This window comes from Schistocerca cancellata, unplaced genomic scaffold (genome assembly GCF_023864275.1).
Source record: "Schistocerca cancellata isolate TAMUIC-IGC-003103 unplaced genomic scaffold, iqSchCanc2.1 HiC_scaffold_822, whole genome shotgun sequence".
In the NCBI taxonomy this organism is placed as follows: Eukaryota; Metazoa; Arthropoda; class Insecta; order Orthoptera; family Acrididae; genus Schistocerca; species Schistocerca cancellata.
In genome coordinates this window covers 204,450-348,628 of record NW_026046833.1, presented here as the reverse complement: position 1 = coordinate 348,628, position 144,179 = coordinate 204,450, and the positions used below count along the sequence as shown (strand labels likewise).

The window sequence follows — 144,179 nt, the reverse complement described above, 5'->3', positions numbered from 1 at the left end:
CCCACCGTGACACTGAATGCCTCTTAGTGATGGTGCGGGCACTTGACGAAACAAGGATACAATGTAAGCGGAAGAGAGACAAATAGGCAGTCATTATAGGGAAGATGCTAGCCGCAAATGCGGAAATCCACTGAGGCAAGCGGTTTCAACAAATACACATTATTGTAGCGTTGCAGCTGGATACGAGAATATCTTAAACAGTGAAGCAGGTCGCCTACTGGCGTTCTACTATCGTGAACACCTATTAAAAGTCGTTGAAGAATGGTAAAATAACGAGTAGGCTGTGTGGTATTGGACGGCCAAGTCTCACCACAAAACGCTGAAGTCATAGGATCCTCAGGATAGGCAGCGATCTGTGGCGGATATGACGTCAGAGTACAATACTGGTGCGGACACAAGTGTTTCGGAGCACACCGTTCAAAGGCCACTGTTGATCATGGAGCTCCACATCACACGACCCCAACGTGTTCCTGTGTGACCCAACGACATCGCCTGTTATGATTGCAGTGGGCACAGCATCAATGAGTTTCCACCGCGGATCAATTGTTCAAATGGCTCTGAGCACTATGGGACTCAACATCTTAGGTCATAAGTCCCCTAGAACTTAGAACTACTTAAACCTAACTAACCTAAGGACAGCACACAACACCCAGCCATCACGAGGCAGAGAAAATCCCTGACCCCGCCGGGAATCGAACCCGGGAACCCGGGTGTGGGAAGCGAGAACGCTACCGCACGACCACGAGATGCGGGCCAGAGGACCAATAGGAACTAAGAATATCATACCAGCAAGTTATAACTTGCCTTCTGTTTTTCTCCAAGCACGCTTAGTGCAAGAACAGAACATGGCTGTAAAGCAGAAAAAAATTGAGACAAATATCCTTTGTTTGCTGGCAAGTGGCTTGAAAATTGGATGCAGCCGCTAGCTTTAGAAAAACACTCTTTATTCTGCCTCCACCACGTACTCTACATCAGCACCACCCGCCAAACCCAATATTTTTCCACCTAACCCCTCTAATTCACTTTTGGGCACCCATTGAAACCCAAAAACTAGCAGTTGCTGTATCATGGCGGGCCCGTTTATGTTACTGACATCCAAGTATAGAATATAACTTAAATCGAGGGCCCCATTGAACCCCGCACCCATACGTGGATTATTTGCCACGGCGTGTCTATGGACACACTGTAAAAGTCCTCCACGGATCCCGCGCTCAAAGAAAAGAAGCATATCAGCATTAGTCAAAAGTTCAATGCTGCGCCTCGTTTTCTTGAGCATTGCGTCCCAGGACAACCCAGGTGCCGTGTAATAAAAGGCGGGTCCAGAGAGTGCGTGGCCATGCATACACTCCGGTACTTTTCAGAAACATCCGCAAGCAAGCGCATGTTGGTTTCCATGCATAGTCTTGCGTATTCATCCGAATTTGGAATGCTGAATTCCCGGCAGACATTCACGGCATGCTCATAATCTGCACTAGTTATGGCATCGCCTGTGAGAGAACTGGTCGGGTAGCCTGGTTTCGTCGAGTTTCGCCTTACTATCCAGATATTCATAAGGGAAAACTACTTACCTAGTCACAAGCTGAAACTTCTCCTCATCGGGGTGTGCAGATTGGGTGTTATGCATATCCTTCCGAATAGAGTTTTAACGAGTTTGTGGAGTGGCGCCTGCATAAAATGTAGTGTATCAAGGAAGCGGAGCGTAATTTTTGTTGTCATGCATTTGGATAATTAAATATACTTCTCAACACTCTCAGGCAGGACACTGACCTGAGTGTTCTTCTAGCCGAAATTAAGCAATTACTCAACATGAAAGTGAGCATCATACCCTATGGAAGAAAACTGGTACGTGTTGTGGCAACTGATACTTCAAATTGTATGGGTTGTGAGCTGCACCATGGAACTTCCTCGTAAAATGACAATGACCTCTACATTGAGTTTCAGCTTTTCTATCTAACGGCAGCCCACAAATACGACAGTTAACTGCATCATTGTATACTTTTTTATCCTCCTCCGTTTCGGTCATGGGGATGTTGGTGCTGTAATGCCTATCAACATCTCAAGAGAGTTTTTCAAGCTCAGGAAGCAACCAAACCGCAGGATTATCCCTGACATAAGATTCATAGCGGTTAAGACTTGAATCATATGAACATGCAAGGTGGTAGGCTGCCGCATACGGTACGTGTTTTTGTGTGAAAGTGGTATGTGAGGCTAAGGAGTTCCCTTCACAGCGAGTGATAGGACAAGGAGAGATTCGAAGTCTGCGTATACAAAAACGGACAACGTTTCTTGTGGTGAGCATTCTTGAATTTAATGAACTTGTTTTCTTCTGTAGGCATCACAACATGCACTGTTTCCTTGGATACACAGTCCCTCAGATACCTTTTTAAATACTTTTCTTCTGAAAAAGTATTTAGACACCGGAAGCAAATGTTTTTCTTATCTTTATGTTTAGACAATCGGCTGTAAAGGAGGCAGCACATGTCTTTGATCCATACGTAATGCTGATTATCACCTTCAAAGAAGAGCAGCATGTTTATATGAATATCACTCTCACCTGCTTATTTAGAAAAATGGAGTGGTCCAACTACAGTATGCTTGTCCTTCTCATCTGGCTTGCTTTCCTGGTTCTTCTTCAGGCCACAAACCTGAACCGATATTCCGGAATTTTGTGCCTCAAATTTTGGTACGTCCTGAATCTTTGCAGAGAACTCGATAGCATCAAAATTATAACTTCCGGGGATTTTTTCTTTGGTACATTGTATACTGCTGTGTGCTCGGGATAGTATCGAGAATGGTAAATTCTTTTTAAGCCAGGAATGACCATGCAAAACAAGTGTTATCATTTTCATTTTGAACATTAATATAAGCCTGCTTGTTCTTAATATCCTCAAGGAGTTTGATATAACTGGACCCTCCATTTAACGGATCATAGACATGAATATGAATGTCGAGGTGTGGTATTTGTCTGAGTGCTTTAGCTGACCTTCTCGCTTCCATCTTGGAAAAAAGGCCCGTATAGCACCCAAGGTGGATTCACGATTAACCCGCAGCAGAGTACTGCGTTGCGTTCAATGATGTGATGATGATGATGTTTGGTTTGTGGGGCGCTCAACTGCGTGGTTATCAGCGCCCGTACAATTACCCAATCTTTGCTCAGTCCAATTTCGCCACTTTCCTGGATGATGATGAAATGATGAGGACAACACAAACACCCAGTCATCTCGAGGCAGGTGAAAATCCCTGACCCCGCCGGGAACCGAACCCGGGACCCCGTGCTCGGGAAGCGAGAGCGTTCAATAACATTATATCCTGTATCATCTGGGGCTTTGAGGAGCTCTGCCTCCAGCACTGGGAGGCATTCTTCTAGAAACCAGACTGGGTCGCGATACCCCCTCCCCCCCCCCCCCATCCGGATTCACAATCCTAGTAAACAAGATACGCCCCTCAAAGACCGTGGCAACCGCCGAGTATTCTACAGGGGTCATGACGCCGCTAATCTGATGTTCTTTGCTATCAGGACAGGATAGAGCACTACCGCTAGCCGCAGGTTCATTATCATTAATACTACAACTAGGAGACGAAAACGTCCAACAGGTGGATGAGGGAACTGGGGAGGGGGAAGTGGTATTCGCTGAGGCACACCTACCTGCTGCTGGCGAGGGCGAACAGCCGGAGCCGTAGTTGGAGGAGGTGATGGTGGTGAGCTTCTGTGGGAGCACCCAGGCTGTGGCGAGGGCGCTCTTTGATGCTGCTGCTGCATGTTGGAGCTGCCACAATCGCCAGTGTGGGGTTGGGAGACCGTTGCTCTGACTGATTCACCCACAGACACCAGAGGTTATGCGATGGTGGGGGGGCCGGCACTGCAGCAGCCGTGGCTGCCTCTCGTGCAGCAAGGAGCGGTGCTTTGCACAGATTTGCACATTGCTCTGGTGAGTGTTTGATACCTGCCCCTACAACCACCGCTCTAGGTGTACATGCCACAGAAAGCTGTTGTCGTGGCGGTGCTGGTGGCACCCCTGTAACATACGAATAACGGAAAAAAATTAAGTGCAATGTTCAAGAGCATCCTGTTAGTTTGCATGAAATGACAAGCGACTTTCTGTTATGTCCAGAGCAACAAGTTCCGCGAAGAAGCACTCTCCCTAAACTGATGTTCACTGTTGGACACAAGCAAAGGTATTTAATTCATCTACATCTACATTTATACTCCGCAAGCCACCCAACGGTGTGTGGCGGAGGGCACTTTACGTGCCACTGTCATTACCTCCCTTTCCTGTTCCAGTCGCGTATGGTTCGCGGGAAGAACGACTGTCTGAAAGCCTCCGTGCGCGCTCTAATCTCTCTAATTTTACATTCGTGATCTCCTCGGGAGGTATAAGTAGGGGTAAGCAATATATTCGATACCTCATCCAGAAACGCACCCTCTCGAAACCTGGTGAGCAAGCTACACCGCGATGCAGAGCGCCTCCCTTGCAGAGTCTGCCACTTGAGTTTGTTAAACATCTCCGTAACTCTATTTGATTACCAAATAACCCTGTGATGAAACGCGCCGCTCTTCTTTGGATCTTCTCTATCTCCTCCGTCAACCCGATCTGGTACGGATCCCACACTGATGAGCAATACTCAAGTATAGGTCGAACAAGTGTTTTGTAAGCCACCTCCTTTGTTGATGGACTGCATTTTCTAAGGACTCTCCCAATGTATCTCAACCTGGTACCCGCCTTACCAACAATTAATTTTATATGATCATTCCACTTCAAATCGTTCCGCACGCATACTCCCAGATATTTTAAAGAAGTAACTGCTACCAGTGTTTGTTCCGCTATCATATAATCATACAATAAAGGATCCTTCTTTCTATGTATTCGCAATACATTACATTTGTCAATGTTAAGGATCAGTTGCCACTCCCTGCACCAAGTGCCTATCCGCTGCAGATCTACCTGCATTTCGCTACAATTTTCTAATGCTGCAACTTCTCTGTATACTACAGCATCATCCGCGAAAAGCCGCATGGAACTTCCGACACTATCTACTAGGTCATTTATATATATTGTGAAAAGCAATGGTCCCATAACACCCCCCTGTGGCACGCCAGAGGTTACTTTAACGTCTGTAGACGTCTCTCCATTGATAACAACATGCTGTGTTCTGTTTGCTAAAAACTCTTCAATCCAGCCACACAGCTGGTCTGATATTCCGTAGGCTCTTACATTGTTTATCAGGCGACAGTGCGGAATTGTATCGAACGCCTTCCGGAAGTCAAGAAAAATAGCATCTACCTGGGAGCCTGTATCTTATATTTTCTGGGTCTCATGAACAAATAAAGCGAGTTGGGTCTCACACGATCGCTGTTTCCGGAATCCATGTTGATTCCTACATAGTAGATTCTGGGTTTCCAAAAACGACATGATACTCGAGCAAAAAACATCTTCTAAAATTCTACAACAGATCGACGTCACAGATATAGGTCTATAGTTTTGCGCATCTGCTCGACGACCCTTCTTGAAGACTGGGACTACCTGTGCTCTTTTCCAATCATTTGGAACCTTCCGTTCCTCTAGAGACTTGCGGTACACGGCTGTTAGAAGGGGGGCAAGTTCTTTCGCGTACTCTGTGTATAATCGAATTGGTATCCCGTCAGGTCCAGTGGACTTTCCTCTGTTGAGTGATTCCAGTTGCTTTTCTATTCCTTGGACACTTATTTCGATGTCAGCCATTTTTTCGTTTGTGCGAGGATTTAGAGAAGGAACTGCAGTGCGGTCTTCCTCTGTGAAACAGCTTTGGAAAAAGGTGTTTAGTATTTCAGCTTTACGCGTGTCATCCTCTGTTTCAATGCCTTCATCATCCCGAAGTGTCTTGATATGCTGTTTCGAGCCACTTACTGATTTAACGTAAGACCAGAACTTCCTAGGATTTTCTGTCAAGTCGGTACATAGAATTTTACTTTCGAATTCACTGAACGCTTCACGCATAGCCCTCCTTACGCTAACTTTGACATCGTTTAGCTTCTGTTTGTCTGAGAGGTTTTGGCTCCGTTTAAACTTGGAGTGAAGCTCTCTTTGCTTTCGCAGTAATTTCCTAACTTTGTTGTTGTACCACGGTGGGTTTTTCCCGTCCCTCACAGTTTTACTCGGCACGTACCTGTCTAAAACGCATTTTACGATTGCCTTGAACTTTTTCCATGAACACTCAACATTGTCAGTGTCGGAACAGAAATGTTCGTTTTGATCTGTTAGGTAGTCTGAAATCTGCCTTCTATTACTCTTGCTAAACAGATAAAACTTCCTCCCTTTTTTTATATTCCTATGAACTTCCATATTCAGGGATGCTGCAACGGCCTTATGATCACTGATTCCCTGTTCTGCACATACAGAGTCGAAAAGTTCAGGTCTGTTTGTTATCAGTAGGTCCAAGATGTTATCTCCACGAGTCGGATCTCTGTTTAATTGCTCGAGGTAATTTTCGGATAGTGCACTCAGTATAATGTCACTCGATGCTCTGTCCCTACCACCCGTCCTAAACATCTTATAATCTTCAGCAGTGTATCATCTTAGGGATGGAGCTAGGTAGAATCACCCAGGCTATATCCTTCAATCAGTCCCCCTCGTTGAATGAAAATACAGAAAATATCGAAAAGAGGGCGGGCACGACTAGTGATTTCGAAAAAGATTTTTATAAATTCATGAATAATCCCATTTTCGGTAAAACCATGTAGAATTTAAGAAATGAACGTGATATTTTGATTAGGGCCAAATAGGACGGGCATTGGGGTGGAGGAAAGTGCATCACCAGTCCAAATTTTAAGCAGGTCAGTAATTACAGTAAGAACTTCGTTGCTGTGGAGATGTCGAAGGTTTCAGTAGAGTTTACAAAACTAGTCTATTTGGGTATGTGTATATTGGGCACCTCCAGACTCCACATGTACCGCTCCCACTATGAGTTTGCTTAAACTCATTTCCTGGAACGGAAAATTACTTCATATGGATACAGATAGCTTGCTTTATTGGGCGAAGAACTGCGATCCAAATGAAATAATCAGGTGTCACGGTAATGAGTTCGACACATTGGGATATGCAGCCGATAATCCTTACGGTATTGTTCCTCAGAACAAGAAGGTTGTTGTTGTTGTTGTGGTCTTCAGTCCTGAGACTGGTTTGATGCAGCTCTCCATGCTACTCTATCCTGTGCAAACTTCTTCATCTCCCAGTATTTACTGCAACATACATCGTTCTGAATCTGCTTAGTATATTCATCTCTTGGTCTCCCTCTACGATTTTTACCCTCCACACTGCCCTCCAATGCTAAATTTGTGATCCCCTGATGCCTCAGAACATGTCCTACCAACCTGCCCCTTCTTCTTGCCAAGTTGTGCCACAAACTCCTCTTCTCCCCAATATTATTCAATACCTCCCCATTAGTTATGTGATCTACCCATCTAATCTTCAGCATTCTTCTGTAGCACCACATTTCGAAAGCTTCCAATCTCTTCTTATCCAAACTGTTTATCGTCCATGTTTCACTTCCATACATGGCTACACTCCATACAAATAATTTCAGAAACGACTTCCTGACACTTAAATCTATACTCGATGTTAACAAATTTCTCTTCTTCAGAAACGCTTTCTTTGCCATTGCCAGTCTACATTTTATATCCTCTCTACTTCGACCATCATCAGTTATTTTGCTCCCCAAATAGCAAAACTCCTTTACTACTTTAAGTGTCTCATTTCCTAATCTAATTCCCTCAGCATCACCCGACTTAATTCAACTACATTCCATTATCCTCGTTTTGCTTTTGTTGATGTTCATCTTATATCCTCCTTTCAAGACACTATCCATTCCGTTCAACTGCTCTTCCAAGTCCTTTGCTGTCTCTGACAGAGTTACGATGTCATCGGCGAACCTCAAAGTTTTTATTTCTTCTCCATGGATTTTAATAACTACTTCGAATTTTTTTCTTTGTGTCCTTTACCGCTTGCTCAATATCCAGATTGAATAACATCGGGGAGAGGCTACAACCCTGTCTCACTCCCTTTCCAACCACTGCTTCCCTTTCATGCCCCTCGACTCTTATAACTGCCATCTGGTTTCTGTACAAATTGTAAATAGCCTTTCGCACCCTGTTATAACAAGAAGGTTATCAGCTTAATAAAGATGAGGCGCATGGATTGCGGATTGTGGAGTCTGTGGGTCTATGATCCAAAATGTATGCATATCGTACAATAAATGGAGCCACCCAGAGGCGGGGTAAGAGTGTGTGACGTACGGCATCATGTATCCTCACGGTCGAAGACTTCTTGCAGTGCCTGTACGATGGCATTCGCGGTGCTCCGCCGCAACCTTCGCATTTGGTACAGCAAACTAGTATTCGATCGCGAGGCCATGATCTGTACACTGTGTTGCAGTCTAAAGTCGGAGTGCCACATAATGACGATAAAAGAGGCATTTGTGATGACGGGATCGAAACCCTCCCGTACTCACAGTATCTACTTCAAGGGCGAGAGGGAATGAGGGACTCCGACGGTGTGCATGAGAGAGAGAGTGAGTACTGGCAGAGTGAGAGCTTGTGCCGAATAGTATGGCTCTTTTATCATAGTGTAAATATTGTATGTATGATGTATGGTATGCCTGCATGTGTGAGTTTTGTCTGTGTGTATGCTTGTGTGTGCGTTTGAGTGTAGATTTCCGTATACTTGTGTATAAATATATTCTGTTTATCTTTTCTGAATAAGTAGCATAATGTGTATGCATGAATATATAAGCAGCATTTGCTAGAAAAAATTATAAAATAGTTAAAAATGTGCAATATATATATGTTACCGGCTAAACCCGATTTTAGGATGAACTAGTTTCGCCTAGGTCAAACTCGTTAATCCTGTTATCGAGAGGATGAAACCGTTTAGCCTAGGTCGAATCGGTTTATCCTAGTTAAAATTTACATGCTTTAGGATAAACTGGTACGTCCTAGTCTGAACTAATTTCATCTAGTTTGTATCTACTATAAGTTTTATAAAGTAAACTGAATAAAGGCATAGAAATAAAATAGTCAATATGATTCATTAAAGTTATTTATTAACTCACCAGTAATTTCACATCTATCACTAGGTCAACTTACATACATCCATCCACAGAAATCACCTTATCTGCAATTTGCTTATTTACTTATTTTTGCAAGGTTTACATTGGTGGCACTCGGAATTACAGAGTACTTTTTTTTTACAATTGTATTTGCTTATTGTACAGTTTTTCATAGAACTGCATTTTACGAAGCCTTGCCCTGATCCAACAGAATGTTTTGTAGCTGCAGTCCTTAAAGATATTTCAATATCCTGGTTAATATCTCCCACATCTAAAAACCTCTGAATGCAGACGTCGAAATCAGTTCTGAAAAAATAAATAAGAAGTTAAAACAAATATTTTTTAATATTTTATTACAAAAAATTATGGAAAATTTTAATAAAATTATACCTGCAATAATGTTTTTGAAATATACCAAGTTTGATGCCAACTTTGTAGAGGCCCTCATCAGTCTTTTGAAGTATTACTGCAATTATGTTTCGAAGGTCACCTCTGCCTTTATCTACATCTGGAATAGGTATGGTTACGTTGTCTCCAGTGTCAGCTGGTGGATGACATTTGTCAGAGGAAGCTTTCATTCTTTTAGCTTGTTTTTTTAAATTTTCTGTCGCAATTTTTCTAGCATTTTCAATGACGTTTGTGTTAATTTTAACAATGTTATCATCATCACTGTCTTCTTACTGTTCAGTATTGCTGTCACCTTCGATTGCCTTCTTTAGGTCGTCTTCATCGTAAATATCATTTATGATTTCTTGAGGCAAGTGGAAAGTCCGACTCTAGGTTCGATTCCCAATAACGCTTTGTAAGGTGATTGTTTTATGCCAGAGTGGTAAGCTCGATTTTTCATGAATTGGACATACATTAATCCTTGCGACCTCTTCGTCGAATTGTTGTCCTTTAACCAAGAACTTACCATATTTTCAATGTCTTGGTTGGCACATTCAACAGAACCCTGACTTTGGCTGTGACTTGGTTTTCCATGAACAATTTTCAGTTCTGACCAAAGCTTTGCGAGTTGACTTATAACATTATTGACAAATTCTCTGCCATTATCAGATTGAAGAATACAGTTAGGAATATGTCATTCAAATGATAAGCCACTTCTTCAGCCCTCTTTGATGTTAACGCACGATGGAGAACAACTTTTGTGAGATGGTCTTGGTAAACTACACTCCTGGAAATTGAAATAAGAACACCGTGAATTCATTGTCCCAGGAAGGGGAAACTTTATTGACACATTCCTGGGGTCAGATACATCACATGATCACACTGACAGAACCACAGGCACATAGACACAGGCAACAGAGCATGCACAATGTCGGCACTAGTACAGTGTATATCCACCTTTCGCAGCAATGCAGGCTGCTATTCTCCCATGGAGACGGTCGTAGAGATGCTGGATGTAGTCCTGTGGAACGGCTTGCCATGCCATTTCCACCTGGCGCCTCAGTTGGACCAGCGTTCGTGCTGGACGTGCAGACCGCGTGAGACGACGCTTCATCCAGTCCCAAACATGCTCAATGGGGGACAGATCCGGAGATCTTGCTGGCCAGGGTAGTTGACTTACACCTTCTAGGGCACGTTGGGTGGCACGGGATACATGCGGACGTGCATTGTCCTGTTGGAACAGCAAGTTCCCTTGCCGGTCTAGGAATGGTAGAACGATGGGTTCGATGACGGTTTGGATGTACCGTGCACTATTCAGTGTCCCCTCGACGATCACCAGTGGTGTACGGCCAGTGTAGGAGATCGCTCCCTACACCATGATGCCGGGTGTTGGCCCTGCGTGCCTCGGTCGTATGCAGTCCTGATTGTGGCGCTCACCTGCACGGCGCCAAACACGCATACGACCATCATTGGCACCAAGGCAGAAGCGACTCTCATCGCTGAAGACGACACGTCTCCATTCGTCCCTCCATTCACGCCTGTCGCGACACCACTGGAGGCGGGCTGCACGATGTTGGGGCATGAGCGGAAGACGGCCTAACGGTGTGCGGGACCGTACCCCGCTTCGTGGAGACGGTTGCGAATGGTCCTCGCCGATACCCCAGGAGCAACAGTGTCCCTAATTTGCTGGGAAGTGGCAGTGCGGTCCCCTACGGCACTGCGTAGGATCCTACGGTCTTGGCGTGCATCCGTGCGTCGCTGCGGTCCGGTCCCAGGTCGACGGGCACGTGCACCTTCCGCCGACCACTGGCGACAACATCGATGTACTGTGGAGACCTCACGCCCCACGTTTTGAGCAATTCGGCGGTACGTCCACCCGGCCTCCCGCATGCCCACTATACGCCCTCGCTCAAAGTCCGTCAACTGCACATACGGTTCACGTCCACGCTGTCGCGGCATGCTACCAGTGTTAAAGACTGTGATGGAGCTCCGTATGCCACGGCAAACTGGCTGACACTGACGGCGGCGGTGCACAAATGCTGCGCAGCTAGCGCCATTCGACGGCCAACACCGCGGTTCCTGGTGTGTCCGCTGTGCCGTGCGTGTGATCATTGCTTGTACAGCCCTCTCGCAGTGTCCGGAGCAAGTATGGTGGGTCTGACACACCGGTGTCAATGTGTTCTTTTTTCCATTTCCAGGAGTGTAGAATGAATTTTAAATTCTCGTCTGGTTGTGTTTGGAAATCAATCAAGTGGACTTGGCATCTGCTATTCATTTCCGAATAGAGAATTGGCTTTGAAACTAGCCCTCCTTTCTTTTTTGTCTTCTTTTGTTGACAAACGTCACACACTGATAAACAGAGGCATATTCTTTCCTTTGTGATGTTGGCATTTTTTTTCTGTCTCGGCTAACATCCTATCGCCACCACCATGACCCACAGCTACATGAGCTGCGTCAATCACATCATAAAGTTCATCAGCTGGAACAAAGTATTTTTTATTCCCTTCACATCGTGCAATGACGTTTTTCACATCACCAATTTTCAAAACAGCAAATCGTTTCAGTCTTCTTTTTTGTAATGATGTTCTTTTTTCCAACATTACCGCGTCTTCTACTTGTTTAACCAACTCCGCATATTCGTCTACTGATAACACATTATAATGAGAGGACTTTTGTTTTCACTCTGCAAAAGTTCCTCCAGAAACTTTTCTCTCCACAGCTTTTGATTGGCTTGTCTGCTACACGAAGGCTCATCCATGATGAAACGCCTCATAATAATTATACTATATAATCTTTTAAACGCAACCAGCAACTTAACACGCGCACTCGTCGATGCAAAATAGCGTTCAGAACAAAGAACAGAGCGAGCGAAGAGCCGTTGAGAGGCAAGAGGGGCGAGCCAGAGATGATTCGGGGATTCCCCGTTCGTACAGGCAGCGACATGCGTTCCGACTAGGCAAAATTAGTTCAGACTATGACGTACCAGTTTATCCTACAGCATGTAAATTCTAACTAGGATAAACCTATTCGACATAGGCTAAACTTTTTCATCCTCTCGGTAACAGGATGAACGAGTTTGACCTAGACGAAACTAGTTCATCCTGAAGTCGGGTTTGGCCGGTAACATACATATAAAAGATTAAAAACTGAACTGAAGTCATTATCAAATTTAAAAAATTGTGAATGAAGGAAAAAAATTCTACCGTATTTTTCTCTTTTGCACTTCATATGCGTGTGTGATTCTGTGAGTGCATGTGTAAACAGATTAGTTTTGAAGTTTCACCTACCGCTGGCTGTCCAAGTCATACTAGTTTTAATTGTGAGTTCCACCCAGTTCATTTTAGTGCAGATGTTTGGGATGAACAGTTTAAGGCCATCCGCTTCATTGTATTATTAAATTGTTTCAGCTGTTTGAGGTGCAAAAAGTTTAGGGCCAGCCAGTTCAGCATATAAATTAGGTCTTCTGTTTAGGTGGAATTTCACTAGTAATAGTATTAGTGTAAGAGAAGCTATACGTCTGCAATAGCTGTAATCAGTATTGCAACTGAAAGTAAAAAAATTTTCAATCAGTCCTATTATTTGTAAAACTAAGAACTGTGAATAAACAAATTTCAAACAGTAACAAGAATTGTGAATTTAAAAACAGAATTACTTCGTGTATCGTAAAAACAACAAGATTTGTGTATGTAAAGCTGTATTAATGCTGTGAATATTTATGTCTGAATAAAAAGTTGTTATTCGTAACCATACGTCATTGTTGTTATTTCAGAATCCCATACCCTTACAAATGTATATAAAGGCTGTGCATGATGCACAAGATATTAGTTTGAAGAATGAGGGAGGTGCCGTTTAAGATGGAGGAAATAAAATACATTTAATGACTACATGGGATTTCGCCTATCGTGCTGCACGTAAAGGTGTTAGGGAACAGGCGGCACGTGATCATGCCCGCTTCCAAAGACATACAGCAAACATAGCTGAAATTATATCTCCTGTGCTTGAACAAAGCCACAGACGTAGGATCTGGGCAAAGCTAAGTACTATCCAAGTAGGAGCAAGGTAGAAAGAAAGAAAAACACAGAATGTGAGGTAAAAAAATTCATTTATTTTCATTAATCCAGCTTAAAAGCAATTACACATTTTCTTAGGTAGGCAACACTATTTTGACACATCTTCTTCTTGTTGAGCTGATGGATAGCAGGTCACCCGTAGAATACAAGGTCTTGAATAGTTGCAAACTTGAAGATTCGCTGCATCCATATGATCTCCTCGCCTTTGACGTAGATGATGGTCTCAGGATGATCGAATATTCGAAGTGACGTCATCTTTTCTTTGTAAGGTATAACAGGATCGTCCCAGTGGAGTCCATGAAAGAAACGTGTTAGCCACTTTGCACTCCTCCGTGTTTTAGCACAGTTCACATCCTTGAAAGGCCTCGGTGATGCAATTCTTGCTGAGAGTGTCTCTATTATACTATCATCTCTTGCGTATGCTATGGGTACAAGATCTTTGAATATGAATTGTCTACACTCATCATCACAGAAACCTTGAATGTCGGGAATAACGCTCACACTGCAAGTTGTCACTGTGAAATGCTGTGGGTATGCCATAGCACTTGGTCATTTATACAGCACGCTGCAAAATACCATTAAGTGGCCAGCAGTTAATCACAAGGCCATGTAGAAACAGACCATACAGTGCAGTGTGTTCTGGGAAATTTGATGAGGATTCAAAATCGATTCGTACGTCTATTGGTCCTGATTTAACTATCTTATTCTGCTTAGAACAGTCTATTATGGTGGTTGGTGCCAGCTTCTTGAATTTCCGTGGACTGAGTGGGCATCCTTCCTCTTCATCACCTTTATGGTTAGAAGCACGGAACCTTTCATACATGTCAAATGCTAGACTGTATATATTCTGATCCCACTGTAGCAGTAAATTGTCATACGGACAGAATTCTGAATTCAAGCAGACTCTGGCATATATTAAATTACAGTTGTCAAATACGGTGGAATGATTTGCTAAATTCCCCCTTCTGTTGGTCTGAAATGCAAGTATGGTGAATCTCAGTGTTTCCAGCTGCACGGAGGTTTTAATAGCCCATGTTTGTCATATCGCTGTCGGTAACACCGGGTACTCAAACACCTCCCATGAGGAGAAAGTTAATGGCATATACGTACTGGTATTCAGAACTTTTAAAAGCTTCAAACGCTGCTCGTCTGCCACAGTGATTTGTGGCATTTTCCGTATTATTTTATTGATGATGATCTGATTCTCCTCTTGAGCTCCTTGAATGTATGAGTTGCTATGCGTTGCACTTCGTACCAGAATAAGCTCCTGTTTAGCATTCATAATAATTGGCTGTATGTCCTCGGCGTATCCCATAAGCATTTTAGAGGTGTGCATACAGTAGATCAGCGGTACTCTTCTGCCGTTCTGCCCACAGGCTCGTCAACGAACCATGCTGCATTTCGTAAACCATTCATATCTAAGGGCGATGATGACACATATGTTTTAAGGGTTGATGCTATGCCAACATTACGTGTACGATCAATCTCTACCCCATTAAGTTCATATCGTATTTCCTGGAACAGGAATGCCAAAGTATTACGTGTAAGCTTTGATCCCACTGTCTGACTACCATCCTTTTTCTTAAATGATCTATCCCAACTTTTAAACTCTTGCATGGAAGAGTTAAAGCGTCTTCGTGCTGGATGACAATCCTAATTTCATCGTTCTTGTTAAATGTCGTTAAGCATAAGGTTCACGCGAGAAGTATTCCTGGATTTTGATTCGCTCACCGTATTCCATTGGGTGAGACGTATTGAGCGACGACGTCATTGCGATGTTTGAAGCCTACTGATTTAAGAAACTCTTAGTTCGCATGTGTTATCACCTTGCGGTCCTACTGCGAAGTGCTGTGCTGTGCGCTGTGTGCGCTTGTACCTTACGCCCATCTTGTCGTAGATGTCATCTTACAATGATTTCCTCACCACGAAAATCAACAAATTGGTTATTCTGATCCACAATACGCAGCTCCAGGTAGTCCAATGTCTGAACTGTCACTAGAAGGTATATAGCGGTCGTAGGAGTCTCAAAAATCTTATGCACTGTCCCAACTGATGGGAAGAATTCGTAAATTGTATGAACCAATCAATCGTTGAGACATGAATTCCTTGCAATGTTACACAGAACACGGATTGTACTGACAGGGAGAAATACATTGTCTCAGAAGGGTATGACAATACGTCTCTAGTTCCTTGCATACGCCTACAATTTTACGTTCGAGAGTTTGAATGTTCGCGTCGGTGTACACGCGAATGTTTTATCTGTGAACATCCATCCTATCAAACTGAGCTCCCCGTATGTGTGCGAATTTATCCATGGTGATGCGTATACTGATGTACTCACCTCTTTGCATGGCTATATACACTAAGTGATTAAAAGTATCCGTACACCCCCAAAAACATACATTTTTCGTATTAGGTGCATTGTGCTGTCACCTACTGCCAGGTACTCCATGTCAGCTACCTCAGTAGTCATTAGACATCGTGACAGAGAAGAATGGGGCGCTCCTCGGAATTCACGGACTTCGAACGTGGTCAGGTGATTGGGTGTCACCTGTATCATATGTCTTTAAGCGAGATTTCCACACTCCTAAACATCCCTAGGCCCACTTTTTCCGATGTGATAGTGAAGTGAAAACGTGAAGGGACACATACAGCACAAAAGCGTACAGGCCGACGTCGTCTGTTGACTTACAGAGACCGCCGACAACTGAAGAGGGTCGTAATGTGTAATAGGCAGACATCTATCAGACAATCACACAGGAATTCCAAACTGCATCAGGATCCACTGCAAGTACTATGACAGTTAGGGGGAGGTGAGAAAACTTGGATTTCATGGTCGAGCGGCTGCTCATAAGCCACAAATCACGCCGGTAAACATCAAACGACGCCTCTCTTGATATAAGGAGCGTAAATATTGCACGATTGAACAGTGTAAAAACGTTGTGTGGAGTGACGATTCACGGTACACAATCTGGTGATCCGATGCAGAGTATGGGAATGGCGAATGCCCGGTGAACGTCATCAACGTCATCTGCCAGCGTGTGTAGTGCAGTCAGTAACAAATGGTTCAAATGGCTCTGAGCACTATGGGAGTTAACATCTATGGTCATCAGTCCCCTAGAACTTAGAACTACTTAAATCTAACTAACCTAAGGACATCAAACAACACCCAGCCATCACGAGGCAGAGAAAATCCCTGACCCCGCCGGGAATCGAACCCGGGAACCCGGGCGTGAGAAGCGAGAACGCTACCGCACGACCACGAGATGCGGGCAGTCAGTAACATTCGGAGGCGCTGGTGTTATAGCGTGGTCGTGTTTTTCATGGAGGGGGCTTGCACCCCTTGTTGTTTTGCGTGGCACTATCACAGCACAGGTCTACATTGATGTTTTAAGCACGTTCTAGCTTTCCACTGTTGAAGAGCAATTCGGGGATGACGATTGCATCTTTCAACACGATCGAGCACCTGTTCATGATGCACAGCATGTAGCGGAGTGCTTACATGACAATAACATCCCTGTAATGGACTGACCTGCACAGAATCCTGACCTGAATCCTATAGAACACCTTTGGGATGTTTTGGAACGCCGACTTCGTACCAGGCCTCAACGACCGACATCGATACCTCTCCTCAGTGCAGCGTTCCGTGAAGAATGGACTGCCATTACCCAAGAAACCTTACAGCACCTGACTGAACGTATGCCTGCGAGAGTGGAAGCTGTCATCAAGGCTAAGGGTGGGCCAACACCATACTGAATTCCAGCATTACCGATGTAGGGCGCCACGACCTTTTAAGTCATTTTCAGCCAGTTGTCCGGATACTTTTGATCACATAGTGTATATAGTAACTCCTGGAAGTTCCGTGTATACCTGCCATCATTCAGTTTACATGTTTTATCAATAAAGAGGAACTCACACTGTGAGTGATTCCTGCTATCTGCACATATCTTTACAAAATCATTGAACGATATATCGGTTCCTAGACGAGCCTGGTAAATGTGTTTTAAATTCAGATTGTCCTGTTTGAATTCTATAATTAGGTCTGCATTATCCCTCACGAGTTGTTTTCGGATTCTGAAATATGTCAGATAAACTACGTCAACGGCAATATGGCCACCGAAAAAGAAATATCGCCGAATTTTGTCTTCGTTCCACAGCAACGCCGTCAAATATAAACACTGTGTTTGGCTTAACTTTTTCCGGTGGAGGGATACTACTGCTTTCATTAAATGTGTATGTCACACCATCCACACCTTGCAATATCTCCGGTAATAGTTGATAATTGGGCTGAAACAGTGTTTTTGAAAATACACATATATGCTGAAAGCGGACTCCATCCGGTTGTGAAAGGAGCGACATGAGAACATTTGTCTTGCCACAGCTGGATGGACCTACAATTATTGCACGTATTATGTCGGAAAGGCGTACGCCATTCTTCTTCCGGTCCTCTTGCAGCTCCAATCGGTTACAAAAAAATCTTTATGCTTCACCCACCCTGCCATGATGCCTACTACGAGGCGTATTCGGAAAGTAAGGTCTGATTGCTCGCGAAATGGGAACCACTGTGAAAACAAAAAATGTTTTATTTGCAACAGTTACTACAACTTTCAGCGTCTTATCCTCATAGTTGCCGATCCGACTCAGACGTTTGTCGTAGCTTTGTACCAACTTTCCAATATCCTCGTTATAGAAGGCAGTCGCCAGCGCTTTCCGCCAATTCTCTGCCCTGGCCTACAGCTCGTTGTCTGTGCCAAAATGTTGACTTCATAGCCAGCGGTTCATGAGAGTAGAGATGAAACTCAGAGGGAGCCAATTACGGGCTGTATTGTGGGTAATCAAACACAATTGAAAACGCTGCAGGAGCATTTTCATTGCCCCTGCAAAAGGCGGCTGAGAATCGTGTTGAAGAAGAAGAAGAAAACGCATGACAGTTATGTGATGTGGGCTGCTTAGCTTCAGGCGAAATTTCTCACCAGGCTCTCGTACTTGTCGAGAGAGACTATTTTCTAGGCATCTTCATGTGGTCGCTGTGTGCACCAAACTGAAAAGAGCGACGTCATGCGATCGACAGGCATACTAGAGACACTGTCCAACACATATGTGCAAAGCTTTATTGGATTTTCACAGTGGTTTCCATTTCGCGACCGATCGGACCTTACTTTCCGAATACGCTTTGTACATCAGATACTTGCGTGCAATGGGTTTTTATAGAAAATAATGACCACTATGCCCTCCATGATACCGACTATGTCAGGTACTGGCGTGCAATGATCTTTTACGGAGAATTAGTTAAATGACATGATTTTCTGCTGTTGCATCTTTGCAGTGAAAATACTGGTGACAATAGTTTTAGTACTTGCAATATAATAAGAGGTAAGAAATAAAAAAACAAATAGAATGTTATACACATTTTTAATCAATAATCATACACAGGATGCACTACATCAACAGGTTCTTTCTTTATCTGAACACCAGTACATTTTTTTATAGAGACCTGTCATCAGGCCGGCCGAAGTGGCCGTGCGGTTAAAGGCGCTGCAGTATGGAACCGCAAGACCGCTCCGGTCGCAGGTTCGAATCCTGCCTCGGGCAGGGTTGTTTGTGATGTCCTTAGGTTAGTTAGGTTTAACTAGTTCTAAGTTCTAGGGGACTAATGACCTCAGCAGTTGAGTCCCATAGTGCTCAGAGCCATTAGAACCATTTGGAACCTGTCATCACACCGCCTTCCAAGATTTAAATCCTTAATCCTAGATTATGGATAAAATTTACGATTGCAGTTGATATCAATTCGCGGTTCCTGTCAATCTGGTACTGTCAGTATAGTATTGTCAGAATAGTAAAACAGGACATTTTGTACTTATCTTGTATGTGACATACCACTGGAGACCTTGTAATTAATTAATGCATAAACTATAAATTATGACCTCCTTTGACTGAAATATGGAGTAGTAAAATTTACGATGGTTTACTAACGATGTAACATTTCACCCGTTTAGTGTTCTAGGGTTAAGGAAAAATTGTGTCGATATTTTAGAAAATATTAATTCGTGTAACTGAGTACCTCAGAAACGAAAATTATACTGCTCGATGATGTTATTAGCTCCTTTAACGTAGAGTCTAACTGTGTTACTATCGGAACCACAATTGATGCCTTCTCGTATTGGAAAGAAAGAAAGGAAGATTAGGGTTTAACATCCAGTCGACAACGAGATCATCAACACACGCGCGTATTGCGGAAGTATAGCGAAGAAAATCAGCCGTGCCGTTTCGAAGGAAGCATCCCTGCATTCGCCTCAAGCGATTTAGAAGAACATGCGGGATTTGAACCGCTGTCCTCTCGAACGCGAGTCCAGTTCTTACCACTGAGCCACTTCGCTTGGTCTTTCCACTTTCAAGACTTTCATACCAGGTAGATATATATTTCCGCTCGCCGCTGTAGAGATGATGGGAGAAGCTGCTTCTGACGTTCCTTAGCGGCCTCCATTTTCTGCCGAATGGGGTGACGCAGTGGTTAAGAATGCACAGGACTCGCATTCTCGAGGACCGGAGTTCAAATCCCCGTCTGGTTATCCTCGATTAAGGTTTTTCGTGGCCTCGTTAAATCACTTAAGGCAAATGCTGAAATGGTTCCTTGACACGGCCACGACTGACTTCCTTCCCCATGCATTTCGTAATCAGAGCTTGTGCGCCGTCTCTACTGACCATGACGTCAACGGGATTTTCCATCCTACTTACTCTAGCCCTACTCCTCGCCCATGTTCCCTTCCATCCGTGTAGGAAACGAGGCAAAAATCATTGTATTCTTCATTATGTGCTCCTAATGTCTCCTACTTTGTATTGATGCTTCTTACCCGAGATATTAGCAGTCCTAGAAGTGGTTTTAATGTCCTTAAACTGGGAAAATGAAGATGGGATGCATGTTAGTGGACATATCTGAACCAGCTTTGTTTTGATGATGACATTGTACTGTTCACCTCTAGAGCAGATAATTCTCAACAGTGAAATAAATAAATTACTACAGCAAGTTTAAAAGTACGATTGAAAGACAGTTACGATAAGAGTGAAATAATATACAACCAGTATATTGAAAAGAAATAGTTCACATTAGCAGCGGAGTCATAGAAAAAATGGATGAGTTTTTATGTTTAGGGCACTTGAAGACGAGGAATGGATGGATAGTAAAAGAAATAAACTGAAGAATAAATATGGCCTGTAATGTTTTGGTAAACTAAATACGGTTCTCAATTCTTAGCTTCCGATTAATTAAAAAAAAATGGGTTAGAAACATTGCGTATTACCAGTAGGAATGTTACTAAATATCGATTCTGGGAATTTAAACATCGATGTTCCATTATCGATACTGAAGTCTTTGAAACGTCATAACAAACCAAAAATCGACCTTCGACGTTGACAAAAAAACAAGGCTACTTGTTGCGACTGTCAATATTTTTTTCCTTATTTAAACGAATCTTTTTTATCATATATCATAACGACACCAGTGCAACTCATTTGCATCTTGTCAAGCATGGTAATGGAGCGCGGCGATTAATATTTTTGAACAAATTAAGACAGGAACATTGGCTTTTGTTGCAGCTAAGCGTGGACTAATAACATTCATTGTTCATACGTTTTATGCTTTCGTGGTATCAAGCAGTGTTTATCCGTGTTGTTTGGAAGGTTTACTTAATTGGTAAAAATGATACTTTGAATTATGTAAGTACACATCAAACAAAACGTAGTTGTGGACTGCATATATTGTAAATCTGACAGATATTTGTGACATTCTTCGGCCTATAGAAATGGTTATTTGTGAAATTTGCGTAGAAAAGTACGTTGCAAGTCGTTAAGCACGGGTGCGGAACTTGCGGCCCGCGATTGGTTTCAGTCCGGCACGCGGAAGCCATTCGTGGGAAAGAGAGCGAGCGCTGCAAAAGTTTGCTACGGAAGTTTTTAAGACAGTTATTGTAAAATGTCGTAAGTAAAGAAACAAAGTTCATGACGCTTAAATGTATGTAAAGATCTGAACGTTAGGTGAACGTAAAATTAATATGCTGTAAAAAGCGCGTGTTGTGAGGCACGGTTTGCTGGCGTGGCGTGTAGCGAAAGAGTTGTCATTCGCTTTGGGGCCATATACCTTAATGTCAGGGACGCTATAGATTTTACTTCATGCACTATGAGTGCTGCTGTCGCTCCACATGATTTGATCGCCTGCGAGCTTAGTTAAGTATGTCAATCAGGCCCGCCGGTCACCAAACGTTGTCCAGAATTGCCGCAAAGTAATCACAATAACGAGTATGTTGAAAATCAACATATCTATCTTGTAACCAATTCAGACTATTAGAGATAAACTGAAGACCCACATTATAATAGAAATGAAAAAGCGCTTACAGCTGAACATGTTAACATATTAGCCATGTGTGCTTTACTCGATCCTAGATACAAGAACATGCACTTTCAAGATGAGTTAAAATGTTCGAAGGCAATCAAAGCTATGAAGGAGACGCTTGCGTCTGTTCAAACTATTTTCCGTGAGGATGGACAATACGTTGATAAATAAAATGAAAGCAGAGAAACTAAATTTTATTTATGGAGGGGACATCAAATAGCACGACAAAAGGGTAATTAGCAAACTAGAACAGAATCCGGCACGAGTGCGTCCGGCAGATTAGTGTCGAAGTCCGGTGTGCCGGCCAGCCTGTGGATGGTTTTGAGACGGTTTTCCATCTGCCTCGGCGAATGCGGGCTGGTTCTCCTTATTCCGCCTCAGTTACACTATATCGGCGATTGCTGCGCAAATATTGTCTCCACGTACATGTACACCATCATTACTCTACCACGCAAACATTTGGGGTTACACTCGTCTGGTATGAGACGTTCCCGGGGGGAGAATGGCGGTCCACTGGGGGTCGAACCGCACAATAACCCTGGGTTCGGTGTGGGGCGGCGGTAGAGCGGGTGGATTGCTATGGCCTGTTGTGGGATTGTGAACCACTGAGGGCTACGGCGGGACGAAGCCTCCCCGTCGTTTCTAGGTCCCCGGTTCCATACACAATACACAATACACACAATGGAATCACGTCATTGGCATTACCAAACCAAAGCAACAGAAATTTTGCACTTAAATGTTTGTGTTTTACAGCCACATCGTCAGTTCCTGAAAGACCGTTCTCAGAAGCTGTCAATAACGCAAGAGACTGAAGGGGAAACTTCGCTAAAAATGCTGTTTTCAAAGTACGTAAAAACTTGTAGAATATTACATATTAATTGCTGCTGTATTTTTATTTACGATTTTGATGTTAGATGTACACTGCCTGCAAAAAAAATGTCGCACCCAGAATACATGGTCGATGTCAAAGTACATTCGTACGTGTACACACCAGGGAGGGTATGTAAATGATTCGAGTTACAAATCTCTGTGACAGGTATAACGACCACCAGAGTGCACGAGTGTTGTTCGTGTATAGTGTTGTTACCAGACCAGATAGGGTATATAAGAATAGTGAACGGCGTCATATGTTCGGCGATCACTGTGAAGGACACGGAGAGTACTCCTCTGAAACAGCATTATCAGTACCTGATAGGGTTTGAAACAGGGCCCATTGTGGGTCTCCATTTTCCCCACTAGTCCAATCGTGCAATAGCCAGATTCGTGGGGCATTCTTATGTGACACTAGCCCCATGTGGGACTGCACGGGAACATGAGGACAGGCCGCGAAGAATCCGGTCGACGGCATCTCTGTACCGCCAATGAGGATTGCCGAATGGTGCACCAAGCACTTAGCAACCCCTTCACATCTGCGACTGCCATCAGAGAATAATTAACTGCTCCTTGCAACATTCTGTGCCAAAACCATCGGTCGGAGACTAGCAGCAGTTGCACTATGGAATTACCATCCCGTGCGTAGGCTGCCGTTAACACCACAACACAAACGGCTGGCCGGCCGGTGTGGCCGAGCGATTCTAGGAACTTCAGTCCGGAACCGCGCGACCACTACGGTCGCAGGTTCGAATCCTGCCTCGGGCATGGAAGTGTGTGATGTTCTTAGGTTAGTCAGGTTTAAGTAGTGCTAAGTTCTAGGGGAATGATGACCTCAGATGTTAAGTCCCATAGTGCTCGGAGCCATTTTTGAACAAACGGCTGTGTTTGGAGCGGTGCCATGACTGGGAAGAATGAACTGCTAATGAATGGTGTTGCATTGTGTTCAGCAATGAATTGCGCTTGTGCACTACTCTGAATGACCATCGTCAGAGAGTATGGCGGCGAACTTCCAATGTTTTGCAATGACACAACGGTATTACTCCTGGCGTCATCCTGAGAGGAGCCATCGGGTATGACTTCAGGTCACGGCTACTAGTGACTCGTGTGTTACCTCTCATGTTACTGCGCCGTGTTGGCACTTTTCAACAGGGCAATGCTCGTCCACGCACGTGTTTCTATGAATTTCATGGGTGATGTTGAAGCACTGCAGTGGCCAGCAAGAACCCCACTCCTGTCCCCGACAGAACATGGAGGGACCAGCTCGGACGTCAATTCCGTCCCAGTGTTCAGTCCAGGATATCACGGACCACTTTCAATAGCTGTTGTACAGCTTGCATCAGGAGAGAGTATAAAGGCTTTGTGACGCACCTCCGAACTGAATCAACGCATGAATCCAGCAGGGCGGAGGCCGTGCAACGTCGTACTGGCAGCTGGGATCATACTGCCAAGTTCCTTGTAAATTTGACTCGACATTATAATCACTGAAATAACACCACATACCCTCTCAGCAGTGAATTTTCGTACCGGTTCCTTCTCCCCTTCTGGATGCTTCACTGTTTTTGTCAGGCAGTGTATTTGTTTGTTGCTCTAACCCCATCTATAAATTCATCAATTAACGTGCATGTTATTATCGGCCATCGATGTTTAGACGTAGATGATAAAATCGAAATCAGCATCGATAATTTTCCAACATAGTACATCCGTAATTACCAGTTTTGACTTCAGTCCGTGAGATACGGCGTTTTAATATGGAAACTTTTCAAAAACTGCTATCTGTTCGGTGGCAACGGCAAGATACATGTTAGGAATTAATTGGAGACATAGGAAAACAAACATGAATTAGGGAACAAACTACTGTCGAAGACGTAATTATGACCGTGATGAAAAGGAAACGGAGGTGAGAGGTACATGCAGGAAGGCAAATGGGTGGTAGGTGAAGCGACATACGTGCATATAGTTGAACACAGTAATACACTACTGGCCATTAGAATTGCTATACCACGAAGATGACGTGCTACAGACGCGCAATTTAACCGGCAGGAAGAAGATGCTGTGATATGCAAATGATTAGCTTTTCAGGGCTGACATGAGGAAAGTTTCCAAACGATTTCTCATACACAAACAGCAGTTCACCGGCTTTGCCTGGTGAAACGTTGTTGTGATGCCTTGTGTAAGGAGGAGAAATGCGTACCGTCACGTTTCCGACTTTGATAAAGGTCGGATTGTAGCCTATCGCGATTGCGGTTTATCGTATCGCGACATTGCTGCTCGCGTTGGTCGAGATCCAATGACTGTTAGCAGAATATGGAATCGGTGAGTTCAGGAGGCTAATACGGAACGCCGTGCTGGAACCCAACGGCCTCGTATCTCTAGTAGTCGAGATGACAGGCATCTTATCCGCATAGCTGTAACGGATTGTGCAGCCACGTCTGAGTCAACAGATGGGGACGTTTGCAAGGCAACAACCATCTGCACGAACAGTTCGACGACGTTTGCAGCAGCATGGACTATCACCTCGGAGCAAATGGCTGCGGTTACCCTTGACGCTGCATCACAGACAGGAGCGCGTGCGATGATGTACTCAACGACGAACCTGGATGCACGAATGGCAGAACGTCATTTTTTCGGATGAATCCAGGTTCTGTTTACAGCATCATGATGGTCGCATCCGTGTTTGGCGACATCGCGGTGAACGCATATTGGAAGCATGTATTCGCCATCGCCATACTGGCGTATCACCGCGTCCCGGCGTGATGGTGTGGAGTGCCATTGGTTACACATCTCGGTCGCCTCTTGTTCGCATTGACGGCACTCTGAACAGTGAACGTTACATTTCAGATGTGTTACGACCCATGTCTCTACCCTTCATTCGATCCCCGCGAAACCATACATTTCAGTAGGATAATGCACGACCGCATGTTGCAGGTCTTGTACGGGTCTTTCTGGATACAGAAAATGTTCGATTGCCGCCCTGGCCAGCACATTCTCCAGATCTCTCACCAAAGAAAAACGTCTGGTCAATGGTGGCCGAGCAACTGGCTCGTCGCAATACGCCAGTCACTACTCTTGATGAACTGTGGTATCATGCTGAAGCTGCAAGGGTAGCTGTACCTGTACACGCCATCCAAGCTCTGTTTGACTCAATGCCCAGGCGTATCAAGGCCGTTATTACGGCCACAGGTGGTTGTTCTGGGTACTGATTTCTCAGGATCTATGAACCCAAATTGCGTGAAAATGTAATCACATGTCAGTTCTAGTATAATATATTTATCCAATGAATACTCGTTTATCATCTGCATTTCTTCTTGGTGTATCAATTTTAATGGCCATTAGTGTACATACACTGTCCAGTCACATTGGTGTGAGCACATGTCAAAAGCCTGAATGATCACTTTCTGCGGTGCGGACCGCTGCGAGCCGTGCAGGAAGAGAGTCAATGAGATTTTGGAAGGTACCGACACGGATGTGGAGCCATGTTGGTTCCAGTGCCGTGGTCAGCTGCTCTAGGTTCCTGGTTGAGGATCGGTAGTGTGAACAGCCCGTCTGGGGTGGTCCCACAGACTTTCGATTGGGTTTAAATCGTGAGTTTGGTGGCCATGAGAGTACAGTAAACTCACATTAGTGCTCCTCGAACCACGCACATGCATTGCGAGCTATGTGACACGTTGCAGTGTCCTGCTGGTAGATGACATCGTGCCGAGGAACAACAAACTGCGTGTAGGGGTGGACAAAGTCCTCAAGGATAGATGCATAATTGCGTTGATCCATTGTGCCTTCCACAATGACGGGATCACCTAGGGAATGCCCAGACCATAACGCTCCCTCCTCGGCCCCGGATCCTTCCGACGATTGTCTCAGGGTCTTTACTTTCGGACGTTTCACGCTGTACACAACAACGGCCATCTGTCTGATGATCAGCGATCAGCATGGGTACGTGAAGCAGCCGCCTTCTGCGAAGGCCCATACGCAGCAACGTTCGCTGAACCGTCGTTGAGGAGACAATGACTGGTCAGTTGCTTAACAGTTGCACGTCTGTTCGCCCTTACACATCTTCGCTGCCGTCGCTCATCCCTGACATCTATGGCCCATGGTGTACCACAGTTGCCTCTGCGGCTGTTTTGCATAGCGCCATTTTGCCATGCACTGCATACTTTAACCGCAGTGCAACTCGAAGAGTTTACAGACTTAGACGTTTCGGAAATGCTTCCTCCCTTAGCCCGAGAGCCAATGATCGTGTCGTTTTGGACGTTAGATAAATCGCACGCATTACAACAACTGCACTGTTTTCCGTGTTCCCCAACACACTTTATATACCATCAATAGCTGGTGCTGCCACCTGCCGCCTGTGAGTGGTTATTGCACGTTGAAGTCTGTAACAGGCGGTAGTCACATTAATGTGACTAGATTGTGTAGAATGGTCTTTATCTGGCAACGGAATCAAATGAGTGATGACTGCTGTATTTACCAAATACCTTTGGTATCCAGCACAAAGATGGCAGAAAGCGAACCCCCTACAATACAAAATAATTGTGGCATTGTGGTGGCGTACTTATACTCTGCAACTAGTCTCGTCACAGGGTAAAAATAGAAAACAACAAAATTAATATTGGCAACACAGTAAGTAACAAATAACGTTCATTTATTAAAATCATATATTCTTTCTTTCTTTTGCTTGTGCCGTTCTTGCCGCGGATACGCAGGGTCGGCATGGTTAATCGGATGTGGCAATGTTAGAGGAAGGGATGGCCGGATGCCCTTCCTGCCGCCACACTGTACTCCCCTGGGAAGGAATTAGTGTACCCCAACTGTCTGCGACTAGTGTAATCCATGGAATAGTGCGAAAGTGTTCAGATGTCTGCGAGCCGTGTAACTGAGGCGGGACGTGGGGACCAGCCCAGCATTCACCTAGGGGGTTGTGGAAAACCGCCTAAAAACCACATCCAGGCTGGCCGGCACACCCCCCTCGTCGCTAATCCGCCGGGCGGATTCGATCCGGGGCCGGCGCGCCTACCCGAGTTCAGGAAGCAGTGCATCAGTGCGCTCGGCTAACCTGGCGGGTCTTATTAAAATCACATATATCCTATACAAACAATGAGCTCTAGTGTAACGATGAGAAGAAGACGTGACACTGAATTTAAAGTTCTGAGCGCTGGTGTAAACCTCACTCCAGTGAACAAAGACTAAGTAATCTAATAGTAGCTCCTGTCTGACTCCACTGTCGGTGACAGTATGTAAGTTCTGGATCTGTTAATAATACACATGGAGACACTCGGTGGTTACTGTGATACTGTACAGTGACTGCAACAACTGTTTGTGTAGTAACTGTCCGGCAATGTCCCAACGGTAACTGCTGGCAACTCGTGACAACTGATGGAGACTTGCAACTGTACAGCGATAACTGGCCAAGTGAACTTGTACAGTGGAAAGCACAAAAATCAGCTCCCTCAGGGACTCAGCATTCGTTTGCTGGATACGAGCTTGGCGACCCTGGGATTCCTGAACTGGCGATTGGTAAGTGCTGCCAGTTCACTGTCACCGTAAGCTCTGCTCATGCTTCAGTGACCACCGTGTGGTGCGGCGGTGGAATGTTGTGTGTCACAGGCACTGGGGATCTTGGCTTGACCACCCGGATTGTAAGGATGGTAAAAGCTTCTATAAAACAAAAAAAAAACCTCAGTCTCAAAGTGTGCTGCGTGCTGATGAAGTGCATGGCAGTTGAGGTGGAACAGTCGTTAGCGGACAACGTCTGGGGAACCTGCCGCGCCTCAGTTGTGTAAGGCTTACTCAGGCACACATGGCTCTGTCTGAGTGGACTCTTATTTCCCTATGTGCTCGTGGGATCGAGATGGAGCTCTTGAAATCTTCTTCTTCTCATGCCAGCGTGATGGGTGCACCGCCTCACACCCAGTCATCCAAACGAATGAGGGACGCTAACCCTCCTGATAATCGGAATCAGTTGCACTATAGTAACAGAGCTCAAGGAGTCGTAAATCAAACTGCTTTTCTGGTGATTAGGAGGCTTGGAAGAACTTGCTGGAAGCCTGTAATATATAAAGCGGATGCGAAATGGTTCCCTACTGGTCGAGACTAACAGGGCACAGCAGGTGGGACTACTCAAAAAGTAAGAAAACTTGGGTGATTATGACATAATTGTTGAGTTGCATAACTCCCTTGGCTCCAGGAAGGGTGTGGTCACGTGCCGTGACATTATTGACAAAGACATTGCTGAAATTAAACAGAAATGGGTACACAGGAGATAGTGGACGTAGAGCAAAAGATACGTAGGAACAATGGAGAAATTGAGGAGACCGCCGCCTTCATTGTGACCTTCAATTTCTAACGCTGTCTGAACACATCATGACAGGTTTCTTCTAACTTATGGTTAGGCCTTATCTACCTGACCCTACGCGGTACTACAAATGCAAGCGATTTGGCTACATAAAGCTGAGTTGCGGGGCTGAAGCGAACTGTGGAAAATGTGGAAAGGCAGCTCATGAAGCTGGACTAACTCTTCATCTCCAGCAGTCTGTACTAACTGCTCTGGGACACTGCTAGTCTGGAGCCGAGACTGCCCTGTTTTTGCAGAGAAACCAAAAATTCCGGAACTAAATGTGACCAAACGGTAACCCCACGCAGAGACCAAAAAGGAATACAACGCGACGAAACCACCTGTCTTTACCACTTCTTGTGCTTCTATGGCACAGAAACTTGCTCCTATGGTCGACGCTTCGACGCAGACGATGTTCAGCACACAACTATCCACCACCAGCACCTGTACTTGCATGTGTACATCCCAAGATAAAGTAAGTAAGGATAAGGCAATCCAAGCAGCTGCCACAGAAATGACCAGCAACATTTCTGCAGTGAGCATCAAGAAGGCACACGAAAAGCAGAGTGCCTCCCAACGCCCCCTTTCCCTCTCATCCTCGAAGGGACAGGGTGCAGGGTAAGGATCACGACATTCAGGTCAAAAGCTGTTCCAGCCGCCGTCAGACGTCATTCTGGCACGTTTGACTGATGAGGAGGAGTTCATGGAGTTAGATGCCTAGGATCCAGACAGCCCCTTCAACCCCCCCCCCCCCCCCACCCCACCCGCACTAGAAGTGCTTCACCTCCCTGTTGCAAAGAGAGGTTCAAAAAATGACTCTTGAGCACTATGGAACTTAACATCTGCGGTCATCAGTCCCATAGAACTTAGAACTACTTAAACCTAACCAACCTAAGGACATCACACACATCCATGCCCGAGGCAGGATTCGAACCTGCGACAGTAGCTGTCGCGCGGTTCCGGACTGAAGCGCCCCTAGAACCGCTCGGCCACCGCTGCCGGCTGCAAAGAAAGGGGTAAATTAAAACCACACCACTGAAATGGCTCCCATACTACAGTGGAACTTGAATGGTTTCAGGACTCATGTGGAGGAACTGAAACTCGTAGCACAGGCACGCCTCTTATGCTAGTGTTTATAGGAAATACATTTTAAAGATACTGACGTCCCATACCATGTGCTACACTGCAAGGATGATCTATCAGGGGAAAGAGCATCTACATCTACATCTCCATCCATACTCCGCAAGCCGCCTGACGGTGTGCGGCGGAGGGTACCCTGAGTACCTCTATCGGTTCTCCCTTCTATTCCAGTCTCGTATTGTTCGTGGAAAGAAGGATTGTCGGTATGCTTCTGTGTGGGCTCTAATCTCTCTGATTTTATCCTCATGGTCTCTTCGCGAGATATATGTAGGAGGGAGCAATATACTGCTTGACTCCTCGGTGAAGGTATGTTCTCGAAACTTTAACAAAAGCCCGTACCGAGGTACTGAGCGTCTCTCCTGCAGAGTCTTCCACTGGAGTTTATCTATCAGCTCCGTAACGCTTTCGCGATTACTAAATGATCCTGTAACGAAGCGCGCTGCTCTCCGTTGGATCTTCTCTATCTTTTCTATCAACCCTATCTGGTGCAGATCCCACACTGATGAGCAGTATTCAAGCAGTGGGCGAACAAGTGTGCAGTAACCTACTTCCTTTGTTTTCGGATTCCATTTCCTTACGATTCTTCCAATGAATCTCAGTCTGGCATCTGCTTTACCGACGACCAACTTTATATGATCATTCCATTTTAAACCACTCCTAATGCGTACTCCCAGATAATTTATGGAATTAACTGCTTCCAGTTGCTGACCTGCTATTTTGTAGCTAAATGATAAGGGATCTATCTTTCTAAGGAGGGGTCACTGTGTTTGCCACTAATGCACACCACTCCTCTGCTCTCCCCCCAGCTTCTGAGCCTCAAGGAGTTGCTGTTGAAATTCATGTGTGTCGGATGACCACTGTTTTCTCGTTTTATTTACCTCCGCAAGGTGCAATTGACCCTGAATCTCTTATAAATCTTATAGAACAACTTCCACAACCATTTATCCTCCTGGGAGACTCCAATGGTCATCATGTCTTATGGGTATCGACCTCTACTTGCCCTCAGGGTCGGGTTTTGGAGAATCTCATGACATCTCACGAGCTGCGCATCCTCAACACAGGTACTCACACTCATTTCTGTATTGGTAATGGGTCACTATCACCCATCGAGCTCTCTTTCTGTTCTGCAGCCCTCACCGACTCTGTCCAATGAGAGGTCATTGACAATCTTCATTCCAGTGACCACTTCACATTCCACATTCACCTACTGGATGAAGCACTACCTAAAGAGAAGCCACCAAAATGGATGGTCAACAGGGCTAACTGGACGCTGTTTCGCCAGCTGGCTGTGTTCGAACGCTGTGACAGCATCCAGAAATGGGTGGACCACATCACATGAGTGATCCATTATGCCGCTGACTTATCCATCCCCTAGTCTTCTGGTCATCTTAGGAGGTGATCTGTACCTTGGTGGACTGCTGAGTGCCGTTCAGCGATCTAGGACAGGTGTGCAGCTCTTCGCCAGTTTAAATGCCGCCCAACAGCAGACAACCTCACAGCCTTTCGAGTTGCAAAAACCAGGTCTCGACCCGCGATTAAGGAGAGCAAGCAAAGGTCATGGCAAGAGTTCCTGGACTCCATCAACCGCTGCACTTGTTCCACAAAAGTATGGTAAGCCATCCAGAGGATTTCTGGTAAACACAGTCGTTTACCAATAGCAGCAGTGCTGAAGCAGGGGTGTCTCTTAGGACACGCCCAGAGACATAGCTCAGACGCTGGCAGAGAATTTTGCAAAAACTACTGCCCATTCCAGCCAGGATCTAACGTTTCACCGCTACCGTGCGACTGTAGAGAGGGACAAATTAGACTGCTGGAATCAGCCCTGCCTGAGGCGCATGACACTACACACCGTCACGACCAAAGCAGGTACTGCATACTTCGACATTCGCCACAAGCGTCGAAGGAAATCCTCCTCGAATCTTTTAATCTTATATGGCACACAGGCAAATTCACCATCTCGTGAAGGGAGGCAATTCTACCACCTCTCCTCAAACCAGGAAAGGACCACACGTATCCTAGTAGTTACAGAAGTATCGTCTTAATGAGCTGCGTAGGAAAGACCCTGGAGTGAATGGTTAACCGTCGTCTGGTCTGGATGTAGAGACCAGGCAACTCCTTAGCCGCTCTCAGAATGGATTCCGGAGATTTCGGTCCCCTGTCGACAACCTGTCCCTGCTAGAGTCGACTATTCAGCAGGCTTCCCTACGTAAGCATCACTGTATTGGCATATTCTTCGATATCAGTAAGACATACGATACTAGTTGAAGAGTTTGAATTCTCGCACAACTCCATCAATGGGGCTTTCGTGGCCACCTCCCCATATCCATAAGGTCTTTCCAGCCTCAGCGGTTTTTTAGGACCCGAGTTGGTGACATGCTGTCAGATCGCTTTGAGCAGGAGAATGGCGTCCCTCAGCGCAGTGTTTTAAGTGTTACCCTCTTTGCCACAGCTACAAACAGCATCACGTCTACGGTAAGGATTCCTGCACAGTGCTCCTTATTTGTGGACGATTTAGTTGTTTTCTGTTCCTCCTCCAGTGTTGCAACAGCGAGCCGTCAGATGATACTGTTGGGGAATCTGGGGGTGCGAGTATTGTCGCTTACAGGGAGGTGAATGAGGAAGGAGCTGCGAATGAAGCTCTTACAGACCGCCAACCTACAACAAGTACTGAAGCTACTAATACTAAACGACAACGCCGAAACAAAAAAGACGATACCATTCTCAATTACTTAAAAAAAAGGGATGACAGTCGGCAGACATTGTTGAATGAAATAACGCAAAAACATGATATTGAAATAAATTCATTTTGCAATCACGTCGGAGATGTTTTGGGCTCGCTACCACAAATTTACAAACTTAAAGCGAAGCAAGAAACTTTTAACATCCTTATTAATTATCAAATGATGGCAGCTGAGAATTCTGATTCTTCTATTCAGCAGTTCAGTACCGAAGTGTCATTAACCTGTCTTTCATGTCACTCAAATTCCCCAAGTCCAACTGCGAGCTCTCCTGATTACATAATTTCAAAGCCTTCTATTTCCACCAATTCCGTTGCCATGTATGCGTACTCGCCTCAACAGCCTACTGATTTGACACTACCACCTGTTCAAGAACAGCATAGTTTCAGTGTATAAGAAATTGAAAATATGATAAAAGACGATCTAAATACAATACCTTAAGGGGGGTAGGACGTCAAACGGGCCGACTTGGAGCAGGAGAGGCACCACAGGACATTTTAATTTCCACTGTCGATACGTTTACAATTAAATTCATAAACCTTCGTCAGCATGACCAGGAAGGACTCAGGATTCACACTCGTAGCAGCGGAATATCAAAAACATAACAAAATAATTTTTTTTACATGTGAAATTTCATCATTTTTTCACTTACTATTGGCTGCATTTGTTGCTATAGGTACACTTTTCTTCATAAGTAAGAGAGACTGTTCGATGAATTTTGCCCAGCATGCAAACCATACTTACAGGTGTCTGAAATTCTAGAATCTATTTAATTTATGAAAAAATGAATGAGCTGTTACGTTTTAAATTTTATGTTTAGAAAAAAATCAAACTTTGTAGTTAATTATCTCAATTTTTAGCATAGTTTTTAATAGATTTGGAAAATTCTAGAGTTTCATTCACCTGTAAGTATGGTTTGTATGCTGTGCAAAATTCATCAAAGAATCTCTCTTACTTGTGAAGAAAAATGTACCTATAGCAACAAATGCAGCCAATAGTAAGCGAAAAAATGATGAAATTTCACATGTAAAAAAATTTATTTTGTTATGTTTTTGAACTTCCACTGCTATAAGTGTGAATCCCGAATCCTTCCTGGTCAGGCTGACAAAGTTTTACGAATTTATTTGTAAAAGTACAGACAGTAGAAAATAAAATGTCCTGTGGTGCCTCTCCTGCTCCAAGTCAGCCCGTTTGACGTCCTACCCCAATTAACGATAAGAATAATTTTTCTTCGACTGTAATCACATCTCTTGTAGTTCTTGGTTGTAATTCTTCACGAATTAAATTCAAAATAAAATTAAATTGTCTTTAATTTAATCTGCAATACGATCTGAATTTTTCTTCATCACTTCGTAAATGTTTTTCTAACATGTAGAAACCTTCCTTGTGTCGTTCTTTGAACATCGAGTTAATAGGGCGTCTCCTCGTTAAGTATTGGCACAAAAACAAATCATCATCTTCATCCTCTTCAAAAAGTAAACGCACAATTTAATTAGTCGACATGTTTTCGCAGACAACCGTCGTCTTCGGATTCGAACGAGACACTGTAGAGTCTGTCGCTGGGTACGACAACAACATGTCGCTGTCATGGGCGACACCTGTCTCTGTCCACTGTTGCCCGTCGCTGTCGCTGCGTTCGGAATGTTACCTTAAGCATAAAGCTGTTTCTTACCGTAGTTTGATTTTCTGTGCGAAATAACATCGATAAAAAACAGGTCAACACCAGTACATTGAAGCGCAAAGATATTATTATAGGCATGCGTATTCAATTACAGAGAGATGTAAACAAGCAGAACACGGCGCTGCAGTCGGCAACGCCTATATAAGACAAGTGTCTGGCGCAGTTGTTGGATCGGTTACTGCTGCTACAATAGCAGGTTATCAAGATTTAAGTGAGTTTGAACGTGAAGTTATAGTCGACGCACGAGCAATGGGACAAAGCTTCTCCGAGGTAGCGATGAAGTAGGAACTTTCTCTTACGACCATTTCACGAATGTACCGTGAATATCAGGAATCTCCGACATCGCTGCGGCCGGAAAAATATCCTGCAAGAACGAGAACAACGACGACTGAAGAGAATCGTTCACCGTGACAGAAGTGCAACCCTTCCGCAAATTGCTGCAGATTTCAATGCTGGGCCATTATCAGGTGTCAGCGTGCGAACCATTCATCGAAACATCGTCGATATATGCCTTCGGAGGCGAAGGCTCACTTTTATACCCTTGGTGACTACACAACTCACAGCTTTAAGCCTCGCCTGGGCCCGTCAACACCGACATTGGACTGTTGATGACTGGAAACATGTTGTCTGGTCGGACGAGTCTCGTTTCAAAGTGTATCAAGCGGATGTACGTGTACGGGTATGGAGACAACCTCATGACTCCATGAACCCTGTAAGTTAGCAAGCTGGTGGAGCCTCTGTAATGGTGTGGGGCGTGTGCAGTTGGAGTGATATGGGGGACCCCTGATACGTCTACGACTCTGACAGGTGATACGTACGTAAGCAACCTGTCTGATCACTTGCATCCATTCATCTCCATTGTGCATTCCGACGGACTTCGGCAATTCCAGCAGGACAATGTGACACCACAAATGTCCAGAATTGCTGCAGATTGGCTCCAAGAACACTCTTCTGAGTTTAAACACTTCCGTTGGCCACTGAACTCCCCAGACATTATTGAGTATACCTGGGATGCCTTGAAATGTGCTGTTCAGAAGAGATCTTCACCTCCTCGTACTCTTACGGATTTATGGACAGCCCTGCAGGATTCATGGTGTCAATTCCCTTCAGCACTACTTCAGACATTAGTCGAGTCCATGCCACGATGTCGCCAAACACGGATGCGACCATAATGATGCTGTAAACTGAACCTGGATTCATCCGAAAAAATGACGTTTTGCCATTCGTGCACCCAGGTTCGTCGTTGAGTACACCATCGCATGCGCTCCTGTCTGTGATGCAGTGTCAAGGGTAGCCGCAGCCATGGACTCCGAGCTGATAGCCTATGCTGCTACAAACGTCGTCGAACTGTTTGTGCAGATGATTGTTGTCTTGCAAACGTCCCTATCTGTTGACTCAGGGATCGAGACGTGGCTGCACGATCCGTTACAGCCATGCGAATAAGATGCCTGTCATCTCGACTGCTAGTGATACGAGGCCGTGGTATCCAGCACGGTGTTTCGTATTACCGTCCTGAACCCACCGATTCCATATTCTGCTAACAGTCATTGGATCTCGACCAACACGAGCAGCAATGTCGCGATACGATAAACCGCAATCGCGATAGGCTACAATCCGACCTTTATCAAAGTCGGAAACGTGATGGCACGCATTTCTCCTCCCTTACAGGATCCATCACAAAAACTTTTCACCAGACAACGCCGGTCAACTGCTGTTTGTGTATGAGAAATCGTTTGGAAACTTTCCTCGTGTCAGCACGTTGTAGGTGTCGCCACCGGCGCCAAACTTGTGTGAATGCTCTGAAAAGCTAATCATTTGCATATCACAGCATCTTCTTCCTGTCGGTTAAATTTCGCGTCTGTAGCACGTCATCTTCGTGGTGTAGCAATTTTAATGGCCAGTAGTGTATCTGTAGCGTGATAATCAGATTTAATGAACGTAGTCCACAATTCATGAACTGCTAAACGAGACATAAATGGCAACACAGTTCACTGTTGTAATTTTGCAGATAATTGCATAGCAAATATTATCGTCTGCTATGCAGCACAAATGGCCGTCAGTACACAGGTTCTATTTGCTACATTTAGTTAAGTAATATACTCGCTGCAATCCTGTTTCCACTGTCCTGAAATATAATGACCGTTAGTTATTTGAATTGATAGGCACTGCACTGTAATTCACAAATATGCTGTAATCTGGCTAACAATGACCACTGTTAAAGTAGTTCTAGTTAGGCGTCATGAATCAACAGCTTAAGGATACTCTTTTCTAATTGTAGGACCGTCTGCCCATCTATGCTGTTGCACTACACCTTGATAATTCTCATATGAATATTGTGGAAGATTAGATGCATCTTTCGTATGAAACCATCAGGGATTAAATTTATAAATAAATTAAAAGCACTCCGTCTTCACGCCACGAGTGGACTACCGGGACCATCCGACCGCCGTGTGGAGGATGCGGATAGGAGGGGCGTGGGGTCAGCACACCGCTCTCCCGGTCGTTATGATGGTATTCTTGACCGAAGCCGCTACTATTCGGTCGAGTAGCTCCTCAATTGGCATCACGAGGCTGAGTGCACCCCGAAACATGGCAGCAGCGCATGGCGGCCTGGATGATCACCCATCCAAGTGCCGACCACGCCCGGCAGCGCTTAACTTCGGTGGTCTCACGGGAACCGGTGTAGCCACTGCGGCAAGGCCGTTGCCTAATAAATAAATTAACAATTAATTATTAATAAATAATAAATAATAATAATAATAATAATAATAATAAATAATAATTAATTAATAATATCTGGGATGACTGTGAGATGGTGCACAGAAAATCAGCCTCACGCTGAGCTTGGTGAATTCATTAGTATTTCGGATCCTCTCTGGAGGAAACTGTAAGTGGAGTAGCACTCCCACATAAGACCTTTTCACATCCGTCTGTAATGGACACATCCCTGGGGAGGAGTTTGTAGTGCGCAACGCTATTTTTGTGCCACCAGTTGCAAAGTATTATCTGTTGAGACTATCTTAGAAAACATTATCTGTTGACACTGCCTTTTGCTCGAGGAGATGTCTTTTATAAGGTGTCAGCCATTAACTTCTTCTTGAGTAGTTAGTGTAAAGGCATCATAATGCGTCAATAGTGATAATATTGCAAAGGATGCTCAGTGAGAGAACCGATGACATTCAAACAAAATGCAGTAATAGACATACGTTTGATTTTTATTGCTTTGAATTAGAGTATGTAGTAATCTTACACTCGACTTCTGAACATTGCCTGTTGAATGAAACTGTCACACGAAGGTCAAATGGTCGCAGTTTATCACATATGTCAATTATCGAGAGTTTCTTAATGTAAAAAATCGCTCATGCAGGAACGATAACAAGAAAATTCTTTATTGATTTGATTTTTCCGATAACATTCGTCCAACACACGATAAAATGTTTCAACCCGTGTCCGCTGCCTTCACCTCTCTATTAAACCCAAAATGAACAATTTGCCGCAAATATTAGACCTTTCCCACGTGTGACTCCATTTTATAACGCTTAAACAACGTTCATAAGACTGAAGTACGAAAAATACAATTCGTAACTGCAAGACAAGTACTAGGAATTCATATAAGAAAATGGTAACTGATAAATACACTCATAATAACCTATGCATTCTTTGTAACTACACGGTGTTCACTTGATTTATCGAAATTATTTCGCGCGGAAAATCATACTACAATAAGCAACAAGTGATTCTTGAGCTCACAGGAGCTCAGTCCGTCAGTTGACCTGATGATGGCGACATGTATGATCGCCGAAATATTGTGCCCGTTGGACACTGTAGACCGGCAGTACACCCGTGGATATTTTTATTAATAAGCAACAAGTTTATGCTTACCAATGCGAGAGCAGAGACATGCTTCAGATGCGCCATGTTCAGCTGGTGGGATGGCGGCCGGCGTCAAGCTGCCGGTGGCAGGTAGTCTGTTGCCGGTTGCCGCTGTGGTGTGCGGACATTTGCCACGATTTTACCTGCTCCAAAGGGTTGCGTTCCTTGTCTCCTCCTCCTCATCCTCCTCCTCCCCATCGCTTACTGAGCCTTTCCGCTGGTTTACTTAACATAGAACCAGAATCTCTTCGGATTTTCCGCCACATGTCTAGAGAGAGTTTCGTTGTGGAAACTATTAAGTGCATCTCGCATTGAAATCCGCACCAAATTTCGAGCCTAAGTAAAACTTCGCCAATCTTGGTGATTTTGCGTTCGTCTAAATTATACTTGCCTTTTTCGGTGCTCCTGCAGCGCCTTTCTGTCGTGTTTTGTGCACCATGGGTGATCAGTTCCGTCTCTCATTAATTTATTTAGTATGAATCTCTCGAGTGCTGTTAATACTATTTCTTTGAAGTTAAGCCACATATGGTTTTCACTTACATAGTTTGGAAGGATTGGAGACTGTCTCTTAGAAAGACGTCAAACGAATTTTTAGTTGTTTTTATAAATCGATATCTTTCGCGTTTAGTTTTGGTGAATTTCTTTGTTACGGAATTGAGCCTCGCTACAACTGTGTGTTCACTAATCCCTGTATCCGTCGTGATGCTCAACATTATTGGTAGCTAGGAGGTCAAGTGTGTTTTCGTAACCGTTTACAATATCAATGGCCTCGTGAACTAATTCTTCAAAATAATTTAAAAAACATTTAGAAAAATTACGGAAGTTGTTTTCTATCTACAATAGGACCTGAAAATGTATTTTTGTCAACATATGGAAGGTAGATTGAAATCACTGCCAACTATAATTGTATGAGTAGGGTACCTATTTGTGATGAGACCTCTGCCCATACTAAGTCACAGGAACTATCTGCTTCAGTGTCGCTTGTGAGCTAGAACACACATTACATTATTTTTCCTTAAGTTGTGCTTCTTGTTTCTGTTGTAGTGCAGATCTTTACAATTACGGCTTTTCCCTCCAAAACCTAGGATGCTTTCTCTGTGACCCTGTAAATACCAGAGCTAAACAATATAGAACAACAACGTACGTTACAAGCATAGCATTCTGTATAACTTCATTTCCTTATTTCTAACATTTTAAAATTATACGTCGACTTTAGATGACATGTCAATCATAGATGTTCTTATCTCTATTTAGTGAACGTATTTTCAGTCATGTTTCGAACATTGTCCGGCTACACTTTATTAACTAATGTTTCGCCGCAAGGGAAATCGCATTTTAGAGAGTAAATTAATATGGAGATGTCCTTCTTCTTTTCAAACATTCACATACCCATTTCTTCTTTCCTTGTTGTCTTTTGGGCATGTAGTTGTAGTAATTAAAGTAGGCACAAATGCAGTGATTAAAAGAGAAATGATTAGCGTACATTCGCGTTCTCTTTACATCGCTCCTTTCTTGTTGCTCGCATGAGGATGGACTGTTTCTATCGCAATCAGTAAGCGTGAATGGAAGCTACCGTACAGACAGAGGAATCTATATTTATACTTGGTAGAACTAATTACATACTGACACAATCGTCGGTATTATTTTCGTTTCCCAAAAGTTATAAATATTTCGATTTCGGAAAAGAAGCTCTGTATTTGGCCAAGATGTCGAAGAAGAAGGTCCATTACGTACTGGTTGTATCGAGTAAGATGTGGAGACGGCGGTTTGAAAGCAGACACAAGTAGTACAAGGAAGGGCGTCCCTTACCTGAGGGATCGCTACCTGGCGAAGGGGCAAGTGTGGCAAATGTCCGGCGTTGCAAATGTCCGGCATTCGCCGCTGTAGGACGAGGAACTTCTCGAGCACAGCGATGTTCTGACCTTGATGTTGGACGTTTTTACTGTTACTGGTGGGTCAAAAAGTGAAGCAAATTATCTTTCGAGTTACATCAGTCAGATACCTTTAGCAGACAGCCGAAATGAGGTTTAAAAAATTAAAGAAGGAGTAAACTCGAACTCACAACTTTGCGTCCATATTGCGCGACGTTTACCATTAGACCACGCACGGATACACCATTATAACAGCTCGGGCAAAAGACCACAATTCTTCCAGACACTTCCGAGCCTTACAGTGTTGGCAGATCAGACGGTCAATTTTTGTGCTGCCAAGTGTATATCCTCTTAAATCCACGACCGGCGGATGAATGTTCATTTGGAAGCTACACTTCTGGCCATTACATTGCTACACCACGAAGATGACGTGCTACAGATGCGAAATTTAACCGACAGGAAAAAGATGCTGTGATATGCATTCACACAATGGTGGCGCCGGTGGCGACACCTACAATGTGCTGACATGAGGAAAGTTTCCAACCGATTTCTGATACACAAACAGCAGTTCACCGGCGTTGCCTGGTGAAACGTTGTTGTGATGCCTCGTGTAAGGAGGAGAAATGCGTACCATCACGTTTCCGACTTTGATAATGGTCTGATTGTAGCCTGTCGAGATTGCGGTTTATCGTATCGCGACATTGCTGCTCGCGTTGGTCGAGATCCAATGACTGTTAGCAGAATATGGAATCAGTGCGTTCAGGAGGATAATACGGAACGCCGTGCTGGATCCCAACGGCCTCGTATCACTAGCAGTCGATATGACAGGCATCTTATCCGCATGGCTGTAACGGATCTTGCAACCACGTCTCGATCCCTGAGTCAAGAGATGGGGACGTTTGCAAGACAACAACCACCTGCACGAACAGTTCGACGACGTTTGCAGCAGCATGGACTATCAGCTCGGAGACCGTGGCTGCGGTTACTCATGACGCTGCATCACAGACAGGAGCGCCTGCGATGGTGTACTCAACGACGAACCTGGGTGCACGAATGGCAAAACTTCATTTTTTCGGATGAATCCAGGTTCTGTTTACAGCATTATGATGGTCGCATCCGTGCTTGGCGACATCTCGGTCAACGCACATTGAAAGCGTGTATTCGTCATCGCCATACTGGCGTATCACCCGGCGTAATGGTATGGGGTGCCATTGGTTACACGTCTCGGTCATCTCTTGTTCGCATTGACGGCACTTTGAACAGTGGACGTTACATTTCAGATGTGTTACGACCCGTTGCTCTACCCTTCATTCGATCTCTGTGAAACCCTACATTTCAGCAGGATAATGCACGACCGCATGTTGCAGGTCCTGTACGGGCCTTTCTGTATACAGAAAATGTTCGACTGCTGCCCTGGCCAGCACATTCTCCAGATCTCTCACCAATTGAAAACTTCTGGTCAATGGTGGCCGAGCAACTGGCTCGTCACAATACGCCAGTCACTACTTTTGATGAACTGTGGTATCGTGTTGAAGCTGCATGGGCAGCTGTACCTGTACACGCCATCCAAGCTCTGTTTGACTCATTGCCCAGGCGTATCAAGGCCGTTATTACGGCCAGAGGTGGTTGTTCTGGGTATTGATTTCTCAGGATCTATGCACCCAAATTGCGTGAAAATGTAGTCACATGTCAGTTCTAGTATAATATATTTGTCCAATAAATACCCGTTTCTCATCTGCATTTCTTCTTGGTGTAGCAATTTTAATAGCCAGTACTGTATGTATCAATGTTTTGAGCATTCCATTCTTCTGCACCGAGTGGTGGCAGCTGTCCAAGTTTAGCTATAGTCGGCATGTCTTGCATATCTTGGCGCCAAAATGCTTTGTTTTCGACGGTGGCTGCAACCAGCAGATGGAAGAGGTAGCCACTGGGAGTCCACTTTTACCAGCTGTCGCCAATATGTAAAGTACCTAGGGGAAGGTGCCATACCATTTGCTTCTATATGAAATTATGACAAGAATTTTGAGATTTTCAAAACGAAATTGATGACACGTGTTTGCAAGGTTTCTTCAAGGTGTATGTGATAAAATCATAACTTTCACGTCCCGTAGTAATTTTTTTATAGGTTGAACTATAGAAGATCGTGGTAAGATGGCAAAATTTGACATCACCAATTTAATTAGATACAGGTATTTTATTGCCTAATAATACAAATCAAAAACTGGTAATGCAATTACCGACCATTCTACAGTTGATATTTACTGTATTATAGCACAGTCGTTTCACATATCTGCTTCATCTGTGCGTGTTTTATGAAGCCACTTCTTACAGTAAATGCCCTGAATCCAGTCCACTTAAGGGCTTTTTTTCGTAGTAGTATCTTCTACTCACAACACAGTCATTGTCTTCAGAAATTGGATTTACTTCTCTCCCTCGTTTGGTGGTTGGTGAACTTTTTTTTGCCAGTCCTTTTCTGTTGCGATGCTTTCAAAGTTTGTAGCATTTCCTGGTCTGTCAACAGCCATAAAGTTTTCTTCCTCCTTTTCTCTGGTGTTTCCGAAATTGGCATCGGTGCAATCTTTTAAAATAAAGTAGAGATCCCGTCTTGAGCTGCAGCACTTGCGTTAGATGCAACTTCTGCAATTATGGATTCATTAGGAGTGTTGCGTTCTGAGATGTCATATCCACCAAGAATGTTGGTTCTTTTAGAATGCTTCTCCGTAATCTCAAGGCATTGCCTGAAAATAAGTAAATGTGCCAAAAAGGTATTACGCGTGTCCTTCTTATCCGAAGGAAAATACGGCGCCTTTCCCAGGTATCGTGATGAGTTGGAAGTTGAAACACGGGTTCCATTATGGCAGCAAACGGGACGTAACTGGACGCACACATAGTTCAAGACACAGAGTACGTGATAAACTTAATGTTAGAATTGCTACAAATGTATAGAAATCACTATTATTGTTTTTAAAAATATCTGCTTTCATTTTACGGAGTAGATTTTAACACATATCACAGTTTTTTGGTTCCCAGAGACTAAAAATGTCCGCTATAACAGCAGCTACCGCTAGCCACTCGAAACTTGGACTCGAGGAAGCAGCGGACCGCTGAGTGTTGCGCTCTCTTGACACAGTGAAGTAACACTAGCAAATACACGTCATACACCGATTACCATCTTCCTCCGATTCACTCTATGTGGAAGATTTCGAGGAGGAAGCCAAACCCATGTGTTTTTTGCAGTATGTAGACGACATATGGAAGAAACAAGCTGAATGACTTTCTCATACATCTCAGTTGCATATACCAGAACATTAGCTTTACAGTCGAAGTCGAATCTGATGGAGTGCTCCCCTTTCTGGATACCCTGGTAAAAAGGAGAACGGAGGGCACATTGAGCTACAGTGTGTATCATAAGAATATGCGCACCAACTTACAAACACGCGAGGACAGTCGCCACCACCCGAGGAATGGAGTGCTCAAACACTGGTACATTGGGGCCGGCCGGAGTGGCCGAGCGGTTCTAGGCGCTACAGTCTGGAGCCGCGCGACCGCTGCGGTCGCAGGTTCGAATCCTGCCTCGGGCATGGATGTGTGTGATGTCCTTAGGTTAGTTAGGTTTAAGTAGTTCTAAGTTCTAGGGGACTGATGACCACAGCAGTTAAGTCCCATAGTGCTCAGAACCATTTGAACCATTTGAACTGGTGCATTGGGCTGCCACCTCCCTGACAATGAAAGTCTTAACAAAGAACGGGGTTTCGGAAGAACAACTACAAGGATGAAAAATTCGGAGAGCCCTACGTCCTACATCCACTGTACATCCGGCTGAAACAGAAGTGAAACCTGAGGAAAATGCGGTCATTGAGTTTATTTCTTTTTGTAGCGCATTATTCGGAAAATAGCACGAATTCTTGAGAAACACCAACTGAGGACAGTCTATCGCCCACCAGCTAAAACAGAAGCACGGCTTGATAGTGCCATAGACGACGTCGGACTACGGAAATCTGGGGTCAGATACCTCGCCAATGTGCAAGACATGTATTGGTCAAGCGGTGCGCACTGTCGGAGATCGTTGCCGAGAACATCAATGACATACCAGACTGCAGCACCATAACACGTCGGCACTAGCAGAACTTTGTCTATTAGGATTACGAGGAATGGATTACGATAATAAGGTTCGGAAATAAACGTCTAACTTTTGGTATTATTAAATAATCTTCCGAGATTAGAGTAAGAAAACCGCTTATCAGTCGCGGTAGTGGCTACACCCCTGGTAAGGCCTGGAAACCCACAATTAGCCTGTTTATGAAGAGGAAGGAGATATCCCACAACGGACTGACTTCAGATGCAGTTGGAGGAACAGCGGAGGCGCCGCCAGCACGCATATCTGGGTGCGAACCGTAGACGGAGCAACGATGTCGACGGAAGGAATGGGTTGGGATGGTTGGGGGGGGGGGGGGAAGGGGGAGGTGCTGGTTCAAAAAATGGTTCAAATGGCTCTGAGCACTATGGGACTTAACTGCTGTGGTCATCAGTCCCCTAGAACTTAGAACTACTTAAACCTAACTAACCTAAGGACACCACACACATCCATGCCCGAGGCAGGATTCGAACCTGCGACCGTAGCGGTCACGCGGTTCCAGACTGAGCGCCTAGAACTGCTAGACCACCGCGGCCGGCAAATAATAAAAATCTACTAGAAAATATCGGAAGTTCCGTACGGCTGTTCGCAGATGATATGGTTGTCTATAAGAAAGTAGCAACCCCCTAGAACCGCACGGCCACATCGGCCGGCCGGGAGGTGCTGGGCGCAGACGGCAGGCACAGAGGCAGGTCGGAGGGTGGGGAGTTCAAAAATGTGTGTGAAATCTTATGGGACTTAACTGCTAAGGTCATCAGTCCCTAAGCTTACACACTACTTAACCTAAATTGTCCTAAGGACAAACACACACACCCATACCCGAGGGAGGACTCGAACCTCCACCGGGACCAGCTGCACAGTCCATGACTGCAGCGCCCGAGACCGTTCGGCTAATCCCGCGCGGCGAGGGTGGGGAGTGGAGGTGGGCGGTGGTCAGATAAAAGTGCTCCATTCAGTGTGGCAGAAATTTGGTCGAGTTCCGCGCCAGTGCGAGATCATTAACCCACCTTACACGTCATATGAAGTTCTGAGCTGTGGTCTTATTGTCTCACGTATTGACTCCTTGCTGTTTAAAGCGTCGTCGAACCCGAGGGTGACGTCGCAGGGCGCCACGTTTTCGCACCATTAGAAAGGAAGGTCGTACATACCTTTGAGACAAATTTCAAACTTATATGTCGCAGTGGGAGACAATTACGTGGATTCGAAAAAGTAATCCTTTAATTCTGTTGCGCAGTGTAGAAAAAAGCGTATGCCGCTCGGACTGAACTAAGATGAGAAAGAAAAAATTTCAAAGAATTGCAGCTCGTTTTTTTTTTTTTTTTTTTTTTAACAATCACCAAATAGGGGAGCGAATGACACGGATGCGATAAGTGAGATGCGGCTCCAATCATTAAGACAAATGTGAGTTTCGTTATGACAAAACCTTTCCACGAAATTTCAATCATCAGCTTTCGCTTCCTAATGCCGAAATATTTTGTTGATTCCCACCAACTTAGGGAGAAATTGTCATCGTAATAAGACAAATCAGTGTTCGTGTGGGGAGATTCAGGTGTTCATTTTTCCAAGCGCTATTCGAGAGTGGGACGGTAGAGAAATAGTCTGAAAGCGGTTTTATGAACCCTCTGCCAAACACTTAGTGTGAATTACAGAGCAATCATGTAGATGCAGGTATGGATGAAATTGATGCCATCCTGGCATCAGCTGTTATAGTTTTTGGGAATCCACATAAAACGTTAAACTCGATTATCAGATGGGGATTTGAAGCCGTTTTCTTCGACATACATATAACAATGTTTTAGCCATTGTGCCACCTGAGCCCCCTCCCCAGAAAGTTTCCGTAAAAACTGCGAAACATACGACTTAAAATTTAAAAAAAGGTTCATACCTAATAACGGGCTCCATTTGTAACGGGATCTTACTAACAGGAATAACCCAACAGGTCTCATCGAAGAGGAAATGCGAAAAGAGTAAGTAGTGTCGGGCGTGTGATAGGTCCGTTTCTGTTCCCACTATACAGAGTGATTCCATGATGATGTTACAAACTTTCAGGGATGATGGAGAAGGGTAAATGTATCAATTTTAGGTAAGGGACCCTGGTCCGGAAACGGCCGGGTCAAAAGCCATGAGCGAAAATCGTTTCACTACCTCCGATAGTGTGTATCAAAGACCCAGGCATTTGGAATATATCCGACTTGCTATTCGTGAACGGATGTGGATCCAGCGTGATGGAGCCGCATCTCACTTTCGACTGAGGGTTTGTGAGCACTTGGATCAGACATTCTCTGAAAATAGGTAGGCAGAGGAGATCTTGAAACTTCCTGGCAGATTAAAATTGTGTGCTGGACTGAGACTCGAACTCGGGACCTTCGCCTTTCGCGGGCAAGTGCTCTTCCAACTGAGCTACCCAAGCACGACTCACGCCCCGTCCTCACAGCTTTACTTCTGCCAGTACCTCGTCTCCTACCATCCAAACTTTACAGAAGCTCTTCTGCGAACCTTGCAGAACTAGCACTCCTGAAAGAAACGAGTGGTAGAGCACTTGCCCGCGAAAGGCAAAGGTCCCGAGTTCTAGTTTCGGTCCGGCACACAGTTTTAATCTGCCAGGAAGTTTCATATCAGCGCACACTCCGCTGCAGAGTGAAAATCTCATCCTAGAGGAGATCTTGTTTGATGGCCAGCACGTTCATCTGCTTTCAAACCACTTGATTTTTTCATATGGTTCCATGTGAAAAGTCTTGTGCACGAGCCGCCTGTCGAGACCGAAGAGGATCTCCTGGGAAGAATTCTCGCAGTCTGCAACACTGTTCAGATGGCATCAGGGCTATTAGAAAGGGTGCGACAGAACTATGTGCTACGATGCCATGCCTGCATTAACGCTTGGGGACTCCAATTTTGGACAACTATTGATATTGAAGTGGCTTGTGAAACTTATGTAGATAAATGGAATTCGTTATTACTGTATCGTAACAGTACGAGTACCTGACTACCAATCCATGCTTTGGCCTCTCTGAATCTAGTTACGTGCACCATAACTAATTTATCAACAGGGGAAATTATCTGAGGGTTTTGAAGAGTATTCAACGAGAATTCTGTACGCCACGATCAGCTTTTGGAAGCTGGGGTCTTTCGCCTGAGCACTGCGGGAGATTAAGGTGGAACGTGAGTAGAGTTTCGCTTATATATTTCAACTCGATAGCTTCTTGCCTAGGGTCCTTTACCTCAGATTCATACATTTACCCTTCTCCATCATCCCTCAAAGTTTGTAACGGAATCAGCCTGTATACAGGGTGAATTACCAGGTGAATTAACTAAAATTTGTACCACAAATATTGCGGAAATGAAAAGTGCTATTGATGTGCGGTTTTCACAGCATAGATTGGAAGGCAGGAGCTGGTATTGTTAGCCAATCAACAGATTGTAACAATACTCAGAAAGTGTATTTTTTGTGCGCACACACACTTTTTAAATGGAACCATGCCTATTGACATTAAGAAACTAAAATTAGGGTAAATTAGAATATCAGTGGTGTTTGTTGCAGTATTCTTGGGCGAGTCGTTTACTAGATATTGTATTTTGAAAAGTTCCCACACCAACACTTGCACAATACGTGTGGTAATACGCACTAAATAACAACACAAGTTACGTGGATTCTGACCAGTAACGAAACAATTGCCCATAACAGGCTGTGTTCAAAACAACCACTGACAGCGGCAATACATGCTTCCTGTCTTGTATGGAACGACTGCTGCACACGTGCTAGCATTTGAGCGGAGATGTAAGAGCAGGCTGCAGTACTACGTCATTGTATATCATTGGGTGTAGTCGGCATGATCTTGCAGACAGCGTCTTTCAGCTTTCCCCACAGGGAAAGGTCTACAGGCGTCAAATCCGGGGAACAGGCCGGCCAAGGTACAGATTCTCTGCGTCCAATCCGACGATTTGAAAAAAATTAGTCAAAACATACTATAGTACTTCGTGCAGTGTGGGCTGGACAGCCATCATGTTGGTACCATAGGTTCCTCTTAGTCTGCAGAGGAACGCCTTCTAGCATCCGTGGAATATGGTCTGTTAGAAGACTGCGATACATATGCGCGTTCAGAGTTCCGTCTAAGAAAATCCGGCCTATGAGCTGATGGTTTACCATCCCACACCACACGTTTACATTCCATGGACGCTGACATTCTACCTGACGAATCTATCGGGGATTGTCAACTGATCAACAGTGCATGTTTCGGCGGTTTATCTGGCTATGATTGGTAAATGTGACTTCATCACTATCAAGATACTTGATACATCTGGAGTATCCTGTCTTAATGCCTACGTACAGAAGTTAACATGATTCTCATAATCATTTCCATGCAGCTCTTGATGGAGAGAGATGTGACAGGGACGGAACCCTTGTCAATGGACAATGTGTAGGACACTTTCCTGACTCATACCACTGCCTCATGCGACTGCGCAGGAGTTAACGTGCAGATCAACTGCAACAGCAACAAGAAGATTAATTTCTCTCTCTTCTGTCGTCACTTGTTTCCTTCTGTGAAGCTGTCTAGGTGTTATATTACCACTTTCATACAGCTGGTTGAAGAGTTTGATGAACAATTGCCGAGAAGGTTGACATCTATTGAGTTATCTTGCCGCACACACGGCACAAGAACGAACTGCTTTCTTCTTACACCCTCCTTCTCCATACACTATGAACATGTTGGCTTCTTCTGCATTGGTAAATCCCATAGTCAACTCACGATCTACTGCTTCAACTGTCACACGCTGACTAGCAACACGCAGTGCACTCAAGGAACACACAAGTAAACTATAAGCAAACAACAACATCGTTCCTAGCAACTACGCAGGCTGAATGACACAAACAAGAGTCAGTGTCGCAACTTTTCTAAATACGATATCCCGTAACGACTCTTACAAGAATCCTGCAACAAACGCCACTGACATTCTAATTTACCCCATTTTTAATGTGGCATTGTTCCATTTAAGGAAGCGTATATTCGCACAGAAATGCACTTCCTAAATGTTATTACAGTCTGTTGATTGGCTAACAATACGAGTCCCTGACTACCAATCCATGCTGTGAAACCCGCACGTCGATAACACTTTCCATTTCCACAATATATGCAGTGCAAGTTTTAGGCAATTCACCCTGTACACACTGGTGGCTGTTAACATTGCCACACGAGGAAGGTGGCGTGTAATAAACGTAAAATTGGCATTAAGTGTACTACATGCTAGAATAAGCAACACACAACCACACAAAGGATTTCCTTCTTGGGGCCTTGGTCCTGCGTCACGCGGTTCGGCCGTGTTACTATTGATTTGGCAGTGTTAGTTGCAGAGAGTGGCCGGATGCCCTTCCTGCCGCCACCCCGAACCCCCTGGGACAGAATGAGTGTACTGCAGCTGTCAGTGTCTAGTGTAAGCCATGGAATTGTGCGAATGTGCTCAAATGTCTGCGAGTCGTGTAACTGAGGCGAAACGTGGGGACCAGTCCGGTATTCACCTAGCGGGATGTGGAAAACCGCCTAAAAACGACATCCAGGCTGGCCGGCATAGCGGCCCTCGTCGGTAATCCGCCAGGCGAATTCGACCCGGAGCTGGCGCGCCTACCCGAGTCCAGGAAGCAGCGCATTAGCGCTCTCGGCTACCCCAGCGAGTAACCACAGAACGGATGTAGGAGTAATATTTTGTATATAAGAAAAGACTACTCAGTGGGATTTTCAATCACAAATCGCATTTGAGTGTTGTTTGTTTGTGAGAAGATACTGTTATGCCTCATGTTAAAACGAGAAAAGTTTACCAGCACATGTCAAAATTCGACAGCAGCAGAATCGCTGCTTATCGAAACTGCAGTTTCTGTACTATTGCTGCTCCCATTCGTTGGATCCAGAGATCACTGGTAGGATCCCACGACTGCGATGTGCATGTGGAACCGATGGGTTCAGGAGGCCCATACTCAACGCCATAAAGGATATCAGCTGCCCGAGCGACTACCGCCTGAGAGAACAGCGTAGGATCTTGCAGGCACGTCACGCACCTTGAATCAGGAAATGGGCTTTCTTACAGGAAGACAAGTATCCACACAGACAGTGCAATGATGTCTGGAGCACCATAGACTGTCAGCACAGCAACCATTGTTGCAGCTTCCCTTGATGTGGCAGCAAAGAGAGAAGCACACCAATAGTGGTGCGCCCAACGACAACAGTGTCACAGGGTACATAAAACGATCACCTCTGGTTCACTCAGCCAGTAATTCAGACAGCAGGACTTACCTTTATAACTGTTGAGGCCGATGGCTGCGCTGTGTCTTCGAGATCTCTGTGACGTTATCTTCCAACCAGATAACGGAAGTATATATGTTGCCCATTCTGTCTGTGCTGGTCTGTTGCCCTGGTCAGCATGAATATTGTAATCCCCAAATCCTCGAAAAATAAGCGAAAAATATACCAGTTCGAAAAAACAGATAAAAATTCACTTGACGCCTTCCTGAGAGACAATCTCCACTCAGTCCAGATTAATTATATAAGTGTAGACAAGATGTGCCTTAAATTCAAAGAAATAGTATCGGCAGCAACTGAGAGATTTATACCAAATAAATTAACAAACGACGGACTGATCCTCCTTGGTACACAAAATGGGTTAGAACACTGTTGCAAAAACAACGAAATAAACATGCCAAATTTAAACAGACGCAAAATCCCCAACATTGGCGATCTTTTACAGAAGCTCGAAATTTAGGACGGACTTCAATGCGAGATGCCTATAACAGTTTCCACAACGAAACTTTGTCTCGAAACCTGGCAGAAAATGCAAAGAGATTCTGGTCGTATCTGAAGAATGTTACCGGCAAGAAACAATCAATGCCTTCTCTGCACGATAGCAATGGAGATACTATCGAAGACAGCGCTGCCAAAGCAAAGTTAATGAACACAGCCTTCTTAATTGCCTTCACAAAAGAGGATGAAGTATATATTCCAGAATTTGAATCGAGAACAGCTGCCAACATGAGTAACGTAGAAGTAAATGTCCTCGGAGCAAGTCTTCTGGTCCAGACTGTTTACCAATTAAGTTCCTTTCGGAGTATGGCTCCGAGCACTATGGGACTTAACAGCTATGGTCATCAGTCCCCTAGAACTTAGAGCTACTTAAACCTAACTAACCTAACGACATCACACAACACCCAGTCATCACGAGGCAGAGAAAATCCCTGACCCCGCCGGGAATCGAACCCGGGAACCCGGGCGTGGGAAGCGAGAACGCTACCGCACGACCACGAGCTGCGGACCCTTTCGGAGTATGCTGATGCATGCTTCATACTAAACAATCATATACAACCGTTCGACCGACGAAAGATTCGAACCCAAAATGGTTCAAATGGCTCTGAGAACTATGGGACTCAACATCTTAGGTCATAAGTCCCCTAGAACTTAGAACTACTTAAACCTAACTAACCTAAGGACATCACACACACCCATGCCCGAGGCAGGATTCGAACCTGCGACCGTAGCAGTCCCGCGGTTCCGGACTGCAGCACCAGAACCGCTAGACCACCGCGGCCGGCCCGAACCCAATGACTGGAAAGTTGCACAGGTCACGCCAATATTCAAGAAAGGTAGTAGGAGTAATCCACTAAATTACAGGCCCATATCGTTAACGTCGATGTGCAGCAGGATTTTAGAACATACACTACTGGCCAATAAAATTGCTACACTACGAAGATTAAGTGCTACAGACGCGAAATTTAACCGACAGGAAGAAGATGCTGTGATATGCAAATGATTAGCTTTTCAGAGCATTCACACAACGTTGGCGCCGGTGGCGACACCTACAACGTGCTGACATGAGGAAAGTTTCCAAACGATTTCTGATACACAAACAGCAGCTGACCGCCGTTGCCTGGTGAAACGTTGTTCTCATGCCTCGTATAAGGAGGAGAAATGCATACCATCACGTTTCCGATTTTGATAAAGGTCGGATTGTAGCCAATCGCGATTGCGGTTTATCGTACCGCGACATTGCTGCTCGCGTTGTTCGAGATCCAATGACTGTTAGCAGAATATGGAATCGGTGGGTACAGGAGGGTAATACGGAACGCCGTGCTGGATCCCAACGACCTCGTATCACTAGCAGTCGAGATGACGGGCATCTTATCCGCATGGCTGTAACGGATCGTGCAGCCACGTCTCGATCCCTGAGTCAACAGATAGGGACGTTTGCAAGACAACAACCATCTGCACGAACAGTTCGACGACGTTTGCAGCAGCATGGACTATCAGCTCGGAGACCATGGCTGCGGTTACCCTTGACGCTGCATCACAGACAGGAGCGCCTGCGATAGTGTACTCAACGACGAACCTGGGTGCACGAATGGCAAAACGTCATTTTTTCGGATGAATGCAGGTTTTGTTTACAGCATCATGATGGTTGCATCCGTGTTTGGCGACCGCGGTGAACGCACATTGGAAGAGTTTATTCGTCATCGCCATACTGGCGTTATCACCCGGCGTGACGGTGTGGAGTGCCATTGGTTACACGTCTCGGTCACCTCTTGTTCGCATTGACGGCACTTTGAACATTGGACGCTACATTTCAGATGTGTTACGATCCGTGGCTCTACCCTTCATTCGATCCCTGCCAAACCCTACATTTGAGGAGGAAAATGCACGACCGCATGTTGCAGGTCCTGTACGGGCCTTTCTGGATACAGAAAATGTTCGACTGCTGCCCTGGCCAGCACATTCTGCAGATCTCTCACCAATTGAAAACGTCTGGTCAATGGTGGCCGAGCAACTGGCTCGTCACAATACGCCAGCCACTACTCTTGATGAACTGTGGTATCGTGTTGAAGCTGCAAGGGCAGCTGTACCTGTACACGCCATCCAAGCTCTGTTTGAATCAATGCCCAGGCGTATCAAGGCCGTTATTACGGCCAGAGGTGGTTGTTCTGGGTACTGATTTCTCAGGATCTATGCACCCAAATTGCGTGAAAATGTAATCACATGTCAGTTTTAGTATAATATACTTGTCCAATGAATACCCGTTTATCATCTCATTTCTTCTTGGTGTAGCAATTTTAATGGCCAGTAGTGTATATTGTGTTCGAACATTATGAATTACCTCGAAGAAAACGGTCTATTGACACACAGTCAACATGGGTTTAGAAAACACAACTATCTCTTTATTCACATGCAGTTTTGAGTGATATTGACAAGGGGTTTCAGATCGATTCCGCGTTTCTGGATTTCCGGAAGGATTTCGACACTGTTCCATACATGCGGCTCGTAGTGAAATTGCATGCTTATGGAATATTGTCTCATTTATGTGACTGGATTTGTGATTTCCTGTCAGAGAGGTCACAGTTCGTAGTAATTGACGGAAAGTCATCGAGTAAAACAGAAGTGATTTCTGGTGTTCCCCAAGGTAGTGTTATAGGCCCTTTGCTGTTCCTTATCTATATTAACGATTTTGGAGACAATATGAGCAGCCGTTTTCAGTTGTTTGCAGATGACGCTGTCGTTTATCGACTAATAAAGTCATCAGAAGACCAAAACAAACTGCAAAACGATTTAGAAAAGATATCTGAATGGTGCGAAAAGTGGCAGTTGACTCTAAATAACGAAAGTGTGAGGTCATTCACATGAGTGCTAAAAGTAACTCGTTAAACTTCGGTTACACAACAAATCAGTCTAATCTAAAAGCCGTAAATGCAGCTAAATACCTAGGTATCACAATTACGAACAACTTAAATTGGAAAGAACATATAGAAAGTATTGTGGGGAAGGCTAACCAAAGACTGCGTTTTATTGGCAGGACACTTAGAAAATGTAACAGTTCTACTATGGAGACTGCCTTCACTACGCTTGTCGGTCCTCTTTTAGAATACTGCTGCGCGGTGTGGGATCCTTACCAGATAGGACTGACGGAGTACATCGAAAAAGTTCAAAGAAAGGCAGCACATTTTGTATCATCGCGAAATATGGGAGAGAGTATCAGAGAAATGATACAGGATTTGGGCTGGACATCATTAAAAGAAAGGCGTCTTTCGTTGCGACGGAATCTTCTCACAAAATGCCTATCACCAACTTTCTCCTCCGAATGCGAAAATATTTTGTTGACACCGATCTACATAGGGAGGAACGATCACCAAGATAAAATAAAGGAAATCAGAGCTCGTACGGAAAGATATAGGTGTTCATCCTTTCCGCGCTCTATACGAGATTGGAATAATAGAGAATTGTGAAGGTGGTTCGATGAACCCTCCGCCAGGGACTTAAATGTGATTTGTAGAGTACCCATGTAGATGTAGATGTAGATGTAGATGTTCTCGAAATCTCTCACCCAATTACGCGATCTGGACACAGGTTGCCGGGAAACTGTTATGCAACCACTCGCCAGCCACTGCAAATGATGAGCTCTGGCACAGCATTGGAATGACGTATCTGTATCTGTCATCCAAGCTCAGTTTAGCTTGATGTGTAGCCAGGTTAGAGCTATAGTTGCTGGCAGCTCTGTGTACCAAATTTCGCATCCTCTATACTCCGCAAATCACCTCCAAATTTAATCGCGCATTCTTTCTTCTACAGTTTAACACATAATAAGCAAAATTTCGCTATTTGCTGCCTTTCCTGTCGTTGCAGTTTAATGATCAACAGTGTAATTGTTCTAGTATCAACCGGAGATCGTTCGTAGACAATACTGTTTATTCGTATACTGATATCTGGTGCGAGCATTGCATGGGAAATTTTCCAGAGGAGAGCTGTATCCAGCAGTGTGTGTCAATTGGATGATGATCATGATGATGATGATGAACATCTTAAGGAAATCTTACTTAATGTGCAAAGTCTTTTGATTAATTCAGCCACTCATCTGGAATAATTGTAAGTCCGAAAACGGTCCTATACTCTCTGGCAGCACAAGTCCGAACTGCCTAAAAGTCAGTTCTTCTTTCTAACTCACAATACGTGAATACACTATTTGATAAAAGGTATCCGAATATCTAATAGTGGTCATTAATATGAGGTGTGTCCACACGTCACCGTTGTGGCGGATCGAACTCTACTTGGAACACATTCAGTGAGGTGTGTGAATGCTTGTGGATGAGCGGCAGGCCATTCTTCACCGAGAACCAAAACTAGAAAAGGTAATGACGTTGGACACTGCTTTCTTGAGTGAAGTCGACGTTTTCATTCACCCCAGAGGTGTTCCACTGGGTTCAGATCGGGTCTCTGGGCATTTTAGGAATGTTATTGTCCACAAACCATTTCCTCAGAGATGCTGTTTCATAACAAGGGGCGTTGCCCTGCTGATACGAACAGTCATCGTCTCTGAACTGTTCTTCAACTGTACGCAGTACACAATACTGTAACATGTATTCCTATCCTTCCGCATTTCGCACTTTTAAGCGCAACAGGGGGATGTCACCCCAACCATGAAGAACAAAAAAAAAAAAAAAAAAAAAAAAAAAAAAAAAAAAAAAAAAAAAAAAAAAAATGGCTCTAAGCACTATGGGACTTAACTGCTGTGGTCATCAGTCCCCTAGAACTTAGAACTACTTAAACCTAACTAACCTAAGGACATCACACACATCGATGCCCGAGGCAGGATTCGAACCTGCGACCGTAGCAGTCGCGCGGTTCCAGACTGTAGCGCCTAGAACCGCTCAGCCACTATGGCCGGCCCCGTGAAGAACACCCCCACTCCATAACACCACCTCCTTTATACTTCACTGTTGGCACTACACACGATAACTGAGCGAGGTGGCGCAGTGGTTAGCACACTGGACTCGCATTCGAGAGGACGACCGTTCAATCCCGCGTCCGGCCGTCCTTATTTAGGTTTTCTGTGATTTCCCTAAATCGCTTCAGGCAAATGCCGGGCTGGTGCCTTTGAAAGGGCAGGGCCTACTTCCTTTCCCATCCTTCCCTAATCCGATGAGACCGATGACCCGGCTGTTTGGTCTCTTCCCCTCATATCAACCCAACTACACACGATAGCAGCTAATGTTCTCCATGCATTCGCCAAACCCATTTCCTTCGAACGGATTGCTACATGGTATAGCATAACGCATCATACCAAATCCCTCGTTTCCAATCATCCACACTGTCCAGTGGCAACGCTCTTTAAGTCACGTCAAGCGTTGCTTAGCACTGACTACAGAAATGTGTGGCGTATGACGAGCTACTCGACCATTGTTCCCCATCCCTGTCCATCAGTACAAGTTTCCTGGTTGGTCCTCGGGATAGCTGTGGCTGTTTCTTTTCGTTCACACTTCACGATCACGTCACAAACAGTCGCGTTTGGCAGCTGTAGAAGGGTTGAAATGTTTCTGATGGCTCTGTTACTCAGATGACATCCGATGACCTTCGAAGTCACTGAGCTCTTATGACCAACCCATTCTGTCGTTGCGATGAAGAAGTGAACTTCAGCACTGGAAACTCTTCACTCCCAGTTTAAGATGAAGTTTTAACACTTTGTGTTTTACTTTATTTATTCAGATTTTTTTTTTTTTTTTTTTTTTTTAATTGTCGCACAATACTAGCCCCGAATGTGTTGTGGCCACTGTTCAATGAGCCGGTACTTGCCATTGTTGGACGGGTTTCTGATGTGTATGTTTGCAGATTTGGCAGTCTGTTGGTAAAACTTTCTTGCAGTTTCTCAATATCGTTCTTTCAGTCGTGGTACATCAGCTAACAGATGCAGTTCGTACTGTGGATAATCCTGAGGAAGGTGGAGGGTCAGTCGCTATCCCTGCTCTGAATTTGTTGCAGCCGTCGGATGTGGGTGTCTGCAACACTGCCCCAAGTAGCTACTGCATATTCGAGGAAAGATCATATGAGGCATTTGTAGACATCTAGACCGGCGTGAGAGGGTAGCGTCGAATGTAGGCTGAGAATTGGATATAGGTCCCTGAGTCGTCCAACGGCCCTGTGTTGACGCCAAGTAGATGTCTGTCTGGCGCGAAGCCAAAGTATCAGGCAGATGATGCCCGGTTCACGGCTGTTCCTCTGACGATGGCGGTGGCAGAGATCCTGGCGCCACCCATTTCATAAGGATGATGGCTTTCATTTTTTTGGGTTGAAAGCTAGTCACCATTGTGTCGCCTAGCTGCCGAGTTGATTTATGTGCATCTGAGCTCTCCGTTACGGTATCCATGCATTAAGGCTGTTGGTGCGCAAGGCTGTGTCATCAGCGTATAAGACCAGATTCATCAGTGGTGTTGCGGGGATATCTGCTGTATAAAATGTATACAGGATCAGGTCAGACACTGACCCATGCTGTACACTGGTGGCAGTGGGATACCGACAACACAATACTGCCCTGGCGAGTCCACCTCACGTGACGTCTAGTGGTCAGTTCTGCATTATGTAACGGTGTCCGTAAACTTGTCATCAGATACCGGTAGTGTATATCCTGTTGTTGGGAGACACGCTTGTACTTCAGATGTTAAGTCCCACAGTGCTCAGAGCCATTTGAACCAATTTTGAACACGCTTGTAGGTGGTGTATACTGAGAAGACTCTCTTCAGCAGAATATGGTGATATCTATATTCTACTATCTTTCCCAAGGCCTGTGGCAATGACAGGGAACTAATATGGTGGGTGACAATATGAATTAATGTGGCTGATCTACTGGTATCACATACAGTCAAATTTAAAACAACCTAGGTATGGTTTACCTGGGTCTAATACGAGGGTAATCCCAAAAGTAAGGTCTCCTATTTTTTTTTATAAGTACATAGATCTGTTTATTTCTACAATGGTTTACGTCAGTTTACAGCTCGAACATTTAGCTATTTTTCGACATAATCACCATTTCTGTCGATGCATTTTTGTAGACGCTGTGGCAGTTTTTGAATGCCCAAGCCATACCAGCTCGTCGCCATGCTGTTTCTGGACTCAGTTGTCACGGGTGATGAAACCTGGGCATACAACTTAACACCTGAGACCAAGCAACAATCACGCCAGTGGCGGCATCCTTCTTCGCCAAAGCCGCGGAAATTCAAACAAACACAGTCTGCCGGTAAAGTCATGACAACGTTTTTTGGGATGGGAAAGGGGTATTGTTGGTCGACTTTATGCCCACTGGGACCACAATTAACGCTGACAGGTACTGTGAGACTCTGAAAAAACTCAAACGGGCAATTCAGAACCGAAGAAGAGGAATGTTGGGCAACGGCGTACACATTCTCCATGACAACGCTCTCCTGCAACAGTTTCAGTGGAACACAATCACCCACACACCCTACAGTCCTGATTTGGCGCCCATTGACTATCACCTGTTCCCTAGGTTAACAGAACATGTGGCCGCAAAGCGATTCAGGTCCGACGGCTATGTGAAAGAAGAGGTTCATAACTGAAACTTCCTGGCAGATTAAAACTGTGTGCCGGACCGAGACTCGAACTCGGGACCTTTGCCTTTCGTGGGCAAGTGCTCTACCAACTGAGATACCCAAGCACGGCTCACGCCCCGTCCTCACAGCTCCACTTCTGCCAGTATCTCGTCTCCTACCTTCCAAACTTCACAGAAGCTCTTCTGCGAACCTTGCAGGACTAGCACTCCTGAAAGAAAGGATATTGCGGAGACATGGCTTAGCCACAGCCTCGGGGATGTTTCCAGAATGTTTCCAGAATGAGATTTTCACTCTGCAGCGGAGTGTGCGCTGATATGAAATTTCCTGGCAGATTAAAACTGTGTGCCAGACCGAGACTCGAACTCGGGACCTTTGCCTTTCACGGGCAAGGCAAAGGTCCCGAGTTCGAGTCTCGGTCTGGCACACAGTTTTAATCTGCCAGGAAGTTTCATATCAGCGCACACTCCGCTGCAGAGTAAAAATGTCCTTCAGGTTCATAACTTTCTGAACAGCATGGCGGCGAGCTGGTATGACGTGCCACAGCTTCTACAAAAATGCATCGACATAAATGGTGATTATGTCGAAAAATAGCTAAATGTTCAAGCTGAAAACTGATGTAAACCACTGTAGAAATAAACAGGTCTATGTACATATAAAAAATAGGAGACCTTACTTTTGGGATTACCCTCGTACTATTGACTTACACATGTTCCAAGCGAGTTGTCAATTGATAAGAGTGGGAACAACTATGATGACACAGCAGCAAGGCACTATTGTCGCCCACATTTTACACAGAATTCTTGGTAGTGTGAAGAATTGACCTCATGAGTCTGTCGAATAGGAAGCTCGAAGACGGAATAAAAAATGTACGTTGCCAGACAAGGTCGCACTGTGCGTCTCACCATGCACCACTGTACCTGTGAGAGTGACTTTACGCATTGGAGCTTCGCAGTCAGCGAAGATAGTGCGCAGTGGACACTCCAGGGGCCACTGACATTACGATCCAACAGTATGCATGACTGAGGGAGGATCTGCAAACTAAAGACTGCTCTGTAAAAAGTGCAAGGGGAACAATCATTGGAAAATGTGTGTTTTGTGGTGTGACAAAAGAGAGCGTTACTCAGGAGCAAGGAAAGTTACTACCAAATAATTCTGTTGGTGGCACGACGTTATGAGTTCACCAAACAAAAATAAAGAAACCACCAAGGCAAAATTTTGTAGAAGCTTAGGGGAGACAAGAAGTTTCTGTGTGCTCCAACTGGGAGACATTTCGTTGTGATGCTTGATGATAGACACTTTAACACCTGCTGTAGGGCCACGTACTTCGTCGGTGATGACAGAGTCATTGGTATCAAACGCCTGGTCCGGACCAACCCAGCCACAGCCACATGCATGCAACATCCAGCATGTGGAGGTGCAGCCGTCTCACGTGGACTGCTTGAAAGCCGACAGTCGCTTGACACCACTACACCAGACACGCACAACCTGGTAAAGACAAGCACTAAAGCACTGTTTGCCTCTCAGTCGTCAATAAGTAACGTGCAGGATAACCACCCTGGGATGATTAATAAGTAAATGGACATACACTACTGGTCATTAAAATTGCTACACCAAGAAGAATTGCAGATGATAAACGGGTATTCATTGGATAATTGTATTATACTAAAACTGACATGTGATTACATTTTCACGCAATTTGGGTGCATAGATCCTGAGAAATCGGTACCCAGAACAACCACCTTTGGCCGTAATAACGGCCTTGATACGCCTGGGCATTGATAAACCGCAATCGCAACGGACTAGAATCCGACCTTTATCAAAGTCGGAAACGTGATGGTACGCATTTCTCCTCCTTACACGAGGCATTACAACAACGTTTCACCAGGCAACGCCGGTCAGCTGCTGTTTGTGTATGAGAAATCGGTCGGAAACTTTCCTCATGTCAGCACGTTGTAGGTGTCGCCACCGGCACCAACTTTGTGTGGATGCTCTGAAAACCTAAATCATTTGCATATCACAGCATCTTCTTCCTGTCGATTAAATTTCGCGTCTGTAGCACGTCATCTTCGTGGTATAGCAATTTTAATGGCCATTAGTGTGTTATGGTTTTTCAAACACGTTTGTGATGAAAGGATATTAATTGTCTGGTTTACACACTTCAGAGCGAGATACGGTATTAAGTAATTTTGTAAAGGGTAACTAACAGAGTGAAAGATACCAGTAAACCCACGATACCGTAAAGAAGCGAACTCCCGTGCATAAAAAAGTTTCATAGGTCTGACTGCTTTACAAATGAGTTCATGTTTTAAATATTTGGCCTTTAAGCGTGTAAGTGAGGATAGCTTTAGAAAAGATTTGAAAGTATGCTTAAGGTTTGTTGGAAGTCGCTAACTACTCTCATTATGAAACACTGGATGAATGTGGTCTGGGTAATTTGCACTCCATTTCAAGCAAAAGCAGTTTTCCACTGAGCACAATGCTAATGACGTGGCATCTCCTTAACTACGTGTCACACAGTGATATAATTTTGCAGGTACATTTACTGGTATGTGGAATACTTTCTGCAAAGTGAGATGCGAATAGAGTTTTCAGTAAAGAAGTAATACATTAAAATGTCATGCCTGATGTTAAACTTCTACTGCGCACTATTTCTAAACAAAAGCTAGTTGTCGCGCGTCTAAATATCTATGACGTCCTATCTCCTGAACTGTATATCGTACTGTGATTTAATTTTGCAGGTACATTTAGTGGTACTTGTCTACAAATTGTGTTGTGAGTGTAGACGGTAGTAAAGAAGGAATAACTTTCCGTCATGTCTGATGCTAAAGTTGCACGGCATGAACAGCGAAAATGTAGTAGGCGATAAGCTTCTTTCATCATTTTACGGCGGATGTCAGTGAGAAAAGGTTTCATAAGCGTTCGATACTATGTGTACAGTTTTTTGGAAGTCGCTAAGCGCTCTGGTTCTCAATTACTAAAACTAAACTTCGCCCGAACAGGCCATGCAGTACAGCTTAAATTGGAGCTCCATGAGGCCCCCACTGTCACCGCAAAGCAACAGTTTGGAACTAAAAGAATAATGTATAATGGCAACATAAATAGACCAAACTGCATGCTAGCACATATAAAATGGTTTGAAAATAATAGCTTTTCATATGATAGCTTTGCTGCTGACTTCTGTTACTGCTTTGATACCACATGCCCAGTTGTAATCACAAAAATGAAACAAACAAAAAATATAAACAAAAATATTTGGGTAAAGCTAGGGAAAAATTAAAACTACTCCACAGAGCAATGCTGAATAATAGAGAGATTCCTGAGCTAAAGGAAGCTTTCAAAATATATCAAGCACACTATAAAGACTTAGTCACACAGACCAGGAGCAACTATGTTGCAAATAAGCTTCAAAACTCACACAACGTAACTGCTGGTATCTGGGCAGTCATAAACGGTTTTAGAACCTGCAATGACAAATCCTGTATGGACTTTACTATTAACCACAATGGCATGCTCATAAAAGACCAACTGGAAATTGTAAATACTTATAATGAATATTTCCGTAGGGGAAGCCATAAATGACAAACATAAAAACATGCACTACAGTTTTAAAGGTAATACATGTGACCATATTAGATATCTAGCCCCCACAAACTGTGCAGAAATAATGGTCATCATTAGCTCTCTAAAACCCTCTAATTCAGCTGGGCATGATGGCCTAAATATTAATGTTTTAAAAGCCTGTAGCCAAAATGTCTCTGTACCTCTGTCTGTAGCAGTCAACAATATAATAGAATCAGGCACCTTTCCAGACAGACTAAAAATAGCACAGGTAACACCCATTTTTAAGAAAAGTGACAACAACAAAATAGAAAACTACAGACCAGTCTCAATCCTTCCTGTCTTTTCCAAAATAGTTGAGATAGTTATATACAACAGGATTAGAAACTTTCTTAACAAACACAACCTGATGTTTGAAAATCAAAATGGATTCCTAAAAGGTAAATCAATTAGCACTGCAGCTGCTCAACTAATTGAAGAGGTGTTAGGAGTATCGAAAGCAAGGAACGTGTGGCAGGTGTATACCTAGACCTGGAAAAAGCCTTTGATTGTGTGAATGTTGACATGCTATGAGACAATCTATGGAACATGGGCATTGGAGGAGCTGCTTATGACCTAATAAAGTGTTATATGAGCAATAGAAAACAGTTTGTTCTGCTTAAAACGGAAAGTGGTGTCTACAAATCAGAGATCACTTGCATAAAATATGGCGTGCCCCAGGGCTTAGTGTTGGGCCTCCTTCTGTTCTTGATCTATGTAAATGATATTAAATACTGTACTATAAATTCCAAAATTGTTCTGTATGCCAATGACATGTCCGTTGTGTGTAAAAAGGAATCATGTAATGAACTAGAGGCCAAGTGTAATAATGTGACAAAAGAAATTGTTCAGTTTTTTAATGAAAGCCACTTAAATGTAAGCACCAGTAAAACATGTTTGATGGAGTTTAACAAAAGTAGTTTGAATAATGAAATTAAATTATACATTGGCAATGAATTGGTAAAGAAAGAATCCAGTGTAAAATTCCTTGGTGTAACAATCCAAAGCAAGCTGAAATTGGACACACATATTGACTCCCTAGCAACTAAGTTGTCAAAAAATATATTTGCAATCTGTACTATTAACAAGTTCTATAAAGATACTGTAGTCCTAAAGATTGCATACCATGCTCTTTTCTCCTTTCACTTAAACTACAGTATTGAAATTTGGGGGGCAACAACCAAAGCTAATCTAGATAAGCTACTCATTCTTCAAAAAAGGGGTGTGAGAATAATCTGTGGAGCCAAATATAGGGAATCTTGTGGCAACTTGTTTCCAAAAACAGAGGTGTTAACTGTTATAAACACATACATTCTAAAAGCCATACTGCTTGTGAAAAGACTGCACCCAAACACTTATTCATATTTCCACCAATACAATACTAGAAATAAGGAAAGATTTTACATTGGCAGCCACAGAACAGCACTTTACGAAAAGGGGCCTCAGTATGCAGGTATAAAATTAGCTAATGCACTGCTTAGTGCAGTCGTGGCTCTTCCTACAATTAAACTGAAACATCACCTTAAGAAATTTTTAGTAAAACACCCTTTCTATGCATTATAAGAGTACCATACTTATATGAAGAACAACAAATGCTTTGTGAAATTATGTGAATAGAAATCAGTATACATCTTATTGTAATTTTGTTGTAAATTAATGACGTATTCAGAAGAATGTCTCTTGTGTATTGTACAAATAACTTTAATCATTACTGTTTCTTTGTACATGTGCAGTGTACCATTCGATGTTGAATAAAGCTATTATTATTATTATTATTATTATTATTATGAAGACTCAGTGGTACCCACTGGCTGCCATGTTATCCTCAGCCCACATGCATCATATGGAGGGGTATGTGGTCAGCACACTACTCTCCCAGCTGTATGTCAGTTTACGAGACCAGCACCGCTACTTTCAGTCAAGTAGCTCCTCAGTTTGCCTCACAAGGACTGAGTGCACCCTGCTTGCCAACAGCACTCGGCAGACCATATGGTCACACATCCAGCTCCCTAGCCCAGCGTGATAGAGCTTAACTTCGGTAATCTGACCAGAACCGGTGTTACCACTGCGGTATGGCCGTTGTCGCCATTCTCACTTACTGGATGACTAAAATAGGGTACTTGCACGCAGTCAATCATGCTACCTTAAGACCAACACACAGTTTGCAACTGTAATACTCACAGGTCAGCACTTCACATAATCTGTGAGCAGTTTAACACAATTTTTCAAATGGCAACACAGTGAAGTAGCATACTTCAATAGGTGGACAAAAACATGCGAACACCACAGCCACAACACATTACCATGCCTGTTGTCATGTAGGAAAACCATTGGCATTCAAAACAGCTTCCAGTCACCTCGGAATGGATAATACAGGTCCGGTATGGTTTTTAAGAGAATATCGTACCATTTGTCCTGAAAAATAGTGACAACTTTAGGCAGTGATGATGAAGCTAAATAGTGATTGTGCACCCTTCTCTCTAAAGTAGACCACAAAGATCTGGTGACTGTGGTGCCCAGGGGAGATGTGAGAGTTCATTTTCATGCTCACAAAACCAGTCCTGAGCTATTCGCCACAGTCTTCTTCAATGATCTTCCCTCATGATCATTCAACACACGCTTTTGTCCTCACTGTGACTTAGCAGATGATGTATTTCCCTTTGCCCTTTATGCAGTATAAAACTTCAATACAGTGTCTCTTGAAACACCAAACACTCCAGCTCCCTTGGTTACAGAAACACTCATCATACTATCACCAACTATTTTCCCACGTTTGAGTTTACTTAGCTCTGACATGATGTACTGACAACAACACAGAACACTGTTCTAACCATGACTGACACTTGCAGTGTATTGAGGGCCTTGCACAGATGCCATTCGTGGACAAATACAACAGCATGACATGCAGGCTTGGCTAGCATCTGCATTTATGTTCAAGGATGCATTTCTCATTGTGTTTCAATATTTTTAGTCCAATCTCTACACTTTACGCTATAACTCCACAATCATGACTTACGACAACTAAATGATTTTTACATACTGAATGCTTGCTAGCCACTGACTGTGGTTTTAGGGACGATGTCTGAAAACCCCAGTTGGCCCAAAAAGTTTCAAGACTGGATTAATAGAAAAAACAGAGAACAGTTAAGATGGCAACTACAACATTTTAGACGTTCTATTTAGTCTCCCCTCAGTTGACTACAACAAACAGAACATTCATACCACCATGTGAAACTGTCAGAAAAGTCCTTCTTAGGGATACTGTTCAACTTGCATACCACATTGGCTTCAATGTCAGTTATGACTTCAAAGCATTGATGCTTCATGTGAATTGCTACATTTTGTCATACTTTGGTAGGTTGGTGTTGATAACACCAGGTCTTGTCACCTGTGATGCTTTTTTACAGAATAGAGTTGCTCACATCTTGCAATTCAGCCAAGTCATGGCAGGCATCCATTCATCATTGTTTTTGTTTTGGAGTCAAAGTGTGCCTGTCCAAGTTTGCGCACATTTTTCTCTGCTTCAAAACATTCTGAAGAATATATTGAGCACTTGATTGATAGACATTGCTCCATTGCAATTCATGATACAACATTGTTGACATATTGTGGCTGCATATCCACTATTGAATGCTGCCTGCTCAGTCACTTAGTTATAGTACTTGTTCCATAGATCAAATTCACGATAAATGTTATGATGTGGAATGTGTCAACAGAACAAACATAGAACACTTATATGCAACTAAGTAAAAAATAAACAATAATTATTATATTGTTGCATACTGGAGTCCACAGCTCGTGGTCATGTGGTAGCGTTCTCGCTTCCCACGCCCGGGTTCCCGGGATCGATTCCTGGCGGGGTCAGGGATTTTCTCTGCCTCGTGATGACTGGGTGTTGTGTGATGTCCTTAGGTTAGTTAGGTTTAAGTAGTTCTAAGTTCTAGGGGACTGATGACCATAGATGTTAAGTCCCATAGTGCTCAGAGCCATTTGAACCATTTTTTTTGCATACTGGCCATTTATGGTATTGTTATAAGTAATTATCTCTACACAAAACAGAAAACCCTTTAATCTACATTCGAAGATATTTTTGCTATCTGCCAGACATTTTATGTCGATGGGTATATTGTCAAAGAGTTTAATAACTGCATATTTGTTGCTTTCTGTGGCAGAGCTAGATTTAATAAAGGGTAATGCAGATCATTTTTCCCTCTAGTGCTGCAAATACGAATATCTCTGTTACTCTCAAACTCAGATGGATTGTTGATAACAGATTATATAAGTGAATAAATGTACTGTGAGGCCATGGTTAATATTCCCAGCTGCTTAATCCTCATTATTAAACCATCACAAAATTTACAAACACAGTAGAGTGTAACACGACATTTTGTACTTAATTTGGTACATTGCATGCTATTGGAGAGCTCATACTGGTAATTAGCTAACGAATAACCCATAAATTGACTACCTTTAATAAAATGTGGAGTAGTAAACTTTATGATAGTTTAGTAGCAATGTAACATCCCCCCCCCCTTTCAGTGTTCTAGGATTAGAGGGACACCTGCAAGATGTATGTGTATGAACTCCACACATAATTCTAATTATCTTCTTTTGTGCGATGAATACTTTTAGCCTAACTGAGGAGTTGCCATACAATATTATTCCATAAGACATCAGTGAACAAAAATATGCAAAATATAGTAACTTACATACTTCTATATCCCCAAAGCTGCTTGGTCTAATGCACATTTGTTGTTTACAGTTGTCAGTTCAAGCTGCTACTATACAGTAGCTGTGTCAATGTTGCTTATATGCCAGGAATAAAAAGATGCACATATTACAGAAATCCTGACAAGGCAAGGGACTGTACCATATAATTTCAGACATTAACATTAAAAAACAGACAAAGAGAAAGTTTCAAAGATACAATAGATTTTTTTAATCAGAATCTGTATAATTTAAAAATGGTGCTACTTCACTACAGGGAAGTTTTAATATGCTCAGGGGTTCCCAAGATTTGCCAAGCATTTTCCAGACAAGGCCTGCCATTAGTGAAATTTTCTAACTGGAATAATTTATAAACTGTCAGATTGTTTCAATAAGAGTATACATTTTTTGGAGTAGAAAAATCAGGGCTACAAAATTATACCAGTGGATTTTGGAAAGTTTTTTAAAATCAGGATATTCTGGAAAACAAACATTTTGAATATGAGTAACTTTTGGAATATTAAGTTTTCAGAAATTGTAAAACATTTGCTTGAATGAGAAGAATAAGAGCTTTCAAATAAACGAAGTCAATTTTAAAACAATTTCTATCAGGATTGAATTTTTATGAGCTCATTGTTTTCAAGTATAGTAAATTATGATTATTTCTTTAAATAAAATGTTCCTGTATGAACTCCTTACACTACTGACATCAACAGACTGTAAATTATACTGTGTATAACAAAATTTAATGAAATACAAATTTCGTAATTTCCTGTAGCTCCCTATACGTTGTTGTGTCTATATGCATTATTAATGAAAACGGTTTCTAAAAGAAAAAAATAATTAATATTAGCAGCAAGAGTGGTATAAGATCATGGAGAATAAGCCACCTTTGTCTATTATTGGCTGCAGACTGTGCCTGACGTTATTTGATGTGTACATTGAGCAAGCTGTGAAGGAAACCAAGGAGAAATTTGTAACAGGACTTAAAATTCAGGGAGAGGAATTTAAAATTTTGAGATTTTCCAATAACACAGAAGTTCTGTCAGAGACAGCAAAGGCCTTGGAAGAATAGCTGAACAGAATAGGCAGCAGTTTGGTTAAAGGTTATAAGATGAACATGAACAAAAGCAAAACAAGAGTAATGGAATACAGTCAGATTAAATGAGGTGATGGTGAGGGAATTATTTTAGTAAATGAGACACTAATAGTAGTAGGTGAGTTTTGTTATTTGTGCAGAAAAATAACTAATGATGACCAAAGTAGGGAGGATATAAAGTCCAAACTGGCAATAGCAAGAAAGCATTTCTGAAGAAGTGAAATGTTTTAAAATCAAATATAAATGTTAGGAGGTCTTTTCTAGAGGTATTTGTTTGGAGTGCAGCCTAGTATGGAAGTGAAATGTGGATGACAAACAGTTCAGTCTAAAAATTAAAAAAAAAAAATTTTTAAAAAAAGTGAAATGTGGTATAACAGGGGAGTACTGAAGATTAGATGAGAAGATACTGAACGAAATTGGGGAGGAAAAAAAATGACAGAGCTTGACTAAAATAGGGAATCAGTTTGATAGGTATCATGGAATTGTCAGTTTGGTAATGGAGGGAAGTGTGGAGGGTAAAAATTCTATATGGGTATCAAGGCTTGACAACAGCAAGGAGGTTCAAATGGTCGTAAGTTGCAGTAGTTGTGCACAGATGAAGAGCCTTGCACAGGATAGATTGGTGTGGGATGAGGCATCAAACCTGTCCTTGAAGTAACAACTGCAAAACAACAACCACTACCAATACCATCAACTTAGCTGTGGTCCAAAGTTGGTAATTCATGTTCTTTAATTGCTTTCGTGCAGCTACCACACCTAACCCTTTATTTTTCTTGTGTGCAGTTTGTTGCATTTTAGTGCACTGTTTGTAATGAACAGATATAATTAATGTAAATTGTCTCCCTTGGCTGCTTAATAAAGCTATCATATCATAAATGGCTTGCCCAAAGTGGGCCTAACAAGGAACACTACAAAATTTGACATAATGTAAAATAGTCCTTAAACATTGGTAGGAAACTGCACTGGGATTCAGTTTCTGAGCCATCCATTGCAAAGAACAGTGTTGTTAGATAGGCAAAACAATGCAAAAGCCATTATTTGACCTCAGCTACTTCTGCGGCAGCTAGCATCTGCAGGCTTGCAGCCAGTGAGACTCTGATGATACTATACATTAAACATCTTCCAGTATAGGATCTGTAAGTGTTAATACCTCACAACAGAATTCCGTTCACCATGAGTTGATTAGGTCGGCAAAAGGACATAAAATCAGCCTGATTTCCAGACTGTGTCAATGGCAACAAGCTGCCACTTGTGATCTAATGGCATCTTCTCATGTTGTATCATTCATATGACCTAGTATCAATTGCAGAGTTTCCAACATTTTACATTATTGCTTAGCCTAAAATGTAATGATTATTTATGAAGTGACCAAGACCAGTGAGGTCATTTGGGATTCACACTGTACAGAACTTAGAGGCATGTGGTATGGATCATATCACTGATCATAACCCACTGTCAAGTCATTCATCAGTCTTGTTGACAAGGAGGCCCAGAAATAATTTAGATGTATTTGGATAGAGAAAGAATTGGATCACAGGCTCCATTTACAGGGTGTTTCAAAAATGACCGGTATATTTGAAACGGCAATAAAAACTAAATGAGCAGCGATAGAAATACACCGTTTGTTGCAATATGCTTGGGACAACAGTACATTTTCAGGCAGACAAACTTTCGAAATTACAGTAGTTACAATTTTCAACAACAGATGGCGCTGCGGTCTGGGAAACTCTATAGTACAATATTTTCCACATATCCACCATGCGTAGCAATAATATGGCGTAGTCTCTGAATGAAATTACCCGAAACCTTTGACAATGTGTCTGGCGGAATGGCTTCACATGCAGATGAGGTGTATTGCTTCAGCTGTTCAATTGTTTCTGGATTCTGGCGGTACACCTGGTCTTTCAAGTGTCCCCACAGAAAGAAGTCACAGGGGTTCATGTCTGGCGAATAGGGAGGCCAATCCCCGCTGCCTCCTGTATGTTTCGGATAGCCCAAAGCAATCACACGATCATCGAAATATTCATTCAGGAAATTAAAGACGTCGGCCGTGCGATGTGGCCGGGCACCATCTTGCATAAACCACGAGGTGTTCACAGTGTCGTCTAAGGCAGTTTGTACCGCCACAAATTCACGAAGAATGTCCAGATAGCGTGATGCAGTAATCGTTTTGGATCTGAAAAATGGGCCAAAGATTCCTTTGGAAGAAATGGCGGCCCAGACCAGTACTTTTTGAGGATGCAGGGACGATGGGACTGCAACATGGGGCTTTTCGGTTCCCCATATGCACCAGTTCTGTTTATTGACGAAGCCGTCCAGGTAAAAATAAGCTTCGTCAGTAAACCAAATGCTGCCCACATGCATATCGCCGTCATCAATCCTGTGCACTATATCGTTAGCGAATGTCTCTCGTGCAGCAATGGTAGCGGCACTGAGGGGTTGCCGCGTTTGAATTTTGTATGGATAGAGGTATAAACTCTGGCGCATGAGACGATACGTGGACGTTGGCGTCATTTGGACTGCAGCTGCAACACAGCGAACGGAAACCCGAGGCCACTGTTGGATCACCTGCTGCACTAGCTGCGCGTTGCCCTCTGTGGTTGCCGTATGCGGTCGCCCTACCTTTCCAGCACGTTCATCCGTCATGTTCCCAGTCCGTTGAAATTTTTCAAACAGATCCTTTATTGTATCGCTTTACGGTCCTTTGGTTACATTAAACCTCCGTTGAAATCTTCGTCTTGTTGCAACAACACTGTGTTCTATTTGGTGGAATTCCAACACCAGAAAAATCCTCTGTTCTAAGGAATAAACCATGTTGTCTACAGCACACTTGCACGTTGTGAACAGCACACGCTTACAGCAGAAAGACGACGTACAGAATGGCGCACCCACAGACTGCGTTGTCTTCTATATCTTTCACATCACTTGCAGCGCCATCTGTTGTTGAAAATTGTAACTACTGTAATTTCGAAAGTTTGTCCGCCTGAAAATGTACTGTTGTCCCAAGCATATTGCAACAAACGGTGTATTTCTATCGCTGCTCGTTTAGTTTTTATTGCTGTTTCAAATATACTGGTCATTTTTGAAACACCCTGTATGTCCATGTATTATAAAATTTGTTTTTAAATTGTCAGCTGAGAAAATTGATAAACTGAGAAACAATTTCATTACATTCATATTTGAAATAGTCAATTAAATGCCTTCATCTCTGTAGTTTACAACTATGAATAAAGCTAAATATTTTCTGCTCTGTTTCAGCTCTGCCACATTCCTGCTGGCTCCGAAAATATGTTTTCCTCTGCACAGCATGTGGAGGACTGTCTGTACTCTTGGGAATACTGTTTCTCACAGTATACTTCATGCTACGATCATACACTTCTTCACTGAATTACTTTGAAACTGTACCAACTTATGTACCAGCAACTATGGTAAGATGTAATTGAATGTGTATATAAATTTTTATCTGTCACATGGGTCCAGTTTGATCATAACATATGAGTGGAAGAATTTCACTAATAAATCAAATTTTAAACTAAAAAATAACATATGAACACAGTTTGTAGAGACAATTTAGACTGAGGTGACAAAAGTCATGAGATACCTCCTATTATCATGATGGATTTCCTTTTGCCCAGTGTAGTGCAGCAGCTCAGTGTGTCATGGACTCAACAAGTTGTTGGAAGTTCCCTGCAGATATATTATGCCATGCAACCTCTACAGCCATACATAATAGTAACAGTGTTGCCATTGCAGAATGTTGTGCACAATGTGACCTCTCGATTATGTCCCATAAATGTCTGATGGTATTCATGTTGGATGATCTGGGTGGTCAAACCATTCACTCAAATTGTCCAGAATGTTCCCCAAACCAATCACAAACAATTGTGACCTGGTGACATGAAACTGTTGTTTGAGAATGTGAAGTCAATGAGTGACTGTGAATGGTCTCCAAGTAGACAAACATAATCATTTCCAGTCAATGACTCGTTCAGTTGGACTAGAGGACCCAGTCCATTCCATGTAAATACAGCCCAAACCATTATGGAGTCACCACCAGCTCACACAGTGCCTTGTTGGCAACTTGGGTCTGTGGTCAAGGGTCTGCACCACACTCAAACTGTACCATCAGTTCTTACCAACTGAAATTGGAACTCATCTGACCAGGCCATAGTTTTCCAGTCATCAAGGGTCCAATGACATGGTCATGAGCCGAGGTGGGGCAGTGCAGGAAATGTCATGCTGTTAGCAAAGGCATTCGTGTCAGTTTTCTGCTGTCATAGCCCATTAACAGCAAATTTTGTCACATTGTCCTAACAGATAAGTTTGTCATATGTCCCACATTGATTTCTGTGGTTTTTTCACACAGTGTTGCTTGTCTGTTAGACTGATAACTCTGTGAAAGTGCTGCTGCTCTTGGTCATTAAGTGAGGGCTGTTGGACTGTGTGTTGTCCATGGTCAGAGGTAATGCCTGAAATTTGGTATTCTTGACACACTGTTGACACTGTGAATCTCAGAAAATTGAATTTCTTAATTAATACCAAACTGGAATATCCCATCCATCTAGGTCCAATTACCATTCTGTGTTCAAAGTCTGCTAATTCCTGTTGCATGGCCATAATGACATGGGAAGCCTTTTCACATGAATTAGCTGAGTACAAATGACATCTCTGCCCTTTTATACCTTGTGTACATTATACTGTCACCACTTGAATATGTACATGTCGCTATCCCATGAATTTTGTCACCCCAGCATATGTTAGGTACTTCAGTTCACAAAAAAATTTTTAAAAATTCAAATCTTGATTTTCTCAACAGTGTTAAATGTCCTTGTTCATCTGCAGTTCCATGGAAAACACATTTTGAGGAACAATTTTTGTAACTAGTGAACACACAATGTATTCACACCACATTCTGAGGTCCTGTTTTATTTAGTACTAATTCCACATGTCCTGGATTTTTATCATTTACCAAAACTAGTTAGACCTTTCCTTTTCGTTCTCATTGTATTTTGATAGTATGAGATCTGAGAGCAGTTCTTTTGACAAACATTACAAAATAAAGAAGAAGCATATTACAAAAGCATAGCATTTCACAGAATTATTGATTTGCAGCAACACAAGAATCTTAACACTTAAATATGTTCTGCTGGTGGGATTTTATTTGGAAAACATATTATAGTAAGCATTACTTATGTCTTGACAGCTGGATGTTCCCATATAACAGGAAAAAGTATTAACTTGTTTTTCAAGTCTTCAGTTGCAATGAGATGCCTTCCTTGTATTTAACACTAACAAAAAGCAAATTACTCAATGCTTTAACATACATTTTCAAAAACTATGATGACAACTAAAGGAAAATGTTTATGGATAACAAAATGAAGTGCTGCCAAAAGTATTATACCGCAATAACCAGTATAGTTGAGATTCTTCAGGTGGGACATCTCTCCATTTGAAAATGATTAAATAACATGATAAAAGACAAAAAACAGAATATAAGATGAGAAATTAAGTCTCAGAAACTTCTAGGTTATTATTTTTTGGTACATTTCACAGATTGAACCTATAATCTGAAATACTGGCTACAGTTATGTTTCTTTATGCAAATGATTTAATTATTTTTTGTTAGATAACCTAATGTTTTAGTAGTGGCTGCAAGTGTCCATGGTCAAAACATATAATTAAGATTGAGAATTATAAGACCTGTTTCTTCTAAGGATATTATTTGAAGCTATTTTTTCATATGAACTGAGAATTTAGTGATAATTTATTTATACAATTTTTGTCACTTGATTATGATTAGTGGAAAGTACACACAGAAAGTGTGTATTGATTCAATCATACATCAATTTCTTCATGTTTATTTTTGTTGGTAGGTTCTTTCACTGTAGAGAACACTAATTCATTAAATTTTAGATGACTGGTTACAGCACATTTAAAATAACAGGAATATCACTTCATGCATAATGCAATACAACTAAAACAAGCTTCCTCTCTTATTTCTTTCCAGCTCATTGTCACTGGATTAATTGTGATGTGTTTGGCAAGTAGGAAGAATCGTTACGAATACCTGGTAAGCAAAACACTGCACTGAAGTCCTTAAATGGCAGGGAACTTTTCCTCCTTAGCACCAGTTATTTGTATTAGAAACTCTTTAGTACTACTTAGGGAATATTATTAAGTGTACATAAAGGTACTTATAAATGTACATTATTTATATTGATCTGCCTAAAGCTGTGAGTGATTGCAAACATACAAATGGAGCCTGTGCACATGCAGGCACATGCATGTATGCATGAGCACATTCACCCAAACCTATTTTGCATTATATGTGAGTGTGCTGCATTCTGTATAAGAATGAAAGTTGGAAACTTGAGTTACATTGTTCAGCATTTTTGTACTGGTCTTCCCAGTACTAATATGTTTCACTAAAAGATGAGTAGTTGGCACCATAACATAATTTGTAATTGTTTGTATCCCATCCTGGTTTTCTGTTATTGTGCTAATGTGTATGATTATAATTGTTTCATCAAGTCTTTTAACCACAAGAATTTCCTAGTGGAAAAAATGTGGCCTTTCAAATTCTGACAATTCTACGAAAATCATGTCATTTCTGCTTCAGTTTAACAATAATGAACAGCTCCCATTATATTTGCAATGCTAGTGACATGGATACATGAGTAGTTAACTAAAGAGGCTATAGCAGCAATTTATTGATGATATAGGGAATGCACAAACAAGTGTAGCCACTATGTGAAGTACTGGTACTAATAAAAAATATTTGTCTTTAAATGCTAATAATTAAATAACTGGGGAATCTCTCATTGTTGTCTTCATTTGTATTGTGAGCTACACACAGAATAAATTCCAATTTTATGATACTACTGACAAGGGAACATGGCCTCATTTTTTGTGGAGAAAAAAGTGCCCCTGCAAGATATCAGCCCCCAGCAGTTGACCCCATGCAAAAAGTTGGGCCATAGTTTTGATACTATGTAGTTATCATGTGTAGTTATCATGGCTGTCAGCGTGTCTGTGCAGTGTGATGCATGTGTGGTGTGATTTTTATGTTTATAAACTTTGTGCTGTTAAAACAATTTTTGCGCTAGCTTCCAGGAGTGCAGAATTCCTATTATGTTTCCTATGTTCTGTTTATTCTCAGACCTATGGAAGTTTTATGTTTTGTGTACACTCTTTCTTCGACAAAGAATTATCATTGTCTTGGGTCATTTTAGTTATGGTAAACAGAGCAGTTTTGTTCATTCCTGACTAGCACATATATCTGCATTCATGATGCTCACGAGTTTCACTGTTTTGTCCAGTTTCAACAATGAACAAAGTTATTATTACTTCAGAATGAAGGTGTCATTTTTACAAATTAATCATAACTCTATGTGAGATTTACAGTTGGATTGGCAGGATCACAGCTCAATGGCTAAAGTGATGACCCCAAAATGATATGCCTGCATAATGCATGAATTTAATATGTTACTATCAAAGGTAATTCATGAGATGGTGGAATGCTTGGTAGTGATGAATCCCCCTGTGTTAAGACACACAGCATGAATGCTGCCCTTCTGGTCTCACAATCCAGCCCTCTGATTCACACAAGTTGAAGCTAGCTTCTTCTACTTGGGTATCACTGTGGAGTCTGTGAAGTTCACATTGGTCATAAGTCAACTCAACCACTGGTATGTCACTGAGATGCAGGATGTAATTACCACACTGCCTGAAAGCAATTCATATGACTGGCTGAAGACATAGTTAATCAGAAAGTATCACCTTCACTAGAAGAATGCCTCCATCAGGTTTTAACACAAGAGGGCATTGTGGACCACAAACCATCCCAGTACCTGCAGAGTAAGATCAATGCTGGTACAGATCCAGACAGCTTGCTATGAACTATTTGGAATAGATGTTTGCTGTCTCCAATTAAGGGGATTATAGCATCTGAGTTAGATATGTCTCCAGATGTAGTGGTGGACCTAGTGGATACAGTACAAGATGCTATGTCTGCGGCACCCGTCAGTATGATAACCATTCAGTGCACAAGCACATGAACAACTGCATCGTATGTAGACTATGATGCACTGACAGCTAAAGTGGACGTGTTGACCCAGCACATGAGTCAATAATTGTCTCAGTGTGATGCAAGTAGTGATTGAGGCTGGCCAAGTCACTGAGGATGCTCAAGTGGCAGGCCATCATCCACCACTTCGGCACCAGTGACTGAACCACAACAAGAAATTTGTTGGTATCATAGTAAATTTGGGAAACAGGTGTGCTACTGTATGTAGGTACCTCATCTGATCTATGCTGCAGCACCTGTTCAAAACTGCCCAATGAACAGGTTTGAAATATTTAGTGGACACAGGGTCCAATCTGTGCATCTGCTCCTGTACACCCGTGTACCACGATACGCCCTTGTAGGCAGCCAGTGTCATTCTTTATGTGTTTGATTGGGTATGAGAATGATCAACATTGCTATAATTACTAGCGAAATGCATAGATTCAGACTACTGAATGGAAATTTTAAGATTTACGAAAGATTACATATGAAATGAAATTTTGACAGAAAATTTTTGCCAGATTGCTACACTACTAGGCCCCAGTTATACAGTCCCTGGTTAGCAGCCACTTAAGTTCTATTCTCAGAATAGCATGGAAATGTGTTGTATGAACACATATTAAAAAAGTAAAAAAATAAAAAAATGGAGAATAAATGCAGGATAACTAAACTGATGACTCTGGCAGGGTTAGTGAAGCTAACCAGAGAATAAGTTTTGACAATGGCAGGAATATTACAGAATCACACAAATTGTATGGAAGAATTATGACAATTCCAAATTTATATAAAATTTTGTAATACTACTTTTTGATCTCATGCTTGATAAACTGGAGCATATGAATGAAATCTGAAACTGTTTCCTAACATAAAACGTTTTGCTTGTAGTAGGTCTGTTAAGCATTTGATATTCGTACTTCATGAATTATATTCTATCATGTTATTTATGTAAATACAGTAGATAAAAATGACCATTTGTTCTGAAACAGTTTCGCTTATTTGGCATGTGTTACAATTGCTGCAATATTAGAAAGGCCTACTTCATTTTATCTAGCAACACTGAGAAAATAGACATAATCAAATTGAGAAACCACACCTGTCTTGGGTACTATTTGTATTAACAGCTTTTTCAGTATTAGACAATGACATTTTGATTTTTCATGTAGAAAAGTGTTTGACAAATGTTGATGAGATAATAGGTTCTTTCACAGAAAGGAAAGCATGCTGTATAAAGCTGTAGCAAGATTACAGAGAGAGAAAATGCTGGGACATAAGGATTCAAAAAATGTCTACTGCCTTACCTGTCTCTTGTCTTTGCTGGTTTAATCTTTCCTATGAGGGTTGCCAGGAAGTAATACACGGCATTTTTTTTTTTCTCACCCAAAAACGATGCTAGAAATGCAAAACATTAGGTACGTCTTATTTAAAGTCTCCTGAATGAGTGGACCAAGCTTTCATCACTACTGACAAATAGTGTAGCTGCTACAGTTTCAAAATGGCATCTGTAGGTGATGTATATTACAAGCAATGTGCCATCATTGAAGTTCTCACTGCAGAGAAAGAAACTGTGGGTAATATTCACAAACACTTGTGCAAAATCTATGGAGAATCTGCTGTTGACAGAAGTACAGTTAGTCACTGGGCATGAGGTTGAGATCATCAGAAGGCAGTTTGTCAGAGCCCCACAATTTGCAATGGTTGGGGAGACCATCTACGTCCATCACACCTGACATGTTGCTGCAAGCCCTTGGACTTCCACTTGCTTTGGCCATTAAAGGATGCCATTTGTGGAAGACATTTTGAGGATGATGAGGAGGTGATTCACACAGTGAAGCACGGGCTCCACCACCAGGACAAGGATTGGTACCGACAAGGCATAGATGCCCTTGTTTTGCGCTTGAGAAAGGCTATAGAATGGGAAGGAGATTACGTGGAAAAATAGAGTGTGTAGATAAAACATCATTCTTTCATATATGTAGTTCTCATTACATTCAATAAAGAATTGTTGAAGAAAAAAATCCGTTCATTACATTGTGGGCAACACTCATATACTAAATTTTATGGCACTCAAAACAGAAAGTTGTTAGCTAACAGCCAATAAAGAAAGCAAAGTTTCTGAAGATTTCTTACTCTCCTGGTTACAAATAATCCCACCCAGTATTAATTATGAGTTTTTTTTTAAGGGGGTTAGAATGTCAGACCAGTCAATGGGAGCAGGAGAGGCACCATAGGACATTTTAATTTCCACTGTCCTGAATATAGGTTTCATGGCTTCCATTACAAAATATACATGCTTGAATTCCACAGAGTGAAATACAGTGATGTGAGATAGAAGAATGTTGTGTGAAGAGGCATGACACTGCACTTTGGCACACTTAAGACTAAATAACATCTTCCATTTTCTCGAACATATATGTTTTATATATCAAACTCTTCAGGAAGAAGTGGGCTACAAAGTGAACATGATTTTGAAAAATCAAATTTTTGTTAAATTTTGATGTCCTATCTCAAACACTCGAGGGGAAAGGGGGGAGGGGGGGAGGTACCACTATCAAGTTTTTGCCCTGTTCTGAAATATACTAGATCTGTGGCTGCTGTCACATGCAACAAAAATGCAAGAACCTGTAACAATAGTGCTCACATGTCATAAATCCAAAGGAAACACAGCAATTTCATTGACAGACCACATGACTGCTGTATTCCTAATTACTAATGAACATGCTTTATGGAATGATTCACAGTTATTTCACTATAAAGAGTTTCCAACAGTAATACTATTTTACATGGAAATTGTTTGTGATCAAATATTATTAAGCAACATGAATAAAAAACATTTTTACAAATTTTCTATGTCAATAACTTGCTGCAACTAAGAAAGTAATCTCATATAGCCTTTGGAAACTGAATTATCCACACCAAAAATTCACTATTATAACTATTAGGAGGCAAAACCACAACCTAATGGTCTGTCTCTTCATAACAGTTTATGTTGAACTGAGCTTTGTAAAGTCTGCAAATAGTAAACTAGAAAATGATGGCCTACATCAAAGCTCACATCATACAATGTAAGACAGACACTGATCCTGGTGTTATCCTAGATTGTTATAAAATTATATTTACCATATGCTTGTTACATAAGTTCTGCCGGTAGTGTCTGTAAAACAACCTGGGAAATAATGTATAAAGACTGTAGGAAAAGCAATATCATAAACACAACAGCACAGTACTAAAAGCAAATGATGAAATAATAAATGGCCTGAAAGAAAGTTGTAAGAAATTCATACAAAAGTGCAGTATAATGGGCACAGATTAAGTACATGACTTCACACCCAATTTTGAAATTTTTTTGGCATCATTAGTCTTCTGACTGGTTTGATGCAGCCTGTGAGGGATTCCAATCCTTCACTAATCTCTTGATATCAGGCTAACACTTGCACCCTATGTCCTCAATTATTTGTTGGCTGTATTCAAATCTCTGTCTTCCCCTACAGTTTTTACCCTCTACAGCTCCCTCTAGTACCATGAAGGTTATTTCCTGATGTTGTAATACATGTCCTGCTAATGTGTCCCTTATTCTTGTCAATGTTTTCCATATGTTCCTTCCTTCATTGATTCTGTGGAGAACCTCCTCATTTTTTATTTTATCAGTCCACCGAATTCTCAACATTCCACTCTAGCACCACATCTCAAATCCTTTGATTTTCTCCTGTTCTGGTTTTCCCATTGCCCATAGTTCTCTACCATACAATTCTGTGCTCCAAATGTACATCCTCAGAAATTTCTTCCTCAATATTTGATACCAGTAGATTTCTCTTGGCCAGGTATGCTCTCTTTGCCTGTACTAATCTGCTTCCTATGTCTTCCTTGTTTTGTCTGTGTTGGTTAATTTTGGTTCCAAGATAGCAGAATTCCTTAACTTCATCTACTTCATGATCATCAATTTTGATGTTAAGTTTCATGCTATTCTCATTCCTGCTACATCTCATTACCTTTGTCTTTTCCTGGTTTACTCTTAATCCATATTCTGTACTCATTAAACTATTCATTCAGTTCAACAGATCCAGTAATCTTTCTTCATTTTTACTGAGGCTAGAAATATCATCAGGGAATCTTATCACTGATACATTTTATCCTTAATTTTAACCAACTCTTGAACTTTTCTTTTATTTCTATAACTGCTTCTTCATTGTATAGATTAATACCTGCATATCTGTCTTACACCATTTTTAATCCAAGCACTTCATTCTTGGTCTTCCAGTCTTAATTTTCCCTCTTGGTTCTTGTACATACTGTGTATTACCCACCTTTCCCTAAAGCTTGCTCCTGTTTTTCTCAGAATTGTAAATATATTGCACCATTTTCTTCCAGTCTTAATGTTCCCTCTTGGTTCTTGTACATACTGTGTGTTACCCACCTTTCCCTAAAGCTTACTCCTGTTTTTCTCAGAATTGTAAATATATTGCACCATTTTCTAGATTGATGACCCTATAAGCATGCCTTGATTTTCCTTTAGTCTTGCTTCCATTATCAACTGCTCTGTCAGAAGGCTTCTGTGGTTCCTTTACCTTTCTTAAAGCCAAACTGATCATCATATAATGAATCCTTGATTTTCTTTTCCATTCTTCTGCATAATGTCGTCAGCAGCTTGTAAAAATCAGCTGTTAGTTGATGGTGTGATAGTTCTTGCACTTATCTGCACTTGATATCTTTGGCACTTTGTGAATGATATTTTTTCTGAAAACCTAATGGTATGTTGCCAATTTCATAGATTCTACACACCAACTTGAGTAGGCTTGTCCCCCAGTGATGCCTTACAGTCAAACATCTAATTTTGGAATTTCTGTCTGACCATGACATAGTCCAGCTGGAACCTTCCCATGTCTCTGAATCTTTTCCATGTATACCTCTTCCTCTTGTGATTTTTGAACACAATATTCATTATTATGAACTGAAATTTATTGCAGTACTCAATTGGTTTTATCCTCTCTCATTCCTAGTGCCAAGCCCATATTCTCCCATAACCCTTTCTTCTATTTCTTCCCTTGCAACTGCTTTCCAATCTCCATGGACTATCAGATTTTCATCTTCCTTTACTTAATGAATTATCCATTCAAAATCGTCATATACTTTCTCTCTCTCTCTCTCTCTCTCTCTCTCTCTCTCTCTCTCTCTCTCTCTCTTCATCTGTGGCTTGTGACATTGCTCTGTACACTGGAGCTACCACTGTTGGCACTGTCTTGCTGTCAAATCTGATGACAACAACCCTATCACTGAACTCTTCAAACTTGAGATCCACAAACATTTGAAATGATGATAATAGATAAAATCTACACATAAATACTTAGTTTTTTTTGTCACTGTTACTTACAAATACTTTTACCTGTGGCTGTTATTAAGTGTGTGTTATTGCACATCTTGAATTACTTCATTTACAAATGGAAGGCAGTATGCTGAAAGAGTTGTTGCTGAAAGGTATATGAGAGTTAAAAAATGTAATACATTTTGTTATACCCTTAGGAGTCCCCTAACAGCCCTCTCCTACCTGTTGTATCCTTTCTTATAATGAAATACAACCTGTAATTTACAAACTGTTGTTTTGTTTTAGATCAAGCTGTGTGGGATATGTTGTTTAGTTGGCGGTGTGCTGTGTATTGTGGTGACCATTAGCACAACAGTTATACATATGAGTAGGCTCCAAACTCTACGTGAATGTATGTACACACAAAAGACACAGACCTGCACATGCTATTCTGCTTTGCTACAGTCATCAGACAAAATGGAGGAAGGTGGGTTCCTTGAGTTTATCCAATATTTTAAATTTTTTGTATTTGATTGAGTAACATTTTATTAAAATTAAATAAAAATTTTTAAATGGTTTTTGAGCTTAAGAAGCTATATAACCAATTCTTAAGGTTTATTTGTATACACATTGTCCATTATGTGCAACTTTTTTTTTTTGGGGGGGGGGGGGGGGCGGAGGACTCTTCTCTTGTTCAAAAAAATCTGCATCATCCAGAAAAGAACGAATAGAATCATTGTTAGACTGAGTCCAAGAATATCTTGTCACAAATTATTTCAGCAGTTGGGGATGCATACCATTGCTTGTTTTCTCTCATGTGCTTTTTTCTGTATCCAGAAATATTCACCACATACAAGAATGACATGTACTATGAATCTGAAAGAAGTATTAAGTACACTGGCACCGAAATTTTCATCTCTCTTACCACAGAAATGAAATGCTTGAGAAACAAGTGATTTATTTTCTAACCAAAATTACAGCATTTCCTACAGTTCACTTTTGCTACCTTGTCAAAGTATTTGTAAATGTAATCTTATAAAATGAATAAATATCTTAAATGGTATTGCATTTATAAGTGCTAATATAAGTATTATATAGGAAATTTTGGGATTGCTCATTCATTTATTTCTGTGTCCAGTTGGCATTTCCAGAACACAGTAATTCTGATGGCCTTGATATTTGCCTTGATCAAGTCTTGCATTGTGCAAGGTTCTTCCAGTAGAGGGCATATGAGCAAGTGATCCAGATCTTGTGTTGTTCTGCTCTTGCAGGGCATGTCTCCACCACCTGGAAGGATGCCCCATTTTTACATTTTCGTCTGTCATTGGGGAACATCCACCTTAAGATGACTGTGTGATTTCCAAACAGATCATTTCCTGGGGCCAGCTCTTCCTTTGCAGGGTTATCCAGTGGCAGATTGCTCTTTCAACTGGTGATACAGCTAGACTCAGGTGTTCGCTAGAGTGGCTGTGTCCAAGTGATGAAGCTCTTTCTAGTTTTCAATCGACAGACTGCAGCTTGATGATCATGCAGTGGATGATGGATATCATTGACCTGCTTTGCCCTCTCAACATTGCAGCAACAGCCCTTCTGACAGAGGGAGGAAACTATTCCAACAATCCTTGAACATATTCTGGGTTCAAATATAATAAATTTTCCTGAGGCTGAGAAGATCATGTCCACAAATCAGCATGGCTTTAGAAAGCATCACACATGCAAAACTCAGCTTGGCCTTTTCTCACATGATATACTGAGAACTATGGAAGAAAGGCAAAGGGGAGAGACCATATTTCTAGATTTCCAAAAGGCACTTGACATGGTGGCCTATTGCAGGCTGTTAATGAAGGTATGAATAATGAGTGGCTTGAAGACTTCTTAAGCAATAGAACCCAGTATATTGTCCTCAATGGTGAGTGTTCACCAGATAGAAGGATATTGTCAGGAGTGCCTCAGGGAAGTGTCATAGGACCGCTGTTCTTCTCTATATACGTAAATGATTTAGCAGATGGGGTGGGCAGCTATCTGTGGTTGTTTGCTGATGATGCTGTGGTGTATGGTAAGGTGTTGAAGTTGAGTGACTGTAAGAGGATACAAGACAACTTAGACAATATTTCTAGTTGGTGTGATGAATGCCAGGTATCTCTGATTGTAGAAAAACTAAGTTAATGAGGAGGAGTAGGAACAACAAACACTTGATATTCAGCTAAAGCATTAGCAATGTCCTGCTTGACCCGGTCACCTCGTTTAAATATATGAGTGTAACATTGCAAAGCAATATGAAATTGAACAAGCATGTGAGAAATGTGGTGGGGAAGGTAAATGATCAGCTTCAGTTTATTGGGAGAATTTTAGGAAAGTAGGGTTTATCTGTAAAGTAGACTGCACTTGAGGAAAGCTATAGAGAAAATTTAGAGAACTGGCATTTGAAGTTGACTGCCAAATGATTCAACTGCCGCCAACATACTTTGCACATAAGGACAATGAAGTTAAGATATGAAAAATTAAGGCTCATACGGAGGCATATAAACAGTTGTTTTTCCTTCACTCTGGTTCAAATGGCTCTGAGCACTATGGGACTTAACATCAGAGGTCATCAGTCCCCTAGAACTTAGAACTACATAGACCTAACTAACCTAAGGACATCACACACATCCATGCCCGAGGCAGGATTCGAACCTGCGACCGCAGCAGCAGTGCGGCTCCAGACTGAAGCACCTAGAACCCCTTCACTCTGACTGCAAGTGGAACAGGAAAGAAAATGACCAGTAGTGGCACACAGTACCCTCTGTTGTGCACCATACAGTGGCTTGGCACATACTCATCTAATGCATATTGTACGATGGTTTTGAACTTTGTCCACTGATCCTCAACATTATCTGTACTAGAGACAAAACTTTTGTGTTGAGCCATCAGGTACTCTGTAATCTGCTCTTAGTCACTTTTGCTAAACAGAAAAATCTTCCTACCTTTTTTAACATTTCTATTTACGGCTGAAATCGTCAATGCAGTAACTGCTTTATGATTGCTGATTCCCTGTTCTGCATTATCTGTTTCAAATAGTTCGGGTCTGTTTGTCACCAGAAGGTCTAATATGTTATCGCTACGAGTCAGGTCTCTGTTTAACTGTACAAGGTAGTTTTCAGATAAAGCATTTAAAAAAATTCACTGGATTCTTTGTCCCTGCCACCCGTTATGAACGTTTGAGTCTCCCAGTCTATATCCGGCAAATTAAAATCTCCACCCAGAACTATAACATGGTGGAGAAATTTACTCGAAATATTTTCCAAATTATCCTTCAGGTACTCAGCCACAACAGCTGCTGAGCCAGGGGGCCTGTAGAGACATCCAATTACCATGTCTTAGCCTGCTTTAACCGTGACATTCACCCAAATTATTTCACATTTCGGATCTCCGTCAATTTCCTTCGATACTATTGCACTTCTCATCGCTATAAACACACCTCCTCCTTCACCGTCCAGCCTGTCTCTGCGGTATACATTCCAATCTGAGTTTAGAATTTCATTACTGTTCACATCTGATTTCAGCCAACTTTCTGTCCCTAGTACTATGTGGGCATTGTGACTGTTTATTAATGAGAGCAGTTCTGTGACCTTTCTATAGATGCTCCTGCAGTTTGCTATTACCACATTAATATTGTTATTCCCTGTTGCATTTTCCTTACTCCTACCTTGCCACGTCTCAGGAGGCGTCTTGTCAGGCCTAGGGAGGGAATTCTCTAACCTAAAAAACCCACATGTGCACTCCACACGTACTTCGCTACCCTTTTAGCTACTTCCTGTGTGTAGTGCATGCCTGACCTATTCAGGGGGACCTTACATTTCTCCACCCGATAGCGGAGGTCGAGAAATTTGCACCCCAGATCTCCGCAGAATCGTCTGAGCCTCTGGCTTAAGCCTTCCACTCAGCTCCAAACTAGAGGACTGCAACCAGTTCTGGGAATGATACTACAAATAGTTAGCTCAGATTCCACCCCGCGAGTGAGGCTTTCCGCCTTCACCAACTCCACCAACCGTCTGTATGAACTGCGGATGACCTCTGGACCTAGACGGAAGGAGTCATTGGTGCCGACATGAACAACAATTTGCAGTCGGGTGCACCCAGTGCTCTCTATCGCTGCCGGCAGGGCCTCCTCCACATCTCAGATGAGACCCCCCCAACAAGCAGACAGAGTGAACACTGGCCTTCTTCCCCGACCTTTCCGCTATTTCCCTAAGGGGCTCCATCACCCGCCTAATGTTGGAGCTCCAAATCACTAATAAACCCCTCCCCCTGTGTGCCTGCTTGGACCTTGCTGAAGGAGCGGCCACATGTCCACTCACAGGCAGAGCGTGCGATGCCACACGGCCAGCCTCCACATTGACCCTCCGCCTCGTGCGCCGCTAATGCCGCTGAAGCCGCCACTCCCGTTGGGGAGAGGGTGGCCCAACCATGCCCGGTACCCGTGAAGATGTCTCGACAGCATGGACAGTGGGTGAAGCATGTAACACCTGGGGTGTACCATGTGATGCACCAGACTCCCCACTGCCGCTACACTCCAAGGCAGCAGCCTGAAGATGGCTGACTGTGGCCATCAACATGTTCAGCTGTTCACAAACAGTGGCCAGCTCCTCCTGCGTCCGTACACAGCAGTCACACATCCTATCCATCCTAAGAAATCAATTTACTGTTGAGAGTTAATCAACTTTTAACTAGACTGCTAATTCACTAAAGGCAGTTGATAGTTGACTAAACTGTGGTTACTAGACACTTCTTATAGAAAACAATGAAAATAGCACTACCTGTCTCTGGACTGTATTCAAAACAAACACTAGCACTACTGGCTGACTAAAGGGACTCTCTCTGACTGTATTCAAAATGAACACGAAATCTACCGAACACTATCACTAGCACTCAACAATTAAAGCTTCCTAGAAGCAAAAACACACGGAAGAAGAAGTGACAAGTAAGAAAAATACAGTTAATACTTAAATTAAAGTAGCTCGCTGCACAGCAGACGTGAAGCAGACGGCAGTTATGACGACACTGACACTACTGGCACTATGGCTGACTGAAGGGACTCTCCCTGACTGTATTCAAAATTATCACAAAATCTATGGAACACTATTACTAGCACTCGACAATTAAAGCTTCCTAAAAGCATAAACACACGGAAGAAGAAGTGACAAGTAAGAAAAATACAGTTAATACTGTTAATACTGTACGTAGCTCGCTGCACAGCAGACGTGAAGCAGACGGCAGTTACGATGACTATGCAATCAACAGTTTCTCACAGCAGATTCAGTAGAATCTGAGTAATGAGTTCCTTTATACTGGCCTACGGAACAGGGAGAGGCCAAATGTATCCCTGGTAAAGCCATTCTTTTAGATATTTCCAGCACCAAAAGTCACACAGATTTAGATCAGGTGATCTTGCCGACCATGCATGTGGAAAACCTCTGGAGCTAACATGTTCATGGTAGGTTGCATTAAACAGATCTCTCCCCAGGCATGCAACATGAGGTGTTGCCCCATCTTGCATGAAAACAGTGCTTTCAACACAACTATGCTCTTCCAAAGCAGTAATCAACTGCTGTACAAGGAGGTCTCAATAATCACCAGAAGTCATGGTGCATCTGAGAGGCAGATTGTCTTCAAAGAAAAATTAGCCAAGAATAAAGGTGCTTGTGAATACACACCACACAGTCACATACGCTGAATGCAGTGGCTCTTCATGCACAACACAAAGTTTAACAGTGCCCCTAAATTGACAGTTCAGTGTATTCACTGCGCCCTGGAGTGTAAAATGTGTCTCATTACTCCATACAATATTTCCTGACCACCCACATCATCAACTTTGATCCATGCCAGAAACTGAAGAGCAAATTCAGAACTTTGTGTAGATCATAGGATTTCAGTTGGTGCACCATCTGGATCTTGTACAGGTACCTGTGTAAAATAGACCACAAAACTTTTCATGCTATTGGCCGTGGGTTGGACAGTTTTTGTGACACTGCATGAGCACTAGCGCTAATCAGGGCATGTGCTGTGTGGTCAATTACAGCCTTCCTTCTCTAGGTGCCACACCAAGCTTGTTTGTGGATTTTAATTTCATTATCATCTTAATTCATTTAATGATATTGGGCCTCTCCTCAGGCCTTTCAGTCAGTTATACTCTCTCACTGCAACACTTAAATTGCTGCTTTTCACATAAAAAAAATTCACTAGCAGTGCACAGTCTCTCTTCTTGATTTCTCAACGGCCATACTTTCCACTCATGTTAAGGCTTGTCAAATGACAGCATGGATGTCATACCATCAAACAAACTGTGCATAGCAGCAGATTTGCACCTGATGAGCAAAACTGGAACTAATTTTTTTCCAGTGTAAGTTACTCCACATTTATGTATTAACATATCTACCAAGTTTTATTGCCAAATGATAATTAAATCCTGCACTGGACCCCCAAGAGTAGCTGCACTTTAATTATAACCACCCTGTAGATAGTACCATTCTTAACATACTATAACATTCCATGTGTGTCTATATTTATATATATCAGAATTTTAAATGGCACTGTGTAACAACAAAATAGAATTATCATCTCAAGTTTATATAATAAATGACAATACAAAATGAAAACTCAGATGCCAAACTTTTTACAATCTAATTTGTACATTTTTTCAATGCAAAGGCTCACTATCAGGAAGCAAACACTTTTTTTCTGTTCTGTCCCCCTCACTCCTCCTCTCATCATGCTCTACATTGCAAACAGTATCACTAAATAGCTGGATATTGATGTACAGTTGATATGTTTACTCCCTCTAGCAAAATTAATAATTCAACTAAGAAATATGTCTTAAAAATGATTAAAGAAAAACACTACTGGTTCGTTTGTGCAGTGACTGACACTGTGTGAAGAATAATGTCATATTTATTAATATCTATATGGAAAATGTTCACAAAAATTAAACTACAATTTGATTTACATAGAAAATTTTTTAACCTCCAAGCAGCAGCACAGATAGGCATCAAATAGCTTTTGGAACCAGAGGATCCTTCATAGGATAGCGCAAAAAAGAAGAAATTATTAAATTAAACAAGAATAACCAGGATTTCATTACGAAAATCACCCACAGGTTTATCTCACTGTGTCCAGAGTCCTAGGTAATGTTTCTACTGATTTAGGGCTTGATCTTGTTTCCTCTAACCATTTCTTCACTTGGAAACCTCTGATTTTCAACCATAGTGTCTCTGATACTTCTTGGCAGCTAAGCATTTTGCCTCTATATATATCCTGCTAACAAAACTGCTTTAATGTGGGAAACAACAATTTCTTAATGAGCCTATATGAGCTTTTTGAATGATTTTTGGCATTTTTTAATTCATTAAAAAATTAAAATTAAATTTCCTAAGAACTAAGCAATGTTGGTGAGTGTTATAAATGTTTGAGTAGTTCTTTTATTGAAAAAACTAATTAGAAATAAATTTTTCCTTTCATGCAGGTTTACGGTATGTTTTCAACTCAACACCAGACTGTGATGTCATCCATGGAGCACTCTACTCATGCTTACGAGCTTTATTTGGATTATCTGTTATTGGAATTCTAATATGTATTTTTTCTTGTATGCTGGTCTATCAGCTTCTCAGGTAAATATAACCTGCACATACACAATTTTCTCATTCCCCCTCCCCCCACCCCTCACACACTCACACAATATCCAATAAATCCTACTGAAAATAATTTGGGCTGCAATGTTACGTAAAAGTAATTGAGTTGTAGGTCTTTACCAAAAAATTAAATTACTGCTTTTGAATTTTTGTAGCAACAAACAAATTATTTAAATACATTAAATTTATTTGGAATTGAAATTAATCACATCATGCTTCAGTTATTTACTAAACTGTGGGAATTTCTTTTAATAATGGTTATAAATGGTGTAAGTTAATTTCTGAAAAATAATTTATTTAGTTTATAGAAGAAATTATGTATTCTACTCTAATGGTTTCATGCATTAATTTCCTATCTTATATGAGACACAGAGCTTTTACGAAGTTTCCTGAGTTGAATAGGTCATTTCTGAATTTTTGGGAGTGGTATAAACCTACTAAGACATTTGGTCTACATCTTGTGCTATGGCCATGCATATCCGACCATCTAAAAAAATCTTAATGTTATTTGCTGAAAATATGACCAGTCACTGCAGGATGCTGGCCTGTCCCAAAGTTGTAATCAATATCACTGAAGATGTATTTTCATTATGTTTGTAACTCTGGGGCTCGTCTTTCAACTTATAAGTACATTTTGATCCTCTCCTGATCAGTTATGGCTAAAATCATTCCAGCAGGCCATCATCATCCATTAATTTTCAGCTGATCCTCTGTTATTTTTATAATGACCTTTTCCCATAGCTTAGACAAGGGATAGGAATTGGGGAGAGCAATACTTCTTTGATTGTTGGAGTGCATTATTTTGGCAATGTAAATACAAATTGTTTGTCCCGATTACAAGTGAAGACAGCAGTATATAAAGTGTAAAACAATAAGGTAGTGGATCAGATAATATCACTGTAGAAACAATCAAAGCACTTGACGAGACTGGTCAGGAGTTGTAGTACAGAATACTCAACAAGGTTTGGAAAGTAAATATAACAATTAGAGACTAAAAGTAATGCATCATCATCCCTCTCTTCAAAAAGGGTTATAGGAAAAAAATGCACTGACAGAGTTGTTTAATTTGATTTCACTTCCTCTAAAGTATATGAGTCAATTCATGTGGCCAGGTTAAGAAAATCTACTGAATCTGCACTGAAGGTGGAATAACACAACATTAGTTCTAGTTGGTAAATTGTTGAACATGTTTTTCTGAAAACAGTGTATCATGAGAAGAACTGGGAGACAAATAAATTACTTGTAACTATCATTCTGAACATTGTGAAAGTATCATGTAAGCACATATTGGAATAATTTGAAGAGGGAAACAATTTTACTATGATAATAGTTAAAGAACAGAAGATCAGATACATCTGAAACACAGTCTCAGGTCTAACTTATAAGTTGTTTACCATCACTCCATAATGGATGAAGTATTAAAAGCTATAAAAAAAAAAAACAAAAAAAAAAAAAAAAACAACAACACACACCTCCAATACCTAATCCCTTTAGCTATCTTCACACAATACATGATAGCAGATATTATTCACATGATTTCCAATAACATTTGTGAGTGCTCAAATATCATCACTTGGTGGATGTTCATCAGTGTGAGCTGCAACACCAGCTAAATTGTCAGTTATACCCAGAATTCCAACTACTCAGATTGGACTTCTGTAAATCAATACATATGAAGCTGCATTACTTTTAATAATGATTGCTGAAGATGCACAGAGAAAATTCCAAAGGACATTGTGTATACATCAACAGATTCAAGACTGCTTAACATATTGAAAATGAGAGCTTTAAAAACACTCCATCTCCTTCTAGAAAAAACTGCTTTCACGAGAGATCTGAACATCTATGAGAAGTTAATAGCCACTGGAAAATAGAACTCAACTCGCTGTATTTGAAGACAGTATACTACCAAGATGTTTTTTGTGCACATCCCTTTGAATTACTCAAAGTTTGTGCTTCTCACTTGTTTCACTCCAAACTTCCCAAGTTTAACTCAAACAAAATTTTAACTTCTACAGTCGCGATACATGCACCAACTGAGGGAGTAAAACACTGTGGGAGGTCATATTTCCATCCATATTTTTGAATGTAGTGATTCTGTAACACTTTCAACCACTGATGTGTAAATTTTTTAATGCTGTATTATAAAATGTCATACTAAAAATGTGTTCAATAAGTCTTTATGTGACTGTGTTTTGAAATGCTTTGTTGTCATACAACACAAGTTCTGATAGAAAAACCATCAAATAAACCCTTTATATTCAGACTGATGTATTCCAATGAGGTATCTGCTCAGTTCAGCTCCTAATGTAGAAAACCATCTTTTATTGCATTGGTTCGTGATTCACACAATATTTACAAAATCTGGCATGTCCAGTACTGCTGTTGATGCTTGGGAATACTCTTCATTGTGAAATATTGAGTTATCAAGTCACAAAACTAATCATGATGTGGTCTTTACTTCACATGTGCTGACAGAACACACTTTATCTGTGATATAGTGGTATAGGGTGTGACAGAAGCTGAAGAGCTAGCTAAATTAAATCTATGACATGAAGAACTTATTGGGATGGGTCTCAAAATCAGAAAAACCAATACAATGTGTTTAGAGCTTAGCCAAAATTTACCAACAGTCTGTTCTGAAATTGAGAATGAACAGAGAGAGAGAAAGAGAGAAAGAGACAGAGAGAGAGAAGAGGGAGAAATTTCAGAACTTAGGTAGCATTATAGTTTTAGATATACCATACACTAAAAGAATGGAAACAAAGTACAAATTTTTCCATAATTCCCCATCTAGCATGTTACATATTGCAGTATTGCTTATGCAGAGCATATTTTCTACCTACAGTGATGTTTGGATATAATCAAAAATTAGTAGGCCACCAAAGAGTAATCTCAAGGCAACAATAGCACTTCCACTTTCTCATATACAAAGGACAAACAATGATAATATAAACTTTGAAGATATCCAATAACAACTAGGACCATAAAAAGACTACTGTAAATCCTTGAAGTAGAATGACTGTAGTGGTATGTTCATATGACAATAGTGGTTCTATGTACATCTCCTTGAGTATGCTTTTATCAAAATGCATCTGAAAAGACAAAAAGAGAAAGACATTATGGTGATTACAGGGAGAATCAGATCTTCAAGGCCCTCAAAATTATATATATAAATTGGCATCAGTGTATGAACAAGAACATAAATTGTGTATTAACAAAGCATAATACAACATATACTCACATTAATGTGACCACTGTCTATGTTCAACATCATCATGCAATAACTACTCACAGATGGCAGGTGGTAGCACTAACTGTGGAGGGTATAAAATGTGTGCCAGAGGAATGTGAAAAACAGTGCAGTCATTGTCATAATGTGGAAACGTAGCAATTTACCTGATGTCAAAAAGGGCATTATCATTGGCTTTTGGATGAAGGGTGGGAGAATTTCCAAAATGGCTAAGTTTGTACACTGTTCGCATGCAGCCATGGTTAAAATATACCATGCATGGCAAACTAGTGCTATCAAAAACTGGTAATGAGGCAACTGTGATGTACCATGGGGCATAGATGACAAGGGTGAACAAAGGCTGTGGAAATGTGTATGGGTAAATACACATGCAACTGTTGCGCAACTGACTACCCAGATGAACCAAGGGGCTACCAATTGTGTCTGCTGAACAACCATTCAGCTAATGTGAATGGGACTAGCAGCAGGCACCTGATTCACACACCCATGCTGACTGCTGTCCATCAGTGACAAAGGCTGGAATTTGCATGCCAGTACTGTAATTGGACATCCACTGAGTGGCAACAGGTGGCCTTTTCAGATGAATCATGTTTTATGCTCCATTGGACATATGGTTGTTGGTGTCTACGGTGTGAAATGTCTGAAGCCAATACTCTCCAACTAGGAAGGAACATTATAGCCTGGTAATTATTTTCACGGCATTGCCTCAGTGATGGCATCATCCTGAAAGGCACAGTGGATCAACACGAGTATGCATCTACCCTTGGAGACCGTGTCCACCCCTACATGCAGTTTGTTTTTCCTCAGCACACTCGCATCTATGAACAGGACATTGTAACATTTCACACAGCTCACAGTGTACATGTGTGGTTTGAAGAACACCAGGATGAGTTTACTAAACTCCCCTGGGCACAACACCAAACTCCCCAGATTTAAACCCAACTGAGAATCTGTGGGACCACCTTGACTGGGCTGTTTGCACCATGGATTCTCAGCTGAGAAACCAAGCACAGGTGGCCATCCATGGTACTGGAGTGGCATGGCTCCACATCCCTGTTTGTGCCTTTGAGAGTCTCAGTGACTCTTTTTGTGTATGTTTGCAGTGGTCTGCATTGCAAAATGTTGTTATTCAGGCTTTTGACAGATGGTCACAATAACGTGACTGGACAATGTTGAAGAGACTCACATAGAATCACACCCAGCTTGCTGGTTAGGAGAAGTAATTATGATTACAATGAAAATATGATGGTAAAAATTGCATAGTAATACAACTCAAGTGTCAACTTAATCTAGAAAATAGTTTTACTCATACAACAATTTAAAATGTCCATGCATTGTGTGTTTCATTAAAGTGAATAAACTGAAAAATATGTCATAATTAAATACTTTGTTTTGAATTCTAGCAACAACAGAAACTTTTCTAAATTAGGGACAGTGTATAAATAGACTGCGCACAAAAGGTATTTATAATGAAAAGGTTTTGTGCAGTAAGTGTGTCACATTTGCAGAATACAGACCAAAAGCAAATATGAAAATGAATTTTTCAGTGATATTATGCCCTGACTTGTTACTGTAGATGAAAGCTTGATCTACCATATTAAGTGAGAAACAAAACAGTAAGCAAATCAGTGGCATAATGACGTTGCCTTGCACCAAAATAGGTGAAGTAAATTTCTCTGGTGCAAAGGGTTGACCATGATTACCTTTCAAAGAGTAAAACAATGACTGGCTAATACTTAAAACATCTTCTGGACCAATTGCATTACAAAATATATGTGAAGAAGTCTGAAATGTTCCAGAAAAAATCATGACATTGCAAATGACCTGAAAGTTGTTGGCAATGGGGAAATGATAGGGATCTGAGTATGAAGTGGTTGGAACATCCACCATGTTGACAACATTTGGCATCTTCTGATGTCTACCAACTATGATTGTGCCATGAGATGTCCATTGTTAGAGGTATGAGGGATAAAACAAGAGCAAAACAAAATGCCTCACATGCAAGTGCAACATTAGTAGCAAACTCCAAGTGACAAACATCAGCCCTCTCATTGCTAGTGTGGTAGGTGGGCCAATTCTGGTAGTTCAGGATGTAATGTTGGAGGTAGCTGACTTGCTTAAAAACTGGTGTAACATCTTCTGGTGTGCTTATAGTACTCACAGACCTAAAAAGAAATTGGCATGGGAAAATATTTTGAGTGACAGGAAGAAGTTAGAGTAGACATAAATGGGTTTATTGAGAACTTAAAAAATCACACTTCAGGGATGTAATCAACACATTGTGGAAATCTTGAACAAGGGGACAAAACAATAAGTGCATGATTTTTGATTTTAAAAAATCTCTCACTGGCAGGCCAAGAACCTTTTACCTTGCCCTCATACAAATAAGAAAGTGAATGCCCACTGACCTGCTAAGCAAGCTGCTGCAGTCAGCAGCCATACTTGCTCATATATAATATGCCAAATAGTTTGAGTTTACTGTCAATGAGGAGAGTAGTCATTGCAGAAAAGAAGAGCTCCTAGACATGGTAGGGGACAACGAGGTGGTAGAAGAATATTAAATTGCAAGTGACGTAACTATAAATGGAGCACTTGTTCATTTGAAGAAGGTTGTATGAGGGTCTACGTCATTGATTTATAAAAGGGCCATATTTCAAATTAAGCCATGTCTAAAAAAACTATGAAGAAACTGAATCAGGGTTTGATACAAGGATTTAATCCCTCCCCAACATAAGTCTATGGGCTTAAAAATTATGCCATGTTGCTTGATTGTTGCTTAGTTATAGTTTAATGTCTCAGTCATTACTAGAGACAGCTGGAGAAGGACATGGGGAGGACTCTGCTGTAGTCTTTACACTTTACAGAAAACGATTCTGGCATTTACAAGAAGTAGTTCAGGAAAACATGAATCTGAATAGACAGACAACGATTTGAAGCTTACTCCTCCTAAATTCGAGTCCAGTTTGGGTTGAATACACTTGAATAATGCTCCTGATAACTTCATACATTTCTATGCTAACAAAAAATATTATATTCAGAAACAAAAATTCAAATACAGAAGTAATAATTCTGAATGGATGTGTAGTAACTGCATAATATGTGTCATTCCATTCAGAATTATTACTTCTGTATTTGAATTTTTGTTTCTGAATATAATGTTTTTTGTTAGCATAGAAATGTATGAAGTTATCAACCCCATAAACTTACTCATAACCATTGAAACATCAATTCAATTGACAAATTCTATTATGGATAATGTTATATTTCATTTCCATAGAGAACAACATTCAAGTAATATAGCACAGTATATAGCCACTTGAACTGTAGTCGAGAAATCCCTATCTCAACATACTGATTTATTTTTGTCACTTAATGGAGGGAATATTTTGAAGAGTTGCTCAATGTAGGTGAAAATGCGATCAGTAATGTTTTAGATTTCGAGGTAGAATGGGATAGGAATGATGATGGAAATAGGATCACATTTGAGGAAGTGGAAAAAATGGTCAATAGATTGCAGTGCAATAAAGCGGCTGGGGTGGATGAAATTAAGTCGGAACTCATCAAATACAGTGGAATGTCAGGTCTTAAATGGCTACACAGGATAATTGAAATGGCCTGGGAGTCGGGACAGGTTCCATCAGACTGGAAAAAAGCAGTAATCACACCAATCTTTAAACATGGAAACAGAAAAGATTGTAACAACTACAGAGGTATCTCTTTAATCAGCGTTGTGGGTAAAATCTTCTCAGGTATTGTTGAAAGGAAAGTGCGAGTATTAGTTGAGGACCAATTGGATGAAAATCAGTGTGGGTTTAGGCCTCTTAGAGGTTGTCAGGACCAGATCTTTAGCTTACGGCAAATAATGGAGAAGTGTTATGAGTGGAACAGGGAATTGTATCTATGCTTTATAGATCTAGAAAAGGCATATGACCGGGTTCCTAGGAGGAAGCTATTGTCTGTTCTACAAGATTATGGAATAGGAGGCAAACTTTTGCAAGCAATTAAAGGTCTTTACATGGGTAGTCAGGCAGCAGTTAGAGTTGACGGTAAATTGAGTTCATGGTTCAGAGTAGTTTCAGGGGTAAGACAAGGCTGCAACCTGTCTCCACTGTTGTTCATATTATTTATGGATCATATGTTGAAAACAATAGACTGGCTGGGTGAGATTAAGATATGTGGACACAAAATAAGCAGTCTTGCATATGCGGATGACTTAGTTGTGATGGCAGATTCAATTGAAAGTTTGCAAAGTAATATTTCAGAGCTAGATCAGAAATGTAAGGACTATGGTATGAAGATTAGCATCTCCAAAACGAAAGTAATGTCAGTGGGAAAGAAATATAAATGGATTGAGTGCCAAATAGGAGGAACAAAGTTAGAACAGGTGGACGGTTTCAAGTACTTAGGATGCATATTCTCACAGGATGGCAACATAGTGAAAGAACTGGAAGCGAGGTGTAGCAAAGCTAATGCAGTGAGCGCTCATCTACGATCTACTCTCTTCTGCAAGAAGGAAGTCAGTACCAAGACTAAGTTATCTGTGCACCGTTCAATCTTTCGACCAACTTTGTTGTATGGGAGCAAAAGCTGGGTGGATTCAGGTTACCTTATCAACAAGGTTGAGGTTACAGATATGAAAGTAGCTAGGATGATTGCAGATACTAGTAGATGGGAACAATGGCAGGAGGGTGTCCACAATGAGGAAATCAAAGAAAAACTGGGAATGAACTCTATAGATGTAGCAGTCAGGGTGAACAGGCTTAGATGGTGGGGTCATGTTACACGCATGGGAGAAGCAAGGTTACCCAAGAGACTCATGGATTCAGCAGTAGAGGGTAGGAGGAGTCGGGGCAGACTGAGGATAAGGTACCTGGATTCGGTTAAGAATGATTTTGAAGTAATAGGTTTAACATCAGAAGAGGCACCAATGTTAGCACTGAATAGGGGATCATGGAGGAACTGTATAAGGGGGGGCTATGCTCCAGACTGAACACTGAAAGGCATAATCAGTCTTAAATGATGATGATGATGACTTAAAATGAAGGCAGAGGTGCTTTCTTTGACAAACACTTGGCTAAGACCCTCTCACATCCTTGTAAAAATGAACTGGTGTTCCATCTCTAATACCTTGTTGACAACGAGACATTGAACCATAGAGTACACAAACTTTCCTATTTGTTGACTGTAGAGAAGTTAAATGACTCCCAGGAATGAAATTATTCTTATTTACTGAAGCAATATCATGAGAGTGAATATGACCTTTCTCATGTTGTATTACTTTCAGTAGCAATTTATAGTATGTAAATGCTTTCCTCAAAATATCATTAAATCATTCTGATTTCATGTGCGACATGAGCACATAAATACACTACTGGCCATTAAAATTGTTACACCAAGAAGAAATGCAGATGATAAGTGGGTATTCATTGGACAAATATATTATACTAGAACTGACATGTGATTACATTATCACGCAATTTGGGTGCATAGATCCTGAGAAATCAGTGCCCAGGACAACCACCTCTGGCCATAATAATGGCCTTGATATTCCTGGGCATTGAGTCAAACAGAGCTTGGATGGCGTGTACAGGTACAGCTGCCCATGCAGCTTCAACACGATACCACACTTCATCGAGAGTAGTGGCTGGCGTATTGTGACAAGCCAGTTGCTCGGCCACCATTGACCAGACATTTTCAATTGGTGAGAGATCTGGAGAATGTACTGGCCAGGGCAGCACTCGAACATTTTCTGTATCCAGAAAGGCCTGTACAGGATCTGGAACATGCGGTTGTGCATTATCCTGCTGAAATGTAAGGTTTCACAGGGATCAAATGAAGGGTAGAGCCACGGGTCGTAACACGTCTGAAATGTAATGTCCACTGTTCAAAGTGCCGGCAGTTCGAACAACAGGTGACCGAGATGTGTAACCAATGGCACCCCATACAATCATGCCCGGTGATATGCCAGTATGGCGATGATGGATACACACTTCCAATGTGCGTTCACCACCATGTCGCCAAACACGGATGTGACCATCATGATGCTGTAAACAGAACCTGTATTCATTCGAAAAAATGAAGTTTTGCCATTCGTGCACACAGGTTCGTCATTGAGTACACCATCGCAGGTGCTCCTGTCTGTGATGCAGCGTCAAGGGTAACCACAGCCATGGTCTCCGAGCTGATAGTCCATGCTGCTGCAAAACAACGTCGAACTGTTCATGCAGATGGTTGTTGTCTTGCAAACATCCCCATCTGTTGACTCAGGGATCAAGACGTGGCTGCACGATCTGTTACAGCCACACGGATAAGATGCCTGTCGTCTTGACTGCTAGTGACATGAGGCCATTGGGATCCAGCAAGGCGTTCCGTATTACCTTCCTGAACCCACCGATTCCATATTCTGCTAACAGTCATTGGATATCAATCAACGCGAGCAGCAATGTCGCGATACGATAAACTGCAATCATGATAGGCTACAATCCAACCTTTATCAAAGCTTACATGCGGCATCACAACAACGTTTCACCAGGCAACGCTGGTCAACTGCTCTTTATGTATGAGAAATCAGTTGGAAACTTTCCTCATGTCAGCAACCTTGTGTGAATGCTCTGAAAAGCTGATCATTTGCATATCACAGCACCTTCTTCCTGTCAGTTAAATTTTGCGTCTGTAGCACGTCATCTTCGTGGTGTAGCAATTTTAATGGCTAGTAGTGTAGATCATCTGTATCATTAGTAGTAGTTGCCAGAAAAGATGCTCTTTATATTACATTGCATATTATATTATGGAGCAGCATCTATTGGAAGAAATAGTGTTTTCCCTTAGAAGTATTGCATAAAATTCATTTATGTGAGTTCTTAGTTGTCTAGATGCAACAGATGTGCCCATTTGCAGTTCTATTGAACAGACAGTGTAGTTTTTCTGCTCACTATATGCTTAATAGCCAGTTAACACTCTTTTCCACTTGTAGAAATGCCAAATTTTCAAGTTCATATTATGTCTTAAAGTCAGGTGATTCCAGTTCTTCTATGTGTTGAATATGGAAGGACAACTTTTGTAAATAATCTGAAGAGACTGCTAACCAACTCCATATGAAACACCTGTTCATCATGAGAAATTTCACATGTACCACTTTCCCCACATGGAGGCTCTGAACAATCCTACACAGATGTTTTGAATCTTCACATTCTTGAACACCCCTGACTATACTAAATGATAGAAGCAACATGTTACATTTGCACATTTGGATTTACGATTGTATAACTTCAATTTAATGGAGTGTTGAGCTCCAATTTAAAATGTCAAATGCAGAAAATTAACCTAAATATTCACAGTAACAGTAATGAACATTACTAACAGCCAAGTATTGCACACCAAAATCTAGGCACACTTGCTACTAGATGCAACAGTTAGAAAACATGTCTAAATAATAACTGGGATTCCCTTGCATGTAAAAAAAAACCTATCATGGCAATTTTTTCATTATTAATGCAATGTCCAACATATTTCTATACATTTTTGTGAGAAGTGCAGCTTGGTTGTAGTGAGATTTTATATTTTATTGATTTTTTTTGTTTCTCTTGAACAGTTTCTTTTGGATTTCCCATTACAGTGATAAAATTTACTGAAAATGTTTCTTTAAAATTATGACTTCATGACTGTAAATGTTGAAATTAAATAAATACAATCTAAGATTAAGTGTGCACGGGATCAGCTATGATTTAAATCCAGATCTGCAGCTCTTTCAGCCAGTCTCTGTCACCTGAATAAATACAAAACAATCCAAGCCTTTGGAAGATGTTTTCATCAGCATGGCTAAGAAAGCAAAGTATCTGAGAACCACAACACAGTTAACCAATGTTAATAAGATCACTGTACAAAATATTAGTCAACTTCCCTACTCCTCTCCTCCTGCCTCACCCTCCATGTCAAGAGAGTGACACTTTGGAGCACTGCAGAATTGGTACCAGGTCATCAAGTGACCCTCCACTACTGACATAAGCTATATCAATGAAGTGGTGTATATGTGCCAGTTGGTTGAATGGAATCGGTGCAATTCCATGGATCACCGTGGTGACATAACAGAAAGGAGCTAACGTGATGATTCCCACACCATGAATGATGCTGCCAGATCTGTTAGTGTATTAATTTGGACTGTACAATGTGTCAACATGGAATGATATACCATTCAGGGCCATGTAATATGGTATAAATCAATGATCATAAACAGATCCTAACTGACAAATGTCACACCTCAGCAATGACAACCAGTTTCAAACTCTACTGACATTTTGCTGCTGTCATTGACTTCAGAGCCATCTCAACCAGTTTCCAAGGGAACCTTATGAAGGGAACTACATGTAATATGACATTTAGAGTTGGGTACCTGGCAAAAGACCGCCACTCAAAGCATTTCATAAAGCTGCCTATCTTCAGTGTGCCAAACAACACACAAATTGGATAGTAGCTGACTGGAAGCAGATGTTTTTGAATGATGCAAGGTGACAAGTGAACTGATAGTCCAATAAATGCATTTAACCTGCAGTGTGAGGAGAGTGTGTACTATGATCAAAATAACAAAGTAATTGACTGTTCAGCATGGGAAAAGATGATGTTGTCAGTTCACCTAAGCCTATGCATGAAATATGGCAGTGACAGCAAGAGCTGGGCAATTCCATACTGAATACATTCACATGCTGCTCATTAATGTGCATTACTGGGTTTATTTAAAAGAAAGCAATGGAGACAATGAAAATTAACCATGATTATTACATTACTGGTTGCAAGTATCATCCACAGCTGGCTGTAGCAACTAGAAACTGATGAGACAGCAGAGAAATACAACAACAGTGAACAGAAGGCATGACTGAGCTCATTTTTTGACTGATTGTTGCTGTCCTGTAATCAAACAGCTGTCAGACATCTTTTTTTATTCTGATCCAGATGTAGTTCAGGTCAGAGGTAGTTCCATGGTTTTTTGAATATGTTTTTCACAATGTGACTTTAGCCCATTTATTCAAGTTACTGTGAACATTCTTGGTGACCAAGGATAGCCTTTTCTTCTACATCTTCATGATGAGTATGCTGTGGATACTTCAATTCTCCAAGATGACAACAGCAATTTTCACAGAGCAGCATGTATAAATTCTGGTTTGATAAACACTCAGGCACCTTACTGAATTTCAACTGAGATATAAATTACCCAATGTTAATCCCATAGAAAATGTCTGGGACCATTTGAAACAGCAGGTGAAATCTAGCAGTCAACATGCCTACAATTTTGTAGCTCTACAGGTTCTAATCACAAATGAGTGGTTTGAGTTGGATGTGACATACCTAAAGAAATTTGTGGACTCTCTTCCTCACTTTTTGAGGCCATTAGCAAGATCAGAGACTATGTTACCCAGTATTAGTATAACACCTTCTGAGAGTGACTAGTTTTTGTCCAATGTGCATACCTTCAAATACTAAAATGACTGCTTGAGCCAATACAGCAAAAAAATTGTCCACATTATAGTGATCCAAGGTTCCTCCAAAATGACAATGTTCTTGATCCTATGTCATGAAGTATTAGGCAGTTCATGGCCGAAATGAAATACCCAAGATAATGAAATACCCAAGATTTTGCACCCACCTTACTCAGCAGGTCCAAACTCCTGTGTGACCTTTTCCTCTTCTGTAGAATGAAAAAGGCCTATAAGGCAAAAGTCCTCAGAACTTAGAAGATGTGAAATCAGAATACACATGAAAAAGAATTTTTGAAAACAAGCATTGAAATAGAACTTCATCATTGATGGGATGTTAAACTCTAATCTTCCTTTCTTTTTCTTTGTAGCATGGCTTCATTTATACCTCATTTAGGATGAAAGATAGGAAGTATAGGGTTTAACATCCCATTAACAATGATATGGTACCAATGACCAAGCAGTTTGGTCCCTCCCCCTGCCTTTAAACTGACCAACCAACCAACAACAAAATCATCAGAGACAATAATACTGAGTCCATGCGGCTCAAAGGTTTGGTGTGAGTCTTTCAATTGGATGCCTCTTCAGAAACTTACATGTCCCTAACCTACCCTAGTAATCATACCAGGGAAAGCTGAAGTACAGTTTAATGTGGAATCCAAACCACCTGTCAGTCCTGGTGAATCTTCACATCATTCAGAGGTGAAGGATACTTAAAGGCAGATGGAAATACTTTGTGGTCTGGCCAAGATTTGATCCTGCAACCTTTCAGTTTCCAGATATGTGCTTCACCATTAAACCATCAGGCATGACTATTATTAAAAATGGGCCATACTAGGAGAACATTGAATTGCAGATGGATGGAAACCACTCACTCCATTGTGGCCACCCATTGTCAAGAAATGAAGTTAACCACATTAAAAAAATACTTATTTTCTGGTTGTCATGGTGATTAGAAATAAACCACAAACATATGCCATCAAACCACCAACACATTTTTTTTAATTCATTCAAAATTTCATGTATCTCAGTTACTGTCATAAAAGCACAAAAAATCAACATCCATCTCATAAAGTGGAAAATATGATTATTTGGAAAAGTCATCAGTCAACTCATCCCAGTTTCAATACCATAGAGCTAATTCAAATCTTTTTTCTGTGTGTATGGACATTGAAGTGGTGAATGAGAATTTGTACCAAGGCCAGGGTTCAAACCTGGGTCTCTACTCACTCAGCAGATGCACAACCACTATGCCACACTGGTGCAGTGGCTTTGCACAACAGCATGGACAACCTAGCACACCTCCCTCCTCAATCCAAATTCCCATTCACACCTCAGCCCACTTGGTATTCCCCCCAAAACTTGAACAACATTGTAGAGTCTCTCCCGCTGTATTGGAATAATACCTCAGCATCAAATAAAATGGAGAATCCTGTCTGAAATCCAATCATAGGTGCTTTAATCAAATAAAACTGTTTTTCATTCATTGCTTCATAGATATTTGAGACTTGAAAAAAGTTGCCGGGACCATATGGCTTCATTGGATCAAATTTTTTCTGTTCATGCACCATTTTTAGCATGGTTAAAGTCCATCTGTCTCCTTCAGTAATCTATATACAGCAGAATTCAACAAAACAGTGTGGTATACATGACTCTTGTTGCCTCCTGGTTAATTTGAATGGTGAGTTGTCCCTCTGTAGTATGGTGGTAGGTCATAATGTATTAGTGTAGGCAACATAAACTGTGGACATGGTGCCCTGCAGTTTTCTCAAAAGCTATTCATGATGGTGCTGCTAGCCCTCTAACAAAATATTTTCATCACAGAGCTATGCAAGCAGTTCACAAACTTCACTTAGCAAAGCATATAAACTGACAGTTAGGGTCAAATGTGGCTCATTTGTAACTGAATCTGGATTATAAATTTATAGGCAAATAGAAAAAGAAATGAAAAAGTTACAATTCTAACTTAACATTTATTGGAGTTTGTTTTAATTTTTCAGTCATGAAAAAAAGAAAATGTACTGGGAACAATTGGAGATGAGGTGTCGTTATATGTATCGACAACAGCACACAGCACGCCACTGCAACTGCTGCGATGATTGCCGCTACCCACTTCCACATGAAGGATTCCCTTGGGAGGTTATGGATGAGAGGTAACAAACCTTTAATTGAATTTATGTGTTAGAATAAAATATTATTAAAAGTATACAGAAATAACAAAACCATCTACATAAAGATTACACCTACAACTCTTAAAATATACCAATACAATATTCCCCTTTCACAGTGGCATGAGGGAATGTTGCCAACAACTTTAACATGGATAATTACTTTGTTAAATTGTAAAATATATTAAGTTACATTTAAGTTACTAACAAAAACTGAAAAATTTCATTTATCATCAGCAATAAAGATATGTAACATATAGCAGTGAGTGAAATTCATACGAATACCCTGTCCATTCCCTTATGTACCTACTTGACCAGTGGGCATCAAATAACCTTCATCATGAACTATGTTTCTTAACATCACATCTAGGTGGTGATAAATGTAATATGATTGACAATGTATAGTAGTTCTGCCTTTATATAAAACTGCCAATCCCTAAGCATATAAACTGACCGTTAGGGTCAAATGTGATTCATTTGTAACTGAATATAGATTATAAATTCACAGGCAAATGGAAAAAGAAATGAAAAGGTTTCAATTCTAACTGAAACACCATCATCAGCTGTTCAGTATATTTTGGTACAACTAAAGAGTGGAAATGGAAAATGTTCTAGATGCCAAATTTCACATATGTCAGGAGAATGAAAAATCAATGTGTATGCAATTCACTTGCAGGTCTCTGGTTCTGCAGTGGTCCATTTACTTTGTAAGTGTATTGTACAAGAGAATTCACTGTCGCCCCTTATTTTCAGTAAAATGAATTACCAGAACACAACCCTTGATATAAAAATATGTTTATTCTCATAATACACAAGATGTGCACTCACTGTTGCTCTTGACTTGACTGAGACATACTTCCACCTGTGACGAAGTCTCCAGGCTACCTGTTACTCTAACACATGGCAAGATAACAATGCTTGCTGCTCACTGCAATACTTATCAGGATGAGACATAAATCTGCTAACTGCAGTCTCCAAAGTAGCTTATTCTAACATAAAGCCAGATACAATGCATCCCACTCAGTGAAGTGCTATCCAGGCTGAGACACATCTGCTTGCTGCAGATTGTCCCAGGTAACTCTCATGTTACCTTGATGTGGCCCCTCAGCCATACCTGCCTGTCCCAAGCAAAATGACAGGAGGGAGGAAGGAGAAACCATTAGGTAGAGGGTGTAGGGACAGTACCTGCATTTCAGCAGCTGTCACTCCTTGCAGACCAAAAAATCACTCCCACACAGCCATGGACAGCATATCTGCACTGATGAGAACTTCCTTGCCCAGTATGCTTAAGATCTCATGAGGGCCTTCACAGGCAGGCACTACTCCCCAAACTTACTCCACAACCAGATTTCCCATGCCATATCCTCACACACACCTAATGCCTCCACCACCTCCGAGAATCAACCACAAAAATGTGCCCCCTCATGACCCATTATCACCCTGGACTGAAACAACTGAAGCATAATTTTTGCCAGGACTTTATCACAATGCCCTAAAATGAGGGCATCTTATCCAAGATTCTTCCCACTCTCCTAAAGTCATACTCCATTGCCCATCCAAACTACACAACATCCTGGACCAACCCTATGTCATTCCTACTCCCATCCCATTGCCACAGGCATCATACCCCTGTGGAAGGCCCAGGTGTGAGACCTGCCCAATCCACCGACTCAGCACATCCAGTTCCAGTACTGTCACAGGGTTATCCTATCCCATCAGAGGCAGGACCATCTGTGAAAGCAGCCGTGTCATACACCAACTCTGCTGCAATCAGTGCACAGCATTTTATGTCAATACAGTCCTTGGCCAATTTATTAGATGCACTACAGTTTTTAAGTAAATTTTTTATTTATGTCTAACAAAATTTGTTTGTTTTTAATACATAAACTGTGATAAAATGATTATGAGTTGTCTACTTCATAACTAAGGTGATATAACAAATAAATAAAACATAGCATTTGTTGAAAATATTTTATTTCAATAATTATAACAAAAATTAAAATATTGTGAAAGTGAAAACATTAATTTTAATATCTAGTTGAGCCAACTTTTGGAGCTATGAGAGCCTTAATATGACATGGCATGCTGTCAATGCAGGACTGTACAGTTTCCTGATAATGATACCACACATTGATGATCTTCTCAAAGAGCTGTGTTTTTGTTGTGATGACATCTTTTGCCACCTCCCTCTTCATTAGTTCCCATACTTTTTTTTCTATGGGGTTCATGTTGGAACTATTACCTGGCCAGTCTAACAGAGGGATATTTTGTTCCTTCAGAAAGGATTTGATTGACCTGGCTGTGTGACAGGGAGCACCATTCTGCATAAAAATAAATGGTTCCCCATTCGGGGACCATTCTCTGAGCTGTGGTATTAACTGTTTTTGTTTTTGAAGGACTTCCTTGAACTGGTCTTGCCTCATTATGCCTTTAACCATGTAAAGACATCCTGTTCCCTTGCCAAAGATGACAGACCAAATTATCAACTTAGTTGCGTGTTTTATGGTGTGAATAATGCAGTTGGGATGAAATTTTTCTCCTGTTCGATGGTGCACATACTGACATTTGTTAGTTAAAATTTCAAATGTGTTTTCATCGCTGAAGCATACCTGTAAAAATCAAGAAACATAATTAATCTACTATGAATAAATGTACATAGGTTGTATCATATTGTAAATAATAATTTTAAAGTTAAATTACCGATCTTCAGAAATTCACATCCTTATCACACCACTGTTTAATCTACTTCAGATGCTTTACTTTCATTGTGGCTGTTAACATTGGTTTTCTAGTGGGTTGGCAGGCCTTGAAATCAATATCCTTCAACTTTCTGCGAACAGTGCATCAGATGCATTCACATTAGCTTCTTCCAGTTGAGATTTTATCTGAAACTTCCTGGTAGATTAAAACCATGTGCTGGATCGAGACTCAAACTCAGGACTTTTGCCTTTTGCAGGCAAGTGCTCTACCACCTGAGCTACCCAAGCAGACTCATGTCCCACCCTAACAGCTTCAATTCTGCCAGTACCTCATCTCCAACCCTTCAAACTTCACAGAAGCTCTTCTGTGAATCTTGTGGAACTAACACTTCTGGGAGAAAGGATATTGCAGAGACATTGCTCAGTCACAGTCTGGAGGATGTCTCCAAAATGAGATTTTCACTCTGCAGTAGAGTGTGCGCTGATATGAGACTTCATGGCAGATTAAAACTGTGTGCCCGACCGTGACTCAAACTCGGGACCTTTGCCTTTCGCGGGCAAGTGCTCTACATTCTGAGCTACCCAAGCAAGACTCACGACCCGTCCTCACAGCTTCAATTCTGCCAGTACCTCGTCTGCCAGGAAATTTCATATCAGTGCACACTCCACTGCAGAGTGAAAATCTCATTCTGGAAACAACCCCTAGGCTGTGGCTAAGTCATGTCTCCGCAATATCCTTTCTTCCAGGAATGATAGTTCTGCATGGTACGCAGAAGAGCTTCTGTGAAGTTTGGAAGCTAGGAGATGAGGTACTGGCAGAATTAAAGCTGTGCGGACAGGTCATGAGTTGTGCTTGGGTAGGTAAGATGGTAGAGCACTTGCTTGCGAAAGGCAAAGATCCTGAGTTCGAGTCATCAGCCAGCACACAGTTTTAATCTACCAGGAAGTTTCATATCAGCGCACACTCCACTGCATAGTGAAAATCTCATTCTGGAGATTTTATCTGTTTCATTGTTTCAAATTTGTTTTCTAGGCAAATTATTTTGAGAAAACTTTCTGACCTTGGAGTGAAAATTGGTTTTCTTCAACATTTGTTCTTCCTTTTGGGGCTCAGTTCTTCACCTGAATCAATTTTCTTCTTTATACGCCTCACACTAGCTTCTGATGTTTCCAACCTTTGTGAAATTTCATGACTGGAATACATTTTTGTGTTAATGAAGGCTTTGACCTCCGCTTTTTTATGTGGTGACTCTTTTACCCATTTTTAAAGGTCACAGTTAGTAATATCTGTTTGTTAAACAATCAATTGTGATGTCGATATTACAAAATTGATAATAAAAGTGAGCAAAATATTACACCAGTTACATGCGAGAACACTATTGAACAGGTCCTTTCCTGTATGCTGTAATCTGCATATTAATACAATAAGTCAACAATCCAATGTCATGAAGCAACAATAGATACAAAATTCAACAATGTAATAAGTTCCCTGAATAGCTGTCATAATTTTTCTGATTAATAGCATTAAATATAGTACACAACATGTAATTATTACAAACAACATTAAAAATGTGCAGTTCGTCTAATAATTTGGCCAGGGACTGTATGTCAACCAAGCAGCTGTCCACCAGAATGACATTGACCACCCAATGGCACAACATTCAGCTGAGCACAACATGCCTGAGTTCAATGGCTGCTTCAAATCTGGGTCATCTGGAGCCATCCCTCCACCACCAGTTTTTGTGAACTACACAGCTGGGTGATATCTGTGCAACACCTCCTCTTATCGCATAACCCTTCTGACATCAGTTTCCATTAATCTCTGCCCGCTATTGTTGACAATAATTATTTCTCTTTTTCTCTTTATTCCTCTCCTTTTCCACTACTCCTCTCTCCTCCCTCCCCACCTCTCCCTGCCCACTGCCTAACCTGTAGCATTTCACTGTCCGCCATCCCCACCATACTATCTGTCTCCCTCCCTGCCGCAGCCTCCTCCTTACCCCCACCCAGTCGTCACTCCCATCGTGCACTGGTGCCACTGCTCACAGTGTGGTTTCAGTTGCCTGAGACTGCAGTCATGGCTGAGATATGGACATTACCACCCACAACAAGTTACCACACTTCATCAAGAGTAGTGACTGGCGTATTGTGACGAGCCCGTTGCTTGGCCACCATTGACCAGACGTTTTCAATTGGTGAGAGATCTGGAGAATGTGCTGGCCAGGGCAGCAGAGGAACTTTTTCTGTATCCAGATAGGCCCGTACAGAACCTGCAACATGCGGTCGTGCATTATCCTGCTGAAATGTAGGGTTTCGCAGGGATCGAATGAAGGGTAGAGCCACGGGTCGTAACACATCTGAAATGTAACGTCCACTGTTCAAAGTGCCATCAATGCGAACAAGAGGTGACCGAGACGTGTAACCATTGGCACCCCATACCATCAAGCTGGGTGATACACCAGTATGGTGAAGATGAATGTCATTTTGCCATTCGTGCACCCAGGTTCATCATTGAGAACACCATCACAGGCACTCCTGTCTGTGATGCAGCGTCAAGGGTAACCGTGGTCTCCGAGCTGATAGTCCATCCTGCTGCAAACGTCATCTAGCTGTTCGTGCAGATGGTTGTTGTCTTGCAAACGTCCCCATCTGTTGACTCAGGGATCAAGACGTGGCTGCATGATCCATTACAGCCATGCAGATAAGATGCCTGTCATCTCAACTGCTAGTGATACGAGGCCGTTGGGATCCAGCATGGAATTCAATATTACCCTCCTGAACCCACTGATTCCATATTCTACTAACAGGCATTGGATCTCGACCAACGCGAGCAGCAATATCACGATACGATAAACTGCAATCACGATAGGGTACAATCCAACCTTTATCAAAGTCAGAAATGTGATGGTACGCATTTCTCCTCCTTACACAACGCATCACTACAATGTTTCACCAGGCAACGTTGGTCAACTACTGTTTGTGTATGAGAAATTGGTTGGAAACTTTCCTCATGTCAGCACGTTGTAGGTGTCGCCACCGGCACCAACCTTGTGTGAATGCTCTGAAAAGCTAATCATTTGCATATCAGAGCATCTTCTTCCTGTCAGTTAAATTTTGCATCTGTAGCACGTCATCTTCGTGGTGTAGCATATTTAATGGCCAGTAGTGTATATCAATGAAAATAATCAACTTTTCAAAATATAATGTAATTGGATAGATATAAAATCGACTCAACAAGTGGCAGCAGCAGAACACATGTATAAAATGTATTCAGAGTTAGCAAGCTTCCAAAGCTAGTGGCTCCTTCTTCTGGCAGAAGAAGTCTTCCTTCCCCTTCAACCCTTCTGCCAGATGAAGGAGCCACTGGCTCCAAAAGCTTGCAAATTGCAATACCATTGATAAGTGTGTTTTCCTGCTGCCAGTCCACTTGGTGAGTTGCTTCTTTATCCATCCAATTACATTATATTTTCTATAAAGGAATGTTTGGAAACAGTTCAGTGTTTCTCATTTTGCTTTGCAAATCTCACTTTCAGTTCCTGTGCTACACATGAGTACGCGGATAATAACTTTGGTGAGATTGACAACCTCTACATTAGAATGGAATTTACACTGATATATGACTCTGAACATCAACATTGAGGTGATAGTCTGTTTGGCAACAGCACAGTGAATCAATGGTATTTTCAGTACATGCTTCCTTGTCTGTCATATCAGCCACTTCTTTTCCCAGAATTCTCATGTGTTCTGACCCAGTGGAATAACACCTCATTCAAATACTTTGTAGCTGTATATGTTGACCAGTATTGTCTGGACTGTGTAACATATACAATGGATTCAGAAATTTAAAGCATGTGAAACATTTTGCTTTACAAATACACATCATCTGTTCCAGTTCCTCGAGGTTATATGTAACTATGCATGAGACAGAGTACACCAATTTCATAAACACATTTTAAGAACATTCTCAGGAGAAGTTACAATGCAGCTATGAAAACCCATCTGTTTAGATTTATCAGTGAATATACCCATTTAGTTGTGGAGTTTATTTAAAATTCTATAAAATAGAGTTTAAAATGCTAAACCTAAATTTTTTTGGGCCTCTTCAATAGAGTGGTTAGAAGTCAGCTCCAACTCTGGGTTGTGGGTGATATTTTCCTTATGCCACCTACCATTGGGCCCTGCATGGCATACATATCAAATGGTTTAAGTGTTTATGGGCGATTCATTTAATGATGTACAGTTTGGAATGTAGATGATCATGGAACAGCAAAACGTCTATAGACATAACACACCACAAGGTGCTACCACCAGATTCCTAGTGGAGGCTGCCCAGCCACAGAATGTGGACTGGAAGCAGCCATAGGTAGCCTCATTCCCACATGGGAATGTAGGTCTCACAGCTCTGTATAATGTAAATGCAGAATTTAACTGCAACTGCATAGAATAATTCTAAAGCTGAAGCAAATGAATGGTATCATCATCCAAAATCTATAGCTGAGGTGCTTAAGATCTTCAGCATCTTTGGTGATTCTTCCTATCAGATCCCTTAAGTACTGTAACCATGAGAACTTCTCATCATTATGTCTGCCTTCGGACATCCAAAGAAAAAGAGACAAAAGTTCTTCATTTCCTGCAGTCACTTATAATGAACAGAAACACAAAAGCACATCTCTTTAATTTTCCCACATATGTATCAGTGATGAGAAGCACAATTTCTTATAGAAGAAGCTATTGCATTTCATTACTTTGAAAATGAATAAGCCACGTATTTTCTTTGCTGCAAACAGAGATTTATTTTCCTTTTCTTGCCTGTATGGAATTTCCAACCAGCAATCTCATTCTGAAGAACATCTTACTATTTTTTTTAAAAAATCATCTAATGTTGCTTGAGATTAATGTTGTTCCTTGGTACTGATTATATTTTCAATACTTTGTGTTAAAATCAAAAACTCTTTCTTAATTATTGTTTATTATTTTTGCTTCTTTCTTTTCTTTCTGTTTAGTAAAATAAATTCTGTGGACAGACATGCATATAAAATGGTTTTACACATTTTCCTCAGTTCAGTAGACAATCCTGATTAAGATATAAGATAATTTAGTAATCATTTTAGGCACCGGCATTTTCCCAGGCATATCAGTTATGTTGTGTGGAGTTTCTATGCACCATTAGTTTGTGAAGCTACAAACTTTGAACATGGCCTTGAATCTGAATATGTAAATTGCAAAGCAGTGAACTTAGTTCACATCACCAATTGATACACTAAATTACTGTTGCACTGGTTAAACACAAATGCTGGATGTAAATATGTAAGTCTCAAAATTCTTAAATACTACCCTCATGATTACATCAGTTCTTTTCCATTTTGTTTGCTTTGTTTCTCATCGATATTGTCATGAGCTGTGGTGCATGCAGTATGGCATAATTGTTAGCATCACTGACTGGTGTGCTTAGGATCACCAGTTCAAATCCAATCACCAGGAATTATTTCTCATTTAATGTTTATCAGTTCTTGAAATATGTTATGTTTGTAACGTTTGTTTATTTTGAAATATTCAGTGTTTGTATAAATACCAGCATTTGGGAATATTCAGTGTTTGTATAAACAGCTGCATTCTCTGTCCAGGAGTTTAGTTCTGTTCTGCCTATAAGCTGGTGTCAAGTGATGCTAAGTATTGATCTTTCTTATGATCCTGCCTTCATATTTGGAGTTGATTATGGTTTCAACGTGACATTGTTTGCTGAAGGTAGGCCAAACTGATGAAAGCATTTGGCAACAATCTGCAACAAGTCTGATTATTAAAAGAACAATTTAAGAACAGGACCAACATAATGGGGAAATGACCTGCTCATACATATAGATATTTTGGCCCTATGCCCCATCATGAACCCCAGTATGACAGAAGTCAACAAAATCTCACACTTGATGAAAGGAGTCACAGAAGACATTTGCCAATATCTTCTGGTAAAGTATGTCACGACAGAAGAATTCACCAAGTGGTGCCAGCAAATTGAGAAAATGCTGCAAAGAAGAACTGGATGAAAGAAATATGGTCAGTTGCAGAATGTGGTTTCTGTGACAGTTGTGGAAGACCACCACGAATTCACCTCTGTCATATGCCAGATAGGAAGACAAGGGATACAGTAGTGTATGCAGTCACAGTAACAAGAGACAGCAGTGATCCATGTGGGTCCCATGCATTAGGAGGTAAAAGGGAATGTTAAAGAAGGGTGTATTGATCTTTAGCATCAATCTCTGCCACTAGTCAAACACTCCAAGAATGGACTTGACCAACTCAGACTTATGCAACAACCATCAAATGACAATGCAACATCTGATCACTGCAGATATGACCAACTCCACTGACAAGTACTGCATCCCACGGAAGAACAGACATTTGGAGGACAGAGGACATCATGTCAATATGTTTTCCTCATGGATGTGCTGGACACATTGTCCACTACTGCAGAGAGGGAAGACAAGTGCTTTATCACTATTACATGGCAATACACCAACCATCACAACAGTCTTCTCCATGCCAGTCATAGTTGACCTGTGGGACAAAGCCCATTGCCATGCCCTGGATGTGGTCACTCCCAATACATTGCAGCATTTTCCCATTGCCATACAGAGCTACCAGCCACATGCATAGCCACCAACTTCAGGAAATCTAAGTAAGGTGACCACCTGTGAAGGGAGACTGTCAGAGACGCAAATCCTCCATGGACAATAGTCACCAAGATGTCAGGAAATCTCATTGATGTCATCACTGATGACCAGCCTATCCAGGCACCTGCAGATTCAGGAACTTCTTTTCTTGTAATGTCAGGCAATTATCACAGTAGCTAAAGAAGATGAAAGCAATTGCGCTGAAGGTCACAAATGGGAAATATGTCCAGCTAAAAATAAATGTAAATGTCATGCGACTAGGGCCTCCCGTCGGGTAGACCATTCGCCAGGTGCAAGTCTTTTGATTTGACGCCACTTCAGTGACTTGCATGTCGATGAGGATGAAATGATGATGATTAGGACAACACCCAGTCCCTGAGCGGAGAAAATCTCTGACCCAGCCTGGAATCGAACCCAGGCCTTTAGGATTGACATTCTGTCACGCTGACCACTCTGCTACCAGGGGCAGACATATGTCCAGCTGACAGTAAAACATATTGCAAGAATAATTATCAATGACAGAACACAACCATTTAAATTTGTCACTCCAATAGAAAGTAGTCACAATGTTATTCTCAGATGGGACTTCTTGCAGGCACCATAAGCAGTCGTAGACTGTGGAGGATCAGAGCTCCAAACTGATGAAGGAATTCCAATAAGCACACGCAACAAAAATTGCTCTAGGATAAACAGCTAGCTGTTTATCCTAAAGACGTTATCCAGCCATCATCAATTAGACAAGTGGTCATTTGAGATGCTCAGTTAAACTGTGAAGCTTTTGTCAATTGCACAAAGCTACTCAGGCTCACAAAAGAAAGTGACAATTATAAGCAAGGTTAGGTGGTCTTGGAAAACTGTGAATCACCAGTTGCCACAAGCAGCTAGAACTCATCTCTAAAGGTATGTGTGAAGGGACAGCCAAATCAATCCATGAAGGACAGCTTAGTGTCATCAACAAAGAATCATTCTCTGCCACCATTAGAGATAATGCAGGGGGAGAAAGCTTCAATCAAACTGCCCATAGGAAATAGCCTGACTGAGGAACAATGTTGGTGAGTGATAGCCATTCTGTGTAAATTTTCAGATGCTCTCAAATCCAGAGTGCAGAAAAGGTAGACCAAGCCATCCAAGGTATGACACTTTATCAGCACTGGGGATCATACACCAATTAGCCAGTGGTCATATAGAGTGCTGCCTGCTGAATGAATAATACAGGAACAAGTGTAGAAGATGCTAAAAGATGACATCATTAAATCTCCAGAGGGCTACTAGTCTTCTCCTGTGGTCCTTGTGAAAAAGAAGCATAGCACATGACATTTCTGAATCGACTATGACAACTAAACAAAATGAAGAAGAAAGAAATCTATTCATTGTCACGCATTGATGACACCCTAGACTGCTTGAAAGAAGCAAAATATTTCCAAACTATGGACATGCAGGCAGGCTATAGAACTGACATTGATGAGGCTGACTCAGAAAAGACTGTCTTTATAATTTATGACAGACTCTGTGAGTTTAAGGTTATACAATTTGAAATGTGCAATGCTCCAACCACCTATGAATGTATGGTGGACATCCTCTTTAATACCTTAATTGGAAAATATGTCTTTGCTATCTAGACAACATTGTTGTTTTTTCAAGAAATTTGAAGAACATCTAAGCTGCCTGCCAACCATGTCAAAGTGCACTCAGGCTGCAGGCCTCTGTACGAATCCAAAAATATGTCTCCTAACTTCCTAACTGCCCAAGAAATAAAAATCTTGGGGAAGCAAGAGAACGGCGGTGGAGGTTTTCTGACTCTTCAGCACACTCATGATGTGAGAAGTTTCCTCGGTATGTACTCATAGTACTAGCAGTTCATAACTGATTTGCATAATAAGACACATCACTTGTAAGAGCTATTGAAGGTAGATGCCAAATTTGCTTGGAACAATGTATGAGAAACATCTTTCATTGTCCTTAAGAAGGTGCTAACACCTTCTCCAGTCCTAGCATTGTATGACAAGAACACCAAGATGGAACTTGACATTGGCACTAGCAGTTGTGAATAGGTGCAGTTCTAGTGCAAATTCAGGAAGGTGCTGAAAAAATGATAGTTAACATTTCCAGATTACCCTTAAAATCCAAAATGATTTTACAATTGAGAAAGAGTACCATGCAGTTGTGTGGGGTAACAACAAGTTGCAGCTCTATTTATTTGGTAAACCATTCATCTTTGTGATGCACACCTTTCTCTAGGCAGGTTGACTAACCTAAATGATCCATCAGTTTGTCAGGTGAGATGGACACTGAGGCTTCAGTGTATACAGTGGTATACAAAGATGGATGCAAACACAAGATCATGACTGCCTTTCAAGGAATCCTTTGCTGGAACACAGAAGTGTGGATGGAATCTCAGTCATCACTGGATTAAATGGTACTGCTGCCCAACAGAGGGAAGATCCAGCTGTGCTGAAAACCACAGAAGCCTTGAAAAAGGAGGAACCAACCAAAGGAGAATTCCAATTAATAAACAGAGCATTGTATAAGAGGAAATATGATCTGTTGGGGCAGAAATTGTTGCTCATCATCCCAGCTTCTACAGCCAGCTATCCTGAAGCATTTCAATGTTACTCCAACATCTCACAGAATGCTTTAATAAGATGTTGGCTGGTACACTCTTGGTGTATCTTGGTGTCAGATAGAGAGGTAGGGATACAGTACTTCCTGTATTGACATTAACATACACCACAGCAAAGCAAGACACTACATGATTCACACCATTCTTTCTGCTCCATGGTTGTGAAGCCGAAATGACAATGGATACACTGTGCCTGTTTTAACCAGGTAATACTGAGGATGAATATGTGAAACACCTTATCATCAGCACCAAAGAAGCAAGGCAGATAGCTGGTTTAAGGAACCTAGGCATGTAGGAGGAAGACTGAGAGTACTATAATGTAAAGCACCAGCCAGTGAGATGCAGCCCATGAGACTGGGTATGGATTTTTACACCAGTGCAGAAAGTAAGACTTCCACAAAAGTTACTAAAGTGCTACTTTTGGCCATATCGTATCCTTCATTGCTCGTTGGATGCCACATATGAAGTCAAGGATTATGATTCTTCATCAAGACGACAAAAGGACACAGACATTATTCACGTCCTCTGCATAGAGACCCAGTTGAGACTCACTAAGCTTCTATGGAATGGGCTACCTTCTATGCTCACAGTAGTGAAGACAATATAACAGCATGACTAGAACACAAGGACCCACCAGTGCCACTACATAGAGAACCATTGACAAGATTTAGGCCAAGAGCACTATAGTTGGCTCCAATGACAACATCTGAAACAGTGGGTTGCTGTTTCTCCAGGAGACTGATCAATGCTATGAGCTGTGGTGCATGAAGTGTGAAATAATAGTTACCATTGCTGGTTTATGTGCTGCAGTTCACCAATTCAAGCCTGTTACTTAATATTTATCTTTTCTTGAAGTATGTTGTGTTTGTAATGTTTGTATATTATGGAATATTTAATCGTTGCATAAAGAGCAGCATTCTGAAGTATTTGATGTTTGTATGAAGAGATGCAATCTTCATCCAGGAGTGCAGTTCTGTTCTGACTGTATGTTGGTTTCAGTTATAAATGTGCTTTCAGTGTTAAGTGTTGTACTTCATTGATGACCTGCCTGCAGATTTGGACCCAATTGTGATTTGAGATAAAAATATTTATTTGCAGTGAACTGGGTACTTTACTTGTGATACTTAACTCGTTTTTATTTGTTTCCTGTCTCTAGTTTCTCTTGTCATTTTTTCTCTGCACTTACATTCAAATGCAGAATAAATAATCCAGTCTTTTAACTTCACACTATCTACGCTGTTTTTTGAAATCCTAGCAGATACTGGACACCACGCAGAGTGGGTAACCTATATTCACCAAACCCAGGTGAAGATGGGAATTCAAATACACACAGGCCTACATCTGGCTGGAGCTGGTGTCGTTTGCCCTGGGCTCGAGGCAATACAACCAACCAAAATACCAGGTAATTTCTGTTATGTAAGGCATCAAAATAAATAATTCAGGTTTTCGGGTTGTAAAATTCCTGCTTTAATAAAGTAAAATTATATATGTGTGCTAAAGTATTTTCAGTCACTGGTGATTTTGAAAATATATTTCACTGAGAACAAATAGGATTTCTCTTTTTAAACTGATCTGTCACTGTTAGATCAACAAATAAACTCATTTCTATGAAAGAGAACATCATCCGTAAAGTAGCAAGTGAAGCTCTGTGGTCTTCAGGTTGTTATATGTTGTTTTGAGGGGGGTTGGGGTTGTTGGGGGAAGGAGACCAAACAGCGAGTTCATCAGTCTCATTGGAGTAGGAAAGGACAGGGAAGGATTTCAGCCATGCCCTTTCAAAGGAACCATCCTGGCATTTGCCTGGAGTGATTCAGGGAAATCATAAAAACCTAAATCAGGCTGGCCGGACGCGGGGTTGAACCTTCGTCCTCCCAGATGCGGGTCCAGTGTGCTAACCATTGCGCCACCCCACTTGGTTTGTAGTTTTGAAAATCCCGTTCTGCAGAGTAACACTTATTTTGGAATTCTACTAATCTGGTATGAGCACAAAAAATGTTTGCTCGTAGTCCTTCTCATGTCCACACTGAAATTATTAAATAGAAAAACCCTTTCAGCAGCATCCATTCATAATTGCAGTAGCATAGGCAACTTACAATTCAATTATTGATTATCTAACAATAGAAGTACTTGATTACATCTCAACAACAGTGATATAAGTAGAATAATTCACAACCATTCATTTTTACATATCTTTTGTATGTAAAATGTTAGAATAATCCAAACGTGAGATTTTTCTGAAGTAACAGAACATTTCATATGGTATTAATAAGAGAATGATAAAAATTCATTTGGCTTAAATATAATTCATTTAACTCTGTTTTTATTTAAATTTTCAGAGAAAGCAGTCAAAATTACCGGAATACCACTAGCAGTCCAGACAGTCAATATGGTTTCAGCAGCCGTCCAAATCCAGACATGCATAACAACCAGGGAGAGAGGAGAGTTGGTGTTGCATCTGTGCAAGTGGAGAGTTATGGCCCAGGTTACTACATGTGGGGACCACCACCGCCATACTCAAACCATAGTAGTCCAGCTCATCGTGAACCTATCCTTGGTGTGCTCCCACATTCTAGTTCTATGAGCCCACCATGTGTCAGTCATGTTCACAGACACTGTCATGTACAAGGCCAGTTTCTTGGAGAGCAGAACTGCTTTGGCAATTCACAGCTCCAGGCAGCAGGCTCCAATGACACAAATGTGGAAGAAGTTAGGAAAAATGTGCTTACTGAAAATTATACAAATGCAGATGAATCAAAATTACCTGCTTCAGCTGACAGTAGCAGTGAAAATACTAAAAATTCATCAGTTAGTAGAGAAAGAGTAAGTAACACACTCCCAGTACGAAAAGCAAAGAAGAGGATAGATATTTCATCTGTGAAATCAGTTGCTAACATACCATTTTCTGTTGATCAAAAGAAACAGCACACATCTCCAACTCATGTTGTTGCTATTAATACAACATCCAGTTTCCCACGAAACAGTATACAAGTATTATTTGGTCAACAACGTCAGATAACAGAAGCATACCGCAGTCAAAGTATGTCTGAAAAAATAGCATTAAATGATTTTAATGTTGCTGATAAATTGGCTCCACATCGTTTGGAAACGACTGATGGTCATTCAGAGCCAGAGGATGATGGAAGACTGCCAAATCACTGCTCACCACAAATGCGAGGTGTGGCAAGTTCAGCTTTTACTGTACATGAAGCTCCACATGGAAATGGAAATGAACCAACTGAATCTGAGGTTTATTTTGCTGATGTTTCTTCTTGCTGTAATGTGTCTGTTCACAATGATGGGCCAGATTCATCTTTCTATGATGAAGCTTCAGCTCCACAGAAACAAAATGTTACAACTTCTTCAGCAGAAGAGCCTATTGTTCCCAAACCAGAAGTATTACACCAAGTATCACAGTGTTTTGCCACATCAGATAAAAGTCATCATCTTAATATGAAGCAAACAGGCATACAGCAAAGAAGCAGTGTCACAACAAAGCATGTTAATTTAAAAAATACTTCAGAAAATGAATTGGCGTTATCAGAAAGTGCTAATCAATATCATAACAAGTGCAAGCATGAAATTATTGATTCTGAATGTAAAAATGCAACAGCTGATATTTTTAATCACCAGAAGCATACTTTATCAAACAGTTGCTTTCATTTTATATTAACAAGACAGAGGAGCCTGTCAAAAGATAATTTGTCAGTGGGCAAGCAGGAAGCATCACATCATAATAATTTATTGTGCAATAAGCAATATATTGAACCAAAATCTCATGATGAATATGACACATCACAAAATATCCAACAGTCAGCCATGTCACTTTCAGACTGTGAAGCTGGTGTTACTTCTCATGTACCAGATAATAATGAAAATTGTTATACATGTCAGGTAACACACTCTCTGCCACAATGTGACAATTTTGTAGCAACAACCAATTACAATCACAATTCAGTATACTGTAACAATGATGTTGTCATAGGAGATACAATTACAAGCCCAGAGCCCTCATCAGTTCTAAGAATACCCAACGATGAAGTATTAGTGAGCAACAAGAACAACCAGGATGAAACTCCTTGCATCTCAGCAGTGCTGCAGCTGAGTAAACTTCACATACATCAGCAAAGGAACAGTATTCATAAAGCTAACAGTGAGCCTCTAGACAGCTTTCCCTTACTACAAAGAAATAAACATTTTCTGGCTCCTGATGCACAGTATGAAACAATCCCTGAACAGCCACTGCAAATAGCCAAACCCCAGCTTTTACACACTCATAGGCATCACAAAAATTTTATTACAGTACATGACACCTTTAATGGAAATAATGTGGTAAACGCTACAGGGAGACTTAATGCATCCCACTGCACAAACTTTAACTCCCCATCATCATCATCTCCTAGTGACAGATGTTTAAATTTTTTGGTCCCTACAGTGACTAATGTGGATAGCTCCATGAGACTGTCAAATAATCCAAACAACATCAACAGTAGTAGGAGCTTCATAGAAGGATTGTATCAAGCAAATGCCAGTACTGAGGAAGAATCTGAGTCACAGACACAGCAAACTTCGACCTGCTACAGTGATGCTACTTTGGACTCTGGATGCCATAGTGGATCTGAATTTGCTGCCAGTCACCAGAGTGGCAGCACAAGAGGAAGAAACCATAGTTCTAGATCAGAATGTGGAGGAGAAGTAATGGGTGTTGTCACAGTTCGTTCAGTTAATGTATAAAAGTACAAGAAGAGGAGCAGCTGTTTGGGTCAAAAACATCCAGCTGAATAAATTGTATATAAGACTAAAATGCAGATTTCTTTCAGTCATGAAATGATTCTTCCTAGCACATCAAAACTGAGATACAGATTCTAAAACTGTAACATACTCTATATTTCTGTGAGTCAGCTCAGTTTTTGTTCAGTGTATCATTTGTTGTTACATATCACATTGATATTTTTGCTGCAGCTGTGTTGTTTCTATGTTGAAGCAAATAGGAGGATCATTGAGATGCCATTTTAAGTACAAAAATGCAAAAAAAAAAAAAATCTACACATGTTAAAAATTGTGTATTACATACTGTGTAAAAATGAGTATTTTTTAATGTTTTAAACAAAAGAATTTCTTATTGTTACCTCTATTTTGTTATTTACATGTGATTTTTTTTTTCATTCCCGTCATTGTAGTGTAGGAAGAAACAAACCTACATTAATCTGGTGAGTACATTTAGTAGAAGATCTATCAGTTATGTCTTGACTTGAGTTTTTCAGCAATGGGTCTTCAAATATATGAAACACTACCTAACACAAATTTATGTGACAATGTTTATCCTGCACTTATTCATAAATTATGACTATAGAAGTCTGTCAGAAGTTATGTATATCTGTAAAGATTCATGATATTTTTAGTGTTGTAAAAAACACTGAAAGTTGTCAAAGTTCTTAATGACAAAAATAATACTAGCAAATGCCAACTAAGACTGTTCTCTCATCTAAGTTCTTATACTGTATTACCAATCCCTGTAACACTTATGAGCAGTCAGATTTGTCTGATTTTACATGACATAACAGATTTTTTGTGGAGCAGCCAGACAACAACAGTGACTGTGAGAAAATGCAATGAATAGTAGATTGTTGTCTCTAGCTGGACAAACACATAAAAAATTGTCAGGTTTGAAATGAAAGGGCTTGCAGAATAGCAATAAATAATAAATAAAAAAATAAAGAGCCAAGATAATATAGGCCTGCAATTAAATATGAGAACATCACAATGTATCAAGGAGCTTAATAAATAGACTAAATGAACATTTAAATAATTGTAGGATTAGTGGGATGTATAGTGATTGTTGCTATGGTGAGTACTAAGAATAATAAAACAGTACAGTAAGAGGATTAGGGTTTAAAATCCTACTGACAATGATCTTGTCAGAGATGGAGGACAAGCTTAGCTTAGGCAAGGATTGGTAAGTAAATCTGGATGTGCAAATGAAGATTTAATTGCCATCCTCCAAAATATGAGTCCAGTGTCTTATCACTGAACCTCCTCACTTAATGAAACAGTACAGGGGAATGGCTGAAGGTCTACAGGCAAGGCAACAAACATGAATGTGAACTAAGATGTAGTAGAAAAGCACCAAGGATTATCTGAAGCTGGTGTGGCATGAGGAGAGAGGATGAGGTGGATATAGGAGATGGGATAGAGGCAAGTATAGAACAGGGGCTAGTGGAGACTGAGTTCAGGAGGATGATGGGAATGCAACTTACGCTAAGCAATATATTTCACAATTTGATGTTCCAGTTGATCCTTGGGCACTGTATAGTGGTAGCCATTCATATGGGTAAATGGTCAAGAAATTAGCTTTTCATATCAATCAAGAGTTTGAAAAGCTAAGCAAATAACCTACAAATGTCTTGTGTTACTGTGAACTTCATTGAAAATGGCAAGTATTTATCTTACACACTAACAGTGAAGCAGAAATATATAATTTTGGCAATTGAAAACTGATCTTACAAGGTCTGTTCAAAAAATTCTGGGACTTTGTCCACAAAATTTTTCTGCACTTACCTTTTAGTTATTGTGCATGGTCTCCTTTGAAATACTCTCCTCCACAATTGGTACACCACTCCCAATGCCATTTTCACTTTTAGAAGCGGTCTTTGTACGCCTCTTGCTGGATCATGTGAAGCGCCATCTGCATAGGGTTTTCTGCTTTGGAAATAGAAAAAAACATCTGCAGAGACCAGGTCTGGAGAATATGTAGTATGAGGCAGCAGCATGATTTTTTTTTATTTTTTATTTTTTTTATGCAATAGTCATGCACCAACATGGATGAATGTGCAGGTGCATTATCATGATGGAAGAGTCATGAACTGTCTTGCCATATTTCAGGCCATGTCCTTTTCACATTTTCTTGTAGGTATCACAACACCTCCCAATAGTATCAATGATTAACAGTTTGTCCTTGTGGCGTGAACTCGTGATGAACCAATCCTTCAAAGTCAAAGAAAACTAGCCTGAATAAGGGTCATCTTTAACTTCTGTCTGGCCATTTTTAAACTGTGTGAACCAATCCTATCACCAAGTGTGGCTTAAACACTCATCAATGTAGGCTTCCTGCATGCATCGTTTGGGGTGTCTTTGTAAAAGTTTAATTGAGTTTCACGGAAAATTTATTGCAGATGCATTGCTCCTCGAACTCTGCCATCTCGAAATTCGCAAACTGTGTGACACAACATTCTGCTCAATACAGCACTGCATGATAACTGACTTACAACAATGAAACTTCTGGTGGTTACACATCAAATACAGGTGTGTGCAGGGATGCCAACCGCATTTTGCTCCAACACGCCACTGGAGCGAAATTACGAATGTTCTGAAATTTTTTTAACAGACCTCGTGCTTAGCAGTGACAAATTTGAAAAGTACAGTGAACACAGAAAACTTTAACACATGGAGGAAGGTCACACACTTACTTGTTCAATTGTGGTAAAAAGCAATATTCAATACTTGGTTGACATTGTTGACTGAGTTCAGGGTGCTCAACATTATGAAAGTTATGAACTTCTGTTCAGTTCTTGCTGAGGAAACAGTATGCAAGCATATCCACTGCAAATTTCCTGGACAATTTGCAATCTATCTGGCATTTGAACTTGTAGTAAGTATTTGCTAGAAGGTATATACAGGGTGTTACAAAAAGGTACGGCCAAACTTTCAGGAAACATTCCTCAAACACAAAGAAAGAAAATATGTTATGTGGACATGTCTCCAGAAACACTTACTTTCCATGTTAGAGCTCATTTTATTACTTCTCTTCAAATCACATTAATCATGGAATGAAAACACACAGCAACAGAATGTACCAGGGTGACTTCAAACACTTTGTTACAGGAAATGTTCAAAATGTTCTCCATTAGCGAGGATACATGCATCCACCCTCCGTCACATGGAATCCCTGATGCGCTGATGCAGCCCTGGAGAATGGCGTATTGTATCACAGCCATCCACAATACGAGCACGAAGAGTCTCTACATTTGGTACCGGGGTTGTGTAGACAAGATCTTTCAAATGCCCCCATAAATGAAAGTCAAGAGGGTTGTGGTCAGGAGAGCGTGGAGGCCATGGAATTGGTCCGCCTCTACCAATCCATCGGTCACCGAATCTGTTGTTGAGAAGCGTACGAACACTTCGACTGAAATGTGCAGGAGCTCCATCGTGCGTGAACCACATGTCGTGTCGTACTTGTAAAGGCACATGTTCTAGCGGCACAAGTAGAGTATCCTGTATGAAATCATGATAATGTGCTCCATTGAGCATAGGTGGAATGAAACTAAAATGAGCTCTAACATGGAAATTAAGCGTTTCCGGATACATGTCCACATAACATCTTTTCTTTATTTGTGTGTGAGGAATGTTTTCTGAAAGTTTGGCAGTACCTTTTTGTAACACCCTGTATACATTCTCATTAGTGGCCTTGCTGCAGTGGTAATACTGGTTCCTGTCACGTCACTGAAGTTAACTGCTGTTGGGTTTGACTAGCACTTGGATGGGTGACCAGCCAGGTCTGCTGAGCGCTGTTGGTGAGAGGGGTGCAGTCAGCCCCTGTGAGCCAGTTGAGGTGTTGCTTGATTAAGAGAAAGCAGCTCTGGTCATTAAAACTGAAAATGGCCAGGAAAATGGTTTGCTGAACACATGCTCCTCCAGATCCACATCCAGTGATGTCTATTGGCCTAGGATGGCATGGCAGTAGGTTTGTACCATGGGGCCTTCTGAGACCTGTTTGCACAGAAAGAGAGAGAGATGTAGACATTCTCAGAGGATTTCTATAAAACTATTCCAAACATGGTCATTGATTAGTAAATTTAGTGGTTTTTCTATCATATTCAACAGTGACAAAGTTCAGAACATGGTGAAGACAGCGTAGCTATTTATGTTTGTAAGCACTGAAGTATCAGTGGTGATGCACAAGTTTGGCTCAGAACAGCAGAACTATGGAAAGCACGCTACCAACATGAGTGGTAGTTGATAGCAAAAAGGCAGAAGCTAAATGGTCATAACAGAAGTTGAGAATCCAAAGTGAAATCCATAATGTGAACAAATGAGAGCCAAGCTATATACATATATCTTAATTTTACATATTTACAGCTTCATACACAAGGACTTAAGTGTGTATCAGAGGCTTGAAGCAGCCTTCTTTCTGTGTGCAAAGTGTCATAAGCCCCACATATCATGCTTAGTTAGTTAGTTAGTTAGTAACATGTTCCATAGATCATTTAGACAATTCTTTTACCATAATTATGTGGAAAAAGTCAGTTTACACTTTACAAGATATGCATACACAATTAGTGTTAAATTTAATCTACACATTATTTTCTTGTCTTACGACTACACTTAAAAATATTATATGTGGACACAGGAGACACACGCACGCACGCACACACACACACACACACACACACACACACACACACACATAGTGCGGGATTTTTGACTGTACACACTTGTACCTCTGAAGAAAAAAATCAGAACTGTAGATTTTGAACTGTGGTACAAAAGAACTTTCACTGTGGTTGAAGTGATATAAAACATATGTTGTACTCACCTTTTTAAAATGCTCAGAAAAGCACTAAAATAGCGTTTTAGGAAGTATAAAATAAAAAAAAAGAACCTTGGAAGATCTCAGTATCGCAACCCTCCCCCTTCCCCCCCCAAATCAAGCATTATTTGTGTTGAAACCCTGTAGGGCCACACAAAGCATTTTGTCTCATTTGTTGTCCACTATGTCCCTTGTTTCTTTGGAACTTCATTCTCTGACCTAACATTCAACTTACATATCTTACCTCTGTATATGTTTCTGTCTTCAATATCTATAGTATTGATTTGCACTTTTTCTAGTGATGTTTAACTTCTGTGATCCTTGGTATTGTTGACTTGACCCCATGTATGTAAGCCAGAATTCTGTTGGTGAATCTTGTTGGTGGTAGCCTGCTAATGTGCCTGTAGAACTTTAACCTTCTTTTTCTGACATCTGCTGCTACTGCTAGGTTTGACATCTTCTCTGTGGTTTTCCTAGAATGTAATCTGTACCCCTCTTCTGTCAGCTTTGGGATGAGAATTTTCCTCCTGATTTTGCGTTCTTCCTTCAGTATGCTTCCCACATAATTTTTCATAAGGGAAATCACTTCCATACAGTATTTCAGGCTTGATGACTGTGTTGCAGTGTGTGACCTTTGTTTGAATAGACACGCATTTCTTTTACATATGTCTCACACTCTGCAGTTAGCTCTCTTAATATTTTTAGTCAAGTTTTCTGTGAGATCTTTTCTCCTCCTGTAGATTTGAGAATTTCATATAGATATTTGAAATGTGTAACTCTGTTTATCTTGCCATACTTTGCATCTAATTTTTGTATGTTTAATTTTGAGTAGAAGAATTCAGACTTCTGAAAAGAGATTTGTAAGCCAACTTTTTCTGGACATTCTTTTCATATTTCTATTTGTTTGGTTGCTATTGCTTCATAATTCAAGAGTATGAAGTTCCATCAGTGACACATGCATGTTTGTTTTTTAGAATTTTTGTATTTCTCTTAATTTCTGTGAAGGATGTTGGTGCTACTTCTAGCTGCTTAAAGTTTTGTGGAATGATATTTTTAATATATTCTCTTGCTTCTTAAAGTAAACCATTTAATCCTATTTTTGCTGCTACATTTAAAAAAGTGACTGTTACAAGTGCTTGCTACTTTTGAATTATCAGTTACAACATTATCATTTAGTGTAATTGTTATGGTATCTTGTACACTGACTGGCTGTTCTGCCTCCCATTTGACAATATCCCACATAGTTTTAACCTTATTATCTACTTTGTTAATTCCTATCAGGACACAGGTTTCTTGACGTTTTAATGACTTTCTTTAAAATATTATAATATTTTTCCCTAGTATGCAGGTAATGTCAGATTTTGACTTATTTTGGCCTTTATATAAATTTCCCTCTTCCCTTTACATGAGTTTTTAGTTCCCTTAGTTATCCTTGGATTGCATGGTTTCTTTTATGAATCTTCTGGTAACGTTTTAGAAAAGCAACTTTCAAATATTTACACAAATTTACTGTGGAATAAATTGAATTTATCATTAGCATCTCTTATATGTATACCCTATCCCATACCACCTCTTTTAACTTACTCTTAAAAGATTGTACAGTTCTCATAAATAAGCCTCACTGCTTTTTATGAACCTGCCTCAGATTTTTAAGTTGCTGTATTGTTTAGTTCCATTACATCAGCATCATGATCAGATAGTATATTAATAAATGGGTACACATTAACTGTTTCAATCTGAGCACTGTCTACAAAAATGTTATCAATCAGTTTCCTATTATCTTGTTGAAAACTAGTTGGAAAATTGACTACTGGAATTAGATTGAAACACCCTAATAATAATTCCGGTTCATTTTTCTGGTCTACATCTTTTGAGAAATCTGCAGTGCAATCATCACAAACTACTAACTGGTACTTCTTGTCTGACAGGTAGCTCGACAATGCATCTAGATTTCATATAAACAGCTGAAAGTTTCCTAGAGGGGATCTCTAGACTGTTACAATTACCAGAGAGATATTCTGCAATAGCAAATCACAAGCACGTGCTTCTACATTCTGATCAACACAAAAATTATTTGTTTCAAGATTTTCGACTTTGTGTCCAACTTTAACATATGTTGCAGCTCCTCCTTTTTTTATAATAACTCTACACAAAAAGGATGTTAGTCTATAAATGCTGATATTGAACTTCTCCATCCCTGTGAATACTTGGTGTTCAGAGAATTTAGAATTTTTGACATCTTGTAGGCATACAAGAAGCTCATGAACCTTGTTTTCCAACTCCCTAATATTCTGATCAAACAAATTAATTTTCTTTTTCTGGAAACTTTAACAAATATTATGGCCCAGTTCTGCTCAAATTTCTTTCAGTACTGTCTGTCTGTGGCCAGAATCTGACCTAAGAAATGTGCCCCTTTGACTCCAGTTATAACAGGGATTTTGTCTTGAGTGCCCCACAAAAGAACATTTGAAAGTCTTTAGCTTTGAAACAAATAATATTTCTTGCCATCTCATCTAAGTAGATATAACTGTCATGTGATATTAAATCACTCCTCCCTTAAATTAGAACATAGGATTGATGTTGCCTGGGGTTTTGCCAGGACCACTGGGGAATGGTATGGCTGACACAGACCCTCAGCCTCATGATCTAGTGGGAATTCAGTGTCTGGACAGGTCAGCTGCAGTGAGGATGGTGGTGGTACAGCTGGTCAGTCTACACAGATTGTGCTGCATTGCTAGGGCTTGTTTCCATCAGAGTGAGTAGTTAGAGTTGCTATGATGACAGATCAGGAACTACCTTCATTGGTGAGTATCTCTACTCTGTATAGGCCTTAGAAAACATTCCTGATTGCATGGCCCTATGGTGTAATGCCACTATGGCCAGTGCAGAGACTAGGGTGAGGATAGGGGCAAGGCTGACCCATGCTAGCTAGTGGGACTGGAGCTGGGGTCATAATATGGGTTTCCAAGTCTTTTACAGTCCTAAACAGGAGTGGGGTTTGTATCAAAGCTGTTTTGTTGTTAGATCAGCTGATCATATTCAGCGGCCATCTCAAAAACATGGCACTTACTGTGGCCAATGATTATGCCTTGTCCCCAGATGGGATTCCAACTGAAGATGCAGGCCCATTTGCAGGATGTGTTTGACCACCCCTGCTGAATGCCTTTTTTGTGGAGTTTGTTCAGAGAGTAAGCAGTTGGGGCCAAACATGATATAAATTACGATTATGACATATCATTATTGTACTCAGGTCACTACAAAACATATTTTGAGCTGCCCTCCCCCCCCCCCCCCCTTCCCCTCCCCCCTCCCCACACACACACACCAAATATAGATATATATCATAGTAGTTAATTTTGGCCAAAAAAAGTCTGCAATTTTTTCACATTTTGTAGCACTGACGGATTTTTAGTGGTGTCTGTGTGCTCCACCCTGGGGATAAGCCCATTCTTACTCAAAAGATGTCCTAGGTACTTTATGTTTACCTTTAAGAAGCTTCATTTGTTGAGATGGCAACACAATCAATTTTGTGTGAAGTGCATATTCTTGCAATAATAATCTACCAGAGCTGCTTCTTTTGTGTTTTATTGACTGCTACTGGTTTTGAGCAATGGTTCCTTATCAAGCAGTGCTTTATACAAATTTAAATGTTATTTTTCAGATATGATCTACTTTTGTTTTGTCACATTTGTGCATGGTTACAAGCACAAATATGCCAAAACAAAAGCAGATAATATTTGAAAAATAGAATTTTAGTTTGTATAATGTAATGTCTGAGAATGAGCCAACTCTCAAAACCAGTAGCAGTGAACAAAATATAAAAAGCAGCTCTGGTGGATTAATGTTGCAATAGTACACATTTCATACAATTTTTTGAAGTTGCAGAACACCATGCATGAGAAATATACCATCTACTTTCTGGTAGGTGGGCAAACAAGACTTATGGATTTTCCATGTATTGTTCTAAAGTAGGCCATGTTACAATCATATCTTCAAGGTAATTAACATGGTTTAGGCAACAGTGAATCAATTCTTTGGGAAATCTCTGAAAAATCATTTTACATTTCAGAAGGCATATTCAACACCTGTTTTTACCTTGTTTCTGTGTCCAAGGCAATCTGTAAATATATGTCAGTGAGATCAGTCTCCAAAAATTCTGGCCTTCATATAACTTCGTCAGCAGGTCTTCAAGTCACAAAATCAGATGCTCATCTTTACTAAACTGAGTTAGTTAGTTAGCTCATTTTAACAATTCTTTTATAGGAATGAATGTGGAATGAGTCAGTTTACAGGGTGTGTGTACATTATCAGTTTTAACATTAATGAACATATTATTTGTCAGACCTTCTCATGCAACTACAATAAATATAAGGATTGTAGTGGGGGATACAAATGGTCAACTTCAGTTTATTAGGAGAATTTTAGGAAAGTGTGGGTCACCAGTAAAGAAGACTGCATATAAACATTAGTGTGACCCCTTCCTGAGTACTGCTTGAGTATTTAGGATCTCCACCAGGTCAGATTAAAGGAAAACATTGAAGCAATTGAGAGACATACTGCTAGATGTGTTACCTGTAGGTTCGATAAACATGCAAGTGTTGCACAGATGCTTTGATAATTCAAACGGGATTCCCTGGAGGGAAGGTGACATTGTTTTTGAGGAATGCTGTTGACAAAATTTGAAGCTGACTACAGAATGATTCTATTACCGCCAACATAAATTTTGCATTAGGACCACAAAGATGTGATAAGAGAAATTAGGGCTTTTATGGAGGCGTATAGACAGTGGATTTTCCCTTCACTCTATTCATGAGTGAAACAAGAAAGGAACTTCCTAGTAGTCATACAGGATACCTTCCATGATGCACCATATGATGGCATGTGGAATACATATGTAAATGTAGATGTAGATGTAAAAAAAAAAGAAAAGTTTTTCCTTATCTTTTTTTTCCCCCCTTGTTGCTGCCCTAAAATCTCCATCTATTCTAATAGACCCATACAATTTTTTGATTATGACCATTTTTGTTATGGTACCTACTGACTGATCAACATAAGTATAATGGAACTTAGCTCATGCAATCTACCTTAGTTTTAACTGTTCCCTGCATTGCAAATTGTACTGGACATGCATGCTAAGTATACAACTGTTTAGCTGATTTCAGTGGAATACTTGCTTAAAATTTTTTTTTGCACATCCTGCTCTGGGTGTAAACAATTATTAATATTCTGCGCAAGACTTTTCTAGGTTGCTAAATTGAATGGGAGATAGCTCTAATGATACTGATCATCAATTTAGTAAAAATGACCAACTCAAAATATTAGCTGTCACTAGCAAGTTAACTACATGAAGTATTTGTATTCTAGTAGCAAAATGCATAAATACTTTATGAGTCATTGTGGCCATTTTAATGCACTCAAAAACTGAAATTAGTCTTGACCACCATATGTAATTTATTCTGCCTTATGCATTTTGGCCTTACACCATTCTATAAGGCTCTACAAGAGAAATACATGAAAAGGTATCAGTAAAAATGCATTGGTACAATTACATAGAATGTACATTGTAAATATGGAGAAGCAAACACACAGTGAAAACCATTGATAAAGTACACATCGTAAAAAGCTAAGGAAGCTAAATCTCACAAAAATGCAGGGTGTCTCAAACGTTTTGGGTCAAACCAAAAGAGGTTATATTGGGTCCACAACTGATTATACTGAATTAGGGAACCAAGTCAGAAACATATTTTTATTGTATTATGGACATACACAGCACACATCATGTAACAACAATGCAGCTCATAGTGATTGTTGAAATTGACGAACACTGGTCTCAACAAATGCATGGTAATGGTGCATGAAGTTCTGCTGCACTATCTCAAAGATCCCTGGTGCCTGTTGGACCAGGAGGCAGGCATCTTGGACACTGGGAAGCAGGTCTTCAACCATTTCTGTAGGGGTTTCATACTCCAACACCTTGATGTAACATCAGAGGAGAAAGTTCAGAGGTGTGACATCTGGCAATCACACTGGCCATGGGACAGGACCTTCCCTCATAATCTAACGATGACTGTACATGTTAATGGCTGGGGCACCATTGTGTTGAAACTGCATCCTTTCATGGACAACAAGGGGTAAAGTCTCCAAGCAGTGGAAGCACATCTCACAGGAGCACATAATGTGGACCATTCAAATGGGAAGGCAGCAAATAATGTCATGTTAGGTGATCTTGGGGAATGTCCACCCATACAGTGACAGAGAGTCATTGCTGGTGGCCACCAGTATGGATGGTCTGGGGATTATCCTCACCCCAGAAATGGCTGTTGCGACTGTTAAAAACACCATCATGGGTGAATGAGGTCTCATCCATGAACAAACAAACTGTATGATGTTTGGCACTACAGTGGATAATCCATTCACAGACATGAATGCAGTGCTCAAAACCCATTGATCCCAGTGCTTGCACATGCTCTTTTTGATAGGAGTGTAATACCTGTTCCACCAGTACTCTCTACACTGTTTCCTTTGAAGTGTGCATTTCATTGGCAGGTTGATGGGTACTTATTGCTGGATGGTTGGCCACATGATCCAACACCATCTCCTCAAAGCCTGGAGTTTGGACGGCACTCTGTGCTGTGAAAAATCCTGTCTCTTGTAAGTTGGTATCCAAAGAGATAAACATCTTCCAGTTGGGATGGTGCCTGTTGGAAAAGCATTCTCTGTACATTTGAGCTGCTTTAAGGACACTACATCCTGCTGCACCATACACTAAATACATGTCTGCTAACTCTTGTGATGTATAACATTCCATTTTTGACTAGATGTTATGCACTGCACACAGTAACACACCTCACCATGGGCACATCACAAGCTGTGTGATGCAATGGACAGCTGACATGAGGGATATGGTGTGTGTGCAGCACAGGTTAATGTGCTGGTGCAATGCATGCAGTTACCACATGACATATATGCTATGGGCTAAATTGAGTGCAGTATGTCTATCTGGTGATCAGGGGTGTATGCTGTTTATTATATGCTGCCTGTTCCAGTGTACAACAGACACCTGAGATACAAGAGCGCAACAGAACTGCATGGGCCATTGCAGTATGTGCATTGAGACTGGCAGTTGTCACTTTGAACAATAACTATGAGCTAAGTTGTTGTTATGTGTTGTACATTGTGTGTGTCCATAACACAATAAATATGCATTTGGTGCCATTGGCTTCCTATCTCAATACAATCAGTTGTGAACCCACTATCAACTGTTTGATTTGGAACCAAAAGGTTTGAGACAGAATGTATATACAATACTTTCATATGTAAAATGTAAAGTGAAGTTGTCAAACATGGATACAGAGTGTCTGGTCTACTTTACATGATGGCATTTGAGTGTAAACTGACTAACTGTACATGCCAAAGTATTGGGTAAAGAAGGTCACTAGAGGATGGTACTATTCAGCAGTTATGAAAGTCATTTTGTTTTAAAATACAGAAATACTGATACAATCAATTCATATTATATAGTATTTATATACATTACATTTCATGTACTTTTATAATTTTTTTAACTGTGTGTTTGTGTCTTCCATTTTTGTGATAAACATTTTATGTAATTGTACCAATGTTTCTTCACTGATGCCTATAAGAATGGCACAAGTCTGAAACATGTAAGGCAGAATAAAATAAACATGGTGGTCAAGTCTAATATCAATTTTTGAGTTAGTATTCTACCTACATGCTTACACCTTTCTTTTATATTGATCTAGCCCATTAGTGGAATTTCTTGACACTTGTAGGTGACTGTCTGTTGCTGAGATTGCAGTAGTGACAGGGAGCTGCTGCATCAGTATCCTAGTTAATCAGGGACACAGCTGCTTGTGTTACAGCTTGGAACTCTACCTCATATTTATTAACAATCACCTTGATCACTATGTTAGTTGGAGCTCTGTTGACTGCTGATATTAATGTGGCAATGCACACAATCATGTTACACTGTTTTGTGTACACTACCTAACTATGCACATGTTGGCCAAGTGGCCAGACATGTGACAGATAAAGCACTCTGCATCCCATTTAGCCAATGACTTCTCTTGTGTTTGTTGTAGAAGTCAGAACATTACTACAGTAACTTATGAGTATCTTAAAGTGATAACATTGCATGAGCCATGTCTTTCATATGCTGCTTGTGCTGGAGACTGATGACACATTATAATTTATGCTCTTGTCTTTGAATATCTACCAATACTGTGGCTTAACATGATTTGCCAACTACCTTACTTTTTAATTTAGGCTTTTTCACAGGGATGCAGCAAAATTGTAGGCTTGTGTTGGTATCCCCTGACAATAATTATGACTTTTGCATGTCATCAGATGCGCTGCTAATTATCAGATTTGGCCACAAAAAGTTTGCTGAACAGAAGAAGTAATGTTGAACACTCATACTATTTGTAAAACTTCACAGAGAGGTGGTCTAATGTTTTTGGAGAGTAAGCACTCAACTTCATTAATAAAACACATTGCATGATTCACATGAAAAATTATTCTGTCTGAATAAAGCCTGAAGTTCAGTGACTCATGCTGTGTAAGATTTACCCAGTTACTTGATACACTGATTAAATTTTATAGTTGTGGCTATGCCATGAGTTTTCTTACTATACAGGCTAGAAAGTGTATCATAAGTTTCAGAAATTTATAGATTGCTAGGCTCAGCAAACAGCTGTAATTTTTTAATTAATTCATATATTTTACAACCTGAAGAAACAAAGGGTAAGAAATACTTCACAACTTACATAAATTTAGTTGATACAGATAAACTTCCCGCATTTCTTCTGCTTGGTAAAAATTGTCATCAGACACCTGTTGTGGTGATCCTGACATCAGTTTGTTGCAGAATTATGGAACATGTTTTATGTTCATGTATTACAACATGCCCAGAGAACAAAAATCTCCTCTATAAAAGTCATCATGTATTCCACAAAGGAGACCTTGAGAAGCTCAACTCCTTATTTTTATCCATAGATCCAGAACACCGTAGACAATAGTGTCCAGCTTGATTCAATGTTACTTGAGTTCAGGGAGGCATTTGATGCAGATCCGCACTGTTGTTTGGTGAACAGAATATGACATTATCACATACTGGACCAGGCATGTGGTGTATTTAGAACTTCCTTGCAGATACAACTCATCACATGATTCTTAATGGCACAAAACTGACACATGTAAAGGTAATTTCAGGAGCATCCAAAGAAGTGTGATAGGTCCATTCTGTATACGATATATGTAAATGATCAAGTGGTTAACATCAGAAGCTCAATGAGGTTGTTTGCAGACCATGAATTTGTCCACAGATAAGTACCAGATCCAGAAGACTACGGAAACGCAGGAAGACCTGCAGAGAATCAATGATCGATGCAGGGATTGACAGTTGGTCTTGTGAGAGTTTAAAACAGTGAAGGTAGTCATTGTGCAAGACACAACTTGCCTGCATAACAGAGTTAAAAGAAAATTATCTTGTGTCATGTAGAATAATCACTGACCAGTATATGTGACCTTGGTCAGGCCTTATATACTGAGAAGAATAAGGCATTGTATGTAATAAAGCTAGTACCCCAATGAAGTGTGATAGGGCTGCTACTGTCTACAACATGTATTAATGATCTCATGGACAACATTATAGGCTCTGTGAGGCTATTCATAGATAATACTGTTATCTAAAGGAGGATTGCAATGTCATAAGACTGTAGCAAAATGCAGAAAGACCTGCAGAGAATTGACATTTGATGTAAGGCTGACAGTTGACACGAAACATAAATAAATGTAATGTATTGTGCATAAATAAATGAAGAAACCCACTACTGTTTGATTACACTATTAGGGAGAAATCACTAAAACATTAACTACTGTAAAATAGCTAGGGGTACCACCTGGAGTAACCTAATGTAGAATAACAACATAAAACAAATCACAGGAAAAGCAAATGCCAGGCTGGAATTCATTGGAAGAATTTTAAGGAAATGTAGAGGAAGGTGGGATAAAGTATCCAGGATGGAAAATGTGTTCATTGCATTTTTTTTTTATATATATATATATATATTTTTTTTTTTTTTTTTTTTTTTTTTTTTTTTTTTTTTTTTTTTTACCTGGACAGTGCTGACGTCTAAAAAGAAACGGTCAAACTAGTTCACTGTTGTCAGTGAGTTTGACACAGGAAGTTTGTTCCACTATGTTTTAGTAAAAACTTTCCTGATTTTCAGTTGTCTGATGTAACATACATAAGTTATACTAGTCTTGTTACCTCACTTATATTTACAGTAATACTTTTTTACCATATCAATGTTTCAACAAAGTCTTTTGGACTACAAATGTAGTTCCTTGTTGCCTTATTATATTTGACAGTTTCATCTGTAAACCACTAATGCCAGCATGGCATCTGATCAGGAAAAGTGGTCACATTACATGTCAGGAAAAGTGACCAAGTTGTTTACCCTGGCAAGTGGAATTGTATCAGATACTAGGACACCAAAAGGTCTAGAAAGTAAGTCCAAAAATAAGAACAACAAACATGGGATTGCGATGGAATTTTCCAGATCACCCTGCTAGGTAGGGGAAAGTGGTCTCTTCATTAGACTTCAGAAGCATATAACTCCTATATATTATTTTTATTTTCACTTACAAATATTTGGTATGATACCTTGTAATATTTACATTCAAAAAGGGTAGGCAGTAAGCTTCTATTGATAACCATAATTTTGTGAAAGTTTCCCATAGAGTAGCCACCTTACCCCACCTTCCCCTAATTCATTCTTAAAAGAAGTGGCTTAAAGACACTTGTTTGACCAATTCTTGAGTATTATTCTTCAGTCTGGAACCAGCTTGAATTAATAGAAAAGACAGAGAAGATCCAAAAAGAGTGATTCATTTCATCATAGATCATTTAGTTGGTGTAAGAGCATTACATAGATGCTCAACAAACTCCAGTGGCAGATGCTAAAAATGAGGCATTATTCATCATGGAGAGGCTTATTATTGAAATTCCAAGAGGGTACATTCTGGGAACATTTAGGCAACATATACCCCCCTCCCCACCCCCCCACATATGCCTCACAAAATTACCATGGTAAGAAAGTTAGAAAGCTCATACAGAGGTTTACTGATAGTCATTCCTCCGATATGCCATTTGCAGGTAGGGGAAAAGGTATTGACACCAGAAATCCCCTCTGCCACAAACTGTAAGGTGGCTTGCAGAGTATAGATGTTGTCACAGCTGCTGTTGTATCAGTAGCTGTATCAGCTGCCAGTTCTACTCTTGTTGCTAAGCTAATCACAGCTGCAGCACCTGTTGTATTTGCTGCTGCAGTTCCACCTGCTGTTTCCACAAATCCTAAAACTGTGTATTTATACTGAAATAATATCAGCAATTTAGGAGCTGTCATTTTTGCCACTTTCTTTCATACTCGACAGTAACTAAGTCTGGAACATTGTGAAACCAGTGAAGGTGTATAGGTAAATGAGTGCCGAAATAGTAGCAGAAATGTACAACTTTTGCTCAGAGCAGAGAATCTGCAAATAATAGAACATTAATACATGTGGTGCTTGCCAGAAGAATATTCACAGAGTTAAATAAGAACTATATTGGTGTCTAAAATTAAAGCAACACACTGTTCTTTCCCTGTCCTGTGTCTAATCCATGATATAATCATATCAACTGTTAACCACATGTCTGTATAGTCATGTTCTGCATGGTAAGATGGCATTCTGGTCAGTGGATAACCAAACCAACAATGATGTCAGGGCACCTATGAAACGAGGTAGCATTTGCTGAGTAGCCCACATCCTCAATTGCTGTGTACACTGCCACAGATGGTGCGTTACGTCACAGAGAAGTTGCCTACCAGGACTCTCTCCAGTGGAGGATCATAGAAAGAAAGGGAGCAGAACAGTTACAAACTTATTTGGCCCCATGGCTTAATGTGAATCATTCTGCTGTTTCTCAGATGTGGCAACAGTTTATAGAGACCAAAACTGTATCCCAAAGACTAGGGCAGGTCAGACCACTCGTGTCTTCAGAACAGAGGACTGTTATTTGGCTGTAAGGCACGACATTACTGCCTTAATGCTGCACAGTAACTGGCATGTGAGCATGCAGCATCCACTAGACATGTTGTAACAGAACAAATGGTGTGTAGAAGACTGTGGAAGAGTGGCCTTTATTGTTGGAGACATCCTGCAAGTGTACCTCTGCCATGTCTTCACAGAAGGGAAGGTCTGGCCTGGAGTCATCAACCTGCCACCTGGACAGACAAACAGTGGGCCAATGTTGCTTTCACAGATGAGTCCTGATTTAGTCTGGAGAGTGATTCTGGATGGATTTGCATCTGAATGGAATGTGGAACATGATTTTGGGACTCAAACATTGTGGAAAGAGACTGAGATTGAGGAGGATTGTAGGAGGTGTTGTAACAAGATCTTGGGACCTCATTTAAAGTTGTTGCGAGGTGCTGTGGGCCCAAACATTTTATTTATGGACAATAATGCTTGACCTTATAGAGCACAAGTGGTTGATGTTTCCTTCAAAATGGAAAATATTGCACACATGGTGTGGCCTACTCACTCTCCTGATTTGAATCCCATAGAGCATGTCTGTGATGCACTAGGGGGACATTTTGCATCACGTCAGCATCCACCCAACTCTCCAAGACTGTGAGTAGCTCTGCAGGAAGAATGGGCATTACTGCCACAACACGAGACTCATGACATCATTCACAGCATGTCCCATTATTGTCAGGCCTGTATTGCTGCCAGAGGTGGTCACACCCCATACTGAGCACATTAACCAGTTGTTGGAATGTGTGTGCAAATCCATCAAGTTTGCCAGCCGCTGTGGCCGAGTGGTTCTAGGTGCTTCAGTCCGGAACTGTGCTGCTGCTATGGTTGCAGGTTCAAATCCTGCCCCAGGCGTGGATGTGTGTGATGTCCTTAGGTTAGTTAGGTTTAAGGAGGTAACAGAAGAAATACTGAATTTGATTGATGAAAGGAGAAAATATAAAAATGCAGTAAATGAAGCAGCCAAAAAGGAGTACAAACATCTCAAATATGAGATGAACAGTAAGTGCAAAATGGCTAAGCAGGAATGGATAGAGGACAAATGTAAGGATGTAAAGGCATATATCACTAGGGTTAAGATAGATACTGACCAGAGGAAAATTAAAGAGACCTTTGGAGAAAAAAGAGCCACCTGTATGAATATCAAGAGCTCAGATGGAAAACCAGTCCTAAGCAAAGAAGGTAAAGGAGAAAGGTGGAAGGAGTATATACAGGATCTATACAAGGGCGATGCACTTCAGGAGAATATTACAGAAATGGAAGAGGACGTAGATGAAGATGAAATGGGAAACATGATACTACATGAAGAATTTGTCAGAGCAATGAAAGACGTAAGTAAAAACAAGGCCCTGGGAGTAGACAACATTCTATTACAGCTACTGATAGCCTTGGGAGAGCCAGCCATGACAAAACTCTACCATCTAGTGAGGAAAATGAATGAGATAGGCAAAATATCCTCAGACTCCAAGAAGAATATAGTAATTCCAATCCCAAAGAAAGCAGGTGTTGACAGGTATAAACTTTACCAAACTATCAGTTTAATAATTCACAGCTACAAAGTACCAACACAAATTCTTTACAGACAAATGGAATAACTGGTAGAAGCCAACCTTGGGGAAGATCAATTTGGATTCGGTAGAAAAGTTGGAACATGTGAGGCAATACTGACCCTATGACAATGTTAGAAGATAGCTTAAGGAAAGCCAGACCTACATTTCTGGCATTTGCAGACATAGAGAAAGCTTTTGACAATGTTGACTAGAATACTCTCTTTCAAATTCTGAAGGTGGCAGGGTTAAAATACAAGGAGTGAAAGGCTATTTACAATCTGTACAGAAACCACATGGTAGATATAAGAGTCAAGGTGCATGAAAGCAAAGCAGTGGTTTGGAAGGGAGTGAGACAGGGTTGTAGCCTATCCACAATGTTATTCAATCTGTATATTGAGCAAGCAGCAAAGGAAACAAAAAAAAAATTGAGTAGGAATTAAAATCCATGGAGAAGAAATAAAAACCTTGCATTTTGCCGATGACATTGCAATACTGTCAGAGACAACAAACAACCTGGAAGAACAGTTGAACAGAATGGACAGTGTCTTGAAAGGAGAATATAAGATGAACGTCAATAAAAGCAAAATGAGGATAATGCAATGTAGTAGAATTAAATAAGGTGATGCTGAGGGAATCAGATTAGGAAATGAGACACTTAAAGTAGTAGATGAGTTTTGCTATTTGGGGAGAAAAATAACTGATGATAGTCAAAATAGAGAGGACATAAAATGTAGACTAGCTATGGCAACGAAAGTGTTTCTGAAGGAGAGAAATTTGATAACATTGAGTAAAGATTTAAGTCTCAGTAAGTCTTCTTTGAAAGTATTTGTTTGGAGTGAAACATGGAAGTGAAACATGGACAATAAATAGTTTAGACAAGAAGAAAATAGAAGCTTTCAAAATATGGTGCTACAGAAGAATGCTGAAGATTAGGTGGGTAGACCACATAGCTAATGAGGAGGTACTGAATAGAATTGGGTAGAAGAGGAATTTGTGGCACAACTTGACTATAAGGAGGGATAAGTTGGTAGGACACATTATGAGACACCAAGGGATCACCAATTTAGTATTGGAGGGAAGGGTGGAGTGTAAAAATCAGAGAGAGAGACCAAGAGATAAATAAACTAAGCAGATTCAGAAGGATGTAGGTTGCAGTAGTTACTCAGAGATGAAGAAGCTTGCACAGGACAGAATAGCATGGTGAGCTGCATCAAACCAGTCTCTGGACTGAAGACCACAACAACAACAACATAGAGGTATCATGGCTCAACATTTCTACAGGGAAATGGCTTGTTGAATCCATTTCACACTGAGCTGCTGCACTGCACTAGTAAAAGGAGGTCCAACATGATATTAGGAGGTATTCCATAACTTTTCTCACCTCAGTGTAAAGCATAAACAAATTAGAAGCCATGTTGTGATAAGCCAGGTAAAGTTTACAATGTAAACAAAGATGAGCTTGCTCATATACCTATATCTAGATGACAGATCACTGATGGCTTCATAAAAAACACAGCAGTGAGTGTCACAGAGTGTGCCTATTGCACTCATTTTATGTGCACATTGCGAGACTGTCTTAAAGTCTTCCATCAGGGAGACTAGTGGCATCTCAGCCATCTTGTCCAAGCACTACTGCCAAGATGGGTTATTAAAGATCTGCATCAAAAAAGTAAGAACTTCAGAATGCACTGACTCACATAAGTCTAACAATAGAAGGAATCAAATTAGGGGAACTCTAGGTACTACTGTAACTGCAGCATCATAGAAAGATTCTTGGTATGGCTGATGAAGGTTAGTTCTACTATTTAAGACAGATGAAATATGATTTCATTGTTGGAACTTGTAAATTCTCATAACATCTTATACTGGGCAACCACAAATCTCAACCTTGTGCATGAGTAATCCCTACATGGAAACATAATTAAGTGTTGTTTTAGCCACATATTCTTTTAAAAAAAATGTTCTCATGGGTTTTTACAGTTCATATGGATAAATTTAAATTACAACTGACAGAAAACAAGTACAAATACTGACACATTCACAAATTTCATTTTTTTGTAGAAAATGGCTGAAAGTATAAACAGTACCCACATATTACTGTGAGTGATTAATGTAGCATCAGGTAATGAACAATATTAAGCTCATACACTACATTAATACTTTAAAGACCCAAGCCACAGAAATAGTCATGGAAAACATTCATAATGGAAGTATGATTTTACATTTTTTCACTGTATGATGATTTTAAAATCTGCTTCAGTATTCAGCAGGGTGCCTTTATCTGGGTGATGCAACACTTTTACCTTATTGCTACTCTTTAGATGGAGACTGGAAGGGAGAGGGGTGGGTTATGCAAAGTTGGGGAATAAGCCATGTTCTTCAGCCCCTGTGCCTTGACCATAGGCCTCAAAATGATGCCGCTGTGGAAGAGCCAGATTTGTGACGTGTGCCCTTAGCTACTTAATTGACATGATGTGAGTGAATCTTCCCACAGAGTGCCATTGTGCTTACAGCACACTCAATGATATGCTGCAACCCTTACAGAGTTGGTAGCCATTATCTTTATCTATAAGTTCAACATACAGCTAGATCTCTAGAGACTCTTATAGTATGCAGTCCCAGAATGTGTTAGCCTGTTTTAACAAATTGGTGCTTGGTATGACCATTAGAGGTGGAGCAAACTCTGAGTTGACTTTGTTGATTGTTCTTTATTCAAGTGATGCATATGCTATAGGTATCTTTTCTGCACTGTCAGGATAGTTTGAGCTTTGTACATTTTCCTGTACTTGCATGACACTTGGTAATTCTGTGGTTTCCAGAGTATTAGATCATATGTACAAGACTCCAAGTAGAATTCCATCTTAGGTGGTGGGCAGCCAGAGTAGTCTTCCAATTTTTGCTGATGTGTTCAGAATGTAACAGATAAACACTATCACAACACGTCTTTCCTTCCTCTGCAAGCTGTGATGCAAGTGTCTTCAGATTTATGGGATGCTGGATATCATGGTTGCTATAATTTTTCTTATGGAAAATGGTCTGTAGCTCTGCAGTTCCACTCTTAAACTCTTTTTTGTCAGAGAGCCTGTGAATCAAATGTGCTTAGGAGCACTTCTAAATCTACAGGACTACTCTGTAATTCATACTTAGTGCCTGGCAGGAAGTTCACTGATACACCTTCAGAATATTTCTCTGTGGTTCTGCTCTTGAACAATGGGTGGGAAAAATGAACATTTAAATCTTTCTGAACAAGTTCTGAATTCCCCCAATTTATCATGATCCCATCTTCCTAAGTGGGTTGGTATCAATAAAATATTTTTGCCTTCAGAGGAGAAAGTTGGTATTTCGCTGTAATACAAAATGAGCTGCCCTCCTCTGGACTTTTTCGGTGTCCTCAGTCAATCCTCTCTGGTAAGGATCCCATATCACACAGCAATACTATAGCAGAGGATGAGCTAGTGTAGCATAGGTAGTCTGTTTAGTAGACATGTTACATCTTCTAAGTGTTCTGCCAATAAAATTCACTCTTTTTTTACCTTCCCCACAACATTATCTTTGTGATTGTTCCAAATTAAGTTATTATGATCATAATTCCTTGGTATATAGTTGAACTGACACTCTTTAGATTTCTGCGATTTATTGTTTAATTGAAGTTTAACAGATTTCTTTTAATACTGATGTGTATGACCTCACATTATTCTTTATTTACAGCCAATTGCTGCTTTTTGCACCATTTGGTTTTCATTTTCTAATGACGTTAATATATTATATATGACAGCATCATCCGCAAAAAAATCTAAGATGGCTGCTCATATTGCCTCCTAAAACATTTATATAGATTAGAAATAGCAGAGGGCCTATGAGACTTCATTGGGGAATCCCGGATATCAGTTCCATTCTACTCAATGACTCTCGATTGATAACTATGAACTGTGATTTTTCTGACAGCAAACTGTGATCCAGTTGCACAGCTGTAGTGAGGATGCATAACAGCTGGAAGCATATAACTATAAGCAGAGGCTTATGGTAAACACTTGCTGAGATGCCAAAACAGAATCATACCAACTTTTTTTGAAGGTCATTCATCATATCAGAACTTCAGCCACCACACAGGTCACTGGAAGTAGCATCCTGGCTCTGGAGAGGAAAAGGATCAACTACACATGGCACAGAGTTGCTGAGACCACAAGAGAACTCTTCATGCTTCATCTGCAGATGACGTCAACCTGTGCCCCAATCTGCGGCAATGGGTAGACACAGCCAGTTGATCTCCAGAAAACAGAGCAGGGTATTCAGCAACATGCAGGCAAGCTACACAATACAAATGCCTTGTACCTAAATCAAAGGAAGAAGAGCCTCAGAGGACTTAAATCAATTGTAGAGGGAAAATAGTTGATGATACAGTTTTATCTGTACTCAGGAAGATATTAAATTTTTCACCAACTCTAACAGTACCAGCAGCAGATTTTATCAGTGCAGTGGAACAGGTTGCTCTTCCCCTCAATGTAGTAACAAAAATACAGCGTGAAATATGATACACACTTACAAGAGCCAAATTGTTCCATGGGGGAGAGGAAAACACTTGAATGCCTCCCAGAAGATTCTGAGACAGTAATCCATTCAGCAGGTCTTGCTACCACTTCAAGAATACAAGCAGAAAATGTACAACCTACTAAAGGATAATGGCTACAAAAAATGATCCAACCAACCAAGTGAAGAGGG

At 41.1% G+C, this 144,179-nt stretch overlaps 1 protein-coding gene across 1 annotated transcript; it reads left to right on the top strand.

The window, feature by feature from the left end:
* Positions 1-38,568: 38,568 nt before the first annotated feature.
* Positions 38,569-120,959, top strand: LOC126143527 (uncharacterized). The gene is made up of 8 exons (XM_049915433.1): positions 38,569-38,647; positions 71,584-71,753; positions 74,333-74,395; positions 81,993-82,173; positions 89,188-89,332; positions 104,074-104,226; positions 117,487-117,630; positions 118,565-120,959. Exons 1-8 carry the CDS (start codon positions 38,569-38,571, stop codon positions 120,957-120,959), a joined length of 3,330 nt encoding a protein of 1,109 aa, XP_049771390.1.
* Positions 120,960-144,179: the final 23,220 nt, after the last annotated feature.

Coding starts and splice junctions, on each gene's coding strand:
- LOC126143527 (XM_049915433.1), top strand. CDS start 38,569: ATGCGAGAGCAGAGACATGCTTCAGATGCGCCATGTTCAGCTGGTGGG. Junction 82,174..89,187: donor ATCAGACAAAATGGAGGAAG/GTGGGTTCCTTG, acceptor CCTTTCATGCAG/GTTTACGGTATGTTTTCAAC. Junction 89,333..104,073: donor CTGGTCTATCAGCTTCTCAG/GTAAATATAACC, acceptor TTAATTTTTCAG/TCATGAAAAAAAGAAAATGT.